At 41.3% G+C, this 141,401-nt stretch overlaps 11 protein-coding genes across 16 annotated transcripts; 5 read left to right on the top strand and 6 right to left on the bottom strand.

Moving 5' to 3' along the window:
• Positions 1-24,004: 24,004 nt before the first annotated feature.
• LOC139222650 (carboxypeptidase Z-like) lies at positions 24,005-30,985 on the bottom strand. The gene is made up of 11 exons (XM_070854480.1): positions 30,744-30,985; positions 30,208-30,237; positions 29,263-29,637; positions 27,002-27,226; positions 26,692-26,918; positions 26,233-26,394; positions 25,942-26,100; positions 25,516-25,651; positions 25,170-25,309; positions 24,843-24,942; positions 24,005-24,596 (listed from the first exon to the last, which is right to left on the bottom strand). Exons 1-11 carry the CDS (start codon positions 30,823-30,825, stop codon positions 24,241-24,243), a joined length of 1,992 nt encoding a protein of 663 aa, XP_070710581.1. The 5' UTR covers positions 30,826-30,985; the 3' UTR covers positions 24,005-24,240.
• Positions 30,986-36,347: 5,362 nt separating this feature from the next.
• Positions 36,348-38,494, bottom strand: LOC139223054 (G-protein coupled receptor 26-like). The gene is made up of 3 exons (XM_070854984.1): positions 37,824-38,494; positions 37,607-37,720; positions 36,348-36,585 (listed from the first exon to the last, which is right to left on the bottom strand). The coding sequence occupies exons 1-3, from the start codon at positions 38,492-38,494 to the stop codon at positions 36,348-36,350; spliced, it is 1,023 nt and encodes a 340-aa protein (XP_070711085.1).
• A 19,763-nt stretch (positions 38,495-58,257) lies between these two features.
• trmt44 (tRNA methyltransferase 44 homolog) lies at positions 58,258-72,382 on the bottom strand. Of its 2 annotated transcripts, none has more exons than XM_070854649.1 (11): positions 71,928-72,382; positions 71,729-71,846; positions 70,168-70,387; positions 69,970-70,038; positions 69,430-69,537; positions 68,573-68,644; positions 66,713-66,819; positions 66,141-66,324; positions 64,524-64,860; positions 59,996-60,112; positions 58,258-58,873 (listed from the first exon to the last, which is right to left on the bottom strand). In XM_070854649.1, exons 1-11 carry the CDS (start codon positions 72,262-72,264, stop codon positions 58,641-58,643), a joined length of 1,902 nt encoding a protein of 633 aa, XP_070710750.1. In that variant the 5' UTR covers positions 72,265-72,382; the 3' UTR covers positions 58,258-58,640. The 2 variants fall into 2 exon arrangements, 1 of the variants encoding a protein (XP_070710750.1); XR_011585939.1 differs by having other exon boundaries at positions 58,845-58,873; positions 59,996-60,108.
• A 2,750-nt stretch (positions 72,383-75,132) lies between these two features.
• On the top strand, positions 75,133-85,693 carry tnk1 (tyrosine kinase, non-receptor, 1). Of its 2 annotated transcripts, XM_070854874.1 has the most exons (14): positions 75,133-75,404; positions 77,771-77,949; positions 78,581-78,645; positions 78,765-78,953; positions 79,846-79,998; positions 80,085-80,362; positions 80,481-80,607; positions 80,785-80,931; positions 81,097-81,191; positions 81,662-81,898; positions 83,126-83,190; positions 83,747-84,252; positions 84,345-84,440; positions 84,778-85,693. In XM_070854874.1, exons 2-14 carry the CDS (start codon positions 77,787-77,789, stop codon positions 84,952-84,954), a joined length of 2,298 nt encoding a protein of 765 aa, XP_070710975.1. In that variant the 5' UTR covers positions 75,133-75,404; positions 77,771-77,786; the 3' UTR covers positions 84,955-85,693. The 2 variants fall into 2 exon arrangements, with proteins under 2 accessions (XP_070710975.1, XP_070710974.1); XM_070854873.1 differs by lacking the exon at positions 75,133-75,404 and having other exon boundaries at positions 77,764-77,949.
• Positions 85,694-86,485: 792 nt separating this feature from the next.
• On the bottom strand, positions 86,486-96,179 carry LOC139222789 (phospholipid scramblase 2-like). Of its 3 annotated transcripts, XM_070854656.1 has the most exons (8): positions 96,037-96,179; positions 95,273-95,365; positions 92,523-92,797; positions 91,870-91,912; positions 91,411-91,631; positions 89,743-89,904; positions 88,670-88,831; positions 86,486-88,532 (listed from the first exon to the last, which is right to left on the bottom strand). In XM_070854656.1, the coding sequence occupies exons 2-8, from the start codon at positions 95,283-95,285 to the stop codon at positions 88,473-88,475; spliced, it is 936 nt and encodes a 311-aa protein (XP_070710757.1). In that variant the 5' UTR covers positions 95,286-95,365; positions 96,037-96,179; the 3' UTR covers positions 86,486-88,472. The 3 variants fall into 3 exon arrangements, with proteins under 3 accessions (XP_070710757.1, XP_070710759.1, XP_070710758.1); XM_070854658.1 differs by lacking the exons at positions 95,273-95,365; positions 96,037-96,179 and adding an exon at positions 93,110-93,168; XM_070854657.1 differs by lacking the exons at positions 95,273-95,365; positions 96,037-96,179 and adding an exon at positions 92,889-92,972.
• A 6,760-nt stretch (positions 96,180-102,939) lies between these two features.
• On the bottom strand, positions 102,940-106,766 carry phf23b (PHD finger protein 23b). Its single transcript, XM_070854706.1, has 5 exons — positions 106,072-106,766; positions 104,768-104,799; positions 104,567-104,659; positions 103,843-104,461; positions 102,940-103,677 (listed from the first exon to the last, which is right to left on the bottom strand). The coding sequence occupies exons 1-5, from the start codon at positions 106,097-106,099 to the stop codon at positions 103,484-103,486; spliced, it is 966 nt and encodes a 321-aa protein (XP_070710807.1). The 5' UTR covers positions 106,100-106,766; the 3' UTR covers positions 102,940-103,483.
• An 87-nt stretch (positions 106,767-106,853) lies between these two features.
• elp5 (elongator acetyltransferase complex subunit 5) lies at positions 106,854-109,245 on the top strand. Its single transcript, XM_070854817.1, has 8 exons — positions 106,854-107,146; positions 107,256-107,316; positions 107,443-107,523; positions 107,802-108,013; positions 108,236-108,411; positions 108,500-108,595; positions 108,752-108,852; positions 108,940-109,245. The coding sequence occupies exons 1-8, from the start codon at positions 107,092-107,094 to the stop codon at positions 109,046-109,048; spliced, it is 891 nt and encodes a 296-aa protein (XP_070710918.1). The 5' UTR covers positions 106,854-107,091; the 3' UTR covers positions 109,049-109,245.
• A 782-nt stretch (positions 109,246-110,027) lies between these two features.
• Positions 110,028-120,635, top strand: ctdnep1a (CTD nuclear envelope phosphatase 1a). Its single transcript, XM_070854399.1, has 8 exons — positions 110,028-110,864; positions 113,575-113,641; positions 116,785-116,903; positions 117,004-117,075; positions 117,358-117,474; positions 117,605-117,716; positions 118,138-118,222; positions 119,316-120,635. The coding sequence occupies exons 1-8, from the start codon at positions 110,760-110,762 to the stop codon at positions 119,374-119,376; spliced, it is 738 nt and encodes a 245-aa protein (XP_070710500.1). The 5' UTR covers positions 110,028-110,759; the 3' UTR covers positions 119,377-120,635.
• Positions 120,636-123,514: 2,879 nt separating this feature from the next.
• LOC139222596 (gamma-aminobutyric acid receptor-associated protein) lies at positions 123,515-126,609 on the top strand. The gene is made up of 4 exons (XM_070854400.1): positions 123,515-123,740; positions 125,144-125,222; positions 125,328-125,446; positions 125,606-126,609. The coding sequence occupies exons 1-4, from the start codon at positions 123,651-123,653 to the stop codon at positions 125,684-125,686; spliced, it is 369 nt and encodes a 122-aa protein (XP_070710501.1). The 5' UTR covers positions 123,515-123,650; the 3' UTR covers positions 125,687-126,609.
• Positions 126,610-127,566: 957 nt separating this feature from the next.
• On the top strand, positions 127,567-132,372 carry gps2 (G protein pathway suppressor 2). 2 transcript variants are annotated; one of them, XM_070854532.1, is made up of 11 exons: positions 127,567-127,706; positions 128,126-128,243; positions 129,025-129,134; positions 129,251-129,363; positions 129,600-129,679; positions 129,778-129,857; positions 130,019-130,190; positions 130,460-130,543; positions 130,688-130,764; positions 131,009-131,104; positions 131,538-132,372. In XM_070854532.1, exons 2-11 carry the CDS (start codon positions 128,150-128,152, stop codon positions 131,628-131,630), a joined length of 999 nt encoding a protein of 332 aa, XP_070710633.1. In that variant the 5' UTR covers positions 127,567-127,706; positions 128,126-128,149; the 3' UTR covers positions 131,631-132,372. The 2 variants fall into 2 exon arrangements, with proteins under 2 accessions (XP_070710633.1, XP_070710632.1); XM_070854531.1 differs by having other exon boundaries at positions 129,251-129,366.
• Positions 132,373-132,384: 12 nt separating this feature from the next.
• Positions 132,385-139,068, bottom strand: LOC139222687 (eukaryotic translation initiation factor 5A-1). The gene is made up of 6 exons (XM_070854530.1): positions 138,727-139,068; positions 136,428-136,600; positions 135,980-136,084; positions 134,637-134,768; positions 134,404-134,476; positions 132,385-133,300 (listed from the first exon to the last, which is right to left on the bottom strand). Exons 2-5 carry the CDS (start codon positions 136,593-136,595, stop codon positions 134,414-134,416), a joined length of 468 nt encoding a protein of 155 aa, XP_070710631.1. The 5' UTR covers positions 136,596-136,600; positions 138,727-139,068; the 3' UTR covers positions 132,385-133,300; positions 134,404-134,413.
• Between the last annotated feature and the right edge of the window lie 2,333 nt (positions 139,069-141,401).

Here is a 141,401-nt window from a genome sequence, read left to right as displayed (position 1 = left end):
CTTTAGCCAATCACAGACCCTTTCAGAAAGACCACGTTCCTATTGGCTGTTGCATGTGTACATAACTTCCATCTAGGGTTCCTTTACGCGCACATGAAAGTCTCATTCAATGGCAGAAAGTCCTGCAGAAAATGTTGCTATTCCAGCATTAGCAACACCCAGTCGACACTGCAAAGCTACCCAAACAAAAAAAGACGGACTTATCAAAGAGAGAGGCTGACAATTAATGCAATAAAACACCACAAAGTTTATCTAAATGTGTGAGTGTTCACATAGTGTGAACATAGTTGCCATGAAAGTAGGCAATGACTGGCTGTGTTAAATGTTGGTAATAGTTTAGCCCTCTGCTAACTGTAGCCAAAGGCTTCGGCTAATTCCAGTTTATGTTAATGTAGGCAATGCAATAGCTCACATTAGAGCTTCCAATGACCATATATCATCTCAAACGGCTTTAGAGGTCCACACACTTACACAGAAAACACAGGAGGATATTCTCAAAGAATTGCCACCATACAGTGTGAAGGCACTGGGACCACGATTTTCCTGCATGTATGAAGTATATGAGGTGCTGCACATGTCCATGCTTGTCTAGTGGTAAGGGCAGAGAACTGCCTCCCCAAGCTTTAACACTGTTTTCAATAAGGTGTTTGATACTTCAGTTTGGGTATGTTTAAAAAAAGGTCATTAAATGTAGTCAGTGTAAATGCTGACTTGTTTTTAATGTGTTGAAATAGCAGTAAAAATGCATCAGCTGAACATCCTCAATCGAACACAAATGCGTCGCACTGTGTGGCAACAATTGTAACGTAATATAACATTTGACCGTTTTCAGATTTAAGTGAATGAATCAACAGTTTTCCCACTCCACTTGCACTCTGAGGCGGGTCTCTGAAGCAGCACTGGCCACATTGGAGCTAAACTGTGACACTGCCTCGGTGCCAGAGCTCTGACCCGTTCACCAGCTCTTTGGCCCTCGCTGGAATCCCAAGAGAAACACAATTTGTGACAGTCCAGCTATTTCTGTTTGAAGCACTCATCTGAAACAAATCCGATGGCTCTGAGTGATATGCAGATACAGATGGTGCAACACAGCTAACTGTTCCGTTAATTACTGCACGATGGACACTCAGCTACCATGCCTTGAGCAGAAAGCAATCTCTAGAAAAATGCCAACAGATCAGGATGTCAGCTGATATTTTAAGCAGAAAATAATAAAGAACTTCTACATCTATCTTATATATCTGCCAATGAAAGCTTGAAGATGCTCTGCCCGGTATATTTCAGCTGACAAATGGATCCAGCATGACAGCAGCCTGGGGTTGAACTCTCATCAACATCATGATCTGACACTCAAAAGACTCACACAACCTGTCATCTGCCATCCGAGCTGCCATTAACACGGCTGTCGACATGACTCATCAGCTCAGATGAATGATGTGCTGCAAAGGTCACAATTCACAGCCACTTCAGACTGTCAACAAATGTCTGCATCAGTTCAGCTGTATGTCAGAAAACACTGAATTTCATGTGCTTTCTTTAAAACATTACGAGGATAAAAGAAAGTATTTGCCAATAACAGAATTACATGCCAAAGTCAAAGAAGCATTAGAGTAGGAATTTAATACTGCCCTAACATGTAGCGTCATTTTTGTTTCATCCAGGCACAAAAAGAACGGATAATAGCATGTCGAAATAAATGAAGCTAGTGTGGCTAAAGGTTTAGTTCACATCCCCAGTAACTACTCAGTTCAGTGACATGTCTAAACAGAGCAGAGCCAAAGCATCACAGATAAACACCCACCCCACTCCGAGTTGAGATAAGCAGCAGAGTCGGAGATATGCTCTAATAAGGGTCAAACTCCGAGAACATTGGATCCTACATTTCCCATAATGCCACCAAATGGCATCTTTTTGTTAGACCTCCTGCATGTATTTCAAACTCTGTACGTCCAATTTGTTACGCAGAAATTCTTTCAAACATTTGTCTCCAAGCCTGAAGGTATGGTCATGTTACATTTACGCTCAACAAAATTTACCCACACTTGGCTCTTAAAAAGGACGTAATAAACATTGATCAGAATGATCGCACACTGTAAACGGCGTATGAGAGCAACACTTCAATTTGTAGTCTGGTAGTGTGATAATGTACTAAACATAGTTATAAGAGACACTAGAATAATAACTTCTCCATTTCCAAACACCATGTGTCAGTGTCTCTATTGGCCTATGACTTTACCAGAGCTATTTTCTTAGTTAAAAGTTCCTCCAAAAGCAAAAAAAGATATAGGATGCTTTTCATTATGCTAACTTATGCTTACTCCCCTTCTCACTTACCATGACCCGGAAATCGTTCTGCCTCTGCCATCATCCTCTGAAAGCACGTCAAGGAGACAAGGAGAGATGGCGCTCGTGGAGGAGCTTAGAGTGAGGAAGCACACGTGTGTCCTTCAGTCCTCACGTTCCCCTCTCACATACAGGCTGGGAGGACATAAGATGCAACACCAGGATCTTAGCAAGGGAAGCGAGGAGACAGCATAATGTTAGCATAATGAAAAGCACCAATACTGTTTTCACAGGCTTAGTAGCACTCATCGTGACAGGTAAACTGATCTTTAAGCATGAAAACAGTGCAGCATCCCTTTAATGGTAAAGGTTTTAGTGCTAGACCTGCCATGTGAGTGCTGCGCGAGATTTCTCTTGTCCATTTAAAGCTAAAGGGTATTTATTGAGCCCTTATTAAATTTGTACAGACTCACTGACATTCACTGTGATCTTATCCATACTGCTGATGATCCACAGCATTACAGCACTTCTGATAAAGTCTATTAAAGTTTTGCTTTCACACATGTATAATAACTTTCTGTGTATTTTTTCTACTATAACATCAGTGGGTCACTAAAAGTCTTGCTATCATCTCCTATTTGAGGTGAACTTTGGAAACTAGAAATCCAAAAAAGGTGATTTCCTGGGTTATCTACAGTGCAAGATGCTTTTAGACACAGGTGAGTGGTGAAGTCACTTGATAGCATCAGTTTGCTCTGAAATCAAATAACGCTTCATAAATATCAGCGCTTACTTGCCGTCAGATTTCCTTCTGTCCAAAAGAGGCAACTCAGAGAGACGGATGCTTTCAGCCATGCATTATTCACCACTGTAATTCCACAACCCTACAGAAGAGAAAACAGAAGAGTTTGTGTTTATTTTATTTATCATTTATATCCACAAATAGATAACTGCAAAATGTTCCTCGTTAAAGATTTATGACCAGGCATCAAAAAGTGAACCTTTGTTAGTGTCGCGCTGAAAGGGTTATGCCAAATATCTGTTTCTTTTCATCAGGAGTCCCAGAAGATTGATACCACTCTGATGTCAGTATGTTAAATAAGGAGGTGGAGCCAGGTTTAGCCTAGCTTAGCATAAAGACTGGAGGCAGAGGGAAACAGCTAGCCTTAATCCTAAAATAAAAAGTAAAAAAAAACATAATTCATGGCCTTATGAGAAGTTACATGCTGACGCTATTTCTGCCTCATCAACTAGGCAGATACCCAGACTGAAAAGCCATTTCACTTTCACAGCCTGACATTTTTAAATCAGGAGAGCGTTACCCAACTGCCCTGCCAACGTCATGTTCATTTGACACTTTAGTAGCGGGTATCTTAGAAATATTCACTTCAGAGAAAAGCTAATTTGATTTGATTTGATTTGATTCTTACAACAGCATATACACCTGTGCTCATCTTATCTGCATTTTTCTGTAGCTGTAGCTCGGTAGAAAGCCAGCTATACGGGGACACCCATTCTTAATCCTACTGCTAAGCTCTGATTGATGGACTGTTTCTGCTACCTGTGGAAACAGTCATCAGTGGGCAAAGCATCTTTTTGCGAAGACTCTGGCTTTGGAGAGACTCAGGCTTTATGCTAAGCCTATTTCCCAAAATGTTGATTATTTCTTTAATTGGTTTCAATAATGATAATATTAATAACTAAACACGACATGCTTTATCATAGGATTGCGTCAAGTTTCAAGCAAAAGTTTTCTCACATCTTTTTTTCCTTTCTCAGGACATTTAACACTGACATGGTGAACAAGCAAATAAATAAATAAAAGCCGTCACAGAGGCACTGGTCAAAGCCGTATTTCAAACTCAATTGTGTTTAAAGTCACTCGTACTGAGAGATTTTTGAACTCATCCTATCCTGCAGACCAAAGCACTCTCCAAAAATGCTTTGAGATTTGGAGGGAAGTGGCTGAACAGATTGTTATGTCACCATTAGGGAGCCGTAATAAAGTCATATTTCTTTTGCATTTTGCATGACTGGAGGGCCTTCCACTCTCGCCTGTCTGCTCCTCTCACATCAGCCTCCCTTAAGTGGAGCAGTTCTGGGCTGCAGGTTTTGCCTCGCTGCTGCCAGAGAGTGTCTGTGCCAGATAGCGTTGCATGATTACACTCAGCAGTGCACAATTTTGTAGACAGCATTATAGCAGGAGAATAAAATATCTTAGGCCTCATTAAACGCCCACACATTTGGAAATTAGAAGCCAGTTATTCATCATTAGGAAGGGAATAGGGATATCAAAATTAAATCTTTTATAACAGGTTATTTTCAAGCTACAAGCAGTTGGGCTGCTTAATGAAAATGCTGTGTGAATAACTACTAAACCTCTGCAAGAAATGTCCCTTAAATCAACAGTGAATGGTCAAATCGAACTTTAAAAAGATATAGAGTCATTATAAAAGGAAGAGTAAGTGTTTGTGTAGAGCTTTCAATAACTGCAAGCTGAAAAACACACACAACACGCCCTATTGGTCTCCTTCTTAATTGCTCCATGGTGCAAAATTCACAAGCATTGCCGGAATGTGTCATAATTTTTGAGCAAAACTAGAAATGAATCTGATACTGATAAACTGTGACAATCAAGTGCATAAAATTCATTGTGTTTCCTCTGAGCTGTAAAACACTAAAGCCGTTCTGACAGATATTTTTTTGCCAGGAGCCGATGCAAACAGAACAAAAATGTCTTCTGCTGCATATGTGAATGTGCTATAAAAGAGCAAGCTGTCATGTTAATGTTGTTCATGTTTTCAAGTGGTATCCTGAATATTTGGCCCAAAGTTGGCTTGGCTTCTCATGAATATTTGAACAGTTGCTAAATTAATAAAAAAAATTAAAAAAAAAACCTTCATTGTCAGACAGTGAATTAAAAAAAAAGGCAGCAACCATGGTAATATGACAAATATCCTCCTTGTCTGTCGCTTGGGGCTTGAAATGATTTTTTCATTGATTTTATCAATTTTAGAGACTGTTAACCATGTTTAATAATGTTCAACTACATCACCGGTGGAACTGAGCCGTGCCAAATTGTCTTCCTTGTAGATGCATAAATCTTTTCTCACTAACACCACAAAATGTCCAGCTGTGGACAGTTGTATGAGCAAAGAAAAGATCTAGAGGATTAAACTGTTTTTTAGAATGAAAAGTTCATTTATTTAGCTAATCAGTAAACCACACATTGAGTGCCTACTATAGTTCACCTGAAGTAATAGATTAAGGAATGGATTTTATATTAGAGGGACACACTGGTAAGTGATGATGTCTATCTCTAAGTCACATTATCATAGATCTCATATCATAATGTACATGCCTGTAACTAGCACAACTAGTGGGGTCTCACAAGATCAGCAGTAAAGGATTTCAAGAGGTGGGTCCATATCTAAAAAATGTTGCATTCAAGAACAACCTTCAGTATAATGGTGCTACTATCAGGAATCAGCTCGACAGGTTTACACAGAGACAAACTACAGGCTTTCATGAAAGTAGTTTTGCCAGAAAAAAAAACGGCAACACAAGGCAACCCAGACTGGAACAGGCCCAGTCCAACTTGGTCTAATCAGTCTTCACACCCAAAATTATATTCATGATCGTCTCAACAGTCATAATGTTGGTCCCCAACCTTTAAAGGTCCTACCAGAGCAGGTTTACATGGTGTAATGTTAAAAAAACACATTATTTTTCTCATAGCAGACTTGACTGCTGCAGCTGTTTTCAGCCTCGACCTGAACGCTCCGTTTCAGAGGAAAAGAACAATCTGCTGCTTTCCTCTCGCTTGATATCTTTGTGTTAATGGGAGCTGGCATTAGTGAGATTTTCAGTGGGTGGGGACAGTCCGCCTGCTGAAGGTCTAGAGGAGGTCACATGATCAACAGATGCCCTTATGACATCATAAGGAGAGCCAAATCTGAACGGAGTGTTTTCACACACATTTAGTCAAAGACGGAGAAGGAGACAAAAACCTGAGGACAGTCTTTTCTCATAGTTTGGCAGTCTCTAGACACACTGTGGACACATATTTATGTTGAAAAGACAAAAATGCATTTCAAGAAGCTTGATATTTCAGACCTGAATAAGAAGACTAAGAAATTGCAGCTTTAAAAAGGGCTTCAAAAAAAAAAAAAAAAAAAAAATCTAAACCATCTTTCAACATGCAAACAAGTACAAATGGACCACTAACACTGCGGTTTGTAGTCCTGAACATCTCTGTTGGATATGGAATCCTTAAGGACTATAGTTAATGACGCAAAATGAAAAGCGTTTGGAGTGTCAGGAATGTGTCTCCAACTCTGAGATCCCAAACAAACTTGTTGAAGGATTAGATTACCAGCCTCTCTCAAGTGGCCATAGCTGCTGTTGGGCTCTTCCTTGTGCCTCTCTGGGTTTGATTTGAGCCAAAAGGGCCACAGGATACAACATCCAAGGCATTAGCATTCTCAGCAGTCACCCAGAAAAATTTCAGATCACGCTAGTTTGAAGTGACAGGGTGGTTAAACTACAGTACATGGGGGTGAGAAACAACCGCCTCATGCTAACTACAAACACATTATGTAAGGAACAATGATAGGCTCATGCTCTTTCATCTGCACAGTCTGTTTCTTACAGTATTTCCCAACACTATAATGTTACATCTCCCGGGTACGAACATGCTAATGCCTTTTAAGCGCTGTGATTTTATGATGTGGTTCTATGCAATTGGGATAATGTGATGAGTTGGCGAGTTTAAAAACTGATTGTTAAGTCATTGTCCGAGTGTTTTGTCTCATGCTAAACCTCCACTTTAACTCAACCTTTCTTTTGTTGTCTATGTATTCTTGGACAAAAAAAAAAAACTTGTACAGGAAATACTCTCCAGGTTCCATTAATATGTGCCTGACATATTGTCAGATTGTGAAAACTGGCCACCAGTTTTATTTTGACAATCTGCAGAGATGACTAGATCAGGCACACACATTAATTAACCAATGTCAGATTTTACAGCAGCACTGCATTTGTGTTAATTAAGGTAATTTTAGTTTCACGCTTCCAACTATGGTTACGCCTGAAGGGGATCGCATGTTTGTGTGTGTGTGTGTGTGTGTGAGAGACTGACTGACTTCCATAGAAATGTTTGGTCTCGTTTTGAACCGTAGATTAACTCCATACCCAATATGTTGTGATCCACTATGGTTCCATATGACAGGACTTGAATAAATCCCCGTTTCTGTTATCTTGGCCACCATCTCGACTGCAAGGGAGCCGGTGTTACCAGCTGTTGTGTCGAAGTCGGTTCCAGTTTCCAGAAAAGCCAAGTAAGATGACCCCAAGTTCAATTTGAGTTGGGTTTGTTTTTCAAAGTACTATTTCCAAAGTTGAAAATGAACCCCCATATTTAGATTCTGTTTTAGATCAGTTCGTGAGCAAGAAAACGCAATGTAACAATGAAGTGCTTTAGATTTCTGTCAAATATGTTATGGTACCTTTTAAAGGTTTTATCAAGTGGAGTTTTGCAGACTTCGAACATCAAAGTTGGTTGAGCGGATTGTGTCTGTGCTATTTTACGCTGTTCACACAGAACTCATTTAAACCTGGTATTAAAAGAAATAAAGACAAAACCAAACCATGATTGTTTTCAGACAAATTTTAAAAAGCTGTTTTAGATTTGTTTTTATGCCACTTAAAGAACTGGATTCTTTTCTTTTTAGCTTTCATCGACAAAAACAGTTTTGAGGCTGCCTTCTTTCATTGAACCAAGCTTTTGAAAAGTTTGTAGGACGGTTACATCTGGAAGTGGGCCCTTTGGTGCCCGTCTGAAGTTTGATTGGACCAATAATGAAGTCTGTGCATCTTCTTATGTCGGCTGATAGTCACACAAAATGGATCTTCGTGAATCTGTTGTTTGGAATCAAAACTGTATGTTTTGTGTGGAGCCATGCCCACTGCTACTCCCACTTTAGTCCAGCTGGAATGACTGGTATCTTAATTCTTACCCCACTCATAACCACCCTTTCCACAAAGTTTCATGTAAATCCGTCGGTGACACTTTGAAACATCCTGTTTACAGGCAGAGTGGGGTGAAAACAGAGCCCCCGACCGACTCCAAATGGTGAGAGTAATTTGGTGTAATTGCTCTGTGGGTGAAACCTTTGAAGACCCAGTTTGTGTTGTGACTGAAACAATGATGATTAGAGCCTGCTCACTTGTCAATTGCAATTAGGAAAGCAGCTACATTTAAAAAGCAGACCTTTCTATCATGAAAAACACAGTATCTCATATGAAATATTGCTTTTTAAAAATACCTACTTACATTACAGCAGTTTTTAACTAATTATACAAACATATTAGGTTTGTTAGCATGTTTCAAATGCTCATAATTTTCTAAATGACTGGCTAAAAGGGTGATCAACTATACAAAATGGGACACAAGAATATATTTACATTTTAGCTGCAGGGGAAAACTGTGTCAGTGACAAACAATATACAGTGTGAGGTAACTTGAGGCTTGAAAGGCTACTGCTCACACCACATGATATAGATTACCTTTGGAGAGATCTGGGCGCCTATTAACACTGCTGTTTGATCTCAGTGGCACAAATTGATCCAAGGTGAAGAAATTGTTGCATAATTATGATTGATGATGACAAGAAGGGGAAATGATTTGTGCCTTTAAATTCTCAGTGAGAAAGTCGTTCTTCGGTTCAGACTCTGCAGTAGGAGCTTTAGGAAGCTGTAATGAAATGCGGAGACTCCGCTGACGAGCGGCTGAGACTATGAGATCAGAAGCTCAACAATGCATTAAACATTTTTTATTATTTAGGTCACAATTATTGTAGAAAGCAGGGGGGGGAAGGTTAACTTCCTGGTTGGTAAAGTGCATTTTACAGAGCATTACTATTACTGCTAAGCTTTGTGCAACAGCTTGTGCACACTACAGTCGGTAGTAATTGGTGGCGGTAGAGAGAAAGAGGATCATTAACTTTAGTAAGCTTCACTCTCAAGGACCATGAAAGTCTTTACAAGCTTTTCATATAAAATCAATCCAATAATTGTTGAGATATATTGTTTTCAACAATGTGTGGCTAAAGATGTTTTGCAAAAAAGACTGACTATGCAATGTTTCTAAACTACATCAAACGTATCTTTGGTATTTTTGTGCTGCAATATCTTGTGACTTCTGTGCAGATACTGATATATCAGTGATAAGCTAACACTGGCCAATGATATCAGAGAGCTTATGGGCCACGGTGCTAATACACATCCCAGAGAGGTCAATTTCAGCTACATAAAGGAACTGGGTACACTGTTTGTGCAGGAAATTGGCAATATGGAGCCCATTACCACCCACACACATCTGAAACACATTAATACAAGGAATACTACGTTTATGGCCATGGCCCAAGGCTAAATATTAGTGTGAACAAGAGCACATTTCATAAAGCATCCTGCCTGTTAACAGATGCATTAAACTTCACTCACTCACACACACACACACACACACACACTACCCTGGGAGCTCTGTGCTCACGCCGTTCAGAAAAAGCGAGAGAATCACACTCAAACCTGCCGATTTATGTTATAGTGTCAAGTTTGTCTTTGTGCTGCTATCTGACTGTCTCTGGAGGAGTTTAATGTCAGCAGCCCAAATCTGTGATATATTTTTAAATGAAAAAGATGTTCAAGACAAATAAAAATCCAAGATTGCTTTTCATACGTCCCCACAGAGACCAAAGCCTTGAACAGTTTCCTGCAACAGCCTCAATTGAGCAGGAAGAATTTTTATGAAGGCAGTGCATCTGTGACTCAGTGTCTAGAATAACTCTCTAAATAAAGAATAAAAGCAATCTGCTCTCGTTTCACTCGATGCACCTTTTCCTTCCCTGTTGCCAGGGGGATGACCAAATGCATTTCATATGCAAGTGTCACGCTTCACTGCCTCCTGAGCACAGAACAGAATCGTGTTCCACTTTAAAGATGTTAATTTTACATTTTTAATGCCTGGCTGATGGCTTAAGTAAGTGAGTACCACTTACAAGAGAAGATGTGATGTTCTGGAAATCCTCCTCCCCACACCTCCACTTGCTGGTCCTGGATAAAATGATCTCTCCTGGCGAGCGAAGTACCAAAATGTGGCTTTATTTGTGGCAAGTGACTCCTGTTTAAAGAAAGAAAAGTGATTCAAAACCCATATTTATATCCAAAAATGCTCAATACTGAATATCAACATTGAGAATAATTCTGCTCTTTGTTTTATGTTATGGTTGTTCACTCTCCACATCATGTGTTAACTTGCTGCAGTGGAATCCAGTCAAGGAGATTCCTCAATTACATGGCTGATTAGCCTGATGCCAGGATTATCTCTTGTTATTTTAAGGCAGATAATACAAGATTATGACTTAATGGGATCTGTGAAATCAGCTGGAAGACACCAGGGGCCTCTCTCAAAGAAAATATCTGCAAAATGCAGTTCATGCTAGTCAAATGATGAATTTGTTGACCAAAACTCTTTATCCAAAGGGAATATTTGACACATAAGCCATCTATGTGCCACACATTGAGAGTTCAGTTTCACAGCTACTGGAAATTATACAGTTTTTGAGCTTGAGGTAATTTAAAATTTTGTACACTTTCATATAAATTCTGCACATCCAACTTCCCAAGGGCAAGCTAGCCTCTGAATGTGGAGAACAGGGGTTTCAGCTCGTCTCAGACATGAGCTAAGCGGTTTATAGCAGAAATTCTACTCTTTTTCTTTTTTAAAAGGTAATTAGCTTGCGCTCAACGCTGTCATATCCATAAGTGCAGCTGCTTTTGAAAAAACAGGGCAAGAAAACAAGAGGCCAGGCCTCCCCAGGGTCAGTGCCCACCGCAGCCTGGATTATGGCACCAAAGGAATCCTGGGAAGCGTGTATTGATTTGGCCTGACACTTGCTGCCACATTTAGCTTAGCCGCTGCTGACTCGCAAAGGCTTCAAGCAGTTATCTGCCATATTCTCTACTATCTTTAAAGAGCACTGAGAAATTACCTCATGCCATAGAAGATTTATCATCACATAATTAGCTTGGTGCACCTAACGGCAGATCTCTTTTGACTACTAATACAAGCTTAAAGTTCATGTGCAGAGGACTATGCTTAATTAACTTGTTAGCATGAGCATGCTGTGATGAAACACTGGCCTTTATAAACTACATTTGTTTTACAAATTGTCTGCATGCTGTGCTGTTTCATATCTGTTGGATGTTACAGTGATCCATCTGTAGAGAAAAAGAAATTAGAGCATAACAATACATAACCATAAATGAGTTCAGAAACGCTTTAGCTGCTTCGAGTGGGCATTTTATTGCTACATTGTGTATTCTGGTGGAAAACAAAGGAAATTGTTGTTGGAGAACATTTGACTGAAACATTCAGTATCAACATTTTGTGACAAACCAGTTTACTAACTTTTATCATCAACATTTCCTACGTTTTGTCAAAGCAAGCACAACTGCACAAGCACTACACTATGACGATGATTCTATTCAACATATTATTAGAACGCAGAATGCATTAGGGAGACACTAATACAGTTGTTCTTTATACCATGCACAAACCTACAGATGCTGTTGATTGTGTCAGCCAGCTTAAATATTAGCATTATGTGCTCGCACAGGCTAGCTTCATGTTATTCCAGTTAACATTTAAGCAAAAGGCACTGTTATACGTCTGTGTATCCAAGACGTGGATTACAGTGTTTCCAAGGCATGTGTTGTTAACAGCAGCATCAGATGCCAAACTGTCGTAAAACAACAGGATTGGCATCTTCAAATATTCAACCATCTGTCTGCTGATCAACTACCCAATCCTAATAGAAAATAATAACTTTCACCACTGCTCATCTTGGAAAGGCCACTGTAACAAAATGTGGTCTCTGCTTAAATTACAAAACCCCCGATCTCAGTACTGTTAGCAACATGGCTAACGCTACCGCTAGCAGCCCGAGTTCTGTCCAAAGGAAATACAAGCCCTGATCTCAGAGTAAAACATCCGGTTGCATTAAAAACGTAAGCAGCTTGTGTTATTTACTGATCAAGTAGAAAAATGGTGTTGTCGCTCTGCGGTGGTTTAACGCATTTCCATAAATCAAGCCGTCATTTTCCCGGGTGATTGTCCCCGTTGGCAGCCAGAATGGCATAGTGAAAGCAAGGCTTATATGGGACCTGTCTAAACACTGGTGGTGTCATTATTCTACAGCCATTACACTCTGCAATCAACATTTACATCATAAGTTAAAGCAAAAGAAATGTCTACTATAATTTGTCAACTCAAGATTATGTGTACAAACGGGCATTTTTTAAGCCCAGCACTCTGGTAATGTTGCATTTATAATGTTCAGTGAAATTTTGTCCAGTGTCATGAGCAAATTTGACTCCTTACATGCCCAGTGTTCACATTTGTACTCAGCTGTAAACATCTCATCCGCTAGTGTTGGTGCTCGGCATGATTCTGGGCAACCCCTATGTCCATAGAGCAACTCTTGGCAAATATTCGACTTGAATCATCCAACACTTTACCCTTTGGAGCACCCATTGGCTTTAAGTGGCCAAATGTCATCTTATTTTACTCATGTTACGGCACTTTTGCACCCTTTAGCCTGGCAGTCTTTAAGCAATAATATAAGTCTCACCCTTTTTCCTACAACTGTCAGCCAGATCTGATTTCTCTCTTTCTTATCGTAACGATTTCCATTTAATTGGTAACAGTTGTAACATCATACAGCATCTTCCTCTCCTGCATCTCTGTCACTTACAAATGCAGTTGTGGGGCCACGCAGGAAATGGAATGGGCAAAGACAGCTTCGCAATCGCCAGGGGTGTTATTCTAAGATCGGGCTGGAATCAGAAGTTTTGTCGGTTTCAGTTAACCAGGGCGCTGCTAAATGGCTTAAGCCAAGCATCAGTGCACCCAGCGAAGGCTCTGAGATATTGCTGCATGACAGCTAAAGTAGCTGGGTGCATCACGGACATGTACCCAGCCTAAGGAGCCCTCGGGCTTTCTCTTCCTCATGACTGACTTTTAAGTGTTTTATCCCTAGGACACAGCGATAATGTGCATTAAGATCAAGAACACTTATTTCAATTGTGCTTTATGTTTTATTCTGCCCTTAAATTCAGCAGTGTCTAGACTGTGCCTTGCTGAGAATAGCTCAGATGGGAGGATCCCCTACTGTGAGAGGAGAGCTGAGTTTAAACATGCCAACATTAGTCTTTGGTATTATTTAGCTGCCAAAAAGGAATTAGTTTTTTTGAACTTCATGAAAAAGGCACAAGCAAAGCAATCATTTTACTTCTACAACCGTATGTTAATAGCATGAGTATATATTTAAGAGGAAATATTCCACAGCCAAAACAACAGTGGTGTCTTGTGCGTCTGTGGATTGAAGACTGATGTTATTCTATATTCCTCTTATTTTCATCATATCCTTTGAGGTAATTTCTCTAAAGAGATGGCACAGAGCTGCATCAAGGTTTGGCTACACAAACACTTGTTAGTAGGATCAATTCATTTCTGGTTTCGGTATTTTCATTTGATAACAAGAAAATTATTGAATATCACCAAACGAATCTTAGAAAACAATGTCTCCTATAGGATGACAAATCAGCCTTTTGGAAAATAACATTTGTGACGGGGGATACTATTTAAGTTATAAGATACTATCTGAATGCAGAAGAAGCACCGTGCCATTGCTAAAATTGTAATATGACCCAGAACTTAAATCATGATCCTGTTTAAACCACTAAAAGGTTGTCATGTAAAATTAGGACGTGTGCACTCCTGGTACTCTTGTCTCTGTAATATTCTAATATAAAACACCCAACATGTACAAAACATACTATAAACAACACTAACCTTAACAACAAATGTCATGCACTGTGTTCTTATAGGCTGTGGCAGCTCAGATTCTTGAAGCTTTCCAGTAAAATGGTGGTTTGCAACATCCCCTAGTCCCTGTCTGTGCCCAAATGTACTCCTTATTTACTATATAGTGCACCAAATATACCATCTCCCATTTTATTTGTGTCCAAATGAATGAATAATTGATGCACTATATTGTGCTCTCAAATTCTCCTGCAGTGGAGCAAAATGTGCAGAGTCTACAGCAACAAGCAGTCTTACACACTCCTACACTCAACACAGGTGACATCAATTAAAGCCCAGAGGGCCAAAAGACAAAGAAAAATGACAATCCATAGCAGCAGCTACTTGCTACTTGAGAAAGTGATCGCCTAACAGATCACTGAGACGATGCAATAATAAGAAAAGCGTAAATAAACACACAAAGAACATTTGAGATCATTTCAAAGTCTTTACATTCACTGAGTTCAAGGCCTCAAGCCCAGAGGAGACACCGGGTATGAAAGCAGTGTAATACAACACCTGATAATGCGCCAAGATATTCCTTCTCTCTGACACAACGAATATAACTCCATGTAGAAAAGTCTGTGTATTTATATTCATACACTAGAAAAAGCTCCAGACACTGTCAGTACCTAAACACACACCCTCAAACCTGAACAAACCTCACAGCCTGGGAGTTTGTTCATGTTTCATGTTTCATGTTTACTCCATTGGAAAAAAAAAAATCTAGATTAGTCTTTTGCTCACTTCTATGCAGCTACACACCAAACCAGCCGGTGACCAAACATCTCAACAAACACTTGACCCCCTCAAACAGCCACACAGGCCCATGTGCCACAAAATCCAAGCTAAACACAACACGACACAGAAATATGACCAACATGTTCAGATTAGAAAGTGAAGTCCACGCAATCTTACCTGTGTTGTTGGAAGACATGTGCACGTGGTCTCAAAGTGAGTACTTTTTTTTTTTTTTTTTTTAATGAAAGAAGCTTGACACCAGGAAATTAACACTTTCCTGAACTTCCTGGAAAGCTGTTACTTCCTGGGCGGAAACAGGAACTCCTACAAAATAAAACGCCAAAATTATGTTTATTTTGTTTACCTTCCTATCAACAAAAAGAAAAACTAATTTAGCTAAAATTACATTTAATTAAAATATGAAAGGAATATGGTTTATCTAAAATATATCACAGTGTTTCACCCCAGGCTCAGGGGGAAGTGAGGATAAACCATTTTTAAGATGCTGTTGAATTGTCCTCAAAATAAACTGTGCAAAAATGGAAATGCATCGTCTCTAAAAAAAAAAAAAAAAAAAAAAAAACACATAAAAATAACATTTTGTTTGGTATTATTCAAAGTGATGGTGTTTCTGTTGCAGTTTTTTCTGCAGTCTTGAAAATTTCATCTGCGTTATTCATGTTTTGTCCACAATAAGCAGCTCTAATGTTTCAGTGGCTGTCAGAGAGTCACTCTAAAGAATTAGAACAGACAGGATGGTGAATTCAGATCTTGTAATAAATCCTTTGTGGACTCAGATTAACCACAACTAATTAATCATCTTGTCTAAGTTTGAATACAAATCTTTTGGCCACAGTTAAGCTAGAAACAGGGAGGATATGTTTTGAACTGTACATACAGTACAATACACAGTGTCTACTGCAACACATGCTCATATGTCGTATTTGTAGAAGACCAGTAAAAGAGACGGGTGCATTTTCAAATATTTTTCAGAGGGCAAGTCGGTTTGAGGTTTCACAAAGGAGGCATGGTCTTCATTACAGCTCCAGTAATAGCTGGTAAAGACGAGCAGATTAGAAAACACTGTAACTGTAGAGGCTGGTGTAACAAAAGTCCAAAACACAGGAACTACTACTCTTATCCAGACAAACTAGACATGCTTCTGCACAACCACAATGGCACAAACTGGAGAGCCCAAAAGTGCTGTGAAACATCTTTCTACGTTGGATTTAGTATGATTATTTATTATTCATATATTTGAATTATGCAGTCATCTGTGTTTAATTAACTCCAAAATATTAATTACTTTTTAGCCAGCATGGCTCTATGGAGGGCCATGTATGTCAGTCCACAACTTTGGTCCAAATCTTCTTGATGGATTTGCATAAAACTCGGCGCAGATATTCGTTGTCCCTGTAGGATAAATCCTACGGATTTGATGATCCTCTGACATTTTGTTTTGCCACCGTTAGTATCACACTTGTGGCTGACAGTGAAATATCTTGCCACCAATTGCACGACATCTTGTCAGCTTTTTTCTAGGAAGTTCAGTTTCTATTTCAATATTGTCTCCTGTTGGTGTTGTTAACTGCTAGCAACTGCTTATATTGCTTAATGGGTAGGGCCAGCTCTGCATGTTCGCAAGCTACCAGGCAAACCAAGAAAGAGAACGTGGTTTGTACTACCTACTAAACATCAGCAGTTCATCATCGTCAGTTAGCATCGTCATTGTGAGCATGTTAGCATTTAGCTCATGTTACTAAGAACAGCCTCATAGAGCTGCTAGTGTGGCTGAAATCTATAGGGTTGTTCATACCTACAGAGACATGTCACACAGAAATAGATAAGAGAAGGTTTCAAACTTAGTAAGCAGTTCTTCACTAACATTTTGTGCAACAAAATGATTTCATAAAATTTGCTGTTAAAACAAGAACTTTGAAAATGACTAAGATTTGCTGCCCCTCATTCATTGGGCAAAGGCCCAGTGAACACGCAGAGGCCATCTCCAAACAGATCTGCTCTTTGATCCCTCAGCACAAGAGAGTATCAGAGCGTTGCAGGAATAAACCAACACGAATGAACACAATCAAACGCAAGAGGAACATGTCAACAAACACGATAGTTCATCTGGGCCTGCAGGTCAAATTAAAGCCTGTGTGGCCTTGTTGCACGCCGACCTCTGACCGTCACGCTGAAGGAGAAATCCCAAATATACCAACAGAGAGAAGCAACAAAGAAACTCTCCAATCCTCAACACCCCTCCAGAGTTCATGAACACCGGTAGTCAATGAACCTGGACACAGCTTCTTATTTTCAAAAGGAAGTGACTTCTCACAAACGAGCAGCTGTATTTTCTATTGTTATGTCCTGTTGTGGTTGGGAATCCCAACACTATTAAAGTCGAATCACCTTAACCCAGTTGGACCTGCTTTTGTCATAGCTGAGGGGTTTTCTACAAGAACGATTGGTGGGGTTTTGTATACACTCACGCTTGACTGGCTGCATTATCTTTGCTTCACATATTTCTACCCCGAGTTTGTTCAGGGTCTGTAACAAAGAAAGTAGCTTATTATCACCCACTGGAGGAGTTGTCTGCACATGTACGATTCGGTAATTGCTGCCGCTTAACAAGCAGACTGAATTGGACTTGACACTGAGCCATTATTAGGAAATGAAATGCTGTTTTTGCAATTATGTGAGTTTGGCAGGGCCTAGTGAATCTCCCGTGGACGGATCGTAAAAAGAGAATATAGTTAGCTTGGTGAGTTTTGAGAGTATACTACAAGGTTTTCACTCCATGGGCAATAAACCTGAGTGAGATGTATGAATGAAAGGAAGGTTTTTCCACAAAAATTAGATTTACTTTTCTTGAAGAGGTGTCATTGTTTCTCAAATCAGACTCCTTCTTGCTACTTTGTTTGACAGGCTGAAGAAGAATGAATTAAGTGACTGGCTGCTGTTCAAACATCAATCAGTGAGCAGCTTTTATACAATCCTGTCTTCATGGCAAGGTGTCCTCGACTTCCTGAAGTACACACCTGTTGCAGGGAATGTGTTCTGGTGGCTATTGTGCAGAAAGAAGGAATGAGATGTGACCTTGACCTTACAGCAAAATAAATCAGTCAGTTCCATTACGTCCTTTGTGGAAAGGATCAGACGGAGCTCAGCAACACGGAAATATCAGCATTTTATTCCTGTATTTAGTTGATTCTGTCATTGAACTTGACGAACTATGTAGAAAGTAAACACCCAAAAGGCTTTTGAGTGAAACTGAAGTTAGAAATCATACAAACAAAGTCAGCCTTGGCCTTGGAAATAGTTATTTACACATAATTCTAAACGCTAAGATGTTTCTGGAGCATTCAGACACATAATGTGGCTTTCATCAGTGGAGGAGTTTTGTTCAGCCCACGTGGAGATGAGAGCATTGTGACCCAAAAGAGCAAAAGAATACGCATATATCCGAATGTTTGCATGCTCATGTGAATATTGATTTACATTTATTTTCCTATGGCTTACAATGACCCTGTTTCCCTCGGCTTCATGAAAGCTCTGTTTTGGAACTCAAGAGTAACAAGAAGTGTAAGAAACTATGATTTTTCACTGATAGAAAAGGCTGTAGCAGTTAACCAGAGATACAGTTTGTTTTTTGAAATCATGCACTTTATCTTTAAAGCTGCTCCTTGCAGAGTCAGCAGTGCATTTGTAAGAGCAAGCTCAAACAGAGAGTGAATGCTGAATAGTAAAATATCCTGATTTTATGCCGCTGTCGGGAGGAAGGAACATAAATTTCTGGTTTACTGTTTGAATGGAGCGTCTGAATCTGTGCCTAAAGTTGATTTTTGGCTGGAAGGAGAATTTCTTCATTTAATGCTTCAGCTAGAAAGTGTTTTCTATGGCACCAAACCTTTTGGAAGATGGCCCCTTCAAATGAAGCAGGAAGACGTCTATAGGACGTGCACTGATGAACCATAGAGTGAATTTCTCCCATAAAACCTCTGTTTGTTTCATCTGATGACCTATTCCAAGAGGTAAAAACTACGCAGTATGCCTGTATCAAAAGAAAAAAGCAAGAGAAAAAATACATCAGATTTTGAGAGGAAGAACATTATTTTTCTTCTCTTCTATCCCATTAATCAGATTAATCTTGCAACCCTATCAATAATTCTCAGCAGTGCTGATGGAGCAGATGTAGGGAGTAAGTAGGGCAGAAGTGACTTTACAACAAAGACTGAAAGATGTCTCTAGTTGATGGCATGTGCCACCAGGAAGAACCAATTTCTTTCTTTCTAAGCCTCTAAATTACCATTTTAGACTATTCTGAATTTATGAAGGAAGAGTTTTAACCCCTGAGCTACTCCTCAAAACAAATAGCATAATGTCCATTTACAGTAAAGTTACTTGTGAATGCTTAATTGTGAAAAGCATCTTAAAGCCCATTGGTTTTCTTTTTTTATGATTTTATAACTTTTTTCACACTGTTCACACAGTATATTCTCTTCCCTGCGTCCTCTATCTCCCACTTTCTCTTTTCTTCCTCACTTAAAGCACTTTGTAGCTCCTGTTAGTGCTGCAGAAATAAAGTTCGCTCGTTTGCTTCATTCAAATCATCAATGCACTTTGATTAAAAACCGGAATTTTAATTTTACAAATAATTGCAAATGATGAATGATGTAAAACCTGACAGCTTCGTACGTGCAGCTTGTCAGTCGTTTACTAAAATCAGCTAATGAGAGCATTAGAAATGAATGAAATAAAAGTAGCCCCCTTCGGGGATACTGGCACCTGGTGGCACTATATTCACATGGTGGACTGAGCGTTCATTAATAGTCATAGTTACAAACTGATCTTGAGTAAGCATATTAAAGCTCCTTTGAGAACAGAGAGCAGCTTCACTGAACTGAAATGAGGCGTTACTTACCTACTTGCCAGCAGCATGATGCTAATACAACATGGCAGCTCAGGGCAGCTCTATGCTACTTTCTCAGCCTCACCAAGTAATTGGTGACCCAGCACCCCACCTGACATGGGCGGCTGTAGGAACTGGGTCCAAACAGGGTCAATCCTACATGGGGATTGTCGTATGTTCACTAAAAAGCACGTGACAAGTAAAACCAGTCATCCCCTCACACAGAGAGAGAGGCCGAGGCCTGTTTGACACAGTGTTTGGTTTGGACTTCAGTTCCATCATTATGTACATTCTGTGGGAGGGATCGCGGTGGGATTAACGTCAAGTTTCAACATTCCTCAGATAGGTTAATTTGTGGAGCAATGGAGCAAAACTCTCAGCTAAGTGACAGATACACTTAGTGTAGCTGCACCTAAAATATTTAAGGTTTCTCTTCAAATCTCAGAATGTCACAAAGAATCCACCGTGCAGAGCGTACATACTGTACAGTGACTGATATAAAATCACAGTTCATTAAGATTATCATACATCTTTAGACATGCACTTGATAGGATCTTATGGATCTCTTGATGCCAGATGGACGCACACAGCATCAGACAGCTCATCATATATTAATTCCTAAGAGCATTTTTTAAAGTGGCAATAGCTTTTAAACCATGTTTCAGCCCTTCCAGCTACTCCTCACCTGCGCAGACTCGTGTTCTGTTGTTCTCTGGGTCTTTGTACCGACACTACTGAGGCAGAAATGCAACAATGGACCTAGAAACAGAAAGGAAAATATTTATCCATGCTAATATACAGTGAGATTCCTGCACACATGGACATTTCCCAATAGGGTCTCCTCAAACTGCACCTCATCACTTCTTACCTGTGAGGCCACTCAGGCACAGTTCAGTTTGAAGGTTGAGCTATGACCCACTTTGTGGTTGTTTCTGGAGCCTTCAGCCACAATTTGTGCCCTTCGTAAGTGGATGGATTTGCTTTGTGGTCATGGAGATGGGCTTACAAGACAGAGGTTACTGTCCACGTTTATACAACCACCTATTATGACAAATTCCATATTTTGGTCACAGGGTAACAAACTAAACAATCTCTGTGACAAATGAATAAATCTGCCAGCTGATGCGGCTGACAGCTTTTGGAAACACCAATTATTTCCTACATCTCAGAGATAAATATTGCATTATATTATATTGTGTTAAATATATTACTCTTTAGTCAACCACATTTGTCTGACAGCTGTAGTTACTTTTCAGATTACTCTTCCTGTCCAGTGAAAACCATATGTCTCCAAATTTGGTGATTTTGAATTCTAATGTTTGTGTTTAAATTGTGGGATGAAGTGTTCCTTTGCATCTCGAGAAAAATCTCCTACTTCTTAGTAACTAAGTAAGTGATTAACAAAAAAAAAACCTTCAGACCAGCTGGAAAATGTTTGTAGTGATGCCGCAAACATATTATGTTTTTATAGGCCGTGATGACTTTAGGTCGAACTACCCAACAGAGTATAAAGTAGTATTAAGTGTATAAAGTAGTTAAATTCACAAAATTTCAAACAACTCGAGCAGTGTAATGTACCATACACATCAGTGCAGCTGTAACATGAATCCACAAACATCATAGAAAGTAGTAAAACACTATCAGGGAGTACTTTTACTTTTGATACATCTTGCTGATAACACATCCTTTTATTAAAGGGAGGTTTTGAGTGCAGGACTTGTACGTGCAGGGGAGTATTTTCACAGTGTGGTTTTAGTATTTTGACTAAAATAAAGGTGCCCTGAAGTGAGATTAAGACTTAACACAATAAGACAATAAGGTGAATGTCGACTGTTCATATTGGGGGAAAAAAACATGTTTCAGCCCCAAGCTGGCCTTCATCAGAGTATTGACACTGCCGACGCCAACTACAACTGATTAAATGTTGGCATCAGCTCACACAGACATCTGAACATCAAGGTAGGACACTTTCTCTCCTACAGAGTGCAGTTGAGCAAACAGCCCAAACTGTACATAATGAGCCCTAATTATCTTAAACTGGGAGTTTTCACTTTAATACTGGGAAATATCAGCGTGACAAGCAGCCTTTCGTAAAGAATTCTGTAGTATAACATTATAATATAATATTACCTTCATTGCAATACACTGAATACTATTAGGGAGATCATCCTCACAGCCATGACAGTACCAATTTCCAGGTGCTGCAATCCCTCCGCAGTGTGTAATGATTTCCAGTGTTAAAAACATACATGCATGCCATGAAAAAGATGTTGTTGATGCCTTGTGACAGTCTACTGAAAGCTCCCTACAGAAAGGTATGTGTTCCCAGGACAATGCAATCTCGTCTGCTGTTTGGCCGAACGAGTTTGGTGCCAAATCATGTGTTTGTGTTTCGTAAATCCCCCGAGAAGCCTGGTATGTTTTTTTCAGACTTGTCATGGGTCAACTAGTTCACTAAGCAGTCTTTCCTCTATGATTCTGTAATAGTATTCCTCAACCTTTGTGTGGGGGTAATTATAAGAAGAAGCTTTTCCCATGCTTCTTCCATGACCTTACATAAAAATTATTGTTTTGTTTATAAGATTTGGGACTTCACTGGACCCTCAGGCTGGCAACGCTCTTGCGAGCTTTGGTCCATTTTGCTTTACTTTTCATTGTGGCGATCTTGTGTCCATTTGGTGCTTCATTGAGGTGAATTTGTCTTGTTGTGGTAAATGTGACAAATTCGCCGCAGCTTAGTGTAATTTCCTTACAGCCTTTGTTCTATCAAGCAGTCCCTCTGGTCTGGCTGGAGAGCAATACATTCAGACCCTGCTTTTCATCTTCTTGGTCAGTTCTCCATTGTTGTTGAACTGCACAGCTCTGTTTCATGCTAATGCCTTTAATAGACCCTATTCTACTTTACAATCCTAAGTTATATCCCAGTGTTTATTTGGCTCCCTCAGCCTTTGTCTCTTATTGTATAGATTTCATGGTTTGAATTTTTAAAAAGTATCATAGGAACTTTCCTAAGTCAAAACATGCTGGATGAGCTTACGACAACAGGAAGTATTTAGGGCACAGATCAGTTACCAAATAAAACAGACAAACAGTTGGAAATGCACACAAACAAATCAGGTTTAGGTTTACAAAGCATCCTTCCTGCTAAGGTGTGTGGGACGTGGATGTGTAATTAAATACAGACAAAGGTTTCAGTGGTCTTTCCAGGATTAATCAGGTCATAAAGGGATTGACGTTGAGTGCAGGTTGTACCTGATTTAAAGAGCGTAAAAAGTCCGTAGTTTCTGTGGTTCCCAGCCTCCATGGGGTCACAAGACGATAAGTAGGAGGCGAAAGAAGACAAAAAATCTATGTTTTTTTCCGACTTGTTTCTATCTTTGCTTTCCTTTTGTGGAACAGCTGAATACTTTTGCCTCTTTAGGCAAATAATAAGTAAAATATTTAGAGACCTTCTCACACCATATTGACATGCGTCACATGTAATACAGATTCTAAATACACAGTTTAAGCTTCATTTTAATGAGTTACAAGGTAAAAAGGTCTAGATGACTGGAGAAGAAGATTTTTTAAGACTTTGTACATGTTTTCTTCAAAAGGTTTTTAGGAAGTATAAAAACGTACTGGGCGCCCTCACTTTTGCACTGTATGTTATTTGTTGTAATACATTGAATTCAGAATAAGACATAACACACATGATATCATTTTTTTACTAAACCACCATCATGTGTATCTGCATTGAATGAACCTGCACTGAAACAACTGAGAGCTAAAAGATAAAAAGAGTAAACCAGGATAGCTTTTGAGTCCCACAACATCCTGGCTCAGCATAATGCTCAAGTCACACCTGCACAGAACATTTCTGCTACTTTCACAGACTGTGTGCTGTGTGGAGGAAGAACCAGACTGGATGGTTTGCAACATCTTGGGCCAGAAGTTGGTTCAGCCTGTCCTCTAGTGGTCATCTGGTTTCATTACCCACTAAAAATAATTAAATCAAGATTGCAACATGGACACAAACATCATCCCAGTACTGATTTCTTGATTGAAAGCTGCTGTGCAGATTGACTGTGTGAATGTTTAGTTGCAGCTGCACGGGCTCACAAAATATACACCAACATTTTATTGACACAAAAGCTCTTTATTTCTGCTTTAAAATTGTTATAAAAGTGTTTAACAAACTTTTATCTTGATTGGAGTCAATGTTATTGACTAGGGACCAACCAGTGTAAAAATGGGAAAGCTAACATGAAGGCCAGCCAGCTAGCTTTTATACTTTTCTGCAATGTAACACCAATAAAAAGCAGCGTATTTATTACATGATAGCGCGGTTTGTGTTTAAACTGCAGAGAGATATTTTATTCTTCAACGTCTCCCATTAAAACCTTTAATGTTTGAGCAGCCATGTTGGTGCAGGACTTCCCGGCAGGACAAAGTAATTCCACCACCAGGGCTTCTCTTCTCTCTCCTCGCGGTTGTGGCTCAAACTGGCCACCTGGGTGTAGCGCTCGTACTGATTATAAGGGTCAAAGCGGTCGTAGTTGCCCATAGACAGGATGGTGTCATCGTCCTCTTGCATGCTAGGCTCTAAATCAGCTTTCTGCAGCACAAAGTCCACCCGGCCTGCTGTATGCATGCGAGGAGGCAGGTGAACCTTTTTCATAGCTCTGGCGTAGCCCGGGGCTGAGGCGGTCACGATGTGGATGCCAGGGGTGAGGAGGCGCCAGTAGTCTCCGTTTTCAGCTGGGCAGGGAGAAGCAGGCTGAGCATTTGGACTTATAATTTACATGCTTATATGGGGACTAAAAGTCAGAATATTTCCGCCTTTGCTGATTTGATTTTGACCATTCTGCTATACTCTTTCACGTCTAACTCTATGGATGTGTGTCTAAATGTGTCACGTTGGCCACAGGATACAAAACTAAAGGTGTAGTTTTGACAATGAGAAACAAAAAGTCGTGCATCATGTAAACAGCTGAAGTTTCCTACCTGTGGTAACGTCATGCCGTATCCCTCTGACTGATATCCGCGCACCTTTGATTCCATTTCCCGCCTCATCCTTTACGATGCCTTTGATACCTCGATGGGCCTGAAAATCAACACAAGACAAAGAATAACTTCAACTGACAATTCACAAACGAAAAAAAACATGTTTCTCATCTGATACAATGAAATAATGATCCCCAGACATCATCACTACATAAATAGTAAATTATGCTTTCAACTTGTAGTAAAGAAGTCGGAAAAATGAACATTGGTAAAGAATCAGTACTCAGGAGTGAAATAGTCAACACAAAACCATAATCATGTTCTTACTGTTTCCATAAATGTGATTAAAGCCTCGTGGTTTTCATGCCAACCAATGAACAGGTCCTCTTCAGGGGGGAATTTATCGCAACCCAGCTCTACGGTCACCTCGAAACAGTTGGTGTGGAGATAGTTGAAGTCTTGCATGCCTGGACAGAGACAGAAGCAGAACTGCGTTACCCAGAAATCCACGAGAAACTGTGGCGACCTTTCCCCTACACTTCTCAGAGGTTCCTCCTCACTGCTTCTGGTCCTACAGCGCCACCTAGTGGCTCCATCTGACATGTCATCTTTATATCAAGGTGTGAAATCACCATCACCTTTACTGAGGAATAATCAATAATAATAAACTCACCGCCTTTAAAGCTGGACCACTGTGCTCCGTTAATGATTCCTTTCTGACTGTCAGTGCTAGACGGCCCACAACGGGCATTTTCATTGGACATCCGTCCATGGGCGTTTGCGAATGTTCTTGCAAGAAACTTGAATACCTACAGAGTGAAAAAACGAGGGTTATTTTTCTTTTCTTTTAGTTCTTTACAGATGGAGCATGATGAGCATTAATTAATATTAATCAAAAGAATAATATCAAATAAAATTGAGATACATCTAGTAATTGAGAACTGTTTTTCATGTTTCTTTTTATATGCATATATGTTTTCTTCTACATCTATCGTTCTGTAATGGAGCCCAGCTGTACTGATGCAACCAGAGTGACAATAAATATCTAGAGTCTTGGATTCAAAGACTGGAGGCGATGTGTTTCAAGGAACCCGTTCACCTGATCATCTGGGGTCGGGGAGAGCATGTTGCGCTCCAGCGGGTGTTTGGACAGATCGTAGGGGTAGGACACCACCAGGTCCCCACCATGGAAGTTAGCAGAGAGCACAAACGGGATGGAGCGGATCCATTTCATGACAGCGTAAGTCTCCGGTGCGACCTGCATTGCACCATTAAAACTTATTTGGACCAAGAAATGTAACAGGTTTATTCAGAGGTAGAGAGGTTCCTCAGCAGTGTTATAAATATCACTCAATGAAATGACATATATGGATGAGGAGTCATACTGTACCTTACCAAACCAGTAATAGTCTGGGATTAGGACGTGGTCCGTGCGGTATCCCTTTTGTCTGCGTCGGTTGTAAACAACAGACGTCAGATCGGGGAAGTTTCGATTCAGGTCGATGTTCTGAGCATTGTTTCGGCCGATGTTCCAAGAATCATAGCTGGGCTGCTGTTGAATTCACAAATGTGTTTTCCAGAAAATTAGACAGTGACAACTATTAATAATTCAAGTATTAATGATTTAAATGAATATCTCGATCTCAGCAGTATGATGTGTACAGAAATTGCAGGAAAATTCCAGGACAAAAAAAAAAAAGAAAAGAAATCTGTATGCCTGTATTATTAATGTAATGTCATGTCATATTAATTCAAATGTATTAATTCATTAGGATGTTTGGTTGGTTTTCCATAACTATCACAAAAAAAATGACTCAAACTGCACAGAAACAAATGTGTAAGAACTGACCTCATCGTCACTGTAGTTATTGTCCTGGACTCCAGAAACAGCCACCTCGTATCCGTCAGGGTTCATGGAGGGCAGAATGTGGATGCGGGTGGTGTTGATGAGGGTCTGGATGCGCTCGTTTCCCAGCAGATACTCTGAGCACAGGTACTGAGCCAAGTAGATCAGCAGCTGCCGGCCCAGGACCTCATTTCCGTGCATGTTGCCGATGTACTTCACCTCGGGCTCGACTACAGAGGGGTCACATTTACAGTGACTGGAGAGAAAAGGATGCAGTATATCTGCACGGACTCTTACTTTGGGTTTTACTTACGCAGTTCATGTTCGCCGGGGTTGTCCGAGAACTCGATCACGAGCAACTCCCTGCCCTCCACACTGCGGCCGATGCTGTAGGTTCTCGCTATGTCAGAGCATCGATCCTCAGTTTTCTTCAAGATACTGGTCATCTGAGCGTTGGAGTGATAGCTGAACTTCATCGTGGTAGCAGTCTCCTCGGGAGGAGGGATTTCCGTGTTGTTCGGGTCCTGTACACCCTGCTCTGTTGTAAAGAAAAACAGAGCATTTCTTATCAGCTTCAATCCACGTGCTTTTAGATCTAACAGATATAACTGGCCACATGCTAGATCTATCAAAAAGAAATGTTGCTTCCATTATTGTAGGGCTGCCAGGCTATAAATAGGATGCTTGAAGAGTCTAGTACATACAACAGAAACCGAAATAAGAGCCGGATGTGCTTTTTCATCTGACACATTAAACTGGTAAACAAGCTGATGTCTGCCCTTACTTTGGTTTTCACACTTCAAACCAACAACAGCTCCAAAACCACATGGAGCACATTAAACCTTTGTGCTGCTAAATTCAAATGACCCAGAAGACTATCAGTCAAAACTGTCACTGCTGGTTCAAAGTCGTGATTTGAACAGTGGAAAACTGCTATTAGAGGTTCAATATTCTTGAACTTTTATCAAGAGCTTGTGGGTGTAACTGACCCTTTCCCATTTAGCAGGATTTACTGCTGGTGGCCTAGTATGTGGAAGCAGCAACCACACCCCTCTGCATCTGTTTTTTAATTCATTTACAGACCTCAAAGCCACATTGGATCTAAGGGATAAGATGTGGAAGCAAGATTTTTGGTCTCTTGGGGGAATGGGAATAAGCTGTTTTTCCCATTTTGTTTTTGATGAGCTGGTGAAATTAAGACCAATATTCCCTCTCTGTTAGCTCTGTTTTGGTCTCCACCAACTCCTGAGGGAAACGTCTTTTTAGCAGCTAAATGCTCCAAAGTTAATGAACATACAACAAACATTACTGGTATGTTACCAGCCGCTGCTGCTGGAAACAAAGTTGATGAGAGCAGCGAGACTGAACCAAAACACGACAGCTGAGGGCCCAAAAAAAAACCAAAATAATGAGCTTAAAGAGACTAAAATGCTTAGTAGAGCTGGTTGACAATTCTCTGCTCACAAAGCCATTTGATGTATTGAATTGTAATGTAAAAATGTTCACTACTGCAGCTTTAAAGTCAGATTACGTATTTATAACATGACCTAAGATGCTTAAACCCAAGTCAGATAAAAACATAAAAAACAACAAAAATCTTTAAAAATTGCTTTTGAACAAACGCAAACAAAAACTAAATAACCACAAAATTTCTCAAGCTGAGGATTCAGGCTAGTTTCATAAATAACCAGTCTGGGGCTACACTGAATGATAATTTTCAATAATGATTAACTCACCAATTAGTTTGGCCTATAAGATAGTGACAAAATGGCCTTCAAAATATCTCTGAAACTCATTGTGACGTGTTCAGAATCCAAAACCTACAGATTTTCTGTATTGTATAGCACCTAAAGCTCTGTAAATGTTTCTGGGATCCAAACAAGAAGATCCAATACTGCGCAGTGTTACTGTGTAAAGAGGTCGAGGTCACATGATTTCAAAATAGGCATAAACACAAATGGTAATAATCAGACAAGCATCTGAACCAAAGTCTACAACGGCAGAAAAGAATTTGCAGGACAATAAAAAGTGAAACACTGATGTGACTTTCACTGGTTGACTTTAAGACTCTTATGTTCATGTACACATGACTAAATCCTCAAATCGGTTCCTGCTGCTCTGCATAGGTTCGTCCTGTTCATGCACCCATATGGCTCACACATGATCTCTGTTAGTGGAAGCAAACTATCTCTTTTTGTCTTTAGGAACCTGTTTTTTAGAGTCAAAATGCCACACAGTGTGGCACAATAAGACCCTGTTTATGAGTATGGGCTCCTGATGAAAACACACAAAAACAGCCACAGAACCGAGTGTAAGTGGGAGTTTATGTGGGGAAACGAGGCACTCCAGTTGTACTTTATTTTTAGGTGAGCCACATGAACTTGTGCGAACCAGATGCTTGCTGAAAACTTGTGTAGGAAAAATGCTCCAGTGAAACTCACTCTTGCAGATGAAAAGAAAAGGTAAAAACCTGAATTTTAAACACTGATAATGATATAATTAGTCAAAGCCTAAACTAAGGTCAGGTCAGGTCACTAAGGTCACAATACAAATGATCTTGTGCTGTACTCTCACCTTGGAGGTCCTCCAGTGGGTCATAACATCCCTCCTGATCACTGACAAAGAAACGATCACAGTCCAGGAAGTAGGGCCAAGCCATCTCTATCCCCTCGAAAGCGTGGCTGCATTTTTGATGCACCGCCTCACACGTGGTGCGACAGGGCTTCAGCACCTTCTCCCTCTCACAGCGCGGAGCCAACACGGAGCAGCCCAGCATGCGGATTTCAGGGTTGCACTCTCCCCCGAGCAGAGACTCAGCCACGCTCATGAGGAGGTACTCGGCGCCGGCCTCTGCGTCCTCACGGGTCTTGTGGCCGAGGATGTTGGGGAACATGGTCTGAGTGTAGGCCATGTCATCGCAGTAGGACAGTAACACATCTGTGCATTTAGCTGAGGTTTTAAAAAAAGAAATTCAAAGGAAATAATTACTCAGATTGATCAGAAGCAACATGATGAAGCGCAGCAGGGATCAGTTCCTCACACCGCAGCCGACAGCAACCTAACTTTATCGTATTTTGAGGGATGGAGACATGTATCTCCATCTGTCACACACTTAATCATGAGCCTCACTGTGCTGTCCTCAATCATCTCGCTCCAAACATTTCTATTATCTCTGGAAATTAGAACGTGAATATTTCATAGTGTCATTGATCATCTAAAAATACACATAATGGTCTTATGGCTTTCGGGCCAGATTCCATTAAGACTACGCCCAGCGTGACTTATGATCTCATCCTTCTTGTTGTTAAAAACACTGACTCAGTTCAGATCCACAGGGATGTAACTGTGCAGACACTTGTCCTGCGAGAGAGGTTCAGAGGCTGCTCTCTCTCTGCCTGGTTTTAGGCTCAGGAACTCACAGAAAAGCCCAGAGAGGCGATCAGCTGCTGCAACAAGAGGCAGGCTTCATGACAAACTCCTGCTGGACAACATTACTCCTCCAAGCACAAGGGTACTTACGTTTTTCTTCCACTGCCGGCTTGCACAATCCTGCAACACACATCAGTATGTCATTAGCTGGCACTGTGGTAGACACTAGATGGCAGAGTGGTTTCTCTAAATGCCTCGATGTGGCCTACAAAATACTGTTTCATCAATCTCTGGTTTTGCTTCAGCAGCTTTCTGAAATGCCCGTCTGTCTGCAGAGTATCATTAAGTGTCTGGAGGTTACACCATTTTTTTTCACAGGGTTATAAATCTGAATCATTTCGGCTGAAAACAATGCTTTCATCTGGAATATTAAAAGCATTTGGCAAGATATAAGTCGACATCTAATCGTATTCACACTCTTTTTTTTAGTGGTTTTTAAGTTTCAGAAAGTGACAAACACGCATTTTTCCACGTTTTGTAAACATGTTTTCCCACATGACTGTCAGCTTCTGTGTCTGGAAAACGCACGAAGAGATGTCCAGCTCACACAGCAGGTTCGGATGCATGTGTTATAATAATAATAATAATAATAATAAGTGTATTGATACACAGCTGATCAACTTTACCTCGAAATGCAGGGTTACACCGCGGAGGAGCGCACGAAACAAGGACCAACAGCTGGAGCAGGATCAGCAGCATGATGCTCATTTCCGCGGTTTTATATTCCGTTTCGATGTGGCACCTCAAACACGCAGCCAGAGGGTGTGTGTCCCTTTCCCCAAGTCTGCAGAAATTCCCACTGAACTTCCCTCAAAGCGACTTTATTAGACGTATTACGGTCAACTATCGAGTTACAGAGGAAATGGCTCTGAGGTGAAGTCGGGACATCTGACTTTGGCGAATATGGTGCGCAGGAGATTTAAGTTAATTTGAGAAGGCAGGATGCGGACACATGGTTTAGTCGTTGCCTCTTTGTTTCGGGAAGTTTTTGACTGGATATTTAAAAAAAAAAAAAAAAAAAAGAAAAGAAAGAAAAATATTTAAGTGTAAAACTTGGCTGTAGTCATGTAATATTCTCACCTTGCTTTAACCCTTAAGTGCATGTTAGAGTTATTACATTAACATTAAAGCTCAATATAAATACAGTGGCATCTTTTTTTTTTTTTTACTATATTATGACTCCATAATGAAATATACATATAAGTGCATCAGTGCTCTAAGCAACCCTGTCTTCTGTGCTTTAAGTCTCTTCTATAGGCCGGCACATGTTAAATGATATCCATCACTTACTTCAAAATACTTCATGTATCATGGAATCAAAATATTATTAAACTAGCCTGATTATTAAACCTGCTAATCTAAGGTAATTTAGGTTTAACTTTAAATAGCCCCAAATATTGTCTTTTTCTTTTGTGCCTTTTCTTTCCTTTATCACATCACTATAATATATTTGTGTTGATACAAAGTGGTCTGTAGAAATTTTGGTACACAGTTTGCATCTTGAGCTAACATTTAATCAGTCTAGACATAAAGCAGACAACTGTGACATCACATAGAAAGGCTATGTAATCTAATCACATTGTAATGTTCAAATATGGTTACTATAACTGTTCTATTGGTTTGTCTGTTTTTGCCCAACAATACATCCAAGTGCAGAGTTTCAGGCTGAAAGTAACTCAAGGGTCAAAACACACACTCAAGAGTATTAGAAGAAGATTAGACCACTGGCTAAGACACATTTTTACCTTCTCCTGTTAGAAGACTGTTAACCACCTTAGTGTTATTGCTATTGCCATTAAAATATTTGTGGGAGATATGAGTGCAAAATTTAAGCAAAAAGGGAGGAAGCGTGACTGCAGGTGAGGGGGTTGGAGCTGCTTCCATCCCTGATGGGTTATGACGCCTGACAATCAAGAAAAAGCTACCTTAAAGCCATAAAAACCTCCTTAATAGAACAATGAATCTCTAAATGACTACCAAGATAGTCAAGAGACAGAACAAAACCTTTGATTGTCTCAAGAGAAGATTTAATTTGCTCCAAGACTCAGTCACCTGAGCTGATTTCTTGTTAACGTTCACACAGAAAGATTTTGTCAGAGCTACCTTCATTCTCTAAGTGAGCTTGTTTTACTCTTTCGGCTAATTATAGGGTCTTCTCTCCTTCAAGCTGAGCTGATCTGAATTTGCATAATGGGGAACATGATTATTCATCACGCAGGCAGGCAGGCGCAGGACCCCTGGGTTCAACACTGGATGGAGTATCTTGAGAGCGAGCTCGGCCCTCGGGCTGTAATGAGTGAAGTGAGATGAGGGTGGCGCAAGCGAGCGTAAAGTAGAAATACAACTGTATCCTTCAGCTAAATCAGGAATATGAATTAGAACTTTAACATGGTCATTTATTATGCAGATTATTGCGGGAGAGATTAGTCTGGGAGAGATGACACCCTATGGGCGATAGCTACAGAGTGGGATTTTGCTCAAATGTGCATGGACTGTGAAGTTTTATGATAAAATAAAATGAATGATAAGATATTGTTAAAGAGAGAGTTTACAGGATCGTAAGCCTGATACATACATTTAAAGAGATTACACTCATCAGACGGACACAAAACCGTAAAACATTGTCATTGGGACAATGCTAATATTGTAGCATTAGCATGTACATGTTAGCCATGTTAGCAAACCATAGCCACTTTCTCTATGTGGACTCTTAGTCTTTCTTTACCTGCAAAAAGATGATGATACAAGTTGTAATATGTGTTTATCATTGACTGGGTCATGATCCTCTGAGGTAAACTATCTTTGAATTCTCGTTGGGCTTAATCATAAGTTTATACTCAAACTACAATCCAGTGCAAGAAGAGTCACACAGAAAATAGAGCTTCAAGAGTGGACTGTCACTCTTTAAACTCCCTGAGTTGTTGTACTTGAGCAGCTGTGACACATTCTGCTATGCATACATTTTCCATTTGAGCAATTTTAATCACCAGTTCCTCCTTTATTAGTTTCTGATGATTGGGATTAATTAGACAATGTGTTAATATAGCCAAGCCCTGGCCTCAGCACAACCTTGAGCTGACTTTAACATGGACTGCTTCAATGCAGAGGTGCTGCTGGTCGAGTTAGCCGCAAAAAGTGGGAGATTCCTTTACTTAATGCAGCAAAGAATTACTGATGATCTGTTTCCATGCATCAAATTAAGCCTGAGTCATTACTTAGTCAGAATAAATCAGAATCATTAATCTGCAAAAATGATCTTTGACCCATCTCTTTAATTACACTTGGCACTGCTGCAACATAGATGGCTCATGTGACAAGACAATCTTTTTTTAAGCTGTATATAATCTACGATATATAATTAGGGCCATGGGGCAGATGGAATCAAAACAATGTGATGTAGAAACTGGTGTGTCCCGGGTGGTGAACGAGGAGCCAAAAGGCTTTGATTTTAGAGGAAAAAAGTATGTTTCCTTACCTGTATCCATCAATTTCAGATATTGAACACTGCAATGCATCATTTTTCCATAATTCCCATCTATCCATTGTAAATAAGTCCTACAATTTGTCATTTAGTGTCCCAGACCTTTAACTGTACTGCTTGAATTTAATTTACAGACTTACAAATTAAATCGAAAGGCATTATCTAGATTCAATGTCATTACTGCGAAAACATTAATATTCTTAATAGCTTTATAACTGACAGCCTTTATTGCACAGATTCCACTAATAGCTAATCACACTGCCAAAGAACAGCAAGTGGCTCACAGGAGGAAAGATACATGTGCATAAAGTACATCCAAAGAAACAGTTTTTTTTAGTAATAAAGCAGCTATTCTGGTTAAACAGCTGAAAAAGTCACATATTCAAATCTGGCACAAATACAGAACAGTGTGTGTAAAGCACTTTGAAAGCGTTCCTATGCTACATCACATTGCTCCCCCTTCATCTAGACAAAAAGTTGTTCCTGTACAGTGCAAAATATATAATAACATCATGTAAATATCCATAGAAACATTTTCTCCAGTCAACTGGCAAAAACAAAGCACAGTTGTACAAATGTATTTCAGTCAAAAGTGGGCTATCTCTAGTACATTCAGTTACAAACACACTTTAAAGGATAAGTCAGGTGATATTCTGTTTTTTTTAATATATATGTTCATCAACAAATCCCGTGAAAGGGCCAAAACCAAAAATGAATCAATCCTACCAACCAGTGTTGTCTGCGTAGCCACTGATCTTAATCTTCAAATAAACTCAATCACATCATCCCTGCCTCCTCAACTTGTGTCTAGGCTGGTTTGATTCTCTAGAGAGTTGGATTTAATTGAATGAAACATGAAACAAAACTAAGATGCTTTGCAGACAAAGTGGCGCAGGAACTTGGAGCATGACCACTACACCTGGCATTCAAATAACATGAATTGCTAACATTGTGTGATTTTTGTTTGTCACTTGTAGACAAATTAAAAACACATCAGTGAGCCATACTGTTTCACTGGGTGACATGTTTCTTCATTACCATGAGCCTGAGCACTGTAGTTTATTTTCAGTCAAACAAACAATTTAACATGCTGCTGCCACAAATCCTCACCAATGCACAGAATATGTATTAATCTGCAACTGAAAATAGTCTGAAAACTGCTTGAGAAATGTTAACTAAAAACTACAGTGCCCAGCTGTTTATGGAAATTATGAACGCTTCTTTTAAAATTAAACTACATGTCAATAATCCATTTTAAAGGTGTGCCTCTCCCCTTATTCAATCTCATTCGTTCTGTGCACAATATCTGACTGACAGCATCTCCTGGCTTTTGTGCCACTGTATTAGCTCAGTAGCCATGCTGAGCCTGTCGCTGAGCAGCAGCTCTAACTAATTTTTTGCACCCACTAACATGCACACAAGGCAGTCCCGTCTACCAAAAGAAATAATGGAGAAATTCGGATTAAAACACACATAGATTGACCGTGGCTTCATTCTCTGCTCAGGTCGCCATTACTCCAGTGCATCTTTACATAACAAATACTCGTTTAATGTGATATTTAAGTTCTCAGAGGGTTTAAAGTTGTTTAGAGAACCTTTAAGAGTTACATCTTTGGTGTGTCTGGTAGTTTAGATACATACCATACAGTATAGCTTATGTCATAGCCCTCTGTTGCTCTGCTCACATTTCCTGTCTGTATTTCTTCTGTAACTTAAGTTACTGCTTTAACTAAATAAAGGCAAACATGCCAGAAAATCTGCAGCAGGAACCAGTGGGCTTATTGCTCAGTGGGGAAGTCAGAAAAGTATTGAGAGACTCACATTAACTCATTGTTGATTTTGGTTTTTCATGGCACTTGTTAACAGTAACAAAAAATAGAATATCACCAGTCTTGTCATTTAATATCATGGTGTAAATGTTATTTGCCTTTGGCTCCTGTCACTATAGTAGCTCTGAGAGAATTAGACAAAGTGCATCAATATTCAGTGACTGACATGACACTGCAAAGTAGTCTAACATGGTCAATACAGAACATGGCAATATGGTGCAATTGAGTCTCCACACCTACAGTAAGAGTACATCCAGTCACTGAAGGAACATTATCCAGAAGCAGGAACAACATAGTCTTTCCTTCTTTTCACATCTTCACTCCACTGCCTATTGACCAACAACTTCTAGCTCTGTCCCTGCGTTTTGTCGCAGACGAAAGGTCACTGCATGTGGATCTGCTAAAATCATTATAAAGTGGTCGGTACAGTACAAAAGGCCACTTTATACATGTCTCTCAAAGAGAAGAAAGGGCCCGTCTCCTGCTGCGTGGACCATCAGCTTGAGATGAGTCTGAACCCATGACTTGTTCGATGGGATTGATTCGTCTGATCGGTGTGTGGATCTGTGTGGGTTTGGGTGTTTTGCCATTGCCAGTGAATCACATATCCCTTGTTGACCAATACTGTCTGAGGCCAACGTCCTCCAGCTCGCTATCTGTGTTCCCCTCCATCCATCCATCCTCTCCCCCTCATTACTGTCTTCTCATTTTTCTCCACCCACTATCTTCCTTATTTTTGCTCTCTCTCTTTGCCCCCCACACCCACAATCTGTCCCCTCTATCAGCTCTCTTTTCCCTACCTGACAATATCCTGTCCACTCTGTCTCTCTCCTCATTCTTTTCCTCCACCCACCTCCTTCCAAGAGGCAACCTTTATTTTTGGCTCGTAGTGTGTATCTGTCATATCCGCGCGTTTGCCATTAGCTGATCCTCTGGAGACAGTAGTCGTTTTCTGTGTCTAAAGAGCTGTTATGGCCAGACGAGGGGTAGAGGTCACGGCGGAGCAGCCTGTTGACGACAGTAACCAGGACTTTCTTGTACTGCTGACGTAGGAGGGAGTAGGCGAAGGGGTCGGACGCAGCCTTGCTGTATGTCAGGCACTTACTGATGATTCCCCAGTGGCGGTTGATGTCCACAAAGGGGAGAAGCTCGGCCAACCTGAAGGGGCAGCAGCAGACACATTTCAGTCAAAGGTGCCATTCAGAGCGCTTTTGTTTTTCAGTTCAGGTCCAAATAGTTAGATGATTAGCTGACACTTTAACACATTAGGGACTGTGTGAAAATGATCAGGGGAGGTCAAAAAGGAGTCAAGGATGTGTTAAGGGATGTGTTTTTTATTTTTTCTAAAGGGAAATTGTGTATATATACATATATATATATATATATATATATATATATACACACATAAGCCGGGCCTGCCTTATGTTGTTATGAAACAAAAAGGTCACTGAAGCATACAGTTACCACAGAGAGTGAAGGATATTGCACTCTTACCGTCAGTAAATGGTGTGTATAAATGCTCATTTGAAAGCAGAACACCTACATGAGTGGGAACCATCATAAATCATAATTAGATGTTTTGGTTTCAGCAGCCACTCGTGGCTATACTTCCAGTGGGTGAGCCTGGTGAGGAGGTTACTCCAGTCTCTCAAACACACTGACCTTGTTAATGCGCACCACAAACGTCAAACTGATGGATCATCAGCACCACATCTGGCCGACAACAGGTTTGTGGGCCCCTGAAGCATTTCCTCTTTTCTCTGGGAGCCACTGTTTGTCGTCTGTACCGTATCTATTGCCCTAAACTGTATTATGTGTATTTCAGTGGAAGCAGCGTGGTAAGCAACCTGTTCACAGGGTGATACAGGTGAATAATAAGCCGTCTCATGGTCCACAGAGATGATGATAATTAAAACTATCAGGTCAAAAAGAGCAGTGTGGTGTTAGTGAGACTGTAAAGTGACAGTACACTTCATGTGTTGAATTGTCTCTGATGTGATAATAGCATAACTGATCTGTATGGGAATATATTCAGACTAGATTTTAACCATACTAGGCTACTCACAGTGTAATTGCTCAGGCAGTATCGCGTTAAGTGGAGCCATTTGTCTTTTAAGTTGTTGTACGGGAGTTTTGCAGTAAACCAAATGATTTATGGGACACTATTTATTCAACTTACCTTGTAATTACATAAGGAGCAAAGCAGATGATGAATGAGCCGATGAAGATGCTGATCTTCTTTGTGGCTCTCTGCTTTCTCCTCTTTTGCTCTGCTAAACATCTTTGTTTCACGCTGAAAATAGCAAAACAACTGTTTCAAAATAGTGACAAGAGTATGAATTATGAAGTGAAAAGGCCATGAGACAACGTGCTTCTATCAGGCACTGAGGAACTACCTTGGGTGAATGTCGACCAGTAGGAAAAGAGTCTGCATGGTGATAATGTCAATCCTCTTGCAGTGAAACCTGGCGACTTTCAGCACCTTCAAGTAGGTGAAACACAAGATGAGCAGGGAGAGCATGAAACTGGTGGCGTGGAAAACGACAGTGAAGACAGTAAACTTAATCCTGTCGCTGCCCTCCTCGCTCGGCTGCAGGGTGCAGGACGCGTAAATGTCGCTGTAGTCGACCCAGGAGAAGAGCAGCGCCGTCAGGGAGAAGGTGAAGGAGTGGAGCCAGGAGTAGCACACCATGATCAGCGCGTCCTTGTAGCGCATTTTGGTGGAGTAACTGAGCGGGAAGACCACCGCTATCCACCGGTCTATGCTGAGAGCTGCCATGCTCAACATGGTGTTTGCGGTGAGAAAAGTCTCCAGAAAGCTCACCGTGTGGCAAACGCAATCCCCAAAAGGCTGCTGGTTCCTGATAATCCCCACCAAAGTGGCCGGCATGTTCAAAACAGTGATGAGTATGTTGCAGAAAGACAAGTTCATGGTGAAAACACCGGGCACCTGTCGGCGTATCTCGGTGCTGTGGACGAAACATAGCAGCACCAACAAGTTTGACAACAGCGAGACGACCGCGACCACGACGATGAACAAAGCGAAAATAATTTCAGCAAAGTCCATGTCTTACTCCGGAAAGTCCACTCTCGGGTTACCTGCGCCTGTTGTGGATGATAAGCACGTAAAGCCAACCATGGTCACCAGTCGTTCATCCCTCCAGCAGCTGCCCAAATTCACTCCAATTAAATCCTCGTGTGTCCGCGCGCCGCCGTCCCTCCTCTCCAACTTCCACGAGCGCTGTCCAGCGTGCTGAAGCGAGCAGCCGCCGCCACCATCCCTCCCCTCAAACCCGCCGATTAGCTCCCATTAACATCCGACAAGTGCGCGAGTGAGGCTCCGCAGTGTGGAGCAGGGCGTGTGTGGCGCGTCTGTCAGCAGATGGGAGCAGCCAAAAGGCGCGCGTGGCGGCCCGCACATCCCAGGGATGGAGATCTGGTGGCGCACTGAGGAAGAGGAAGAGGAAGAGGAGAGGAAGCAGCGTGGGTACTGAAATGAACCATCATGTTTACATATCACGTGAAGAATCACAGTAAACAACTTGTCCCGCAACGCTGAGATTTTCTTTTTTGAGGTGTTTAGTTTCCTTTGCGCAAACTTGTGCGCAAATACAAATCAATCATCCCGCGTAAGTTATTCACACGCGAGTTTCTCGTGTCGTCCGCATCGATCACGCCTTGCTCCAAATCAATTTGGATCTGGAGGCAAATCCAGGGGTGTGTTCCTGGATAATTGCATGCGCCTCTGTCGTGACCATTTATGAGAGAGTGCTGCTGTTGGTGGTCTAAAATCACAGTTTGTTTGATTGTTTATTTGTGTGTGTTTTAAACGTTTGGCCAATATGATCTTGAAATGTAAGTCAGCTACAGTTTGCAGGAACTTAGACGTCCTACCTGTGATGCTGCTGACAAACACCCTTATTTATTTTGTTCAAGTAACTCATCAGTACGTCTCATCCTCTGTCCCAACTATCCACAAACCAAAAAAAAAAAGAGGCATCCCATCATTAGTGAATAATTAAACATACTACAGGATAGCACTTAGAAAAATAAATAAATAAACATAAGATGCTCTTTATAGAGTTAATAAGATGTGACTGATGCATTCACTAATGATTTGATCAATAGCCTGACTAATAATTTACTATTGGCTTATAGATCAGGTATAAACCAGTAAGAAGTTTGGAGTGCAAACGATCACTTTGTTTGGTTTTTATCCTTTCTGCTGTATTTGTTAATGTTGTTCACCCATTAAAACATGCTCATGGATTTCTCACTTTCTAATAAACCATCATGATTAATGATTATATGTTAGCAACAATAATCCACCCAGTCTGCTGTTGTAAACATTAGCAGCCTGCTAATAAATGGATTTTGGTCCAGATGTTAAGCCGTCAGCACCAATTTGTGGCCTCCAACTGTCCGTATAGCATTCATAGACAATTTATCAACCGTTAATACAGCCATTTGTTACAGCTTATACAGTCTTTACAAATGGGGTGGCAACAAAACTGCAGTCAAAGGGATCTTTGCCAACCTGGCAGCCCAAATAGTGATAAACTAGAGTGTAAAGCCAAAGGAAATGATTTATTAGCCACTAATAAAGCCACTTGTAACTACCTACAGCCTACAATAAATCAGTTATAAAGGTTGATCTATCAGAGAGTGAAACACAGAGTTTCTTATCTATTTTCATCCTTTCATATGTTCTCTCTCTAACAAAGAGGAGAACTTAAGGTTTCTTTTGTTTTCATGTGTAACTCTCGATGTATTGTTGTGGAGCAAAAAACAAACAAACAAATAAATAAATAGATAGATAGATAAATGAATAAATAAATCATTACGCCATAGAAACATATTAGCTCTAGGAACTGAAAAACAATCTTTATTTTAATTCATGTCATAAAGCACTAAGCATTAAAATTTTAGCCAATCCAAATGGAAGCAGCACACTGTAGCCGGTAGCTGGAGTGCACTTCAGAAATGTTTGTGTTCGTTACTGAGTCATGCCCAATTCTGGAGAAGCTCGTGTAGACAGTGACTCACTGGGGTTAGACACAGCCTGCAGGGGCTTTGTATATGTTTTTCTGTTTTCATCCGTCTTCATACGCCCACTTGTCATGAGGCTTGTGCCTGAATCCCCATCCCCTCCAATTAGGCACATCGTTTTATTTATTTAAGTGTGATACAGTAACAGGGTTTTCCCTTTACGCATACCTGGCTTGCTCGTGGCGATGATAGCTGAGTATTTAAAATGATTACGTGAGTCATCATGTAAGCATTTGTGAAGTGACTGCCTCTGAAAAGCATCAGCAGCTGATGGAAGTCTTTCTCACATGTTTCAGCAGTGATGAGGCTACTACAGCTCTGAAGGAGGGGAGGAGGGTGTGTGTGTGTGTGCGCCAATGTGCGTTCAGGTGCGTGGTTTCTGATGCGCATGTGTTTGTGCGAACAGGAGTCAGAGAGCCAGAGCGACAAAGCAGCAGTGGATGATGTCAGTCCCCTACAAACAAGTGATCAAATGCCTGAGAGAAAGCTACAGCTGGGCTCCTGGGAGAAAAGTGCAAAGCTATTTATAGGCCTGATGGGGTGTCACCTCCAATATAACTCTCAGCACTGGCGTATTACCTAACCAAGGTATCAGGGTGAAGCACTGAACACAGTTTTGGAGCTGCGAATGAGAGTGCTTTTAGAGGATGCTTTTATGTGTGTTGAGGAATCAGCCACTGCAGTTTTAGGCATCCTCCATAATGCCTCAAGTACCTGCAGCAGTTCAGTAAATTTATTCAAACACTGCAAGATATTTGCTGATTATCAGCCGCTGCTCACAGAGTCACACAGACCGGCCAACTCCTTGTTTTTGCGTCCACATGCAACAATAAACTAAAGCTAGTTTATATGATAACAAAAACAGAAAGGGGATACTGATCGCCAGCTCCGAGTTTGGGCAAAACACACCGAATTGCAATTGATTACGAGTCAAATCGAGCACAGAGGGAAAGTAAGGAGGTAGATAGGGGAATCGTTTAGAGATAAGATGCAATGCAATTAAGGATAAATGCCCTGAATGCAACCATAAGATGTGCCGCCAACTCACATTAGGGCTGCAACTCACAATTTTCACTCATCTGTTCATTGTTTAGTTCATACAATGTCAGAAAAAGGTAAATTAGCATTTTATGTCAGACTAACAGTCCACAACACAAAGAAACTCAATCATGCCCCCCACTGATGAACCATCAACAAATAATTTGATATTCAACTGAACACAGAATCTGCGATGTTGGAGATTTATTTTAGTCCTTTGATCGCCACAGATACCAGATTTTTCTTCTTTTTTGTGGTCAAACTATTTCATTTATTGCTTGCTGTCAGGCTGTTATGAGAATCTCAACCAATATAAGAAAAAGTGCTTCTAAAATAAGTTGCAGACCTTTAACTGCGTAAGTCCTAACCAGAGAGAAATGCCAAACATTCTCTGGTTTCAGCCTCTGAAATGTGAGGATTTTCTGCTTTTCTCTGCTTTACATGAGTTGTGGTCTTTGATAAAGTGATTTATTTTCTATTTTCTGGCATTTTACAGATAAAAAAAAAAGGATTAATAGTGAAAATAATATAATTTGAATCAATCTGATTAATCGATACAGAAAATCAACAATAGTTTCAGTCCCACTTTTCTACCTAAAGATGACAATAACAGGCTTATGTAAGACAACTCGGATTGTTGCACCAAATGAAGTCATGAAGAGTGTGCAGTGCACAAATAGATCAACACAATGACTGTCGTGTGTTTGCAGGAGGAGAGAGGCTGGAAAAGAGCGCGCTGAGAGCAAAACAGATCTTTCTGGGCACCTCACAGCCTCAGCCTCATAACAAAGGCAGCTCTGAAAGCTTTCAATTTTCCATTCCAACCGACGATCTTATGTAAGATCGTGTGACCTTCACACAAACCAACATCCTGATCACCACCCGGCAAAGAGAGAAGTGCCTTCGATGATCAGAAAAAGTGTGATCTCAGCAGAGTAATGAAATCCCCCCGCGGCCCTCCAGGTACCTGGAATGTCACTTGGAGCTTGTACCTGCACTGCGCCTTTTTAAATTCACTGCCTTTACGGCGTCCCGAGAGCACAGAGTACCGCCTGAGGCCAGGAAGGAGGGAGGGGGGGATCTCAGGTCATGCGTTAGGTAACTTGGTGGTTGGTATGTCTTGTCTCTGAGTCACAGCACAAGATACAGTACAGGGTAACATGATGCCTTTGGACAGCTTCGTGGAATAAAGACTCCCAAGCAGAGCACAGATCCTTACTACTCTTTATCATGTGCTATCCAACCACTAAATGATTCATGGATTTGCCTGATTATTCTGCATATTTTAGCCTATTTACTACTAATGTTGTGCTTCTTGTGTTACTGTTAGCCATTTCCCACTAAAGTTAAGTAGATAATACGTCAAGGTGAGCATTTAATCACCTTTATTTAGTTTAAACGTCTTCCTTTAACTATAAGTTATGTTATTATTGGGGGAATATACATTTGTGCAGCTTATATTATTTCCACAAAACAGATGCACTAAGCACATGTGGACTTTGTGAAGAAGAATTAAACTTTATTTGTGATGTGTTTTTAAGATTTTATCCATCCTTGGTTTTGGTTTCTGATTCTGCAATCTGCATCACCTTTTAAATCACGTCTTAGCAACTGTTGTTTTAGGCTGTTGTTTTAAATTGGTGGTTATTTTACATACATCCTTAGATCACTTGCAACTAAAAAACAGGATATTTTGTGGCCGTTTGTAGTTGGGAAAAACACAACGTGATATTATTTGTTCTCTACTTTTGTGCACCCAATTATTTGAGACTGTTTTCATGCTGGCCATACGTCAGCTCATATTGAGGCAGTATAAGGATGGAGATATGAATAGGGGCAGAAACAAGGTCAGAAGTCATTAACCTTTAAAGTGTGCTGCGCTCAGGCTCATGCTCCATGGATCCATCATGTACGGATCAATATTTGATCTTAAGGTTAGTGATACTTTGAAAAAAACAATCCAGCAGTAACCAATCCGTTTCACCCACCTGAGGTAGCGAACCACAGCTCCCACCTCACACATCATAACGTAGGACATCTTGTCCAAAACAGAGATTTCCTGCCTGTGCAATGATTTGCCCCACATTTTGTTTTTATTGCAGCTATATTTTACCGTCACCAGAGCAGCCTGCTGAGAAGTAACCAGTGAGGACAAAAAGACGTCGGCCTGTTGTGAATGACAGCTCAGGATTTTGTTTACAGAGTTTGTAGTGGTGTGACAGATGGGCCTCCTCCACACTTCTCAGTGTATGACAGCATACCTGAAACACCACACGGAAACAAAACTGAGCCCATACTTCTGCCAGGCATTTACAGTGTGTGTGTGTGTGTGTTATATATTGCACAATTAGAAAAGATTGAAAAACAAAAATATGACATATGACTCATGCATGATAATTAGAATTATTTTTAGTAGTAGTAGTACTACTAGTAATAGTATTTTGCATATGTTTTGTAAAATACATTTTCCTCCTTGTGTTCGACATGTACAGGTTATGACTCATTATGAGTTACACTATATAATGCATTACAGCCCATTTACTCCTATTGTGCTTATAATTCAACAACGGTATATTTCAAAAGGCTCCGTCTATGATGACATGTATTTTTTATGAGTTACACTATATAATGCATTGAAGTCCTCGGAGGTCCATTCAATCGCTGATCACCTGTACATAATCTCACATGCAGATATATACAGTTTATGAGTCATACATCAAAATGCATTAAGCCTCCATTAACTTAAATTGTATCTATACATTAAAGTCAATGAGTTCTCAGATGATGCAAATTAACAGTGATGCATGAAGCGGTCACATGCATTTTCTCAGGGAATCGCTTCTGTCTTTTTCTGTGCTGTCTCTCACAATATCAGGGTCTAATGCGACTGATTGATTGACTAATTTTGATCTCGCTCCATTTTGGCTCAAACTCATGTCCTTAAGTCCGTAGAAATGTTCATAAATATCAAGTTCTCCCTATGAAAGAAAAAAAACTAAAAACAACTGGCTACAAAAGCCGTCTTAGCACCTGTGTTACTTTGTGTTTTCCCAGACATCTGATATGATATGTTATTGAAAATTGAGGCTGAGCACTGCAGGTTGGCAAACAAAGGGAGCACGAAATAGCTTTCATGAGTACTGTGCAGCTGCCACAGGTAAAGCAGGAAGACTTGTGATGAGTCATGTTCCCATAGCAACACCCTCAGTCTGGGAAGTTATCGCACCATCTCTGGCAGCACATGCTCTCAAAGTGGATGTAAATATCATTTACATGGGGGTTGTTATTGCCGTCCAAGGAGATTATGAAGCCTCCATTATCTGGTGTTTTTTTTTTTTTTAATTACACATCAAAAGGAGAATATGATAGTTGTATTCTTTTTATGTTATCTGTGCAACTGGAGGAATATTTCAACACCAACCAAAGGCCTGAATGCTGATCATGACATGTGAGCATCACCTGTCCTCAACTCTCCCATAACCGAATGGTCTCTCCCACACTCAGATAGCCCCTGCTTTGTCGAACCTGAGCAAACAGAGTGGTTTGGTCCGCTGCAGGTGTCCAAAGCCCTGTCAAACCATTTGCTTTGTTCGCAATGAGCCCTCTTTTATCTGGCGACCTAAAGGAGTGGATGGAGAGATAGCAGGGGTGAGGAAGAAGCATAAATAGATTGCTTTGACCCAATGAGGACAGACCACATAAAGCCACATTTGAAAGGACTCCTTTAGTGTTTTATTAATGACCCAGTAGGTTATGTCCTGCCTATTTATTGATTTCCTCATCAATCCTTTCATGCGGTCAAAGACCTTCTTTATGAAGCTTTGAAATATATTATACAAGCTTCCTGAGTTCCTTTGCAAAAGACGTGGAGAAGAATAGTGCAGTGCTGTATCAAACTGCTGGCTACTGTATTTGCATTGGAATTAAAGAGCATTTCTTTTATTCAGACCAGAGGGTCACAAAAACATTGTTATTGCAGAGGGTTCATGACCAGAGAGTCCAGCGGGCAAGCGAACCAGGAAAACTGTCTTTCTTGGCAGCGGTTGCTCTTGCGTAGAGAGCAGCACAAGAGCAGACTGTAACCTGAGTCTGAGTGGAACAGATTGACAGTGAGCCACTAAGCACATTGAGCAGACACACTGCATTCATTATCATTAGGCGACAGGAGCGCTTTGAAGCCAGCCGGGGCTCCGGTGGGCAGACAGAGGAGGCCAGCAGGCACGTGATGGAGCATTACAGCTTCTGCAGCAAACTATGAAAAGAGCCTCATAAAACGTGCAGGCACACTGACGAAGAAAGCACTACTTAACAAGCCTTTTACGACGAGGTTGTAATGAGCAGTCCGGCCCTTTAAGAATGCAGAGATCAATGTGCTGCTGCATATGACAGCTTCGACTTGATGTTAACAGAGTTGCAATACATCTTTAAGGTAAAACAAAGTGCTTCTCTTTAAGTTGATGCATCAGTAGGTTGTCTTAAAAGTATTGTCATTACAGATCAATTACAGTTCTTTGGTGCAACAAAATTTTCCCTTGCAAAGGAAAAAAGTCAAGCATTGTTGACCTTGGAAGAAGTTTTTGGCTTAACATTCACTTACTGGCTTTTTCCAACGTTTTCAAAACCTGTTTGTCTTCATTATCGGTCGGGATGCAGATTATTCAGTTATTATTATCTGACATTTTATCACCTGTTACGCAACTTCCATGGGTCACTTGATCAGAACTGAGCTAGTCCATGTGCTGATGAAGCCAATGAGACGTGCTTGAAAGCACCGGTAAAGCTAGTAAGTGGACCTTCAGTTAAATAACTAACACAAAACACTCTCAGTCTCGTGAATGGATTCTTTAATTAGATAGTTCTTGATTTGATGAATAATTCAGCTAATTTTAGAAAATCTAAAATTAAACATTGATGGATTTGAGGGGGGATTTTGTTAATTAAGCTCCAGAAAAACCTAGTAAATGGACCTTGAGTTTAGTTTTTGTAATGCTAATATTTCAATTATGTGTGCATAAATGTGCATAAATTCTATTCTTTGACTCCACAGATGTAACTTGTTCAAATAAAAGCAGCAGTGGCTGTAAAAGAAATTATTATGTCAGATTAAATGTGATCATTTAAGACCTAACAAGCAGTATTTACCACTGAAATCAGTTAAAAGGTTCTAAATAAAGACAAACACATCACCTCCAGTACAAACAGAGTGTTACTGTACGTCGAGTACAGTACAGATTTGTAGATTATCCATCTCTCTGTCCAACAATGAGCCCATCACTGTCATCCATAACAAAAAACCCCAGTTTAATGGCTCTGCAATTACACTGCACCATTATACCATTACAGCATGACAGAGATGGATTTCATGGTGTACATTTTACTAAATGGATAAATGTTCATTGTTATGCATTGCTTCAGTGGGGTGAAAACCACACGTCTCCAAACAGGTACATTTTTGGAGTTGAGAAATTGGCCAAGGTCAGCATGAAATACATGCACTGTAAAAGTAAAGTGTCAAACCATGTAACAATTAAGATTTTCTGCTAAACTATATTTTCACAAAGTGCCATGTGAGAAGAGATTGTAACCTAAATCTTTCAGTTTTTCTACACGTTAAAGCTGCACAAGGCTGTAGTTGGACTAATACTCTGTACATGAGGCTAAATTTAGCTAAATCTGCCAGCCAGCTGCTGTAGCTGACGATATGGCGACGGTTGTGCTGAGAAAATCAATGGTGGCCGACTAGAAATGAGCTGCTCTTGTTAATCACTGTCTGAAATCATTGGCGTATTGTTGTTGAAAATGTGCAAAACATTTCAGTGGTAAATCTGTTTCTTTTACCACACTAAACTGTTTATGTGCAAGAACAGAAAACTTGACCAGCTTAGCCACGGTCACCGTGGAGGGCGAGGCTTAACTAACAGTAAAGTGGGCCCAGGATCTTTGCCAGAATTATTCCCTTGTCCTGTAGCTGTACCTGACAGTCAGCTATCAAATAAACCATGACAATATTCATGCACGAGTGATTTCCCAATTATCCAGGAATTAACTTTGTTGTTTTTAAAGTTTGTGGAACTGATCAGTTACAGCAGCACGACGCCGGGCTGGCATCTTAACATTTTCTCTGTTTCCAGTGAATATATTATGAGATTCTATAATTTCACTAGCTGTCTCCCAGTGCCCCAGCCCTTTACCATATAGATACACACTAAGCATTGACTCACTCCTTTCTTGTGCTGCCTGTATTCTTCTCTCTCCCTACACACACACACACACACACACAGATCCAAAGCTGAATCCCCAGTGGTAGCAGTTTGTCCGGCCTGTGCATCTCCACTCTTACTCATGCTTGTCTAGTCTTCACTGCGACCCATCGACCTCAAGGACAAGACTCCCCAGAACAGGCTGTATGCACAAACATCTGCTTCGACCATCCTTCAAGGCATTTTCCATGCTTGGCTTGGGTGCTCTTAAAGGTGTGGACTGCAGTGTAGTGACTCATGCAAAATAAGGCGCATGAGTCACGCAGGGCAGAGCAGGAAAGTAGTCACTACACACCCTAGTCTGGGTCAGGACAGCCACCTTACTCTTTCTGACACAGCAGAGCCACACAGTCATTGGATATTTATGAGGAGTTAAAGGCAGCATCGTGGCCGCATCAGTACGTTAGACGTTGTAGGGTTGGACAATGGAAACAAGAACACGACGGGAGTCAGTGGCTTGCGTTGCACAAAGAAAATGTGCCCCCCGCTCCAAAAACTAACACTGAGGCACCGGTGAGCGAGCTTTACGGCTCAGTTGCCAGAAGTACAAGACTGTATTTGTACTAGGCTGTTCCCCTGTGTGTGTGTGTGTGTGTGTGTGTGTGTGTGTGTGTGTGTGTGCGCGTGTATGTGTGTGTAATTTTTCCTTGCTCTACTCCCACTGGCTGTGTCCATAAATAAGAAGCAGTGTTTTCTGTGAAATTTAAGGTGCAATGCATTCTGTATGAAGAGCTGGTAATATCATTTCTTGCTCTGGTGCCAGTCGCCCGTTTATATTTACAACGAAACCGTTTTTTTTTAGCATCGAAGGTCGATAAGGAGACGTTTTGAGGTCTTAGTGTTTATTACCTTGTGGTTGTTCCTTCCTGCAAGGTCCCTCATTAACCTCATGATGAGCCAAAGATCCTTACCATGAATAAAGGGTCCATTTTTTTGTTTGTTTTTTTGTTTTTTGGAATATTCATGTGCATGGAATATTTGAGATAAGGAGCTGGCTGTGTTCAGACACTATTAACAGCAAATGTATTTTGCTTTGCATTCTTTGCAAAGTGCTTCTGAGTGCTTCTCCAGATCCAGTTTATTCACCCCAAACAGTTCATGTAAACAGCTCTGTACTACACAGACATTTTTTGTGTGTGGTTATTTGACACCACAGACTCTGGCTGATCTATCACTTTGAACTCTAGTCGCTTCAATCATTTTCATTCTCTCTCATTTTTTCCTTTGTCTTTGTACATTCAAGATAAACATACATTTTTCGTTCTAGTTTAACCTCCACTGACTCAGTTCGTGCTGCTCTGGGAAAACTATTTGGTCGTTTTGGCACAGTCAACAAATTACTAAAACTCATGGTTTCAAAACTCAGATTTCAGATTTCAAACCCAGCCAAAAGAATTTGGTATCTGTGCTATGAAATAAAACTGCTTCAGGCTTACCAAAACAAAAAGACCATACCAAAGATATACCACATAATTTACTTTGTAAACCAGTGAGCTCCTGGGGTCATTCACTGAAGCAGCAGCATGGCATTACATCACTCTGCGTCAGTCACGAAATTCATCTGTCAGTGCTTCGAACAAAGAGATGACAAATTGTGGTCCACCACTTGGATCTTTTCATGGTGGGGGGGTTCATAATTAATTCAGATACAGTTTGCACAAATCAGTATGATTTAAGTGATTTAGCAGCCGTGAGCAGCCAATTAATCAATGTCTAGTCAACACACCGGCCTTAAATATTCCAGCCTGTCATGGCAGGATTGATTCTGCCACAGTGGCGGATGTCATTGCTTTTTTGGCGTGGTCCATGCAGTATTAATAGGTGTTACATAACCCTAATCAGAGAAGTAAAGTGAGGCTTTGAGAAACCTCCACACCAGCAAGCAATTTCTCGTTAATCTTTAATTAAGAATAAGGTACAGCGTTGATTCATCCTTTCTCGATGAGGGCTATTTTCAGCCGCCATCGCCCACTCTATGCTCTCTGGGGAGGCAGAAGGAGTCTTTAAAAGCAAAGAAGAGGCTACCAAACATTCCTGTCAAAGCCTGATTAGATTGAGGAAAACCATTTTAAAGCAGATGCCTGTTTTGATTGTCGACAAGCAGGCTGGTTTGAATAATGAAAGTGTCTGCTATATGTGGCTTTTGGTGTTTGATATCATGTTACAGATTGAGAGAATCTCATTAGTGGCATTTGATCAACTCTATACCCTTTTCTCTCAGGATGGCACATAATCAGAACACTCCAACAAGTCTCCAAGACTGCAGCACTAAATATTTCAAACCCGGTTTCTTTCAGAGCCTAAAGTGCCTTCCACAGTACAAAGGTAAGGTACGCCCACATACTTCATCATGATGCTCTGATTTTATTCTACTGTAGCGCAAACAGGACCTTTAGGTGAATCAAATCTGTATCAAATGTGTGCTCCATTTACCAGCTCTAATTAAACAAACAGCACAGCAGCAGTCATGTCTGCATTTTTACACTGTTTACCCTCCCCTGTGCAGCCACATGTATCTGTTGAACTGTTCAACTTTTCCTTATTGGCTGCCAGTGGTGCCTTCCTCCAAGCAAACAAACACACACACACACACAGCTAATACAACACTGTATTTGGAGAGGCTGTGCTTGATGAAAAGTAAACACTAGTGCTTTTCTGTTTTTCACACACAATTTAAGTGCAGGTTTATGTCCATCCATCACACAACAATACCGTCCGATCAGGGTTTGACCGGGATTCGACAACAGACATCTGGGTAATGCAGTGTCTGTGGCTTTTTCTGGATGATATCAGACAGACTAAGTGTAGCTGTCAAGGCACAGTGGTCCGCTGGCCTCAGCTTCTTTTGTGCCATCTGGGTCACCTCGGCCTGTCGCCCATGGTAACGACACCCTCTCTCAGATCTGCCTCTATGGTAACCCCCATTTTCACTTCACATCAGAGCTGACGGGCTGCTCTTATGTTGGTCAAATGCGTTTTCTTTTTTCATTTAACAAGTTTGCGAAGGCGAGCCTTTTACCTCGTGGGGACTGGATGCTCACAGCACCTTCAGCGTTCCTCACATGATGATCAGCTGTAGGTGTGATGTCATACTAAAAGCAAATGAGCAGGTTTTTTGTCTATTGTTGCATCATGTTTGCCGAAAAAAAAAGAAACTTAAATTGAATGTAATATCATTGCCAACATTACTTTTCTATCATTGTTGCACTGCACTAGTTTTATTGTTATTCTATTATGCACTGGTGTTAGTATTTACTCCTGATACACTTTACATATATTACGTTATTGCTTCTATTCTTATGTTGTTTTTCTGTCGATCTCTGGCACGAGAATTTCCCCCGTAATGATTAAAGTTCTATCTGGTCGTGTCTTATCTCAAATGTTTTCTGTCAGCCTCTCTTCAGCTATTTCTAATCTGTTAAAGGCAAAATAATTGCGCCTATATGTGTGGGATTTATTGACTTGTTTGTGCTACTGTTCATTTATGTCCACCAAAATATTTGGTCCCAAAAACCTGAACCTTTTACATTAACCACCATGTGGGTGTAAAACAAGGTGATTCATTCTGGGTGAAAGCAGCAGCGACTCGAGCCAATAAAGCGTCATCTCTAATGTTGTTGATGCAACAGTGAAGTTGTGGACATCAGTTGGCTGAGAACTGTTGTTTAAGTTTGTTTCAAACAAAGGTGGAAATATTTATCTGCGTTATGAAGCAGAAATCATAGTTTTGTGTTTTTCACTCGTCAGCATTTTACTAATAAGAATAAAAGTTTATCCTGAATAACAAATATGTCATGTAATCATTGTCAACATGTTGTTTCAAAAAAGTGAGTTTGAAGTTTTTTTTAAAGATGATTTGTCAAACATGTCGTCTCATCACTGAACATTTTTTAATGCTCCCCAGACACTGCAGTTGCTAAGATTTAACAGGCGGTAATTTAATGCATGAAAAAAGAAAATCTGTATCTTTATCTGATTAGCAGTGGGGTAAAGAAAAGGACTGGGAGAGTGGGAATTCTCACTCTGTGAGGCATCGTATTTTGTGCAGAACACAGTATTAGATTAACATCTCATCAAATATTAATTCAGTGGATTGGCTCCCATGTGGCAATTTCAACAAGCGAATAAAATATATATTTTGACGCTGTGGATCAATCCGTGAGTAAAAGTTATGGTTTTGTGTTCATCTGGGGATTCAGTTGAAAGAGATATCTCTCAGTTTAGGCTTATTAAATGTGATTAATCAGTGAATATGTGATAGATGGGAAAGCTTTATACTTGCAGAGAGGCATAAGTTGTGTTCTAATTTTAACTCCATGTAAATCTGAGTGAATTGGGTAGCTGCCACGGCACGGTCGATGTGTGTATTGTGTATTTCCAGCTCTTTATCAAGAAGAAGCGCCATCCACGCTTGGCAGCTCTCCGCTGGCGATGGCACGACGCTAACCTTTTTGAATTCCAAATGAAGTACGCGTTGAAACGGTGAAATCTCAAACGGAAACATTTCCAAACAAACTGCACAGCCCCATCTCACTCTTTGGACAGTTCATGCAATGTCACACTGAGGGAGCCACAGCTGAAGAGCCTAACACCCTTATCTCTAAGTGTCACCCAGCTCTAGGCAGCTGATGAGGAAGGTCGAGGCAAGGGGGTGTTAGGGTGGAGAGGGGGAGCAGGTGGAAAGGGGGCCTCCTGCAGGTACAGTATGACACTCTGAGTAGTTAAAGTACACAAAAAAAAGACTACAAGCGTGTTATCTGCTGTGACCATCCACTTGACAGCTTTGAGATATTGATCGAGTGTCTGGATGAGAATATCATCCTGGAAATCTCAAGTGGGAAAGGATTTAAGACGTGTTGTGGACTTTTCTGTGGGTGGAAAAATCCTCCTAGACACTCTTTTTCTTCAACTGAGTTAAAGACACGTTATAAAATGTTCATCTCATTCATTTCATTTCCATTATTTCAATAGTCTCAGATTTTTAAAAATACTCTTATTAGTTCTTTCTACATCATCGAAACAAAAGCAACTGCGAAATATTCTTTCAGTAAGTGAGACGGGCAGATTTTCACTTTCTTACACATCAGATTTACAGAAAAAGAAATAAAGTAAAGAATAAATACATATGCATAAACAGTGCATTGCACTTTCTATACTTCGATTTTACATGTAATTTTTTCCATATGTTCATTTTGACTGTATATTTTTGGAGCCATTTCTTACTAACCGATATCAAAGCATTGCTGATTTCTTTAGGCTCAACAAACACTTCAAGTGATTTGTTCAAGAGTTAATTTGGCCAAATTACAACAACAAAAAAAAGCATATTGTCCACTTTAAGGTGCAATATGTAAGATTTGGTCACCTGCTCCGAACAAATAGGAGGCAGCATTTCACCTCCTCCCTGATTTACATGATTTACAAATTGCAGCAATGACACTGTTGAGATTGTGTACAGTTAGACTGGCTCAATAAACCTTTCAATAACGACTACAATATGATGAACAAATTGCCATTTTGTCAGTCGATCCACTACTTTTACTGGATGGCTATTCGTGTTTTGTCTCCCTACGCTCCATTCTTGTCTCTCCACCCACTATGCTGTCATACAGGCACAAACGCTGACACTACTGACTGCCACACATTTGGTTGTTTGTGTTAGCTTCATATGAATGAATGATTCCTATGTTTTAAATCCTCCCATTACTTGTCATGGTTTTGTGCCACTCAAGACAAATTGGGGGCTTGTCCAACTCTGATTCCCATGTGTTTTTAATGTGCACATTTAATCAGTTGTCTTCTTTATGTTTGACCACATCCAGGTGCTGGTGACCGTAGAGGTTTCCCAGGCAGACTGAGTGGATCGACCAATCAGTGACGGGGTTGGTACATATGTCACCAAGCAGGCGGGCTCTTTGAGGATTCCCTGATTTGTTTGCATATTCTGGTGTGGTTGAGATTGGAGAAAACACCTGGGTGAACTGAGTGTCTTTGTTTGTGTTCAGAGCATGGTCTGAGCTGTGGATTTGTTGGACCAAAGGAGGGTTGGCATGCCGGTATGTAACTGGAGCTAAAACTATTTACTACTATCAGTTCCCACGATACCCCTGAATGATAAAAGGCTCAAGGACACAGTTAAATCGGTTTTGAATGCTAACTTGTACAAGATGAATGTGTTGCCGGGTACAGCAGGAGGAATTATTGAGGGTGATGCTGGTGGGTTTTCGGAGCCAATTTGGGGCAGTGTTTTGTCCTTTGAACAGCAGACAGGGTTTTGCTGTTGGTTAAGTAATTTTAATCCAATCTCCTAAAATGTTTTGAAAAAGGAAAGATTTCTGATCAAAAACTGGAGGTGCAATAACACACGTTTGCTCCCCCAGGTCTAAAAGTGGGGGTGGAGCCGCCTGCTCCATTGCTCAGGCGCCTTTGGTTACACTTTGATTCGTCCTCATTCTGGAGGCCTTTTCTTTTGCAGCATTAAAATTGAAATGTTGGAAAATACAAACAAGTGTAAATCTTCCTCTCTGTGTAGCTGTAGGCAGGATATGTCAGAACAGTCTCCACAATCTTTAGATCTTCTCCGTGAATTACCTACTGATCAGGATGTAGACTTGTTGTGTGGGTGCAGCTTATCCTCCCTCTTTTAGAGCAATATCACGTTTATAGCCATTATGTGTATATCGACTAATTAATTAAAGTTTTCAAAATCTATAGTAGCCAGTTAGAAATTAGATGCAACGATTTTTTTGAAACCTACTAAGGGTTTAAAAATTAGATATGTGGTAAATCTGCCATGCTCTCATTGTATGAACAGAAAGCTAAACAGGCGTAGCAACAAGCTCAGTGAAGTGTCAATTATGGGAAAAATGAATTATTAAGTGTATCCTAATCTGCCAGTTCCGTAGATTCATGCATAAATAAATCCAGATACTGTAATGGCACGAATAAATGTACTGAAAGAGCCCCTCTCTCCAGAAAACTAGCAAATAAAATAAAACTGAGAGGAAAAAGACAATTCTTTAAGTCAACAACAGTCAAACGAGAGAATTCATTGCCATGACAGCTGTCAGCGTCGCAGTCCTACAAGGCTCGCTTTGCTGAGAGAGACTTCTGTACGTCCAAAAAAGTGTCTTGGAGTCGCTACATTTCATCGGGCCCCATGGTGCCACAATGAATAAAGCATGAGGGGAACACAGGAAAAGTTGTTGGCTTAGGCAACGAGATGCAGCCACTTCTCCCTGACCTAGATTTCAAGCATGAGGAGTAATTTAGTCTTTCTCTTAATGTGTCCTTTCCTCTCTAATTCTTTCCTCTGGACTCATATCGTCTGAGAGCCGATGGCCATCATTCCAACACAGTGAGAAAATGTTTTTCTTCTTTAGTTATTGCAAGAAATCACAGATGTGAAGTACCATTTGCAGAATAAATAACTAGTCAGTATCAGACATTGTGTAGGACAGATCCACTTTGTAGCGTTAAAGATGTTCAGTTTGGTACTCAGCCCCCATATTGAACTTCAGTCATTTTTTGCTTAATTTTAGGACACAATTGATTTAGACTCTTTTGAAAAGTACAAACTGAGCAACTTTCTACATAGTTCACATAGTTTTCCACTGTAACGGCAATCTGATTCTAATATCATTAGACGCTAAACCGCAATCATTGCCTGAGTGCTTGTCAATGACAACAAAGTTGAATCTTATCTAATCTAAAAAGTTGAGACTTGAAATGAAGCTTTCTGGGACTTAAATTGTGAAACTTTAGTGTTTTGTTTTTGTTTGTTATTTTGTGGTTATTGTTCTGACAAGTGACATTGCACTGTAGACATGAAATTGTTATTGTGCTCTCCTCTTGTGGTAGCTGGTTAGGACAGACAGCATCTCCTCAGAAAGGTTACACGGTGCTGATGAACGGAGGGTTCAGAGTTTGTACCAGGACAGGATGTCAACTACAGCAAAGTGACGCAAAAGCAGCTTAAAATCTTATTTCATTTTCTAGGTTTTTTCCACCTTCCCAGGGTGAAACTTGATCTTAGAGCCAACTATTCTTCACACACCCATTTTATAGTCCACCTTCAAGTCTCACGATGTATTATATCTGTTACAGTAAGTAAGTACAGTAGCTAGATTTACCAGCTGCTGAGGAGAGAAAGAAATGTTTATATTGGTTGAAATGTGATATTTTATAGGCGTCAATGTTACACGTGATCATTGTTTCACCAGCATTTTGATTACTATAGTTCAAGGTGTAATAGATTCTATTTGCATGTTCAAATAGTCATTACAATAATGGCTGTATATAATCCTAGCAACAATCATAAACTCCCACATATAGAGACATCTTTTGATCTGCAATTTAGTAGAACTTGGTTCACTTCTCTCCTTCATATAACATCTATTTAAAAATACTGTTTGTGTTGGTTGTTGTTTTTGGCAGGATGAGGCTTTCTTCAAACAGGCGAGCAGCGAGGCAGGAGCTCACTCAGTTTTCACTCAGTGTGAGCAGGGTGGGGAGGGATGGAGTGGTGTGGCGGGGGTGCAGGGGGCAGTGGGCGTAATTTTGCTTGCTCTGGATCTCCAGGGCAGCGGTGCGAGGCCGACATAAACAGAGTCATAATGATGGCTTATTGGACGGCGGCCAGAAAGGCCTGGGGTCAAAAGGTCATGACAAGAGAGGATGCGAGTGTGTGTGTGGAGGTCTGGATCGGGCAGGTGAACACCTCCGCTCCCCGGCCGCGTCACACTCCTCTGCAGTTAAATGTAGGGTATCAGGTCGATTGCGTGAGATGATCTCTGCAGACTCGGAGCAGCAGGAGTATTTTCATGAATTGATTTCTTCCTGGAAGCATAACGACAAAAGGGGGGGTTGGTGAGAGAGGGAGAAATGATTTAAACAGGTCATTAAAACCCACACATGGCTGTGCACATAATGACTGAGTAGTGCCTGTCAAAACCCAACCACACTTTCGTTCAGCTCCACTGTAGTTTATGTCCATCACAGCTGAAGCACCATTTATGTGTAAATAGCTTTTCATCAATAGTAAATCATCTTTCAGCACTTGGTGACGTGCTCTCCCTGCGTTGAACCTGTGGTCAGACTGAATAAATACGTGTACATCTTCATCAGTATTCAATGACACAGCCATTGAGCTCTATGGGAATCTGGGGGCATCCAGTCTGCAAATATGTAACTGACCTAAGGATGTGCCTATCAAGCATCAGTATGGATTTTTATCCTCTGAGCGGAAAAACCAATGAATGGATTCCACCCGTCTGGACAGTCTCCTTCATGTTGATAGTCGTTTTTTTTTTAAGGATCAGTTGTAGATTTTGAGACCAAATATGTGAGATAACTATATAAGAGCTCGTCACAAACATGATAGCAAGTCAGTGTTATGAGATACTGAGCCACGATTATGTCATTTCAAGTTAAAACAATGACTTTATCATGAAAAATGATGATAGTAAGGTGTAAATTGGGATAGTCGATCGGAATTATGACACAGTAATGAGATAAGTAAGTCGAAAGTACAAGATACGTACTAACTTGCCAAAAAATATTAGATGCTATGACAGAAGTATAAAAAATAAAGTCAATGCAGTCTTTACAATTCAAATTAGAGATATTACATTAATGATTTAGTAATTATCGACTACAGGTCAAAATGTATGAGTTTAAGATCAAAGTTATGACTCATCTCATACTTTTGACTTAATGAGTAGGGTCATTTTTGTTGTCACCAACACTTTGGCTATTTTTTTTTCTTTTCCTGGCAGAAATGGGCGTCCATAACACACCTATAGAATCAAAAAATGTTTACCGCAATTCGGGTCAGCCAACCCTTTAAGCTTCAATTAGTGGGAACAAATTGCTCAAAGAGAAGAGATATTATTTAATGTGACAAATCTGCACACATTGTTCAGCAGCTGGGTAAAACAAGATGAAAATGATGGTAACAAGAGTATTCCCAGTCCTGTTCTCTTTGTCACATTCTCCATGGGTGTGTGATTGGAGAATTGAGCTCAGTTCTGTCCTTTGGCATGAATGATGTGATTGTTGTCGCTGACATAAACAAACAAAGCCTGAGGAGGCGCTTCTCATCGCCCCGCTGCAGTCCCCGGGTGGCCCTTACTGTCTTTGACATTTGAGCCACAGGGAGATGGCAGACTGTGCTGGAGGGACACAGCAGTGAGCACCCGTCCAGAGGGGACGACATGCAGCTCACCCCTCAACTCCTGCCAACAAATAATTCATGTCGCTAACATTTACTTTGTTCAAACGCTGTCTGTCTTTTTTTTCTTCTTTTTCCACTGCCATGTCTGTGAACCTCAAAGTACCTGTCTGAGGTGAATTAACTGTCTGAGTGAAGCACACAGAGGCTTTTAACGTTTCGCCGCAGTGAGGAGAAAAGTTGAAAAATACCCTGAGTGCTCGACAAACCCTTCACCGGGACAGACTTGATCTTTAAATAAAGACAAAGATGTAGCTTGAAATACACTTTAATACACAGTGAGTATGGCGTGTTTTCAGAGATGTACAAAAGTTCACTTCTTAAATAAAAAGTCAAAGTAATCCCTCGAAATTAAATTTCAGCAGACAACGTAACCCAGAGGTGTCTGCCAGCTCCAGCGGTGATACCGAAGGAAGCATCACACGGATGAAAGAGGACACTGTGAAATTTCAAGACCTCAATTGCCAGAAATGATGTAACGTCACATCAATAAAACTCACACTGCTCGGGCCTCAGCGTCTTCCCGTTTGTGGCTGCAAGGCTGAATGGTCTGGCTTTTCACAGCAGGCTCAACCATAGATGGGCAGGGGGAATACAGAAAAGTAAAAATAATTAGTTCAATTAAAGTGAGCCAATCAAGAGTCATTGTTTTTTATCTTCTTCAGAGGTCGGGTCGAGGGTCGGAGGTCATCGGGTCCGTGTGCGAAGGCGCAGTGTTCGGCCTTCAGGGGGCAGCGCTGAGGGTGGTGGTTGTGAAACCAGCACGGACGAGTTTTCAAGGCGCCGGGGGCCACGGGCTTCCTCTTGGTATCCGTCACGGCAGACTTCCTGTCCCGCCAGTCTCTTATGTGCACCCTCCCTCCTTCCACTGAGAGACGGGGGAACAACAGAGAGATGCAAGAGCTTTTCAGAAATGAAGTGCTCCTTCCAAAACTTCTAAGTAAACCTGTTTCTATAGAGTAGTATTCATTCTGGGGTCCAGAAGAGAGAAATCTTTATTCCTGCATATCACAGGCAACAACACAGAGTTGGCTTAAAAACGCTCCTGGCTGAATCATCAGTACAAAATATAAGAAACTGTTATAGAAAATGTTACAAAGATGTACAGTGGCTTCAGAAATTATTCAGGCCCCTTTACTTTTTGCAAACTTTGTCATTTTAAATAGATAAAACTGCAATTTTCTCCTGTTGATCTACACTTAATAACCCATAATGATACATTTATTCAAAATCAAAAGCTGAAATCTCTCATTTATGTAAGTATTCAGTTTGGCCTGTGGCTGAGTCACTGTGGTGCATTCACCCTCTCCTTAATTCTCACCAGTCTCTTTGTCTCTGCCGCTAAGAAGACGCTCTACAGCCTGATGTTACTACCACCGTGCTTCACCGTAGGGGTGGTATCAACCAGGTGATGAGAGCTGCCTGGTGTTCAGACATGATACTTGGAGCTCTGCTGGGTTCACCGTTGGGTTATTAAGGTTCTTCTTACTCGGTTACTTAGTCTAACCAGACGGCCAACTCCCAGAAGAATCCTTTTGGCTGAAAATGTCTTATATTTCACAATTACTGAGGCCACTGTGCACTCAGTGCTTTAGAAATGGGTTTATACCTTTGTGTGTATGGCTCGCCACACTTTTATCATGGAGCCTCAAATACACAGGTTTGTGCCTTTCTAAACTATATCCAATCAATTCAATTTGTCACAGGAGCACTCCAGTCTAGTTCTGAACGTCTCAAGGATAATTAAAGCAAACAGGATGCACCTGACTACGCACAGCAAAAGGTCTGAATACTAAATGAGAGATTTCAGTTTTTGATTTTTAATACATTTGGAAAAAAATATATAAAACCATGTTTTCATTCTTTGTCATTATGGATTATTGAGTATAAAATGATGGGCAAAAAACTTAAAATTACATCTATAACACAATTAAGTGTGCAAAAAGGGTTCTTTCTGAAGCCACGGTATAAAAGGCTGGAATCCAACTACCTCTAAAGACTTGGTGGTTGTTCTTGAGCAGCGTCTGAAGGCCTCCACACTCCTTCTTGAGGAGCTGCAGGGTTTCCTGCTCCAACAGCCCGGCGACCTCGCTCACCGACAGGCTGCCTGAAGAGGAGCGGAAGAAAGGGATGAAAGACGAGAGCAAAGAGTGACAAAGGAGCAGCAGGAGGTCTATCAATATTACATTCATCAATATATTAGCACGCTGCTTCACAGAAATTATTTTCGTCCAGCTCATCTCAGAGTGGGGAGGAGGACTCCCAGACAGCTGATTGGCTTGAGTCAGTTTCACCAGTTGTTTTTGAGAGAGGCAGCGCCATGACTGCAGTCTGACATCGTTGCTCCAGGAGCAGAGGGGTGATACATGCTATATACAGAACATTTTACAGGGCGAGAGGAGGGGGAAAAAAAACAACACCTCAGTCACTGTCTTTCGGTGTTAGTCAGGGCTGTGAAGTGTGTTCAATTAAAGCTGCTCCGAAAGCTGTCAAAGCGACCAGCATGCATTTCATCATTGTCGTCACCACCCCACTGGGACAATAATTTTAGATACCAAAGAGCAAAAAAGGAGAAAGGGGGATACTGAGATGCACAAAATCCTATGCAGAGAGTTTAGCTAACAGTAAGCCGATGGATGACGCAGTCCGCCCGCCTTTGGGCTCCGTTTCATGGGATCTTCAGTATTTCTGGCTTTGCCCTTTTTCACCCAGAAGAGAATTAAATCAGGGCTGACCTTTGGTTTGTACAAATGACAATCTCCCCTTCTCCTCCTCCTCTCATACTGGGGAAGGACACACCACCGGATTTCTAATCTCTTTCGTGCCTTTTCATAACAATATTTGACCCAAATCGGCCGACATCTTAATGCGAACTCCATCACACTTTTACACCAAATCTCTGGTGGCACTTCAGGGAGTCTCTGTTGGTTTAGAGATAATTAAATTTGAGAGGATGTCACTGTGAAACACGTTGTCTCTGCCTCTGATTCCAGTCCAGCTGGTCAAGGAAATAAATGTACCATTTTAGAACTAATATGAGTTTTATTTATAATTTTAATGGTAACTATTAGAATTTTACATTCAAGTTAAGATGGTTTTCAGTTTTTTCAAACTTCTTTTTCTGCTACTGACGTTCGTGAGAAAACATATTGTTTTTTCTAATATATCCCAAATTTAGCTGATGATTCTGCTGAGGTAATCCCTAAAGCATGCAACACACTCCCACACTCACAGACACTCGCACAGCCAAGCACAGTCCTGTGCTGCAGAGTGTGAAACTGGGCAGGCTGCCGTCCTACTGCCCAGACGCCAGGGAGCTCCAGGCCTTAATATAATATCAATACACTGTTTAGAGCTGCCCTTTACTGCCTACAATGTTAATGGGGATTAATGGGAGAAGGGCAGTATTGACAGAGTGGACTCTGCTTGGACTAAGACCAACACAGGTGACTTTTTTTTTTAGGTTGCACGTCCCCTGTGCAAAACTCTACGACGGCCTGCCATTGATTGCCTGTTGTGGATGATTGTTTTTGCTGCTCAGGCCAATTCAGAATCAGGCTGAGTGGAAAAAATTAGATCTAAAATTGCTGAGTGGTGAAAAAAAACATTCGAAACGGCATTTTCAGCTACCAAGAGTACAGCTGTGGTGGAGGGTTGCTCTTGTTTTTTTTTCTTATATTGGAAAAGAGGGGAAAAAAGATGCAACAGTTATGTGTCTTTCTGACTTTTCTCAAGTATTTCCTCTTTTTCTTGTGAAACACTGGAGTAAAGTCACTGAAGACTGAGGCCAGCAGCAAATATTTAAGTTATGTTTAGTTAAGTATGACAAACAAGTCAAGTGGTAAGGGCCCACACCAGATGCTCTGAGCAGTGAGTTTGATTTCTGGGTAGCTGAACCATTTGCTTCATGTCCTTACCTTACTCCCTTTCCCCATGTTTCCTGTGGCTGTCAAATAATCTTCAAAAAAAAATCTGTTTAACTAATCGATACATCCACTGATATCAAGACAAAGACGTCCTGCCATGCAGAGGTGTGATGATGATGATGATTCTGGGGAGCACGACTTACAGCTAGGTCTTCTGGATGACTTTGGGCCTGTTAATAACATACTGCACTTTCTCCCACACAATCCCCCCTTCACGCAAGGTGGTTCAGCACATTTATGAAACCAGATGGGAGGATTTGAGGTGTTGCAGTGCGTAATGCACGTTAGATGTACAGTTACACACTGACTTTCGTTCTCGGAGTGATTACACAACTGCGTGAGCCCAGTCAGCAGTACAGCATGCATGAATTAGTGCCTTGACTCAGAGCTTCAGTGGCCAGCATCACACCTTGGCACACTTCACACGAAACGCTGGTGCGATGCACAGTATTTTAACTTAACAGGATAGAAATATCGTGCTATGCTACACAACAGCAGTTTCATATTGGTTTCAAATGTGAAACTAATGCCTAGATACATTAGAAGGGTTTCAGGATTTCAAAGGATAAGTAAACAAGCCAAAGAATCTGAGCAGATTTTGATGCAGACTCTCCATATTTTACACACACACACACACACACACACACACACACACATATATATATAAAAAAAATCTAGCTCTCTTAGCCATCAATCATTGCTGCCTCTATGACTGAGTGTGTTTTGTTGAGGCTTCAATCTGTCACTTCCACCGCAGAGAAACACCAAATTGGGCAAACCTACAGAATCATGAAGGTGATAAGCTGTTCTTATTATATATTACAGTTTGTTCTTGTTAGTTCATGAGCTAAATGTGTGTTTTTGAGATCTGTTTGTACTTGCAATGAGATAAAAAAAAAAAGAAGAGACTTGGAGCTAAGGAGCAACTCATAAATATGTTCAACAAAACTTGGTCTTTAAGTCACTAAAGCCAGGAGACTCAATAACTAACTTTTACTCAAATATCACGTTAGATATCAAAAAGGAAAAGATTAAAATAGCAATAATCCTCACACTCTTTGAAGATATATTAAAAATGGAGAGTAAATGAATCTCAAGGCCGTGTCGATGACTCTGAGGCCTTCCTGGATCTCTTCAATATACGCTGGCTCGCCCTGAATTTACCCTTTGTTCTTACACAGCAGATAACTGGTAGGAATACCTCAATACAAATGCATACTCATGCATAAATCATAGACAGTGGTGCATTATTCATCCAGTCATCTCTATACAGAGTTACAGACTCCCTTTATTCGCTCTCCCTCATATTTTCTACCTCTAATTTCAGCACCGACATCCTGAGAGAGAATTTTCTGTTTTAATCATAGTAGTCCTCATCTCCTTATCTCATTGATATTGTGCACGTCGGCGTGACAGTGGGGCGCAGAGGCTTTGACAAAGGTGATGCGTAGGCGGTGTGTTAGTGAAACTGTGTGTGTGTGTGTGTGTGTGTGTGTGTGTGTGTGTGTGTGTGATGCGGTGTGCGCATGTGGTACTCCCTGTACCGTGCAGAACAGGAAGTGGCTGGCGGAGGGTGAGATACAGAGTTCAAAGTGGCGTCACTTTGTGTCACGCAGGCCCTGCCGACTGATGCCGAGGGGGGACAGGGTGTTGACGAGAGAGGCAGAGGGTTAGATAGGATGACGGAGGGGGGATCAGACGAGAGGTTCAGGCTGCAGACGTGCCACAAAGCACCTAGAAATATATTTTTTAAAAAGGTACTGACGAGAAGTGTGAGAGGTGATTCATCCGTGCTGTTTTGAAGGTATTTAGGCTATGTGGAATTACAGAAATAGTTTGACATTTGGGGGAATGCGTGTATTTTTAAGCTTTCTGGAGGAGAGATTGATGAAAAGATCAAAACCACAATCGTATTAGCCCATTAAATACACAGCTGCATCAAGCAGCCAGTTAGCTTAGCTTAGCACTAAGACTAGAAACAGGGATACACTGGTAACTGAGTTATTTCACATAACTAAATCTAGCTAAACTCGTGCTAAAGCTGACGTAAGTAGCTTAGCACGTCTCAGTAGCAGCCATCTCAGATTTGGAATCGAGTGGAATTCATGTTATTATGTTAGATTTTTCATTCTATTAATGTATCATATTAGTTTTCAATGACTTCAATATAATATAAATAAATGAATTATCATTAATTAATAATTACTAAGAGAACAGACACCTAGCAAAACAGAGCTATATTTGATTATAAGCTGTAAATAATCCAAATAATGTTTTCTTAAACAAACTGATTATAATGTACAAGAGGGCTAATTTTAACACATCTTGTCAGTAGGTACTGTAGGAGTGTAGTATCTGTATTCTTTAAGTATCATGGTGGTGCTAATCTCGTCCTTTGTAGGCCTGTAACAGATATTGTAAACTAATGAATTCAGAAAACCCCGCAGTACAGGATCAGTGAGCTTCTCAGATAATGTGTCCTACTCTGGTTTTAATCTGAATCTGTTCATCACTTCGGTAGCAGCTCGTGTCCAGGGAGACCGGTGTGATTTGTTTGTTTATCTCGGGTGTTTTGTGGCTGTTGTGGTTTACCTCCTCGGTTCCAGTCACTGGAGGAACCCCCGCCGATATCCTCAGTCATTCCCAGAAGAACATTAGCGACCCGCAGGACAACACTGTCAACAAAGTCCCGTGGGAGAGCGGCGCAGTTTCGAACCGTTTCAAGCCTGTCTCTGGGCTGGAACCCGGCTCCCCAGCTGCTCCCAGGGGTCCTGTCAGTGTCTTCGTTACCAAGGCAACACTCCCCATCATTTCTGATGTCTGACCTTTGAACTACGAGCCGGCGGCTCTGGACATAATGGGCTCTTCGCTGCTCTGCCGCGGTCTCGTCAGACAGCTGGTAGTTTCTTGACTTTCCCACCAGACACACCTGCAGAGAGAGAAGCTGATTGTCAGGCCGACTCCCGTGGGTGCTGAGGCTCAAAACTGTAAAACCAGACACTCGAACGTAGAAATGACATGACGTGTGTTGCTATGGACAAAACCAACAGAAATTATTTTGGATATATGTACTGACTTCGATCCTTCAAACTGATGACGACTGATTCCTGTACATTAAAACCACTGTATGTGTACTGATGCTATTAATAGCCTCTAGCTGTGGAAGAAATGTCTGTTTGGGGAGAAAAAGACTTGATTTATTTCTTGATTTATGAGACTCAGGTGGACAAAAGGCAGAGATGCACAGATGCACCTGTTTGAAGAACAGGAATACATTTTATGGTCATTTTTATGACTCCTGCGCAAGAAAAAATATGTTGACATCTCTGCTTTATGAAAATATGACGCTAATGAAATATTGGAAAAATCAAACAAAACAGGTACCTGTGCATTAGCTCATCAAGAAAGCAGTATGCTGCCTTAACTTTTTACCACCAACTGATTTTATGGCTATGTAGTCTTTTTATGAACGTGTAGTCTCAACATATTAGACTCATTTTTTTTGTTATTGTGGTCCTTACAGATTGTACAGGTAGAGTGTACAGATGGAACCATAATTATATGGTGTTTTCTACCTTTAAATCAGAAACAGTGTGGTAAAAAGGCAGACGACCCAACTGTGTTAAAGGGACACGCCACCAATTCAACACATGAAGTTGTTTGTATTCATCATGTGAAGTGCTACTCATCCAGTGCTGTGTAATGTCCTCCGTGGCTCCAGAGGGAGCTTACCAGAGTCTGAGGAAATAACCCGAACATCATCATCAAGGTTATAAGGACAAAAAGTCAGAGCTTGAGGGTTAAAAGACGGGTATTATGGGAACTGTAGGATCCAGAGTTTTTGTGACGTGGCCCATACTAGAGACTAAAGGTCAGGATATGTTCAGTTCTGCTGCTTCCATTTTGAATTCTGTCCCTCAACTTTACAGAGGTACAAAAGGATTCATATCTTTATTTCTTCTTCTTTTTCCCAATTTATAACACGTTATTAATGTTATCGTATAATTTCAATGTTATTTAGCAGTAGAGATGGACAGGAAACATGGGGAGAGAGTAAGTGGGATGACCCCCTGTAACTAGTTTTTATGTAGATGTAGGAGTGTAAAAAAGATTTAAAAAGATGTCAATCACACAGTATGACGGATGTTTAAGGATAAGACGAGCCTTGTGTAAAATATAGGAGGTTAAAGACGTTCTATATAAGCCTACCCGTTTGGTGGATGGTATTCTCAGGCAGTCCTCCTCTGTGTCGAAGCCACTGACTCGGCTGACCTCAGCGATGAAGTCGATGTATTCCTTATACTGAGACTTCTTACACTGCCGTCTCTGGTATTTTCCATAGAAGTCGAAGAAACAGCAGGGCAGGACGAAGTAGCGGCAGAAGTAAGAAGACCTGCAGTGAGAGCGAGAGACACAATCTTACCCAAACAACATGAGAACTTCGGTGGTGAATGTACTGTGTTTGAGTGCTACTTTTGTTTTTCTTTAAGTAATCTTCTGAAAGTGTTCAGACAGGAAACAACAATCCATTACTGGAGATTATCATCTGTAGCCACATTAAAGAAAAGTAGAGCCCTCAGCCTGAGGCTCAACATCGCCATCAGGTGGTCTCCTTAGAAAATACACACTTGTGATGTGACACACACAGGAAAACACACACACACGCACACACACACACACACACGCTCACACATCCTCTCTCTGCCCATAATGTTATTCCCAATTGGAGGATCAGCTGGCACTTGAGCTGCTGAGTGAGATTGTGTCTGCTGATGACTTGCCTGGCTGCTATAACTGGGATCCACGGTGTGAGCTCGTCTGAGTGGTTCCCAATCAGCCAATCCGTATCCGGGAATAAGAAGCTCTCGTTGGGAGTAATTGCCTTTTCCTAAAATAGAAAAGACCCAAAAAGCAAAAGAGCTCCTTAGAGCGGAGAAGACGCACACCAGAGTGATTTGATTGTGAATCCGTTTTTGCAAACTGTCAGAAAAGGAAAACTTTTTTATCTCCTCAAACTTTTAATAGATCAAAGAGCACCTGTCTAGGTGAGACGTATGAAAACTCATTTGAAGTGGTTTCTTGATAGAATCAGGAACACATTCTTCTCGACAAAATGATGATCGAAATAACACAATCCCAGCAAATCCATATCTGGGTCATTTCAACAGGCAGGTCCAGCATGAACCAACATCACAAACGATGTGCGTTAAGAGCACTGAGGGCTGTGAGGTTCAGAGAGAGTTTCCAAATGAAGGTTCAGGACTGAGAACGGCGTCCCTGGGGACCCGGAGAGATTGCTCTGCTCACATCCGCTCAGTGAAAATCAGTCAATAATAGATGACCTGAAATGGAAGCAGTCAGCAGCTTGTTGTCAAATGAATGACTGAGACCACGACGCAGACAGGAGAGTGCAGAGTTTTTGGGGCAGGTTTTCCAGTAAATGCGTGAATGTTTACATGAATTTGTCTGAATTCAGTAAGGGTCCCCTGTGCGGTAGTGTTTGCTTTTTGTAGCTGGTGGCAATCATTACAACAAGAGTCTCTTCATGTCAGGCCACTGTAAAAATATCACCGTTTTATTACTGTTACTTTTTTAAAGGCTTCTCTCTCTGAACTTTGCAATATGCTTTTTATTTTATCTTATTTTTTTAAAAGACGTTTTGCCACAGTTTAAGTTTCATTCAATGGCTACAACTGACATCGAGTAATCTGTCGAATACTTTAATGATCAATCAATTAAAGAGTTTGGTTTTTACGTGTCAAAAAATAGTGAAGAAAATGCTTCCCAGAGCCCAAAGTCATGTCTTCAAAATGCTTATTTTATCTGCTGTCAACCTAAAGATGTTCAGTTAGTATCACATAAGACCACCAAAGCAGGAAACTGTCACATTTAAGGAGGTTTAAACAGCTAATGGATTATCAAAATTGTAGCTGGTGGATTTCCTGTTGATTAATCAATCAGTGACCTAATTGTTTCAGTTCTAGTTCAATCTGTATCGTCATCAGGGGCTAAAATAAATAATAAGATGGGGTGTATTTAAGTTTTACTGGTTTGGTGTTGGTTTGGATTGATAATTACTAAAAAGGTAAAACATCTATCTTAATACATAGATTCTCTTTAAATTTGTTTATTTATAAATGTACTTATTATTTTAAAAGCACATCTTATTTTCTAAGTGTTTTAAGCTTCAAAAGAGTTTTGAAGTTCAGTCTTGGCCTTGGAAACTGCAGCTGATAAAACAGTTTCACCTCCAGGTCCTTTAGTTTAGTTTTCATCTTATCACACGATCTTCATCAGCAGTTACCAAGGAATTCCAATGTACTGCTTCGAAAGCTCCAAAATAGCAATTGAATGGACCTTGGCGTATGATAAGTTCTGTCAGCTACCTGATACACATTTTGCACTTCACCAGAAAAGATTTTCTCATTTTCTGAAATGTGCATCCGTCTCATATGAACAGAAGAATCGACAGTTCAACCTTCTCTCCGCTAATCAAAGCACAAAGCAGCAGCACAAGTGAGGGGGCGACACCTACAGCGTGTGATATGGATTCCACTTTTACTGTAAAAAGATAATGACCGTAATTAAAAACCTAAATATGGCTACCACGAATCCACCTTCTTCGTGCTCAGCCCGCTCACCTCTAGCAGAGTGTGGGGGCCGTACATGTCCCAGATCTTCCTCTTCCGAACATCGATGCCCTTTCCAGGATGCTGCAACACAAGATGGCATGACGGTCAGCGGCTAATCGCTCTCAGGCACATTCACACTCATGGCCATCGCCTGCTGTGTGTAAATTCAATTACATCTGTCCTAGTTTGTGATTGGCCGTTAAGACGACATGGTGCTGTAGATTTAACATATTCAGAGACATGAATTCCCTCACCTGGGCTACGAGCAGCTCCGTGTCATTGATTAAGCTGCTGGAGAAGGTTTGGCTGATTGAAAGGTGTTGAACTAGAGGCAATTTTTGAGGATTTATTCCATATGATACAATCTGTTTGATATTCAGACACATGACCAAACCTTACAGGACCTATATAATAAGAGGGAGTAGAGGTTGAAACTACGAATTATTTTGCTTATTCAAATAATTTTGTTCAGCTTAGTTCAAAGATTTGCAAATTAAATTCTTCACAGTGTCGGCCATATACATTTTTTGCTTGTTTTTTTTAGCTATGCGACTGCATCCGCTTTCAAATACATGTTATTAAAAAACTGTTTGGTATCACTGTGGCAGTAAGGCACTGCGTCTGACTGTCTTTATTTCTATTCCAGACCTATTTAACTGCTGTTTGTAAGGTTATGAGGTCAGAAACCACCTGTTTACCACTTATCACATCACGGTTGTTTTCTGTTGCTGTTTTGAGGGGCTTTGGACCAGGAGGTAACATGCTGTCGCTCCCCGATGAGATTAAAATCACATTTCTATCATCGGTGTTACTGATTCATACATTGAGAAGCTAATCATCTCCAGAGGAGGGAGGGTCTAACTTACCCCTTCATTGGTCAGTATGTGAACCAGCAGGCCGTTACCACAGCCCAAGTCCACGAAGGACTGCCTGGCAGTCAGACCTCTCTCTGCTCGCTCCTCAGCCCACAGCACCTGTAGCACAGCGACGGACACTCAGCACTACTGTATGCTCACGAGAGCTTTCAATCATTTCAGTAAAACCCAATTTACATCTGCGGTGTGACACCTGCTGCTGTTGACACCCCTTCACCTGCCTCTGGCTTTGAATTGATGTGCTAGGTCAAAGCTGTTGTTCACACTCAAATTGATCGACCCAGCTTCGGTTGCATGACCTGATAACAGGCAGCAGATAAAAATGAGTTTCACCTGCACGTGCGTATATAAGGTAAATATATAAAGTAGCTGCAAAAAGACATGTGAGGCACGAGGGTCACTGAAAAACTATTCTTCAATACACACATATATCTTCAAGACCCAGTTCAAGTATAGAACAATTTCATTTGACCCACAAAATCACTGCTTTTGGTGTAAAACAACATTAATAATAACCAGGTTTGAACTCACAAGGAGATACGTAGCGATGGCAACATCCTCATAGACGAACTTCTCAGGATCTGTAACCTCAGGCCAAACCTAGAGAGCAAGAGATAAAAATACCAGTGCTCCATAACAAAGATCAATACCTACCCTATATATCAACAGCATTAAAGCACCAGAGCAGTTTCAATATAAACCGACAGCCTCACACCGAGCTGACTTTACCTTGACCATGACCTTGTACTTCTCCTTCAGCTGCTGGTACGTGAGGCTGTACTTCTCCACTGGCAGCAGAGACAAGGTGCTCCTGAACTCGCTGCTCTTGGACTCGGTGGCCCAGCGCACCAGTTTAGGCAGCAGATCAGCCGACAGCCAGGGCAGCTTCGGGTACGCCACGCCATCAGAGAACCACGCATCTGAAGTCAACACGTGCAGCTCCAAGACCCTGCAGATAAAGTCGTCTGGATTGTTTTTTTTCCGCCTTGTTTTTTAACTTGTCTAATTATAAAAACATGAAGTATTGTAAAGCAGCTAAGCTCCAGGAGCCCAGAAAGCTGCAGGCTTACTGTGTATCATCTGGTTTGTGCTGATGTGCTACTAAAGCACAGCACTGTCAAGATAAGGGTCTTAATGCGGGTCCTGCTTCGGTACTGTCCCTGCATCAAAATCAATCATCTTATCAATCATTCTTTAATCAAGATGTGCAGTAGTTTAGTTTTGAAGTTTATTTTTGCATATTTCTAAATGAATGTGCTTAATCAAATTATCCCACAGGTAATATGGGCCCTGTAGTGCTCTAGCACAGATGAACTGCACACTTTGCACAGACAGTGGGAGGAATGGGGAATTAATACAGGCCCAGCAGCTAATTTCCTGCCCCCTGGTAGGTATTTCAGGCCATGATATACCCACAGATTGCTGAACAATCCCATTCTCCAATCAAGTTCTGTTGATCTACCCAACATTATTTCCTAGTGGTTCACATCATTAATATTCTGCCACACTGTCCTGCTTTTAATCCATCAGACATAGAGAGCAGGACACCCCCCCCAAAAAAAAACCTGGCTGCAGCAGAGGAAGAGAGACAAGCGTTGGTGGAGGAGAAGAGACATCAGTGACACTTAAATCAAAATCCGCCAGATCATGTTCTGTACACTTTGGATCTTTTCAAATTAAAATACAATATTTCACTGTTATATATTAATAAAGTCCGCTTGGTCTCCAAAAAACACTTTCAAAGTGCCACCAACGACTCACATCTCAACATATATATCACAAATACATTAATCCATACTGTATCTCACTGCCACTATTACTACTGCATACTCAAGCACAGCACCTTTATCGCATTTTAGAGTTGTGCACAAGACTGTGTGCAGTTTAAACGTTTATCAGTCTTGTTCTACAATGATTTTTTCTGCATGTGTCTTCTCTCATCTATGTTAAAATGTACGTGCTCTCTAGGAAATCAAATAATGATAAGTGCATCACTCAGTGTGCAGTTCTAAATATTGTTATTTAGTTCATTCAGGCATAAAGTACTTTCACAACAACACAAACGCCTACAGAAGAGTAGACTTTCTTCTTTGTTAATGCTAATCAAACAAGAAAGTCCATTAAAGTTCATGTATTCAGCAGCGCCTGCCGATACATGGATACAATATCATGTGTAATATACAGTGTGCCATGAGACTAGAGATCAGCTTAGATTTTGGTTACTGAACTATTTCATAGTATAGTAGATTCCTTTTAATTTTCTTACTTAGATGCTCGTTCAGCCACTCACCATTCCTCACAGTCCTGATGGAGGAGCTGGATCTGATGAATGTTGCCCCTCTTTAGAGACACCTGCCCTCCTGAATCCTCTTCAAATGGAAGAAAGGTCACTTGCTGTCTGTCAAAGTCTTGAACACACACAGACATTTTTAAAATCTACCATAAGTGAACGGAGTTTGGTAGAGAATTTCATTCAAATCCACTCTTACCTTTGAGTATGACCTCTTTATGCTGTTTTGTCCCATAGCAGTTTACTTTGGGGATAAATGTCCTGACACTAGAAGACCAGGGTTGTTCCTTTTCGTGTGTCTGTGCGGGGGAAACCCCGCTTGTCATGAAGGAAAACACATTATGACAGAGTTCAGGATCATCCAGCAGGAACCCCAGAGCCTCTTTTCCCACATTTTCACTCTCCGTCTCCTTAACTCCGCAAAGACGCTTGTTCACAACGTGAGGTTTCTTTATCCACACGTCTACGGCTGACCAGAAGCCTTCGGGAAGAGTCTTACAGTCTCCTGGAAACTTTATGTCAAAGAGTTTTGGCATAATTGAGTCTTAGACAAGACTAAAAGCCATGTGTTTACAAACGGTGAACGGACTTCCGGGGACATTTATTTTTTTAGAAAAGCCCCAGAAAACTAGTAAGTTAAGATGAGACTTACGTGTAAAAACTAGCCGGCGTTATTTCCTAAATAATGCCAAGGCATAGAAAAAAAACAAACATTGAGCTTTATTTTCAACATTAGCCTGTGACAGAGAAGACTAACGTTGTCGCTGGATGATGACGTATCCACAAGCTCCGTCATCACAGTCCGACAGTAGAGGGCGCTGTAGCTCCTCCTGTGGGTTTAATCAGCAGCCAATAACAATGATAACACTGATCCTTCAGGAGAGAGAGATTGGTTTTCTTATCAGCACTCTTTGCTGTTTTGCCTTTTACAAATAAATAAATAATCGGAAAAATTACCAGCAACATTTCCCGGCTATCAGTACGTCTTTATTACTTTATCAGGATGCAGCATCACTGTTGCCTCGGTGACGGCTACTCTCTGAAGTCAACATTGATAATAATAACATTAATAATGTCAATTAACAATGATAAAGTCACAAATGAATTCATGGTTGAAAAAGATCTCCTTGACATCGTTCACATTATTTCACATTGTGTATATTATATCCCCAATAGCTAAATATTCCACTGAAATACAAATGTATATGAAAGCATGTATTTATCTGCCATGTAATTTTGATCTGGAATATTAGGAATTACATTCATCACGTACATCTAAGGGTAATGTGCTGTATAGCTTTCTAACTTTGCTAATTTGGTTATATCTAAATATTTTTTCTATTAATCTGTATCCTTTTTCTATACACATCTTCTAAATTTCTCCTTAGAAGATCAATAAAGTTTCACCTTATCTAATCTTATGTTATTTTAATTACTGTGCCTGCCCATGACATTAACATTTTCATACAGTATCTCTATCAGCGTGTTTACACAGAGTAAAATATTCTTTAAAATCTTTGCTTGTTTTTAATGGTATAGTGTTTAGTGGCATAAAAATAAACATTTTCTAGATGCACAGATTTCCCTCTAAATTCAGTCGGACATGTTTGGTGTCTTTTGAAACTTCAGGATCTTACTGGAACATAAGATGAAGTTCTGTGTGTCTGAACAATGCACAGCATGAGACTTTAATAACTAACTCAGCAGCAGATTCTTTCATCCACAACAGTCTTAGTATGAACTTTTATGTTAAAATTAAAGCCACGAGGTTTAATCACTTTCCCTCCTTTCAAATCCTGTGACATCTGACTTGTGACCTTTTAGGCAAACAATGCAAACGGATGAATCAAGTTGTTTAAGAATTGTTCACTCTTTGTTCCTCAGTAATACGCCATGTATCGTGTATCATGACCACAGTTTGGATTACGGACTGTTAGGGCCGTTCTCCTGAACCCAGACTGTAGAGAAATACTATTAATGCTATCACATTTCTCTCTGCTCTTTATCAGAATAGCTTCGGCTCAGTTAAATCAATTAATTCTGCATTTTCCCAGCAGTGATTCACGGGCCAAGTCCCCTCACCTCCAGCCCGAGAGAAAGCTTCCCACACTGTAAACTGACACCCAGAAACTTCAGCCTGGCAGATTTCAGACAGCAGAAGGAGTGTAAACATCCAGCCCACACACTCCTCATTAGCCCTGCAGACTCAACTGCTCATCAGGTCCTGCAAACGATGTCTGTCGTGTTGTCTAAATACCTGTCAGGTGGGTTAAAGATGACTGCCGCTGTAAATCCTCACCTAGTCATCTATTCTGTCTGTCAGTGTTTCTAAAAAACACAAAGAAAAGAAATTGAATGATAGGAATTTCTATGAGCTATACTGTTTAAAACCCCACATTTATTCCTGCTGATGAATCCTCAAACAAACTGTCATCTGTCCATAAATCTGCTTTAGCTGGAAGTGCATGGAAGCAGTGTAAAGAGATCTCCAGAGCTGCTCCTGCATGCAGAGCCCTTTGAATGGCTGCCCCACTGAAAATCCATTGTGTGTGTTAAGTAACTCAGGCAGGGAGGAGCGACTAGGTGAGATACTGTACCAGGAAGTGCAAAGTGCAGGCAGGTGGCTTGCTGGTTTGCATTCACAGTGACAGCCATGTGAGAGGATGAAAAAAAAATAAAAAAATCCAGTCAAACCAGCCTGGCAACAGCAGGTTATGGAGGAGAGACGGAGACAGAAAACCATTTGAGTTTCCGTACTTGACTCATGGCTCATGGCAAGTTTCGTTTGAGTACACACCTAAGAATTCAACACGGCCAGCGGAGAGAATTGATAGTGTTATTCATAGTCATTATTTCTGCATCCACAGCCATGACTCAATTTTACCAGATTATAACATTAGTCAGTTAAATATGTTGATGCCCTCTGAACACATCATAACAAATGAGCCTGCACAGTCATAAGAGAATTAACTAGTGTTCACTGCTTCAATATTTACAGCTAAAATTAGATACATTAAATTAAATAAAACAACCTTTGTAAAGGTTTATATTAATTTTTTATTGAATCTGAATTAATTCAACTGTATGACTATTTTAGCAGCTGATGTGTGTGATACTCTTTTTCTCATTGATATAAATACTGTTAAACAATCATCTACTGTACTTCATCATCCAGTTACACCACGTTGTTCACACATTGTTATTAACTGGTGGCCCGTGTAGCTGTTTCGTGCTGATGGTTTATGTCGTTAGAGTAACGTTAATACCTGTGCAGATGATTTCTGTCACTTCAGGTGAGATCAGCCAGCAAGGGGTGTGGTCAGCTGGGAGACCAGGAAGAGGCGGAGAGCAGGGCACAAACACACACACACACACACACACACACACACACAGGTAGACCACAAACCTGCCTGTTGTGGCTGATCAAAGCATGTGATATAAAAAAAAATATATAGGCTACATCTCCGCCAGTAATCCGCCTGGATGTTTCATTTTGGAGGAGTATTTAGAGGTATTTTAGGATCCAGAGGAGAGTTGTGATTTGTGGAGGGAAAACGCGCTCCGTCGACGTCGCTGGAGGTTTGAACGCCAACATGGATCACTGGTCTCGGGGCGTGTGTGGTTAGAAAAAAAAATAGCTGTCAACCACCGGAGAAGTGACTTGTTTTGATCAGCGGTGAGTGTCACGGCTTTTCTACATTTATATGGGTGTCTGTGTGGTTACAGTCTGGGAAATACCTGATGTCTGAGAGCTTGATCAGGTTTCAGTGAGTTGGTAGTGAGACAGTGTCCTAAGAACATTCACAAAAAGGGGCTTTGGGCACTAATGTTGTATTCGAAGACCTTGTAGAGAGCAATTGGGCGGAAATGTTAAAGGCAAACATCCCAAATGATCATGATTTGTCTCTTTACAAGTGTGTTTTACTCCAGCACTGTACTTGATCACAGTTTTAAGGTGCTTGCACTTGAGGTTAAATCTCAGGATTTTTTTTATTCTACTTCACCAGATCTCAGAGGGCAGCATTAAACCTTTTATTACCAACATGTATTTGGCAGCAGTAGTTTTGTGTTTATGTACAAAACATGTGATCAGTCAATAGAAATTGTGCATTTTGTGCATTAAACAATACATAAAGTGGACTTTAGCAATCATCAATGATATTAATGTATGTATTAATGCATAAAAAGCACTTTTACATACATTTTGTTGATATCAGGGAGTATTTTACACAAGATCTGAGTGCTTCTTCCATTGCTGCTCTGCTCAGTGATCATGTTTTCTGTGCTTGGAAAAAAAATTCACAGCGTCTTGGGCAACTTTTTTTTGAGAGGCGCACCCTTCACTTCTTTGATAACAGATGAGAATGTTAGTGTGATCTGATATCAGTGACTGGCGTTATGCACCTCTCTCCGCTCACCGTGGGTTGATCTTGATTTGTTCTCGGGCTCAGCCGCCGGAAGCAGACATCACCAGTGTAAACAAATGCTCTGCAGAATGTAGCAGCACTGGATCAACAGATCTGTTGGCCATTTGAAGGTGCAGGTGATGATAAAAGTCTTCCCCATTCAACCAGCGACTGTTTTAAGCTGTTAACCAAATAGCTGGACATTTGGTCACACATGCCATTAGCCTGAGAGGATCTTTTCAGTAGCTGTGCAGGTTAAAGATTCATCACTCTGTACATAGAGAGAACGATCACAGAGCTCTCTCTGTTTACCAACCTGCGTCTATGTGTGAGTGTTTTCTTTATGAATTTGAACGTGACCTGCCGAGAACTTGTCTCACGCTCACTTAAGTTAGGTGCAAATTAATTGGGAGTTGTCCCTGGAAATGTTTGCAAGTCCAGACTAGCACCCTCGTGTTCTTGCCTGGTTTTTTTCAGCATCAGTTTTTTTGTAGGAATAAACAGAATAGAGTGCAGCTCTGCTAGTGGTTAAGTGTGGATGTTAATTTTTCTCAGGGTGGCTAACAGGGGAATGTTGAAGGCCTTCCCTGACTCATACCGGCTGGGCTCGTTGTGCTGATAAGCGGCTGATTTATGGCTGTATAACCCTCTCGTAACACCAAGAACTTTTTTGGTTTTTAAGCAATAAGGAAGCTTAGTCATCCTCGATATTGCACTAATGGCACAGGACACTGAAACTGCTAAAGTGTCCACATTTGAGATATTAAAGAAATGCAAATTAGTCAGCAGATAGTTTATTGAATAGCGAAAATGAGGAGCTGCTGAAGAGCTTATTCATCATGCTGCTGTCAGCACACAGCTTGACTTCAGTAGTTACATAAATACTGTGTGAACAGGATCCCGTCTGACTGGTGCCCCTAAAACACCGACAAGCTCCTCCCTGCAGTCTTTCTCGTTGCCTTGGGACTCCCTGCAGGATCGTTGCCTCTGAGGTTCAAAAGGAGTGAGTTCAGTGAGCGGCACTCATCCTGGGCCTACTTGTGGATTCATCTGAGGAAAAGAAAACTTGTTTTTATTTCCTGTCATGTCACCCACCTGTTCCTCTTCATATGTCTTCACCTCTGTGCTTCATCTGTCACCATTCTACGCTCCTAAGAGGAGTTAAATGTGACTTGGTGGTTCTCTTGGCTACAAAAAGGTGAAAATGTACTCTTCTGCCACTTTATTCTTCTAAACTTAATGAATCAGTTGCCAGTATGAGATCACGAGACACCGACAAACAACTTGTTAGAAGCTGACACACAGCCAAAGGGTGAACAATCCCCCTCCGGCATTTACACCAAGGGCTTTTTGTTAGGTCTCCGTGGTAACCTAACAAGGCCTGAGTGGGAGCGAAGTTACCGTTAAACAGGCTCTTTAATGAGATGAGGAAGACTCAGGTAGAGCACTGGTTCAGAATTGCGTCTGTCTTTGGGTTTTGTCCCCACACTGGAAAACATGGTTGAGTGCTCAGTTTGTGATCTTGTGAAGACTTAATGACCAAAATGAAATATTTGAGGAGATTTAATTTGAGGACTTATATAAAAACGTAATACACAAGAGAAGGTCTTATAACCTTTGGCCTTTGACCCTAAAGGCAGGTCGGCCAGGTCATGCTGATGGACCAGGAAACTCAGTGGCTGTACCACCTCCTGGCCGAGGTCCAGTTGGAGAAGTTCTACCTGCGCGTCAGAGATGGCCTCAACATCACCCGCATCGAGCACTTCGCCTACGTAAAGGAGTCCGATCTGGAGCAGATAGGAATCAGCAAACCTGGTGAGCCTCTCTGTGATGTTTGCTTCATCACAAGAAAAAAAAAAACACTTGTTTGAAGCTTTCAGCCACATGCCATGGCCTTCATCAGCAGATAGATCTTCCCCTTTGTTAAGTGTGTGTCATCAATGTGGTGTCATCTTGAGGATTTACAATGTGGATTCAAAGCTCTCATGAAAATAAAATGAAAATGTATTACATGTAATTTTCATAAACCACCTTCAAATCTGATCAATGAATCGTTGCAGCTCTATTTTTTCATTCAAAGAAACCCGATCACTTCTTCTTCTCTTCTGGCGACTCGGCGTCACCGTATAAAACTTTTGCCTTTAAGTAAACTGGCATTAGCAGCAGTAAGAAGTACACACCATGTTTGTGAATGTGTCAATGGCAGCTCTGCCCACTGTGAGGGATCTAATAAAGGGATAAAAACACGGACCTCTCTTATTCGTCTTCCTCCATTTCAGATTATTATAACAGGAGGTGTGTGTGATCCCCAACAGATAACATAACTCTTGAGATTTCACTTCCTACTTTTCAACTCGAATAAGAAGCAGAACAGCAACCAAATATCATATTAATAGTTTAGTCTATAAAATGTCATGTTGCGTATAATTAAATTTTTTTCTTCCAGCTCAAAGAAGATTATGGGACGCTCTGAAACGCTGCAAGACAAATTCACGATCACGGGTGGCCAAGGTCTGAAACCTGAATTCACATCCACTTTTTCTCAGAATTCATATCTAGTGTGTGTGAATACATGTAGTCAGGCATGGCTGTCAGTAATAACTTTCTTATTCATTTATTGATGCACATAGGTGTTAAGTCGCAGTGTGGATGTGGGGGAGCAGTGGAGCGGAGGCAGCCCGCCTCAGGGTCAGGAGGGTGGAGGCCGGGCTCTTCCTTGTCTCATCCAGGACAGCGAGCTGATTCTGGGAGAGAAGCTGGGCTCCGGGTCCTTTGGGGTGGTGAGGAAGGCAGAGTGGCACACGCCCACTGGGAGAGTGGTAAGGGGCAGTTTTACAGGATCTGATCAGTAAGAAACATGTTTTGGGCATTTCTTTGGCTGGATATCATGTACTGTTTAACAGATACAATTAAATAGAATAAAATCCCCAAAACAATCAGCATGTATTATAAAATGCGGTGTGCATACATATGTATGTACAAATCAAATACATTCATCTAGGGACAAAGTTATGGCTGCTGTTATTTGTGTTTGTGAGAGGAGCCACTTGTCCGTAGTGCCCAACCCATAGATAATTATCACCCTGCTTCGTATGTCCCTGCAGCTTCATGGAGCGTTTTAGCCTCTTTCAGCTCTTGTTTTGGCTTAATTGCCCACAACTTTAACGTTTTGGTTCACTCTTGCTGCCTCTATCAGCTTACTTACCTGCTGCAGCAGGTAGCTGCTAAAAAAAAAAAAGCCATGATAAAGCCATTATACACTATCCACTCAGCACCAAACAGCGGACAAAAAAAAGTTAGAGACAAGCCAGTGAATACGGTGGAGCATTTAGCAGCTAAAGTGCCAGGTAGTTTCCTCAGGAGTTGGTGGAGACCAAAAACGGAGCCAAAAGAGAGTGAATATTTGACTTGCATTCATAAGGTTAGCAGTAGCACGGCTCTATAAGAATGCTAATGATCCTTAGCTTCAGATAAATATGTAAATTCGTCACTGTCAAGGTTCTGTTTACAGCTTGTTTCTGCTGCCACCAAGTGCCCTAAAATTCAGGGTTGCAGGTTCATAGTTATATTCAAGTTTATATTATAAGTTTCCACCATCCACCGCTCATACTTTTGAAGAGTGATAGTTTTATTGTACCTTTATACTCCATACTATCTGTTTTGGACTGATCCTCTGAACAAACTGTCTCTGTCTCTTTTTGTCCCTCCTAGTTGCCTGTAGCAGTAAAGTCACTAAGGAGCAGCATGTCCAGGCAGACGGACACACTGTCGGACTTCCTCCAAGAGGTGACCACAATGCAGTCATTGGACCACCCCAACATCATCCGACTTTATGGTGTGGTGCTCACACAGCCCCTCAAGATGGTAAGAGTGGGGATTAATGAATATATATTTGTGTATATAGCTGAATACAGCTGAAATACACAATTAGCTATTTTTCCTTCCTTTAGGTAACAGAGCTGGCCCCCTTGGGCTCACTATACGACACCCTGCGCTCACGGCAGTACGAGTACCCTCTGGTCCGCCTCTGGCTCTTCGCCAACCAGATCGTGGCGGGTATGGAGTACCTCGAGAGCAGGAGGTTCATCCACAGGGACCTGGCTGCGAGAAACGTACTGCTGGCATCCAGAGAGATGGTGAAGATCGGGGACTTTGGCCTAATGAGAGGCCTGAGCCAAGAGACGGACCACTACGTCATGACAGCACACAGAAGGATCCCGTTTGCATGGTGAGGGCTGATGGGAAAATATGAAGATGGAGGAGAAAATAACAATAATAATAACATTTAAAATGATATGCATTGTGCTAGTTACTCCTTGTGGTCCGTCTCCCTGTTCTCCCTGCAGGTGTGCTCCAGAGAGTCTTCGCGTTGGCTCTTTCTCCCACTCCTCAGACGTGTGGATGTTTGGTGTCACCCTGTGGGAGATGTTCACCTACTGCGAGGAGCCCTGGTTCGGCCTGTCAGGCAGACAGGTACACTCTTGTCAGCTACATCTGAACATTCACGCTATACTTTCCACGCTTGCATTCATGCTAGCCAGCATATTTGTCCTCATGTGTGGAATGCGTGTCCCCACCCTGATGCTGTTTGCCTTTGTGTTATGCTTATGAGTTTTAATATCACATCAACATTCACTCTCTTAAATCCAGATTTTGTGGCGTGTGGAACGTGAGGGGGAGCGTCTGGAGAAACCTCCAGATTGTCCCCAAGAACTGTACGCTGTCATGCGGAAGTGCTGGGCCTGCAGTCCTGCTGACAGACCCAGCTTCACCCAGCTTACCACAATGGTGGCAGAGGTAGGCAGCAACATAATGTGAAGCTTTTTAAGTCCCTGCTGATCAAGTCAGAGGAGGGACTATTGATCAATCCTTTACAGAACAACCTCTTATTTTAAATGATGCAGAAATGTATGATTTTTCAGCAAACCTGCCTCGTTTTTCCTCTCCTGTCTGACTTTGCAGGCTAAACCAATGGAGGTGCAAGCAGCTAGGGACTTTGCTGAACCCAGAAAACTTGCACTTGTGGCCAACGACCTTGTGACCGTCATAGACCATGGGTGGGTGAGAGAAAGGAGGGTGGGGCTAAAGGAGTAAAGGGGAAAATATCTTTGACCAACACAATGGGCCTTTGTTAGGATGAAACAGAGGTTTAAATGGGCATGCTCTCCAAAGCGCATTCCAGTGGTGACTGCATTTCGCTTTGTTTGTTTGAGCAAGTCTAGCAGCTATCACACTGCCGTCAATGTTTTCTTAATTTAATAGATCCATGGCCAAGTTATTATTTGCTTTGTCACTATTTGCAGTTTGCAGAAAACATAATATTTGCATAATGCAACAAAAAAAATGGCACCTGATCCCATAAAAATCAACATAAAATAGATACTTACTGAAATCAAAGTGTTAATCCAATTCTCTGTCTCGCCCCTACTGTTATACTGACCACATTGGCCGCTATGTTGCTGTTCAGCAGGTGAAGTCTCACTTTAATCAATGCAGAGTCTGAGCAGCTCTTCCTCTCTCTGTGCAGTCTGGAGCTGTGTGAGTGGAGAGGCCAGAACCACAGGACGCTGACAGTCGGCTGGTTTCCTGCGAGCCTCGCTGTGCCGTTACTGCCTCCTGCTGCCCTCAGTGCCGCCAACGCAGGGCCAAACCCTGCTTCCAGCTCCGCTTACATCTCAGCCCCGCTGAAGGGCAGCCTGCAACACACGGGACACGGAGACATCAAACCTGAGCGCTGCTGGGGAACACCTGAGAGTGTGGACGAGTCAGTGATACTACTTATTCATTCCTCTCCATATATATATTATAATATTCATCGTTTTTTCAGAGCAGGAAGTTGTCTGCCGTCAAATCAATTGAAGCCAACCTAAAAGTGTCCTGACACAATGCAGCATATTGTAGATTTGGTCAGTATATCTTTTATACCTCTGTGCCGGTGACGTAAACGAGTTGTTCGTTCGTCCGTCCCATTCTTGTGACGGCGATATCTCAGGAACACCTTGAGGGAATTTCTTCAAATTTCGCACAACCATCCACTTGGAGATGAACTGACTAGATTTTGGTGGTGAAAGGTCAAGGTGACGGTGACTTCACTAAACAAAGTCAGCAATATTTCATACAAATGGTGACATTTTATATCCAAAGGGACGAAGGTCAGCTTCAGTATCATAATGTTGGGGGGAAAAAAACGCTCTTCTGGCCATTATTCAGTGCCAAAACTCATGAACAGAAGGGAAGACCGTGACCAGCTTCTTTGCAGCAGCATCCATATTTGAAGCGTTGTCATGGTTTAATCAGGAGCAGCTTTATTGGCTGAGCACGTGAACACATACAAGGAATTTGACTTTGATTTGTTTCTCTAAATTGAACACTCTAACAGACATAGAGAAGAACAAGATCAACGAAGCCTGACAAAGTTAAGTCAAATGGATTTTATTTATACATCGTTATATCACGAATCAAAGAAGTTCCTCAAGCGGCTTCACTATCTGTACTGCATGTTTATCGCTCACAATCATCACTATATATATGTATTATGCGAGACTGGAGAGACACGGATATGAGCTGTAATTTGACTGGTTGGCGGAAGGATACAGCTGCGAGGCGGTAATTCTAGTTTATGTGAACAGACAGGGACTTGAATCACAGAGCTAAAAATAAACGACACAGACCCAGAGATACAAAGTTCAGCTCTAGTAGCTGTTTTAACAATATTACAGTGCCTGTGGGTGTCTCTTTTACTGTCTTGTAGCCTTTGCTGCTTTTTTCCCCAAGTCCAGAAAAATCTCCAAATGACAAGTTTCCCATTTTTGAGTTCTCGGCCTTTATATCATGCAGAAAACGGTCTAAACTTTAGCCCCAAGTAATGGACTTTTATTGCAGAATGCTAACGGCAGCACAGCCCTGAACTTTCACCTGCTGTCAGTCAGTATACAGTGATTTGTGAGTCGAGGCTGTCGCACTAAATGTGTGAACCATTCTGACTATGCAGCGGTGGCAGCTGGAGGCCGGGCCCTGCCAGGGAGAAGGAGGGCTCCAACCTGCAGAAAATGGCAGGTAGGAACTCCAATAAAACCAGCTGCAGAATGTAGAGAGTAAACATCGTGACGTGGCTTGATATCATCTGTTATTGGAATTAATCAAATATTATAATAATTGACTAAGTTCTTTACTTATATCACCATTAGCTTCTATAAAATGGCTGTTAGTCTTCCCAAGGTCCACTAAAGATTTAATTCTTCACATAGATATCATCTATCATTACCACACATTCTGCTTTTAAGCATCAGACACACATTTCTTCACACATTCTATTGTTTCTTATACTATTATTAGACTTGAAGCATCTTTTCCATCCAGGATGTAAATCAGCTCATTCTTTCATTCATTCAGTCTCACTAATTTGCCTGTTGACTCACGGTTGACCAGTCTGCCCTCTAGTGGCTTTATTGTTTCATCCTCGCTGTGCCCACATATACTCTGATATAGGATCACTAGCACTATTCATTACTGATAAATTGTGCAGGTTATGATTACTTCTTTGCTCATTTCATTTGATAGATTAAAGTAAGTGTACATTGTGAATTAAAAAGTCCTCCTCCTGTGTCTTCAGGTATGTCTCGGAGCCTGGAGTCAGTTTTGGGCGGACAGCGGCCTCGGGCTGACACTGTAGGAGCGGTCAGAGTGGATCAGCAGGGCAGGTTGGTGCCCTCTGTGATGGTAGCTCGCAGTGTGGTGATGCAGCAGGACCCACGGCGGTTCAGCGAGGCCAGTATCATCCCGCCTCCGCGGCCGCCACCCCCCAACCTGAAACGCTTGAACATGAAGCCCCAGAGGAGGCCCACGGTCCACCCAACGGCCCCCGGCACGCCATGGCCTCCGCAGGTGGTCCTGTCCCCTCCGACGCAGACACAGCCTCAACCTCAACCTCTACCCCAACACCAACCTCTGCAGGGCGCAGGAGGCTCCAACCTGGTTAAAATGGCCAACATGGCACGCTCAACCCCGCAGCTGGATGAGCAAGCAGACAACAGAGAGAGAGAGAGAGAGAGGGAACGAATCAGAGAGCGAGATAAGTCACCTCAGGTGCAGAACACGAGAGACAGTCTCATCGCACAGGTGAGAGTCTGATCTTATTAAATTGTTGCTTTTTTTTCTGTGCGAAGACTTTCTCAGTGGGTTACAATACGAGCTTCGCTGCTGTGCTGCAGGTTATGGAGGCAGTGCATGGGGTGACCACCGATGAGGTTCATACTGCACTTCAGCGTAACGACTGGAACCCAGTGAGAGCGGAACAACAACTCAAGGTAAGACCATGAAACTACTGTTAACATAAAGGAGTCAAATATTTTAGTTTGTAATAGTTTCTGATTCTGCAATTAAGTGAAATAAACACTGAAGCATGTTGCTTACAATGGGCTTACAATGAATTCACAACTGGTGTTTTGCATTTGAATGCTGAGAGTAACACCTACTTTGAGGTGTGGACAGATGTGTAAAGTTTCTACCCTCTGAGGCAAATAACCTGCAATCAAGTTTTTATCTGTCTTTCGTTTCGTCAGTCTTGTTCTCTATGAATGATCAAGATGTTTGCATTTTCATTGCTGTTCCTGATCCCCGCCTTCTTGTTTCGTGTCTTTTCAGCTGGAGCAGCTGTACTCGCTGAGCCTGTGCTCCAGAGAGGACTGTCTCAGGATCCTCTCCAGGCACCAGTGGAACCTGCAGCTCGCCAGTCGCTACCTGATCCGATGGTCACGGGAGGACAGGACCGGCCCCGGCGAGAGGGAGCGACCGCAAGTTAGCACAGAGAGACGAGTCTGACGCAATTTTCGGACTAATCTTACCTTTATTAAATCATGGATCATGGGTGACTTTTTCAGCAACGTCTTGACTCACACTGACGCTGGAAGCTGCACAATACCTCCTGACATGGGAACTGACGGGAGGCTCAGTGCATACACATGTAGAAAAATGAAGATGGTTGAAATGTAAAAAGGACAAATATGTTGAAACATCAGAATTTAGCAAAACAACAACGTTCCTGACTCCTGTTTTTATACTTTTAAAGAGACACTATCCTGCACATGATATTGTTGTCATTTTGCAAATAGTTTTTGTATCTTAATTAATTTGTATATATTGTGTTAGAAATTATTATTTTATTGAATAAAATTGATCTGGTCTTATTGCTGAGCTGCCATGTTTATTGCAGAAGTGCACCATGATTACTGTCTTAGACTTGCTAGACTTGCTTTTCTTTCTCTTTTCTTGATTTTTTTTTTTTTTAAAAATCAGTGTAGCAGACATGTTGTGTCATATAAGGCATATGTGGGAAAAAAACGTATGAACTTTTTGAGTCCGCTTCAGTTGGGGTTGAGGACTACAAGTGTGAAAATGATATTTGGGGGTTCTGAGTTAGAAAAAAAACTGGGTTTACTACACCTGTGTGGCCTTCATCTCTTCATCTCTTCGTCTCTGCTTGAGGCGGGACTGTTGAGTTGCACTGTGGGTAATGTAGGCTCTATGTCTTGGTCAGAAAGCAATAAAAAAAAGATCTGTGGTTCTGCTGCTGCATCTATTTTGTGAAGTGTTATAAGAGTGCTCTTCCATAAACCTTAGTGTTCACAGTACCCACAGTATGAGCTTGTTTGTGAACCATAATACTCGTTAATTTAATACAAACTTCTTATTGTGTTGGTGCATCAGAAAAAGATTTAGTATCTTAAAATGCACAAAATTGCCTTGTTGCAAAATTACAAAATATATCAATTAAATTGCCCTGAATGCAGGAAAGCTTTGTGTCCTCTACGTTTAATTTCCATCTTAAGAGAGAGCTCATTCATATAATTCTTATACTCAGCATACAGAATTATCACATATTACTGGGAGACGATTACATTTTGATTTATTTCCCCGGAGCACTGAGGGATGGATAGACATGTACAGACATGCTCCCCTAACCAGTACGCTTGTATTTTCCCCACATTTCCAGAAGGTGGAGAGGTTTGATATGGAGTATGTGACCAGGAAAGAGAGGTTTTCTTGCTGCACCTCCAGTAGGGCATGGATATGATCCTTCTATCAGCTGAATGCAGATAGATAAAGGAAGCTGATGCCGACACCAATAACGTGCATATTGCACAGAGTGAGTTACCCAACAGTTTTAGTGGACCTAGACTTTGGCTAGTTTTGTGCCAGAGACTGAGAGAATGGATTTCCCTCTGAAGCAAAGACATTTTTTTCCAAGTGAAACCACATGTTTCACATTTAGACTTTAGGTTTCCGAGTGCTTTCCAGAGAGTTTCCTGGACAATCATGGAGCAGAAGAAAACAAGACGGCAAACACTGTAACAAGGGCTTAATATGGCATGTGTTTTATTTCTGAGCTACAGGGTATTTTTGATTCTGTAAAAAAATGGAGTTCACAATCACAAGAAAGTGACAGAAGTACAAACAGATAGCACAAAATAGATTTGATATGAACACTTGAAACTACTAATTCGGCAAGCTGCAGATATGACTGCTATAAAAGCAAGTGCTGTAGGTTGACATCAAACTCATGCAGTGCTGAGATAACTGCATTAGGTATGTACTGTACATGCTTTGGTTACTTTCTTTTTCCTTCGCAGAGGTCAGAGTACACAGAAGCTGATGCATACACACAGGCAATGAGACAGTTAGTTAGTTAGTCACAGTGTAATAGAGAGCTGCGTCTGGATTCAAGAGCACTAGTGGCAACCAAGCCCCACAGGAGGCCCACCCATGTTATCTCACGAGAACGACGAAAAACAAGAATTATTATTAAATACAGAGCTGAGAGTTACATTCAACAGCAATAGGCAACATTAACCTGCCTTTTTTTTTTGATAAATTCTGAAGCACAGCGATCAAATGAGCTGAACATTCACATTCAGGTCTCTTTCTGCTACACAAACTACAGTTCGTGTGTTTCCTTAATAGCGACGGAGGTTTCCAGCCACTCAGAGGTCAGATTAACGTTCACTAACTCCAACTTCTGCTTTTTGTTTTGTTTCTATTCCTTGTTTGCTCAAATCTTTCCTCCTATTTAACATTGACCTACGTTCTCTGTCTGCTGTATCATTACACTGGCACATGTTCAAGGTAGTGGTGTCTGGAGATGCTGGAGGGCGAGGCTCGACTGGAGTGTCCGTCTCCATGTCAACCACTAAACCTCGGGGGGGGGCGGGCAAGAGAGCGTTTACACTGTAGCCTGTGCTACAGATTATGTACACTCGGCTTTAAGACACAGAGGGCTTGGAGTAAGAGAAAGGCAGCTGAGAGGTAGAGAGGGAGAGAGAGCACTTTGGTAAATACTGTCAGTGTGTCAACTCTTGTGTTCACAAGTTTGACTTCAGGACGTTACACATCCACCACTTCCCTCATTACATCTGAATGCTTGCTGTGGCGATTTTTCAGGTTGCACATGAAGGTTGTGTTAATTAATAGGATTAAAAGTTTACTGCCTTGCTTGCAGCTCTGTGAATCTCTACTTGGGAACAGTGGTGCTTTGGTGGGAATATCAATTAGTTTGATGGGTATTTACACCAAAATATTGGACAACTAAAACTTTTGTCCTTGATAAAAGGTTTAAGGAGTCGTTACGAATCATCCTTCAGACTCCATGGATATCTGTAACGTATTTCAGAGCAAAACATCCAATAGTTCATATTAATATTTCAGTCTAGATCAAAGTGGTGGACCGACAGACTGACAGTGCCATCCGCTAGCCGCTAGCATAGCTAAAAGACAAAAGCAGTATATACAGCCTCAAGAACATCATCAACACATCATCAAGAACGGTATTGCACTTAGGCTAGATATATTGCTATCTATTTATAAAGCACAAATAAGTGTGATTATCATAGATAAACATGCAGCATAAATATGAAATGTTAATGTAAGTATAGCATTAAGCACTTTCAAATCTGTGTGTGGATATCCTCTCTTATTTCTATGTGTAGACACAGAAAAAGACATAAAAGGTTAAGATGAGTGTCTTTGGCAGGGATTCAATCTCAACTGGAGGTAAATTCACTCACTTAAAACATTTTAAACATCTACAGACTGTATGGAGTGTAGGAGACATTGGCAAAATGACAGCCAGTATCACTCACTGAGTTTGGATACATTTCAAAAACATTCCTTGGCAGATTGGCCGGATATTGTTCTGTGTTTATAAAAAGATGGCACCATAGTGGCTGGAATATGGCAGAGGAAGGATCGCAAAAACAGATGAACAGGACATGAACAGAGAATGCATAAGTGGAGAGAGTCTTTGCCATCACGCTGGTGTTTTCCCCTCCTTCCCTCCCCTCCCGTTATGAAAACACTGAGCTGCGCTGGTTGGCTTCCCCAACCTTCTCGAAGAACATGAAGTCCTGCAAAGTGAAAACAAAGAAGGAAATTAATTCACCCCCTGATTAATCTGAGGCAGCGAGTACACAACAAATAAAATTAGTGTTAAATGAAAAAAGTAAGGGGAAAAAAACAACAAAATCGAGGAATCTGGTCTTACAATGAGGAAGCAGGCCCCCATGAGCACAGCTTTCATCTTGACGTCCAAGTCCAGCGGGAACTGGATGCCAAAGTTGTCCGTGTCTGTGAAGACTTCCTTCAGAAGGCCGCTCCACTGCTTGCTAATACGACCAATGGGCTTGTCGCCATCTTTGCCCTTCAGCTGCAGAGAAAGAAGAATAACTATGTCTACAGCGAGTTTTACCAGGTGTACAACACTGTGATCGCGTTAGAGGGGAGAAAACCATGAGCTCTAGTTCCCTCTGGAAACAGTCTGTACAGATGTTGAGGGATTTCCAAAAAAATGCCAAACTTGAACTGGAACTGTTCATTTAAAGTTACAGTGTGAGATTTTGGGAAAGACGCTTCTTTGCTTTCTTGCTGAGAGCTAGATAAGACTGAAACCACTCTGTCTTTAGGATACATTTGAAGCTACAGCCAGCTGCTGGTTAGCTTAGCTTAGCATCAAGACTGGAAACAGGAGGAAACAGCTAATCTGACTCTGTCCGGAGGTAACAAAATCTGTCTAAGAGCACCTCTAAAGGTCACTGTTATATCTTGTTTATCTAATTAACTCGGTACAGTGACTTCCTGGAATCCAACCCTTACCGACAGGTTGCCAGGCAACCACAGGAGAATCCAGGTGCTTCAGAAATCATCATGCACATAACCCCTCATAAAACCACAGGTTACCATACTTACAATTCCATTTTTGTACAGATTGAATAAATGAGATATGATGTATCAGACATCTCATTATATATTCTCATTTTATATCATAATTATGCATTATGATGCATACTTGTATTCTATTGCTTTTGGAGAGAACCAGGCCAACTGTTAACACCTGTTTGCAGGTTATCAAGTGGAACTGACCTTCTCTCCTAACACACAGCAGCAAAGCAAATACGTGCATTTCCCAAAATGTTGAACTATTCCATTAAGCTAATCAATATGTTATAGACCACTGATATCTAGTTTAGATGAACTGAATGCATTTGTAACAGGGAGTTCTGGGCTTGCTGTTCCAAAGGAGTTGAGTTTCAAGCCCAAACATCAGTCCTCTGACCTCACCTCAAAGTTGACGTCCCCACAGCAGTTGCAGGCGAAGCAAGGCCCCTCCAGTTTCATCACGGTCTCCTGGTTGGCTCCTTGGATGGAAAACTTCGGCAGGAAAGGGTGCCAGTCCTGTTTGACGTAGCCTACGGTGGTGCCCGGCGGTGCCTGGACCTCCATCTGTGTGCCACATCAACACAGTGACACGAAATTAGAAAGCTGTTCCAGAGAGCTTAAAATCAATCCTCATCCCTTGAGACGGACAGCTATAAATAAAACATCACGAGGTTTGCAGTCTGCACAGGACAGCAGGAATGATAAGTGAAACTGACTGGTCCATTGTGACACCACATACAAAGGTAATACATCTCACATGGCTCTTGTCTGGCCAGTAAACAGGCCTGCAGTATGTGAGAGTGTAGCAACTTGGGTGTGGGCCAGTGGGAATGCGCTGTAACCGGATTTCCAACGATGAGATTAATGAGGGAGAGAGGGAGAGAGAGAGAGAGAGAGAGAGAAGGGTCTCAGAGGTGAAGGGATGGCAGAGGACCGGGGGAGTCTAGGAGATAGTTTGGACAGACAAAAGGGCCATTCATAGGCTTTACAAACCCCGTCTGAGCAGCCTGGTGCACAAAGACATCCAAGCGCCACTCAGCAACTCAACAGTAACACAAAGCAAAGGGAGGGATGACAGAGGCCTCTAAATATGAGCAACTGAGAGCTGAGAGGCTGCAGATTTTTTGCGCTAATGGGACCAAATATGTTTCTTCCTTCTAAATGGAGGTGGGTTAATCAATGACTTTAGCTTGTATCTAGACAAACAAATAGTTTTAGGTTTAATGGCTCAGATTTAACCAGATATCCATCCAAAAAACAGCATCTCTTTGCAGGAATGACGACCCCGTTACTGTCGATAAGCCAGAGCACAGTTTTCATAGGGACTACTTGTTGAGCAGTAAATAAGAAAATAAATAAAACCAAGAGCTGCCTGTTTAAGGGATAAGGGGTTATTCTAAAATCTTGCTGCAGCTGGCCACTGTAGTTTTTAGGAAACGTTACTCAAACAGTAGTGTATTTGTTGGGGACTATTTTCAGCTGTGGATGAATACACATTTGACACACTTCTATTTAAAAGGCAGCGTATGTGGAATTACCCAAACTTAACTACATGCCAATGTTATCATTTAACCTGTTAATATTCATTTTGATGTCCACTGTTTTTTTTTTTGTTGTTTTTTTTTTATTCACAAGATTTTTATTTAACTTTAACTATTTCATTAAGTCAACTTCCATTTTGTGCTTTGGTTGCTTTTATTTTGTCTAATTTTTTCAAAGCTCTGTTAACTATATTTCCCAACGTACGCCCCAAGAATGACGATTGCTATTTTTGTGTCTTAACCAGTAAAGCGTAATAATTAACCAAGCAATAGTTCACTCTTCACCTTTAGAAACTCTTCAGGCAATAGATATGGTTAAATATTCACAACATTAATTATGATTATAGCACAGATATCAGATTGTTTATCCCTAACTACAGTGAGTGTGAGGCTAGGGTTTGGTGCTGAATGAACTATTTAATATGTACAATATTGATCTTAGCCTAGAAAATCGATATCACGTGAGGCCATTAAAAACTGCTTTTGACACTTGTTGGCTCATTTATACACACAGACACCACACACACACCTCTTGCAGGCAGCAGGGACACCAGCAGGAAACGCAACGGAAAGGCCGTATGAGACGGATGACCTCCCTGTCCATGTTGTCCTTGATCTTCATGTCAAAGCTGCGCAGCGAGCCACAGCAGTTCCTGGTGCAGCAGTCATTCTTCTCTTTAGCCTTGTAGATCTTTTGGCCCAGACTGTTCTTTATCTCGTACTGGTTGTTGGTCTCAAACCCGATGAATGCTGGGCGGGGTTGGTAGGAGAGTGCAGGAAAGGAAAAACGCGTGGAAATGGTGAATAACAAAGTGTAGATAAGAAAAGTATTCCAAGGGCAGGCAGCATTTCATCATTATGATTTACAGCGTACTGAGAGGTTTACAGCTTGAAGGTACACACAAAAAAAACTGACAAACTGCTGCTGATTATCTATGCTTGACAAAGTGGCAAAGGTAAATATGAGTGGATGAATAACATGCTTCACCTTCTAAGAGTTCAACTTTTTGATGGATCAGGATCTGGTCAATCTAAAAATAAAGAGAGAGCAACCTTTAACAGTTTATTACACAAAATAAATTCATCCTCAGCTGTGAAAGTCTTATTCCTCTTAAAACAAGCTGCTAACATGAAGGGTAACAAAAGGGGTTTTTGATGTGTCGCAATGCAAAGCAACACATGCAAAGCAATGAATTTTCATAAAACCAATGAAAACCTGAGTTATTTACTGGAGAGGCATAAAAGCAAGTTAGTTTTTTAAACTCTAAACTCTGTCTCACTGAATAAAAGCTGTTCCTTTTAAATGTAAACATATAAAAATCTTTTAGCAGAACAATGTTGCACGTGGTCTTTACAAGTTCAAAGGCTGTAATGACTGGCTGTAAAGTCACACATTGCAGCAACTCATTCGTGCCATTGTTCCCTCTAGACCAATACACACCAATTTACAGTACATGTTCAAGGTGCAACACACCCACAACTGATCTCAAATGTAGTTTCTTATCGTTAATCTCTGAGTCATGATGAATGATGCATTCAAGATAAACAGATTTTTAAGCTCTCAAAACAGGTGGGACAGCATTTCAAATCTGACTGTAGGGGCTGTTTTTTTCAAATTTTTCTTTGATTTCTCCGTCCTACCTGTGCGAGGTACTCGAGCCCTGGTGGAACCCCAACAGCAACCGCAGCTGGATTCCCAACAGGGGCTGGGGAGATCGCCCCTGGGTGGCCACCATATTCCGGCCCTGCAACTGGCTGATACATGACAGGAGGTTGGCCTGGATTGTAGCCCATGTTGAAGCCTGGTGGAGGGGCCTGACTGGGGTCTCCGTACCCTCCCGGACCAACAGGATAAGGGGCTATGGAGTGGCCGCCGGGCTGAGGCATGGGGTAGGGTGCCTGGTCAGAAGGATAGCCTGGAAGAAAAGACAATATCATTAGTTCAAACATCACCTTCTACATATTTAGTCTTTTATTTGTATGAGACAACGTCGCAGCCAGACACACCGAGTTCCTTCACAGTACAAAACCACTTGACAAACTGGACTCAAACTGGAAACAACAGAGGTTCATTTCACCTTTGAAACATTAAAAGCCCACAATAAAAGCATAAAAAATGCTTCCTGGTAACATCGTATCTCATGAATCACATGTCTCTGGTCTCAAGTTCTCACCTTCCAATAGGATCAAAGATAAGTAACGCAATATAATTCAGGTCATAATTGTACCACAGTGACGTTGACGGAGGATGTCCTGATCTGTCCGTGTCTGGCTGACAGCAGCTGCTTTTTGCTCGTAAGTGTGTGAGAGAACGTGTGTGTTTATTGTGGATCATCCTGCTTTTCTCTGCTGGGCCAGCAGAGCCAATAAGCTACTTATTAGGCGAGCCACAGGGCAGAATGAAAGCCCTAACAGGGGAGTGAATCAACAGCCAATACGGGACTGTGCTACACAGTAATAGCTCTTGTGGTTTCCACTTTGTCACATTTTCATGACAAATACTTGCTGAAAAACTATGTTTTGCAGAAAAGAAGTCAGCACCTATAAACAGCACCTGATAATGCTCTTTATTTGGGCAGGAATCCAACTCGACTCTTATCTGAGAAGAGCAAACTACACTTATCAAGTGAGGTTTAGAGCGGTAGTAATACGTAAAATTACTTCGTCCCTCTGCAATGGCTTAAAAACTAAACATGGAGAGCTCAAAACTTTTCTCTGCTGTCCTGAAGTCTAAGCAATCCCTTCAATATCTGCTAGCAGCAGCAGCAGCATCCTCTAAATATGTTTTTAAAAAGCTAATAGAAGAAATGAGAGAATACGAGTTACTACGAGCCATAATTAATATGGAGAAAAGAGATTAAATGGCAATTTACAAGAAGAGGGTGTGACAGGAAGGATGTCTGTGTTTAATCAAGTGGAAACGCTCACGGTCATGTGTCCACTCACTAACAGATATTTGTCACCACTGAATTTTTCTGAGAAGCTTGACACTTGAGCACAAGTCGCACACAAACGACCACACCTCTATTCTCAACTCTGCCCACGCCACAAGCATCAAATGCATTAGTGTTATTAACCGTTCAACCCACAGCGGCTTTGGCGTGCTTCCTATCTAGTGTATTCTTGTGCTTCTCTTGCATTGACTTCTAGTTGGCAGCCCTGCCTCAAAAAATTAACTACAAATCCCCAAAACTGATTCAGGAAGAGGCGAGATTCAAGCAATGAGAAAAAAGGAAAAGTGTCACCTAATGTCTTGTGATTTTGCTGACAAAACTGGTGACGTTTCCATCAGTTCATCATGTGGAGAGTGTGTTTCTTTACTTTGGTCCTTTTGTCATGACCACAGGTCTGTCACCACTGACACTGAAACTTTTCTATGTCCTCAGGTGATAGATTAATGTGCATATGTATGTGTTTACATATGCCTGTGGGGAAGATGTGGGTTTGTTTTCTGAAGGTGGGTGTTTGCACTTAAAATGTGAGGCCCATTGAGTTTATTTGTTAATGAAATGTGCTGCACAAATAAAATTTCCTGGACTTCCTAATAATAGAAACATGCTGCCAATCAACACCACATTGTTAGTGCTGAGTTGAGGAGGATCTGTGTGCCACGTTCTGTCGACAGCTGAACAAACTGGTTTTTGATGGGCATGGCAGGACAGTCCAACAACAGCATTACAGTTTTAGAGGTCATAGAGAGATTCTTCGCCAGCTGCAGTCATGAGCGCGCTGGCAAATGCTGATTTAATGTTATTAAATCTAGAAACAAAAGTGGATTAAAGTCAGAGAGCACCTGATGCCACTTCTGCCTCTCTAACAAAAGTCAAAAGAGGACGTGTGTAACGTGTGAACTTTAAGGCTTGTTGCTGCTCCACCTCTTTTCACATTCCTGTCTCCCTCTTCCTTTTTCAGGAAACAAAACACAAAAAAATTAAACCAGCATGAGCACAGGAAGGCTTCCCTCATGTACACAGACAGACATGCCTGCACAACGGTGGCTTTCACCCCCCCTAAACTGCTCTTTTCCTTGCAGTGGGAGGAGTATGCTGCACCAACAGCAAAAACGTGTGTTTTCTGTCAAATTTCACCACCTTGTGATGAATAAAGTTTCTCAAGGGCACGGGAGGAATTTGGGGGAGTACAGGGTTTCAATTTACTGCAGTCTGATGGAAACTTTGAGAAGCCAGAGCCTAATCATTTCCCCTCGCCAACAAAATATGGCATATGGCAATGAGGAAGCACGTGTTGAAGCCATTATTTGTCATGGCCATAAAATATGTAGTAGAAAGACACTAATCACAGCTCTAAATTCTTCCTTTTCTGTCAAAAGTCAAACAATGTGTCCCCTGACTAAAGGCTGAAGAAAACACTTTGTTGTTGCTGCCACTTACCAGGAGCGGACATGGCGAGGAGCTGGCTGAAACTTTTTTGGTAGCAAAAGGAGGTCACACTTCCCAGTCCACTCCCAGAGTCTCTATGGGAAACTGGAGGAATGAAAGGGAGAGGAAAAATGAGGAGGAGGAGGAGGGGGAGTTGATAAAAACAAGACCAGTGTCCAAAACCAACAACATTTAGCCTTACTCAGTCACACAATTATGTTGAGGGATTTCTATTGTCTCACAATCACATGCCTAGTTTGTCATCACAACGGTTTACTGATTAAATGTTTACAACCACCATGAAACAGGCCAGAGGTACAGAGCGCCATTTATTGAGAAAAAAAAAAGTGTGCAAATAACTCTCAAACATGCAGCATGAAGAAAAAAGAACTAAGATGCATGAAAAGCAAAGTGGGTGTGGCGTGTTAAGGGAGAAGCAGGAGGGATGGTAATTTATTTTTCCACTGGATCCCACCCCAGTCATGTCCTCTGCTGCTTTTCACGCTTTTATTTTGCTACCATCACCAGTAGAAATAACAAGATGAAGCTTCTCCAGTTTAGAAAGTACTGCTGAAACACAGACAGATCTCTTATAAGGTCATCAGGAGTTTATTTCTCTAAAGCCTCCTTTTTTAAAAAACAACTTTTCACAGAACAGCCCCCCTCTGTGGATATATCTCTGTGCCTCAGACACACACAGTGTCTGGTGTAACCCTGATAAATCCTCTAATCTTTGCTATATTCAAATAAACATATAATTAAAGCAGAAATCTCACCTTTCTGGCAGTTGATGTCTTCTCGGTTAGATTGAAAGTGATAGTGAAAATAAGTCAAGTGGAGATGAGGGGAGATCGACCCGATCCACGGAGCCCCAAGGCCTTCTTCCTCCAAACCTGATCGTCGTTGCTTAGCTCTTGCTGTTACTCCTCCCTCCTCAAAGCATGTTTTTCATACTCTCCTCCCCTTTCAGGCTCATACGACACTTATTAAGGCTCCCGGGTACTGCAACGAAACACACAGCCACATTTAAACATGCAGACCATTGTGTGGATGGCCGACACTGTGATTAATCAATCTATATACGTCTCTCTACTTGTTGTGGCACCGCGTTAGCTGTCACAGACGAACATGATGGTGATCTTCATCATAGAAATGCGAAACACGTTTTTAATCAGTGGTCTGTTAAACATGGCGTCAACAACAACCAGCAGTGGGCGCCAACGCCCCAGAAATGACAGAGACACATTGTCAGCACTGAAAAACACACATTAAATACAAAAACAGTTCATGTAATAAAAGGTGTAAAAAAAAATACATGTACCTCTAAAATATAGTAGAAGTATAAAGTATAAAATGGAAAAGCAAGTTGGTGTAAGTGCAGTTAGACCTACCTGGAAACTGTACTGAAGTATAGCAGTAATTGATAGTAGTTAAATTGACTTAAATGTGACTAAATTAAACTGAACATAATCTAAAAATGAACTAGAAATAAAATAAACCTGTCTAAATCAAACAAATGAGCCATAGTCCACCAAACGGAATCTAACTAGCCCAAACGGCTAAATTAGCTAACTGACATCCTGCCAGGTTTCTTCTATATATTTAAAAGTAAATCTGAATATACTAACCTGTACTGTAAAGTATTTAAAGTGCATGGAGTTAATTTAATACAACTACAATAAACTTGGAATTAAATTTAAGATGTATTGATCGATATTTTCATGTAATATAGACGAGGTAGCTAGTAGGCTAACTGCTATATTAGCCTACTGGTGAACCAACTGAGAATTAGCACCTGACTTGGGAGGTTTTTTAGCATCTTTAGCATCTTTCTTCCACATTTAAAGTGCATTAAAACTGTAATTTATATGAACATTGAGTCAAATGTGAAATTAAACTTTTGAAATCTAACATTTCTGACAAAGTTAGTGACTAGTTAGTGTGAGGAAAGTCAAATAACTAGCAGCTAGCTAACGCTAGCTTAAAGACTAGCTTAAGAATATTGTACTTACATTAATCGTAAGATCAGAAAAATAACTCCTAATAATAAATGCTAATGTTGCTAGGCAACACCACAGCCTGTAAATACATTAGTCTTCAACATGAATGTGTCTGTCTGGAGTTACTCTGCATCCTGGTGGCCAAAATGTATAATGCTGCTTTAAATAAAAGAAAAATTTATAAAATGATTCTTAATCATAATTCAGGAATCAAAATATTAGTGTTTGTTAGACCTTCTTTTACAGAGAACACACTGTGTTGGTGGATTAGGTCAATATGTTACAATATCTTTTACTAAAACTAGCTGTACATGTGTGTAAAATACTGAATCACAAGGAATAAATGCTTAAAATTGACTTTATCTCTTCCTTATTTCAGGAGGTGTTGGGTGTTTTTGAACACAGCAACAGGGTGGGTGTGACATGAGTCTGATACAGTCGGATGCAGAGGGTGGGAGGTGTTGTCCATGATGGCGGACAGTTTGGCCAAAAGTAGCTGCAGATGAAAACATCAGCTCTGTGTGGAGACTGTAACGTTCCTCAGATACACAAAACAAACATTAAAGTCATACCAGTATTTATATATACCATGTTTTGTACATTGTTTTTCCACCGTTTTAAGGTTTGATTGCCGCTCTTTTAATAACATCATGATTTAATTATGCCCTCATATACTACCTGCAGTAGTACAGTAGCACCTGCTCTTTGTCTCAATTAATCAACTCCTAGTGTTTGCATAGCAGTAGTGGACGGAAATGAACGTTAATTTGCATTTTCTTTGGAACATTTTCTGAAAATTCTGCATTGTTTCAACAGACAAACTCAAGCACAATGTTTTGAACTGTGGAGAAAACGGTCTCTGGTGCGTCTATATTTGGCACCTGCTGCAATTCCTGGTACTTATAGGGCACTGGACTGGGGCGGGGTGTGAGAGAAGCCATTTAGCGCACACAAATAAACACACACACACACACACACACACACACGGACACAGATAAACACAGGACACACACAAAGATACACACAGGACACACATTAAGCCATGAATCAATGAGTCATGTCTCCTTGTAGACTGAGATGGATCAATGGAGTGACAGATTATGTCACACTGACACACACTTTTCACATTATTATCATTAGGGCCTTCATTGATTATATTCATTCATATTCAACTAGTAACCCTAAACAAACATCCTACAATACATGACCTGAAAAAACTTGTACTTCACTGTATCTATTAATATACTTTCATGCTTACGTATGATTAATGTGTTAAAAGTGTCAATAAATAAAGTATATATCATAAACATACTAATATTACTCTTTATGTATTTTTATGAGTACAGTGCAGAGTAGAATATGCTATTCTGAAATACTATTATCTTGTATTTAACAACTCAGGTCAGGCTAGCTGTTGCCCCCCGTTTCCAGTCTTTCTGCTAAGCTAAGCTAACCTGCTGCTGGCTGGAGGTTTGTGTTTATCATACAGACATTTTAGTGATATCGATCTTCTCATCTTATTCTCATCAAGACAGCAACCAAGGATTTTTTTCTAAATTGTCAAACTTTTCTTTAAAGTATATTCAAGTACACACCAATATAAGGTTTACCTTTCCTAAACCTGATCTCAGTCCTGCAACTAAACTGAAACCCAAACCTAAACCAACCCATTACTGAGAACCCGCTGAAAAGATTTCTCAACAAATTTACATTTGGTGCTGAATTACAATAAAAGAAGAACACACACACACACACACACACACACACACACACACAGCCAGAGGCTCCTAATGAAGCCTGTCCCTGATAATGGCGGTAATCAGTGCAGCCTATCTGGCCTCTGCCCCTGCTGACATGCTGCCAGCCTCGCCTTGGTTTATTTATACACGCCTGATCTATCAGCACTAGCTCTATGCTTGGTGGGCCTCAGCGTCTCAAAATAGAACTAATTAGGACAGGGCGGGAAAAGAGGAAAAGTGAAAACGTGTCTGAATGTGCATACTCTCTGAGCGGACCCCTCCCGCCTCATTCTGTGCCAATCTCTCCATCCATCCCTGCTACACTGTCTCCTCTCTGTTTTGTTTTTCGTAGACGGAGGCAGCAGGCGGGCAGGCGGGTGGAGGAGGGGTGGACACTGTTGTGTGTGGTCTTGGATTGGGTGGCAGTCTGCTGGTGAAGTCGGGCGAAGCAGAGTGATCAGATTTTCCAGATTACCACACACACTGGGGTCATGATATGCTATCTCCGATCTCTCTGTCTCTGTGCTTCTCTTCGGCTCAGTCAAACCAGATATGAGATATGAATGTGGGATTAATTGATTTGATTAGTTTAAATTCTGACTGTCACTTAACTTTATATTGTTTATTATTTATGTATATATGACAAATATTTGCTCTCCTCAGTTGAATATTTTTATGGATGTTATTGTTATAGATTAATTAGTTTAGTTAGTTAGTTAGTTAGAGTGACCATTTAAAACAAAATATGACAAACTTACTGACAAATCTGGTTGAGCAATGATTAATTATCATTGTAGAAAGATTTCAATGGAATTGTATTGTCTCATTTATTATTCATCCTTTAGCATCTTTTGTTCTTCAAACGATTACTTTATTTCAGCCTATTTCCAATGAAAACCTAATTTTTTCATCTTGAATGGCAACAGAACAAAAGCCCTAAGTGGCAAATTAACTGTATTTGTTTCAGGTTCATTTTGGAGTCATTGCAGGATGTGTTAAATAATAATGATAAGATTAATAATAACGATAAAAAGTTTAAATGCAAATGAGCACAAAGCAACTGAAAGCACCCTGAGCGTAATGTATCACCCCAAGTCTGTAAACAGAAAGCCACACCATCCTCAACAATGACCTTATCTCGCTCAGATCTTTCCTCATATCAGCTGAAAGGGAAACGGAGGAGGGGGTGTATGTGTATGCAGGCCTATGTACGTACGTGTGTTGTGGCATGTTGTCAGCACTTAAAATCTCTTAAGATTGGCTGTAGAGGTTCAACACTAATGATGACAATGGCAGGCGGCAAGGCGGCAGATGTAATTGGCAAGTCTGAAGCCACATAGTCTCTCTCTCTCTCTCTCTCTCACACACACACACACACACGCACTTGCTTAGCCTAAACAGCCCTTGATGCCAGTCCCATAATATAAACCCACCCTAGATACATGGCTACAAATACGCTCGGCAGTGGTCGACAGCTCAGAAGACGCAGAGGTGCCACCATCATCAGCTTTGAGGACAGAAGCCCAGAGATCCATTTTAATCCATTTTAAGGTAAGCATGTGGGTTTTTTTTAAAAACTGAACTGCTTGTGTGTCTCTGTCGCTGACTCTGGCCGTCTCACTCCGTTCAGATGCTGTGCTCCAGGTGTGTGATACCTTTCCTGGCTCTTTACCTGTTGCTGGAGGAGATGTCTGCTGCCGTTTTGCCGAGCACACTCAGAAACAAAAGGGTGGGCCTTGACACGCATCACCTGCTGGACAAATAAACTAGATCCAAATCTTATGCGCTCTATGAGTATTTTTACAATCCGATTATTGTCCTCAGGAGCTCGACTGGATGGACCAAGAGCTCTTCCCCCGCCTGCCTGACCGCTCAGACCAGGGAGACCTCTCTGTGGGTGACGCTGGGGAGATGGGCAGGGATGTGGACAGCCGTCCCTCTCATTCAGAGACTGTCCTCGCCCCAACAGAGCACCTTCCTCTCCAGCGTCAGAGCCAGAACCAGTACAAAGCCAATGAAAAGAGGTGAGGATAAAAACAGAGAAACCTTGTACCATGCAGTTAGTCATAAGACATAACACAGACTTTAAGACTCTGAGATGTTTTAGCTGTTGTTACTTTTTTTGGATTTTTATTCCTTAAAAAAATAACTGTAGTGTTTCTAGTTGTTTTTGGAACGTGTGGAACAGAGTGAACGACTGAAAAGTATGAAAAGTGTTTGGGGCTGAGCTGCTCTTTTATTCTGCTGCCGTCTACAGGAGGAAGGTTGCTCCTCTGGACTCCATTGGTGGCTTTCAGTTGTCCAGTCTGCGAAACCGAAAGGTGAGAAAACTGTTGATAAAGCTACTAGAGAATAACACTTTGTCGTCACTGGTTTCATTGCATTGCACAGTGGCATTAAAGCGCTCCATACAAGCTGTATAGTACAATTGTAATGAGCATGATCACTCTGTCAGTGTTGAAATGTGGGCAGACTTTAATGTCCAGTGTTTAACTTTCATGAATCACAGGTTTTCCTTAACATTAGTTTAGGAGTCACTAATAACTGTAAAACTATGGTTCAACACTGATGAAAATGCTGCTCCTGTCAGATGGAAAACTGAATGATTGTATATGTTTATATTACAGGGTGAACTGACATCTACTGGGAAGAAAACAGGGAGTAAATAGCACCTCCAGCTGAGCTCCTCATATTTGCCAGGTGCCAATCCATGCGTGAACTTTGTATGATGTTGCATGATATTTATTCAGTGACTCCTATTTAATTCACTGCCATATTAACAAGTGAGACGCCTGTCAACTTGCTCCCTCTAGTGGTAGAAGACAAACATGACAAACACTGCTGTGTGCCAACATGGAAATAAATGTGAGGAAACAGTTTGAAATGTCTTTTTTTTTTTTTAACTATGCTTTCAGTACAAAAGATGATATAAAATACCACCTTTATGTTCCCAAAGACTTTTATTTTTCAAGCTACAATTAAAGAAAACAATATCAGACTGCAGAAAATATAGATTTTGCTTGGGTATTTTCTCTCTTCACTTTCACATATGTACAGTTGTCGAAGAACAGGATATGTACACAGAATTGAAGTTGTAGAGAGAGTGCAACTGCTACTGGAGACTTACCAAGACACTCCCACCAACAAAAGAAAAAAAAAAAAAAAAAAAGCACATGGTAAAACCAAACAACATAAACAAACGCCACATCCTACGCGGCATCGACTTATTTTCTGTACACTACAACTTTGTTCTCGATGTGAGACAATCTTATGTCCATTCTCTGATGCGGGCGCATCTCTAATCCCGCTTCTCAGAAAGCTAAGAAATAAACAATTACATGAAACGGAAAAACTAATATTTTACAACCATTCAGAAACAAGCCTCAGAGCCACTTTGATAGTATAAAGCGCCGCCCAACTGTTCGTCTTACAGCGACATTTCCCTCCTCGTATCAGACGCGTTTTTTAAAACGTGAAAAACAAAAACCCACGCATGAAACAAAAACATCAGAATTTAAACAGCTTTCAATGTAAATGTTGTTCATGGTAAATGGCTATCAACGATTGATTAACAAGCCAGACAGGGAGAAACATTAAGCGCTCAATCATGAATGTACACAGCTACAAGTACAGTTTTAATCAGCTGTAGCTCATTATATCCCAAATACCGCCCGTATATGCAGTGGGAGCGGTATTTGGGTTTATATTTAAAAAGTGCACTGCTGAAACAATTGTCAATTGTGTGCAATTTGAAGTGTAGCAATTTGGATGCAATTGCAGATGCAAAATAAATGTTGATGACTTCTTCTAGAGGAGTGAGATCTCTATATTTCAAAGCTCAGTGATCATCACTGACAACCAAAACTAAAATGCAAACTCGCCAAAATATGATCCAAAAAAAAAAAAGAGCTGCCCACCTAGCATTATGACTTCTAAACAAAAACAGGAGTGACATTTTCCATCCCTTAACCTAGAAATTTTTGTCAATGTGTAAAACTTGCACTGATTTAAAGTTGAGAGGAAATGGCTATCAAACTGAAAATGGTACTCCTCGAGACGCTAAAAGAAAAGTTTCGCTGATTTGTCGATATCCTCAAGAAATAATTTACAAGTCATAAATGCACCTTCAGTAAATATGAATAAGCGTGAAAATTTACGTGCACATCACCAGCACAGGCTGCAGCAACAGAGCCAATTAATGAAGGAGTTAATTGGTAACAAATAAGTGATTCTCCACTGTCACTGTTGCCTTCTGTCCAGTTCTTCACAGTAGCCAAAGACAAAAAAAAAACAAAAACAAAAAAAAACAGTGAGGGATAAATAAGAATGGTTGTGATTGTCAAAAGAAATCCTAAAAAGTGACAATACAGTTGCCATCCAGGTGATTATTTAGGCTGTTTTGGCTGTAGGCATCAAAGAAAACGAGTGTCAGAGGACAGCGAAAACAAGGTGGGTGCTCCTCGTCCCTCCCATCTTCTTCATCTCTAAGGGTCTTTTTTGTGTCCTGACCGCCGCAAGTCCCTGCACTTGTGGCAGTAAAAGATGTCGGGAACGTTGGACTTCTTAATCTTTGCACACGACAAGTGCACCCATATGCCGCACTGGTTGCACTCGATCATTGGCCGTCCTGCGAATGGCTTCCCACAGTAACAGGTGATCAAGTCCCACGAGTCATCCCCTGTGTTGACAGAGAGAACGGAGTTTAGAGATATAGCTGGTAATAGGTGCATATGAAGAATTGGACAAAAAAACAGTACCAATTAAGACAGAGTTTGGTCTCAACATTTGCTTATTAGATGCAGACAGAGAAGGTATTTCGGAGGACAAGAGCATAATGCCATACCTGACTCCACCATGATGTCTTCATCAGCGATCCAGGTCTCGCCCTCACTGGAGCTCATCTCTGCTTCCCTGATGGACTCGTCAGGACTCTGCATCTTCCCCAGGCCCTGGATGCTTGGTGTGGAGCCCCCGTGCCCCGTCAGCTCCTCTCTGACGGGTCGTACCTCTGAATGTGTGTGCCGTGCCTCAGAGTCTGTCTCGCTTTGAGCAGCGGAACTTTTCAGCTTCTTCGCTTTTGGCTGTTTTGAGTTTTTGCTGCGCTTAATGCGCGCTCTTTTCTCGCCCTCACTGCTGCCACTATCTGCCGCCGTCATGGCAGAACCCAGCGACAGCTTTTTCAGTTTTTTGTCCTTTTTGCGCTCTGACTTAGCGCTGGCCTGGCTCTCGTACAGGGAGTCTTTAAGGCGCATTTTGTCCAGCAGAGTGCTTTCAGAGTGCATGCGCCGAATGTTTTTGCCCTTATTCGCTCGAGCCTTACGGACAAATGTATGGATGGTGTGGATGTCGGAGCTTCCGTCAGCCCAAGTGTTGCCCGTGGAGCTGCTGCCTCCACCACCTCCATCTGCTGACAACCCTGAACTGTGTGCAGAGCTGGAGGATGTCGGGGACCATGAACTTTCCTACAGGACAACAAAAAAAACATTTTGGTATTTCAACTCAACATGAGCCAGTCAGGCAATATCCTGTCATTTCTAATATCCACAGTGAGATCAGTAGCAGCCTACCTCTTTTGGACTGGGGATGTAGCCAGCATATGCCAGGACAAAGCTGCAGAACTTGTTGAAATCTTCAACCGTCCTCTTTTTCCTCTCTGGGGGCTACAGAAAGCACACACATTTTTGTTTAGGAGAGTGAAGCTAATGTAAAGATGCTCCAACAAGACAGAGCTACTGAATGAACCACTAGTAACACAGCCTGGTACTCACCAAAGGTTCCGTTTTGCACGTCAACAGTGAATCTGGTGAAGAAAAGGAAACAACTGTGTAAATATCAAATGAACCAGTCTTGATCTATTATTAATTTCACGTAAACGGCTCAAACACAGAATTAGCGAGCTCACAGATGGCTAGGTGTGTGTGAGGAGACATGTGGACTAACGCTAGCATTAGCTTGCTAACACGGCTCAATAACTTAATCGGGATTATTAGTGATGAGCATGTTGAGTTTATTTAAGAGCTGTGCTTGTTTAAAACATGTCAAATTGACCGACAGGGTTTGGTGATAACCGTTTGAGCGAAAAATAAGCAACTCAGTCATCGGATGTTAACGGGGGTTGACTGCGTTTACAAACAACCGCAACCGGTGTCACTTGGACATTATCTGGACTGAATACAGTCTGGGTGTTTCGGCATCGGCCACGAAAAGATGTTCAACGATTTAAAACAAGCTGTTGATTTTTTTAAAAGACTGTAGCCGACAAATCTCCAATCGCAGGCTTTCCAGCTTTAAACTTGTCAGTTTGTATTGTCTGGATGCTACCTGCTAACGTTAGCTGACGTTCAGAGAAGCTAACGCAACAACACCATATACCGCTAGCAGCGATAACTTTAAATACCGTTTCCAGTAGTGTTGGTCAATTATTGTCCGATATATTTAACGAGCTGCATTTAAAGTCGACATAGCAAGCGGCAACTTAGATTCTTGTGAGAGTTAACTTGTGCTAACAATCAGCCGCTCAGCCAGGTAGCTAATCAGGCTAGCTTTCTTGAAATGGGAGTGGGAGGCTCATTAGCCAAATGAGCTTGGCGTTAGCAAGGTGTCCGTTAACAATCACTCGGCCGTGTTGTCAGCACTGAAGTTGGAGCCAATGTTAAAAAGTGTTTTTGCGTGCCTGACACGCGGGGTAATTTAACTTTAAAGCTGACAAGTTAGAGAGTGTTTTCAGTGAGGTGGTGGGGCTGCGTTAGCTATCCAGCTATTAGCTTTTCACGTTAAGCTACATGGATCGGCGCGTTAACTAACTAGCAAGCTAACTTAATGTTAACATTGGGTTAATCGTAACAAAACATAAGGGATATTCGCTTTAACCCAACTTTTATGGCATTTGGACGACAAAACACAAGTTGGCGCGGAGCAAGTTGTGTTTTAAATAAAGCATGCGCAGCCAATCGTAACATCAACGTTAGGCATAACTTACATTAGCTATCTTTATGTCCGTAAAACACGGCAGAGACGCTTTTAATTAATATCGTTCGATTAATGGCTCATCGCTGATACTGGTGAAACATACCTTGATGCTCAGACATTATGTCAAGCATTGTCGCCTCACCGACAAGGCCTCGATCCAAGAAACAGAAGCAGCAGGCGAGCTAGCCGGAGAGTAGCGGCCGTCGCGCTGTGCTTTCCCCCCGGCGTGGCTGCACCTTACCGCCGGGCAACTTTAGCAGCAGCGGCTGAAACCCAAGGGCGCGGAAGACCGACGAGCCTCTTCCTAAAAAAAACACTCCACAGCGGGTCGAAACTGGACGATCCCCTCGCTGAGGATCCGTTACTACAGCTAACAGCGTAGCAGAAGCAAACCGCCTCTGAAGTGTCGCCACACTAACGTTATTAGCCCGACAAAATACTAATTCCTCTGTTGCTTAACGTGCAGCAGTTAAAGCTCCTTTTTTCTTCGTCACTGCATTTATATAACCATCGGTATTAAAATATGGCAGAGCTGTAAAAACTCCTTAGATTCACGCGAGTATGAGCCAATTTAGATCCATAATGGGAACTTCTCCGATGAAGTTTTTTTCGTTTCTTCGCTGTATGCACACAAAACGACTGGAGTTTTGACTTTATTCCGCACGGTCTTCTCCGTGTGCGCGGCAGAAACCTCTTGAGGCTGCCAGCGCAGTGTATCCCGCGGGGTATGCTGGGTAACGTAGTCTATAATGCAAGCCATTCGCCCGAACTGCATAGCTGATTATGTGGGTTGCTGAACTACATTTCCCATATATGAGTAACCTTAAAGTTACAGGGACTCTGGGATGTGAAGTTTTTTTAATTTGTACACTAAAAGCTGCTACCTAGCGAAACATGCTCCACTTACATTGGACAGAAGAAGCTATATATTCAGTGAAATATAATTTGCTGTGACTCTAGGTCGCTGCCAGTCTGTATATTGAGACACCTTGTTCTTCTGTCGTTAAATTACCGAGCTATCCGATTTTTTATTAAGCCATTCACGTTGAGATAAGTGGTGAATTAGAAGCATGCTATCTAGCTGAAGCTAACAGGACCTTCGACAATTTACTTCTATAGTACCATGTTGCCTGAATTATTGCAAGGCACTGATGCTGGAGGGTTTCTAATAATACAAGGTAAATGCTTTACATGTTGTAGAATTTAAGTTAATAACTGTTATCTGCATGAATCGGAGCAGTAGCTGAAGTCACTGTAAAGTCATGTAATGAAAACTTGCATTAATAGATTCTGCAAATTGTTCTGGTCGACACCTCCTGAAGAGCTTCATCAGTGCTGCATTGAACAGGTATTTAAAGAAATGCGTTTGACTGTTCTGTTGTGTATGTACCATCACTCAATAGTGTTTCTAAATTCTGTATTAATTATGAACACATTTCATAAACTGCTTTCACTTGTGTTGTCTTAAATGTAGGGAGGAAGCTGTCCATGTTCTTGGCTTTGAAGTCAGTGAAGAGGAGCTGAAAGATGGATTTGTAGGAGCACACATTCAGAGGTAACTAAGATTAGTTCTTAAATGATTAGTCAATCAACAGAAAATAAATGGCCACCTAACTTTGACATTAGCTAATTGTGGAAGTCATTTATCAAGTAAACTACGAGATTCACTGGTTCCAGGTTGTCCAGTGACAGTCCAGACATTTCGAAGACTAAATTAAACTAAAATAAAATCCATAGATAATGTGATAATGGAAATGCTGCAGCCCTTTTATTGATCACTTTATTTAACCCATAACCCCACTGATCATTAATCATCTGTTTTTGTCACTTCAGGCTACAGTATCACAATGCTTACAGAGACCCACTTGGATGGGCCGATAATCCAGATTTCACCGCTCACCAGTTCTGTTTGGAGGAACTTACACATTTGGTCAAGCAAACATCACACTCAAAACCAGCTACCTTAGTGATCGACTCCCTGTCATGGATTTTGAGACATATCAGTGCTCCTGCTGTCTGCAAGACTCTTCAGCATCTCAGAAAAGGTGATCAGTTATTATTATAATTATTATTAGTGTTGTTGAATGGAGGAAGGTGTGACAACCAGGCTGTAAGAATCATTGTAAAACTTTAATTGTCTTAAGATTAATCAAGTACAGACAGTTATTTATTAAAAGGTTTTCTAGGTGCACAATATTGTCAAATTTACTATCGTGGTTGGTTGGTTATTTTACAGCAAAGTGGAACATTTTCTGTGTTTTCATTAGGGGGAGCTGTGAGAGCTATTATTGGCCTGCTCCATGCAGATATGCATCAGAGGGGCACTGTGGGAAGTGTATGCCACTTGGCTACTTCAGTCGTGACTGTAGCACCTGGGATGAAAGGAGACGAAGCAGTTGCAAAGATAACAAGGCGCTCAAAATCAGGGAAAGTTATGCAAGATGTAAGCAGCGTTTCCTTTGGATGATTATTTTGTATTTCTACACTGCTGTCAATGTAAAAAGTAGTGCTAACTTTGTTTTTGTCTGTAGGAGGAGATTTTCAGCATCAAAGAGGATCTCACAGTGATAGTACACAGCAAGCCCAGCCAACTTGGATCCAAACAGTCTGACCCCGAGGAGCAGGGGGTGCAGTATAAAACATGCTTTATACTTTCACACTATGGAATTTCCCCTTGGGGATTAATAAAGTATATTGATATTGAAAAATATACGTGGATCGACAGAATAAAGATGAGGCTAATATATGGCAGGACTGAAAGTGTCCTTTTTGTGTTTCTATAGACGGACCCAACAGCCAACTTGACCTTCAATCTTCGACTATCTGATACAGAGCGCGAAGCCAAGGAGAAACTTGCACTGCCTTTTGTCTTCAGCCAAGAGAAGTGAGAAATTTATTATTTAAAGTTGATCACATTCTATATGGTTTCTTTTCACAAACTTAAAAACACTTCCCTCATTTTCTCTTGCAGGAAAACCGCTTTGCTCCACTCAGGCCCAGGTTCAGGACGAATTCTGTATGAGCCAGATGCCAACGACGACTATGACCAGGAGGACCCGGATGATGATCTCGATGTGTAGAGTCGGGGCATAAAACCCCCTGAAAGCACAGACGATCCATGTTTCATGTCCTCCTTGGAGTCATTTTCAGTCGTGCACACTCAAAGCCTTCCCGCCATCTCATGGTGCTTCGAAGATACAAATTATTGTTTTTCTCAAAACAAATCTGTATTATGTTTATTAAATGGCTTTATTCAAGACTTTTTCCTAATATTATTGATCGCCTCAATATTTTTTCAAATGTGTTTTTTGTTATTGAATAAAAATTTGCTTTTATCATGCACATTTTCATTTTTCCCAAAGTTGCATGTAATGTTTTAGCCACTGCACTGACATGAGTTGCTTTTAACACATTCACCCAAATGACTCTTCACACAAGTTATAGACAAACATACATTCTATAAAACAAAATGATTTTTATTATTTCTAACTTTTGCTTAAATTATTTATTTTTGTAAAACACTTTTCCTTTTCTAGTCTTATAATGCAAATTAAACCATTTTAGGAGGACAAAATACGGCTCATAACTATGTAGACTTTTCTATACCATGTTTGGAAGTGATATTAAGGAGATCCATTTATGGTTTTTGCATAATATGTCATTATTATTCTGTAAACTATGTTGGAAAATGGGCGACTTCAACGGAATTAATGCCCTGGGTCTGTTTGCACCAAATGATAATTAGTTTCTAGAGAAACAATTTCCCTCTACAAATAGCATCACTAAATTATTCGTGCCAGATTAGTTTTCTAATAGTCTGAAGTAATTAATTCGGTGGAGTAAACTTTATTTTTGCATTAATTGTCAGTTGCCACCCCCATGCGTCCCCTGTCAGCTGTGAAGTCTGTCACATTTAAAATGTTTTATTGTTTTACAACTGTTGAATCTCAGCGGCGTCAATGAGCCACCGCGAAAAAGAGAGCGAAACTCATCGTCTGCACACAGATAATCACATCCGTGTTTAACGGCAGAATAATCACAGACAGTCGCCCTGATATTACAGCTGGATGATTTTTACAGACTTTATCAGGCGCTCGCTCGTCCACGTCTGTTTATTTTCTTTCCACGTGGACGTGCTGCGCGCAACCACAGGATTCCTCGCGGAAGTGACGGCAAGGCGGCGATGGCGGCTCGCAGTTTCATTCCGGATTTCCACTGGACTACAAACTGATTTTGACCGGACCGGTTAGACTTTGGGGAACTTTTGTGAAGCTGTCTCTCTTCGGACGCCGCACGGAGTGAAGTCACGCTGAACCGGTGCTTGACAACGAGCGTCCCCACAGCTTTTTTGGGTATTTTTGTCCCGGGTTCAAGGTGGTCACCCTGTCGAGCTAGCGGTAGCTTGGCGGCTACTAGCTAACGTTAGTTGGTACACAGCTAGCTTCTGAGCTAGCTTGTCAACGAGCTGCGTGCTAAGGTCCATACAGACAGCAGCCGTCGTGCTGCAGCTTTTCGTTTGACCACGTCCACGTTTGTCTTTCACAGTTACAATGCAAATGCACTCTATTTAAAGCGAATTGTGCCACAAGTGTGCAGAGCGAGGTACTCACACGTTTGCTTGGCCTCTTGTTCATTTGAATTGGTGGTTTGGCGGCTGTGGCTAAAGACGGATTTGGACTATCACTAGCAAGCAAGTTCCTGCAGTAATTGTCCCAGCAACTTCGGGCAAAAGCGTGCTATCCACTGAGAACTGAAGTTGAGTGGCTGTGGGGTCTTTGCGTGCTCGTCAACATGCTGAAGACCCGGCAGTGTTTACTTGGCATCCGCACTTTTCTCGGCGTAACGTCGAGAATATGGGGCTTCATCATGTACATCCTCAGGAAGCACCTACGAACGGTGAGAAGGGGCTCAAAGGACATTTAACAGTTGACCCTGTTGTGTTTCTGTGACAAATGAACCAAAGTCTTTACGTTGCCATGGTTCCCATGTGCCTTAACACTGTTTTTCAGATCACGTCCACCTGAAGGGATGCTCAGCTGATTACCTGTTTCTCACCTGTGCTTCACTTACCTGTCTCGTCATTAGCATCCACCATGATGCCTTTACCATACGATCTGTAAATTATGACATTTTGTGAGCAAATCCCGCAGCCTCCACACTTATAGGTTATCTTTACAGTTCTGTTGTAAAGCCAGTTAGTGTGGGAAATGTCAGAAAATACTTGAATGATAATCAAATCACCTTTTTTTCCCACAGCCAAAGGTGAGGTCTTAAAGTAGTTAATTTTGTCTGACTAACTGTCCAAAACCAAAATATACTCAAAAATATATTCAGTTAATGATATGAAACAGAGAAAACCGGCACATCTTCATGTGTGAAGCTAAAGTCATAGATTGATTAATCTTAAAACAATTAATAATCAGAATTGTTGCAGATAAACTTTTGGCTGATCAACTAACTCACTAACTGTTTCTGCTTTTAAGTAATATTTTTAGATATCGGTCTTTGCGTGAATGAATGGATCATCTATTCAGTGCAAAGTGGAAGCCTCCCACATGCAAGAGCTAAATTTTTCGGAGCAGCCAGTACAAGCCCGCAGGTCACCTTCAATTGCTTACAAATGCCTCCACAATAAACACGGCATTTAATGTGACTGAAGCCACCTGCTTGTAATGTAGACACGCACACAGGTGTTGTCAAGTCTTTAATAGACATGCATATGTGGTGTAACATGAGTGGACTTTGACTCCAGCTCTGTATCAAGCCTACAATGCTTGGAGGAATGCCCTGCGTGCTGTAATCATCTCGCTGTTCGAGGTTTGTCTGCACTTTATTGTGTGGCAGTAACACTTGCGGGTTGTCAACAGGCCCTGAGAGTGAGTAGTCCAGTCCATGTTATGGCTGAAGTGAGAGGGATTATGTCAGCACAGAGAGCGTACTGTTCTCTCTCCCTCCCTCTGTTTCTCTCATTCTCACTCACAGTTTAGCGCTGTTGTTTACTTTATGTGATGCACTGGAACAATGTCATGATCCAGCAGCCGCTTATGTAGCAAACAGTGTAATGTAGGTGATCCTATAGATGGCAGTCAGGTTACCCCTGACAGGTGATTCGATGAAAAATATTTGAAGGGAGGGTGTTGAGACCTAAACCACTCAATACGTTGAAAACAAGGGTAGTAATCTAAATTTTGACTGCCCTAGTTTGTTGTAACTGATAACCCCTTTTATAAATCTAACAATCCCCTTTGTAACTCCCTCTGTCGCATGTGACTAAGGTAGGGCTCAAAGTGTTTCAGTCAAGAAAGCCACAGCGCACAAAGTGACCTGATTCAAAAATGTGCATCAATAAAAGCTCTATTGGATTATGAATATTAGAAGCAGGACATAATCCCATGCATGCTACTCTGTGTCAACAGAGGAAGAGATGATTGTTTGTTAATCTTAGCAACACAATGTTGTGTATTGATTCTGCCTTTTATCTCCTGCAGGAGATCTTAATAGTGTGTAGCCAAGTGTGTAGCTGGTGCTGAAACAAATGGGAAATCAACACAAAATATCCAAAATTTTAATAGTTGATAGTGGAACAGGAATGATTAGGTAATCAACAGAAAATTAATGATGATAATCAATTTATTATTATTGTAATTTTCAAGCAAAAATGCTGAAATTCTGAAGTGTCAATTTAAAATGTGAAGATCTCTGGCTGCATTGAAATGATAGCTGTAGCTGTGATCTGGATGCAAAGGACTTAGTTTGAATGTCTCGGGATCCAGATGGACGCTCTTGGAGGTGCAGAGAGCTGAGTCGAGGGTGAGGTCCCCCTGCGGTGCCCAGCAGCTGCTGGCACCAGTAGGCTTCCCCCGAGCTTACTCTGGCAGGCAGCAGTGGGCGGGGACAGAGAGGGAGGCCCTGTCCAAGGCTTAGGTACCAAGCAGCCCAGGCTCAGTCAAAGTCACCCTGCAAGTCTGCCTTCCTTCGTGTGCCCCCATGCTCCGCTGACACCCACCGACAGCTGGGGGGATAAAAATAGCCTTGTGAAGAAAAGTGCAGAGCCCCTGGGCAAGAGCGGCACTGGAAAGGATCCTCTCTGTAGTCGCTGTGACCAGAGCAGAGCAAGTTAGAGCAAGTTAGAGGTTAGAGAGGAGCAGTCATGGGGTGGACACAGCTGAGTTCATTTCAGTATGCTCTGTTGTCTTGCTTAATCTCTGACGTGAAGCAAAAGAAGAGAGCTGATTTCCCAATAATGTATGGTCCAAAGGCTCAAATGTAAGTTTTTGGATTGCAAGACGAGGTGACAGAAAGCCCCTTTTCTTTATGCCTTAAATGATTCCCAAAACATCAATCCTGGCGACACTCACTGTAATCAAACAGTGTTGTTTCCTCAGTGATGAAGACAGACACTTGTAGAGTGCGGTAGGAAATTAAAAGATTGCCTTCAGTCTACTTGGTATCAAAGATATACTCCCCTCTTTTCAGCCCTAATCAAATTAATAACCTGTCCATGTTGCAGTTGACTCATTGTGGCTCAGTATATTGTGTGTGGTTTGTTTGAACAATGTCCTGATCTGTTAAGGGTTGTCTGACTGTTTCATTCGCTCATTTGCAGATAATCCAGTATCAGACGGTGCGATACGACACTTTGCCTCTGTCACCTATCTCCAGAAACAGGCTGAGTGAGTACATGATTTCTTTTTTTCATTATGCAACTGCTGGGCTACACGTCCAATGCCCTTGTAATGTGGAAATTTAAGCCGAATTAAACCAGTCTGTCAAGGAAGAGGTGTTTGCTCAGAAAAGACGAGTAATCGGCAACACTCGTGCTCAGACACACAGCGTGAACCGTTTCTCAGGACTTCCCTCACTTCAGAATACATGAACATCATCAGTATTTGTGGACAGACAAACTTAACATGACTCCTGTATTATGCCTGTTCTGTCTGAGGAAACTCAGACGAGCTGTCAGCTGTCATTTGTGTGTCATGACTTTGGGTCTTAGCTGTATATATTAAGGTGGATCAGATGGCTAGATGCAACCCACAGTAAGCCTGAGGTCGTTTGACTAAACCCTGTTGTGCTATATTGTTCAGCTGCTGTCGCCTTTTGTGACTTTTTAATAGCAAACCAACAAAGAATGGTTTTGTATGTAAGGTGTCTGACTGACATTTAGCTCCACAACAGTACAGTGAATAGAATAGAATAGCCTTTATTGCCATTGCGGTACAATGAAATTAGGGGAGGTGGTATTCCTACACCATAACAGTCGAGAGCTAAACAAGTAGTAAGAATTAGAGCTGGTTTTCCTCACAGGATACCTGGATTTCCTCAGACAACATCAGCACTTTAAAGGAAATGTCAGTCTGTCACACAGCAATAAATGAACACTGTGAAATTACAACAGCTGCCTATAAAGCCAAGTCAGACACCTACAATACCACCGCTGATCACATTTATGCTTTATATTTAATAAGCTAGAGAATATAGTTCCAACACAGCATACTCTAAATATCTGACATTATAAATCACACTTATCATAGCAGGAAAATGTCAGAATTCACCCAACACATTGACACAGTGGCAAACTTTAGTTTCCTGCCCCGTCTCTAACAGTTACACGACGTCTCTGTGGTGTGGAGGTGGAGAGGAAATGCAAACGTTACAGGCGGCACTCTCACCAGCATGGACTGGTGCATGCCCTCTGAATGAGCTTCCCTTCTGCCGGTAGAGAGCTCATTCAAAAGTAGACTCCTGACTCAGAAGAAGGATTACATTTCAGTTCCACTTTACTCGCCTCTCACTCACTACAGTGACCTCAGCAGGAGATCCAGGTCCAGTCTCCAGTGAATGAGTGATTGCTTTACATTCATTTAGCTCCAAGTGGCTGGTACTTCTGTCCATATGAATAACATGGTGGATAGAATTAAAGTAAAAGCATCAACAGCGATCTTGAAATTTGTGTCACATTGGTCTCTCATAGCTGACAGAAAAGGAAAAGGCTTTTAAGAAGTGGGATTCACATCTTCTCTAAGTCCCTGCAGCCGGAAAATATTTTTCTGTGCCTCGTGTGGAATCAACTAGACAGGTCTACAAGGAAATTAACTAGAAACTGAAATCTGGATGGCAATACTACTAGTTTTCATGGTTTGTTATAATATCCTGTTGTTAGGTTATGTACCCAGGACTCTGTAGATAGCAGCATTGATACCTGGTGTTTTATATTTTATAGATAAAGTGAAATGATTTGAATTAATTGTGGTACGCCCTAACAGCTGACAATGTATTAGAGCTAGGTACAGTATGGATTTTTCTTTCTTGCTGCTGTGAAAAAGCAATGTATCCCTGCAGTGCGGTATTGTAAGCAATTTTATTGATTTGCCTTTAAGCAAAAACTCTGAGTGAATTTGAGATCTGTCTATCAACAGCCATCTAGGACTTTAATTGTGAAAAGTAAGAGTAGAAGGTTTAGATCTAAAACCTGCGCTGCCTTTGTTAAGGTTGAGTGGAGTGAAGAAGTTTACCTCCTTGGTTCAACCTTTGGAGTCTCCATGTTGTTTTATAATTCCCGGTATAGTCTAGGCACAACACATTACCAACAACAGGATGGAACACAATCAGCGATGATAATTAAACAATGATTATTGTGTTTGTATTTCATAGCACACCATATGCACCCCTGTAACCTTGTGATGACAGTAATGAGCTCAACCCTGCAGTAGGCATCACATGACAATCATTACAGCCCTTCAGTGTATTAAAGGAATCCATAAAGTCCCCAAAAGTAAGGCACACTTGCAGATGGAGCACAGCATCATGAAGTCATAGAGAGGTGAACCAGCTGAAAAATCAAATGAGAGTCAGAACCTTAATTACCCATCAAATTTTAATGTGCTAGTGTAACCTAAGCCAGTAATGGTCTGTTTGCATAAAACTTTCACCTGATCATAAACCAACAGCTTTATTTGTAGTGTAGAAAAATCCCTCTCAGCAAGCCCACATTAATATTCTTTTTCAGATTATATTTGTGTGAGGCTGTTCCATTCCCATTTCATACACGTTGCTGTTTGTTAACTTCTGTTTCATGTGAAGTTCAGTATATCCCTACCAGCTGTACTGGCACTTTGGTGTTTCCAAGCTGGCACAGAGTTTTCTAATGGGTCTCAAAGAGAGTGTTTATGTGCCCTTAAGTAACTGGATTACAGTCACCCTCTTGCAATCACCTGATTTCTTCAAGTCATAAACAAGAAACTAGGTTTCTGTGATCAGGGTTAGAGGTTAGAAATGCCCAAACTCCACAGCTAAATTTCTCTCGAGGGGGGGAAAAAAGACAGCTTTTGTCTGTTTCCAGTGAGCATCGTAACGTGTGCACTTTTGCATGTAAAAGATTTGAGCTGGAGAAAGAATCATATAAAGGAAAGATCATTACACACAGTGATGCATCCTTATATTTAAAGTACTTGTAGAGACGAACTAAGTTAGGTGCATTAATAGTCGTTTCAACAACTAAACAGTTAGTTTACACTATTTGTAAAATTCAGACATACAAGAACTATGTGCCATCTGATCCACCTCAAAAAAGTGTCTTCTTTTGTCACCAATATGCATAAAATAAGCAAGAATAGTTGGGGAGAAGTTGTGATGTGTGATGACTGGTCTGCTACAATTATCTGCAGATTTTACAGTAACCATGCTAGCACAGTGCATGTTCACACATATGATTTCCTGTGTGACCTAATTTCTTAATTAACCTGGTTTCTTGTGTGCATGTAAATGTACCACGAATAAAGTGTCACTTGTGTTTGCATTGTATGATTAACTCCAGATGCAGTAAAGAGGAAGATTCTGGTTCTGGACCTGGACGAGACACTGATTCACTCTCACCATGACGGGGTCCTGAGACCCACAGTGAGACCTGGCACGCCGCCAGACTTCATCCTCAAAGTACGAGCATTCAGGCGCACGTGAACACGTTTGAACACATACAAGCCAAAACACGGTTTATGTAAATAACCTGGGTTCTCCCGTTGCTTTCTCTTCGCAGGTCGTCATAGACAAGCACCCAGTCAGATTCTTCGTACATAAAAGGCCACATGTTGACTTCTTTTTAGAAGTGGTGAGTGTCCGCCTGTGATCAGTGTCACTGTTTGTGTGTTTGAATCATAGATTAACAATAAAAAGCACAGCAAAGCTCACTGTGGCACATGAGAAACATCACTGCTCAGGTGATTCATTATCTTGTCCACCATCTTTGCCATCACTCTCCACTGTACTGCACTCTCACACTACGCGATGTCGTAAAACTGTATTTGTTTTGGACAACAATCCTTCAGGTCGTACTAAGCACTCGCCATAAGTTGTTTACATATAGTATTGTGTGCTCTGTGCATGTAACCAGGTGAGCCAATGGTACGAGCTGGTGGTTTTTACAGCCAGTATGGAGATCTACGGCTCAGCAGTGGCAGACAAGCTGGACAACAACAGGAACATCCTGAAACGCAGATACTACAGACAGGTAATGTCCTAAACTGTGTTTGAACAGCATGTGTGCTGCTGCGGCTCTTTGGTCCCATTAGGCCTTTAAATGATTCTTTCTTCTTTTTCATGGTGTCGGTGACTTTTTATGTTCTTGTTTCTCCTCCCAGCATTGTACATTGGATCTAGGTAGTTATATTAAAGATCTGTCTGTAGTACACGATGACCTGTCCAGTATTGTCATCCTGGACAACTCGCCTGGTGCTTATCGTAGCCATCCAGGTAAGACTTGAAGCCTTTGTGTATTGTATTGTACCATACAAATAACTGCACAAATGTCAGTGATTATAACTTGTGTGTCAGTGGGTGGATGAAGAGGTTGAGTTATAGCTTAAACTTATTTATATTGGTAACAGCTTGAGGGGTGCATTCATCTGTTTATCTGTGTACATTCATCTTTAACATAATATAAAATACAACAAGGCTTCATCCTGTTTGCATCAATCTTGTGATGAGGCAGGAAGAGGACAAATAACTTGAGTGGCTTACTCTCAATACAAGGCTTGTATTGTAGACGCTGTAACAGTACATTAAATGTGCAGCTCCTTTAACCCTCGGTGGCCTCTTTAACAGAGCAGCATAAAATCACAACCATTTCTATTTCTCTGACACGACTGACTGCCTTTTTTTTTCTGCCCTCCAGATAATGCAATACCCATCAAGTCCTGGTTCAGCGACCCTAGTGACACAGCACTTCTTAACTTGCTGCCTATGCTGGATGCACTAAGGTAAAAGGCATAATAAAGCTGGCATGAAAACAAATAGACAATGCAAACACTTAAACTCTTGTGTGCACTGTCTGTATTCAAATGGTCTGGTATTTTAAGAGATGCAAGCTAATGGCTGCAACAGCTGTACACAATTTTAGTCGTTAATGCCTTTCAAAGTCTAATTTGGCTACTGATAGCATTAACTGTAGCTTATAACTTATGGATATTATTCTAAATTAGACTGTCGACAAAAGATTTTGTTTATAACGTATGACATTCATATTCCCATTTATATGGTATGGTTTACAAGCCTGATCAGTGACTAAACCCTTAGCTAAAATGTTACCTGTCTGTCAGGTCAAAAAACACACTTCTGGCTCCAAAATTACAATGGCGACGGCCTTAAAACGAAGATTTTGAAAAGGCTAAACACGAAACTTAAAAACGGCAGACCTCAAACCAATGGATGACTTGCATACATGCTAAGGTCAGAAGAAAAAAATAAAAATACACTCTACACATGAGCTGCAGGAAACGCAGCATATTCATGGAGCAGCAGCAGCTTCAGTTATCTGTGTGTGTGTGTGTGTGTACACAGGATGCATTCAGACCTGTAGATCACCCATGTTTCTGCTGCGCTTAGTTAGGCTCATAAAACAGAAGAAGACAGACTTGAAAAGTAAGAATATCTTTCCGTGGAGACGTGTCATAACAAATACTAACACATTGTATCTAATATATTCAATCCATACGTGAACACAAATGTAAATTCGAAGTGCAGGTTTATATGGAATCGGGTGTTTCTTTGTGAACAGCGGCGTAATGACTGCATTCATCAAAAAGGCTTGTGACAGTGAGGTTGCCAGGTTTGGGTTCATTGTAACCTCAGTAATCACGGTTGTACATTTATAATATTCCAGTCATGTATAGACTCAGCAATTATTTTAGTTTTGTATATTACAAAGAGGTATTAGAAGAGATATTTATTTCACTTTTGAAGGAGCCAGGTCAAGCAAATATGCACACTTCATGTTGCACTATTCCTTTAATGACTAACAAAGTGAAACACACTATGTCAAGTAGTTTACTCTCCCCTCTGTCTTTCTCTCAGGTTCACTGCTGATGTCCGCTCCGTCCTCAGTCGAAACCTCCACCAGCACCGGCTCTGGTGATTGGCTGAATTGAGAGGGGTGGGGCTTGTTGACCAGCCTCTTCCTCTCTGCCGGCTTCCATCCTGCCCTCCGTTCCCACGCAGACGACCCGCCAGCCCTCTCTGAGCCTCTCAGACAAGTCCTGAGGAGTTGAGGGTTGGGGTGACCGCCTAACACGGGACGAACAGTACGGGATCACCAGAGCCCAGAAACTACTGAGGAGGGAGGGGGAGCCTGCTTGTTTTTTGTTTTTGTTTTTTTTTTCTTGATTCTTTATTTGTATTTTTTTCCAAAACAAAACGGAGCCTCTCTGCCTTATCGCTCCTGATACTGACTGTGTGCGTATGAAGGTGAGCTTGTGTACGCGAGTCGATACGGAGTATGCTTGCCGAATTCGTTAGTCCTTTTTAAACTTTTTTGACAATTGTGAGGGGGGGGGGGGAGGACGATCAGCAAAGCAACAAGACAATTCTACATTATTATTTCTTCTTCTTCTTCTTCTTCTTCTTCTCCATCATCACCGGACATTGCACTTCAGCAGACAACTCATCCATTTACTGTCTTAACCTCTTGGAGCAACTGAGTAGGAGAAAATAGAAAACCGCCCCTTTTTAGATCAGCCTCATACCCCAGCAGTGATTCATTGATTCCTGAGGTACGTTTTTTTCCCCCTGAACAAGAATGGATCAACTTAAATGATGTAATTGATGGACTTTTGCTTGCAACACACCATCCACAGGCATTTTTCTGGACAAATAGCCGCGCAGCCTGATATATATATATATATTTTTTTTTTCAGCCATAACCATCACTCTTTCTCCAAAAGCTCCTCATGGAACTCGGTGACAAAGACGACTGAAAAGTTGTGAGAAAAAAAAAAGAATGGCTTGTAACGATATGTGGACTGCCGTGCCGCCTTTCCATATCTGATTGTTTCTCTATTATAATATACGACACTAGGACGTCTGCATACCATGACATTTCGCTCTCCCCCTACGCCATTTGATGCCATCCTGATTTCATCGAATAGGAATTGCACTTAATTTTTTTTTTTTTTCCCCCTTCTGTTTTTGTTGCAGTTGGTTTTGTATTTGATTCAAATTTGCAGCCTTGCCCTTTCAGTTTTTACCAACTCCGCTTACTGTATGGGTTCAACTATTAGACCCTCCGTCTTTAAATGCCTTCTGAACAATGTCAGTCTTGTCAAGGCTCACAGCGGCTTCTTATTGGCTCTGTCTCCAGGTCTGTGTTACTAATAAAACACTTGTCAGTATCGACCAGTTACTATCCAGCTTGTTTTCTTTTTAACGCCATCCACACCTGAGACATAACATCTCGCAGCTTGTAAACTGAAGACCTCTGTCGGGCGAGGGAGAGCTCAGATGGATTCGCTGTTTCTGCACGAGGCCATTCTTCTTCTAACAATCTGCTGTCATCTTGTGGTGTGACAGGAAACTGCATCGGTCCGTTTGGTATTCCTTTCCTGCTTGAGGAACAAAGAAATCTATTTTTGTGCAGGTTTTTCCAAAAGTACTATTCAGCATCAAACTATAAATTGTCTCCCAAACTGAAGTTCTCTATGTGGACGCCACCTTTGCCTACAAATGTTTGCACTTGTTTAAGAGCTGTATTGTCTCCCATTCACACTCAGCTGCTAGTTTACTGGGTACATCAAGCTAAAACTAAAGCAGTCTACAACTAGTCCTATTATAAACCCCACCTTACTATAGTAAGGAGACAGGCTTTGATTCAACTGTGTGATCACTTCGGAGGTGACGTCTGTGGTGCTGTTTAACGGTGTTGTATTCTACTAACAGGTGTTTCTCATATTGTCTGGTTTTTGGCTAAATAACAGAAGCACCTCTGTGTAAAGCAATACAGTTAATTGATCACACAGCTGAATCAACACCTCTGAAACAAAATCTGAACATTATAACGGTCATGAAGGACGGAGTTATTACAGCACTATTGTATTAGGCTACATTAGTGTTAAATGTAGGTAAATTGCACATTATTAAAGATTCTTGTGCAAATTTAATAATTCTATTCCAGGCAAATATGGGGCTTTTTGCTTTTCTAGCAGTGCTAACGTCTGTCATTTCACTCATTTCTTTTTTGTTTGTTAAACAAACATGTCGTAGCATACAGACAAGTCTCTGAACTTAGATATCGATGATTGCACATCTAATAACCACTGCTGTGCTATTTTTCTAACTTCCACATTTAAATGTCAGACATGCGCTTCTTAATTTTAATCATTCATTATGGTGTGCCCGTAGTATACTGGTATACGTAAGCTGTTGTTTGACGACACCTCTACCTCCGCCTGACGATGGTTTGACAGTAAAACCTAAAGCTCGAAACAGCAAACGTGCATCTCTCATTGTTCAGAGTAACTTTAATCACGTAAGAGATGTTAAATTTCTTCACCTTGCAGCCCATGGCCATGACTCTGGGAGCTAACATTGTGAGGAGCGTAATCTCTTCTAATCAAACATGTTGCCTGATGTGAATCCCACCAAACGTTTTTTAACAAATGCTTTTTTATGCCATTTAAAATTTAGATCTGTCACACCTGAAGTTCCTCAATAAGCCTCACAGCAAGACTCAAAGTTTTACTGTACAGTTTGCATGCTGTTCTGAAGCTGCTCTCAGTTGCTATTAATATTTTTAAATATTTCTTTTGAACTCTAGGAACTGGAAGGAAAAGTCATTACATTCTGAGCTACAACAGAGTAAAAGTTACGATATGGAGGAGATAAGATCAGTCTTGTATGTATGTTGAAAACTTTACTCTCAAAACTTCACCAGATTACCAGTCAACATTCTGGTTTAAAGAGGAATGGTTGTTTCATTCAGGGATTTTTTTTTGTATGCCTTACTTTACCACAGAGTAAAGTACTGGAAATACTGAGTACAGAGGGGAGTTTAGATGTCACATGAGCAGGAGTGAGTCACGGAGCAGTGGATCACTTGCGCAACAGACAGGTTAGTAACTTTCCTCATGAGTGTTTCAGGAAATGGTCATGTGAAAGGTCAACTATGACAACATACAGTACAGTACAGTGTTTTTTTTTTTCAAAACTCTGAATAGATGAGGGCTTTTGAGTTAAAAATTAAATAACAGGTTGCTCAGTGGGTGGTGGGTCCTCGTAAAATTCCCAAAACTAGCACAGCAGTTGTCTTGAAACCGCTATTCACCATCATTTCACACCATTAAAGCAACATAAAAAAGAAAGAGGACTTCCAGAGAATTAACCCCATTAGTTAAATGTTCTTATAAGCAATTCAGGGATCTTAAATAATGAATATAATAAACATTTTAGAACTAAGAGTGTTAGTTACGCAAATGTAAAATGTTATAATATGATTTGCATCGCCCCCGACAAATAAACTAATAAGTAAATAGATAAACCGGATTCAAGGCTGGATTGCTGACTGGGAATAATGACCAACACACCCCAGAGCCTCAGGGGCCCCTCAGAGCTCCAGTGTGTGTTAATGGGGCTCCATCAGCTCATTTTCCACAAGACCCCCAAGCTGATCTGGCCATACCAAGAGGGCAGACAACTATTAAACAACTATTAACCAACAACTGTTTCTTTTGGATGTCATTTTCACAGGTTCACAGATCCAATAATGAGCTCACTAATCACTTCTTATCATTGATCTGAGAGGTTATTGCGAAACTTCAAGCCAATTAAGTCATTATTAAGCTTTAATGTGAATGCTGGTGAATACACAGCAGTCCAACATGAGCCCTGTTTTGCTGATGATGTATTTGGGCCCATGTTTGAGGCCCCACGCAGCCAAAATGTCAGTCTGATATCGCGTGTTTTTGAGTTTCCTCTGTGGCTGCTAACTGCTGGGCCTCGGTCATATGACAAGGACAGCTGCCTCTTCACCGCCCTGCCCCGCGTCTTTGCGCGCAGCGGTTGATCAAAATAAAATAGTTCCGCAGAAAATTGCATCATATATTTCAAACCACATCCAAAATTATTAATTTACAATGAGATAATTCTACTTGATTGGACTCTAATGATCACGTTACAATTTTCGCTAATGTGTTGTGGGGAAGCAGGAAGTCTACCCTGCGAACTAGACTCTCCGCTACGTCATATTGTTATTGTATCCCTCCGCCGCAGTCGCACTAGGAAAACAGCTGTGGCAAGCTAACAGCTAGTTAGCATCGTTTGTTTTTGTCGTGTGTGTCAGCGATTTGAGCCGTTCCTTGAGCAAACCCATATCGTTCAAACCCGGAGTGACCGACTTGCTGTCTGTCATCTCTCTTAACGATGAAGTTTCAGTACAAAGAAGAGCACCCTTTTGAGAAAAGGCGGTCCGAAGGCGAGAAAATAAGGAAGAAGTATCCAGATAGGGTACCTGTAAGTAGCTAATGTTAGCTTACTAGCTCGCTGTGTGTTGTTAGCTATCTGACGGGTAGCTAGCTAGATTTCTGACGCCGTTTAGCTAATTGTTTTTGACACTCAGTGGACGCACTTAAAATATCATAATTGTGTGGTACAGTTGTGCCCGCGTACAATTAACCTTCTTTGTCTCCATAGTTGACTGCCACGTTAGTAAACAGCACACGAGTTGGCTAACAACGCTAGAGGTTAACCGTAAAGGATTTCGGCCGCACTGAACAGGCCAGCTAGTGATTGCTTCGTGTAATCCTTCCGGATGTGTGTTTATTTCAAGAAAATATAACTTAATGATGACGGCAGATCCTTTGTAACAAAGTGAAATAAGGCTTTCAGGACTGTGGCGGTCATTGCAGTGACAGACATTGAGTCCGCAGTGTGTACAGCCTGGTTGTGGTCTGACCGGGGAGGTGGGTGTAGTTTCAGGCTGTATGTTGAAACGCTCATAGCAGCGCACCTTAAAATAGTTCGTGTCCACACACGGGACACTTGTTTACGTCGCCCTGGCTCTTGATTGAAATATTGTTCAGTCCAGTGTTTTGCAATTCAAGCGGAGCTAACAGGAGTGACAGGATCAAACCTGTCAGATTAACGTGCTCTCTGCTGTCTGTATGGTGACCTGCGTTTGTCTCTGCAGTAGTTATCTAGCTTCACTGCCTTTCGGTTTACAGCTGTTATCAGACTGCTGCAACCAGCGTTTTATTTCTTAATTATCGAGTAATCTAAGTTGTTTCCTCAATTAATCGGATACCTGATTGGGCTTTAAAAATGGCAGCATATAGTAAGACAAAAATAGCACATCACAAGTTATCTGAACCAAAGATGACATTTTGTAAATGTGTTGTTTTGTCTGATCAATGGTCCAGAATCCAAATGTATTCATTTCACTGCCTAGAAGACCGGGGAAACCAGAAGGTCTAAACTTCTGAGTAACTTTAACTACTAGATCTGACTAATTTACCTTTGAAAAATACAATAAATCGTTCACAATTTGTTTCTGATTAATTTTCTCTCCGGTGACAAATCATTTAAGCTCTATAATGACCTGCTACCATGTGGAAGTACTTTACAAGTACTAGTTTTAGATAGAAGAGAAGACATGTAATTTCCCTTTTTCAACAGACTAGCTAACAGACCAAATCAAAAGGTAGTTTTTCAAAAGATAAATAAAACCCCACGTCTGGACCGACTAGATTTCAGTCCTCCCTTTACTAACAATGCATGCTTTCTCAGATCCCTTTTCTTAGGAAGGTGGAACACTATTAAAGTACTTCTCACTCAATACACGCAGCCTTTGTTCAGTGGAAAATGTACCTGATTGATTTTCTGTGGACATGTCCATTTTTTCCCCTTTCCCCCCCCAGGTAATTGTGGAGAAAGCCCCCAAAGCCAGAATAGGAGATCTGGACAAGAAGAAATACCTTGTCCCCTCCGACCTGACAGGTGAACATTGTATAATGTGCTAAATTCGTGGACAATAATAAAAGGCTCTTCCATGTTATAGTAACATCTAAAATGTTGTCAATGTTGCGTACTCTCTTTTACCAGTGGGCCAGTTTTACTTCCTCATCCGGAAAAGAATCCACTTGCGAGCTGAGGATGCTCTCTTCTTCTTTGTAAACAACGTCATTCCACCCACCTCAGCTACCATGGGACTGTTGTACCAGGCAAGAGTCTTACTCATTTTCTATGTCACTGACCTGCTCTCAGACTACGACTTTACGAGCGTACTGAATTGCTTCTTCCCTGCTCGTACCAAAGTGAGCCTCCCTCCCTCCCTTTTGTCATTAATAAAATCTTTTTTTTTTTCTGACCGTCTTTCTCAGGAGCATCATGAAGAGGACTTTTTCCTCTACATTGCCTACAGTGACGAGAGTGTGTATGGGAGCAGCCAAAGGGAAATCTGATCCCACTACCATCCCCCTCCAACCACTACCCATCTTTCTGAGACCTTCACCATTCATTCATTTAAATATTAAATCCAGCTCAGCAGCCTAGAGTTCCCAGAGTAAATATGTCAAATGCACTTTCACCATCCATACATTACCCCTCTCCCATCCATTTATGTCTTTATTATTCTGCAGTCTGAATTGTATTTGCCTCTACTTTTCTTTTCAGTAGCGACTTGGGTTAAGTGGTCTCGTGGCCAGTTCTTTTTTTTAGTGTTATAATTGATCATACTTTACTGAAAACACTGCGAAAGAATAACAAAATAATGTTAGAGCTAGGCCATAATTATAGTTACCCCGGGGTTGAGGGAAGAAAGGCATAGTATGTGAGTTCAAATCAGCTCTTCTGGACTATGAAGATAGTTGTTGGTTGTGTATTTTTGTTGGCTTGCAGGAGGATAAAGTGTGTTTTGAGTTCAGGGTAGGGAATGAATAGCATCTACCCATTGAAGGCAGGTTATTTTGTCTTTGGCAGAGTAAAGGATAACTGTTTTGCAGCAGTTCTTTTCCTAGAAAAAACTAAAGTGGCAAGGTAATTTAACGTAGTCACCAGGCACCGAGGTCTGCGAATAAGAATTTAGTGTGCTGCCCCGCATCTGACCTTAGCAAGGAGTATAATAGAATTCAGACTAAACAATCATCCTCTGCTTTCAGTGGTAAGACTCTTATGTTGACTGCTACTATGATTATTGTTGTTATTATTGTTAATTTTAGATGGCTTAATTTCTAAAGGTATTGTGAAGCTGAGTGCAATTTTCTCTTTTTTTTAAGTTTGTCTCCTTTTTTAAAAAAAAAATAAGATTTGAACTCTGTATACAGCTGCATTACTGGCTCTTTCTCTCCACTCATGACCATACATGATAAAATGCGATGAAAAGCTATCTGTGGTTCTTGTCTTTATTGTGTCGTATTCATTACAGGATGGCAAATAAACAAATGCATTATCACCTTCTATTTTTAAAGCATCGTTTTCCCTTGTGAGAGGCTCGCCCTCAGTGCTAAGCTGATAGACACCAAACTGACCAGATAGAAGTCCGTTTTATTTATAGTGGCCAAAATCACACATTTGCCTTGAAAGGAGTTAGTCTGTACAACGTACAGCACCCTCAATTGGTGACGCAGTCCAGCTTTTGTTCCCGTGTTTACACGTGTTGCCTTATCATATCGGCTATTTGTGGCTGCTCAAATAACATGAGCCTTTCCAAGTTGTACAAAGCCACTCTTATTTTTTGTTTCTTTTGCAAGATGTTTGACTTAACATGGGATCTACTTTTTTTTCTTTATTTAAAGCTTTACAAGAAGAAATTTACTGAACGGGAACAATTGAAGTAGAGAAATAAGGCGTAAGATATAGACACACTGTAAAGTAAATAGGTTTACCCAGAGCAATGAAAACATTACATATTGATGTAAAAGAGACACTTAAAAGAGTTTGACATATCACTGTACATTTCTTATCAATCTTTTATATCACTTTCAGGCTTTAAAAGCAAATTATAGAGGGGCATCTGTTAGACAACATGTACATATGAATATTTATGTATACAATTAATTAACTTGAAGATCCAGCATGTGGGTATCCAGGTTATTTTTAAAATGAAGATATGTAAATAGGGAGCATTTTCAACACTAATCTACCTTCATGTGGTGTGTCTGTAACACAATATTACAACGTATCCGTGTGCAATATGATTGTATTAACACTGTGATTGTAAAAATGAATTTGGAAGCTCATGTGTTGTGACTGGGGAATCCGAGATCGCTGCCAAAATACAAGAGACTACAATCCCCATAATGCAGCTCGGAGGAAACCGGAAGCGCTACATTATCACCCGGGCTGAAAACCTCCGTCTGTTTATATTTTGGGAAGAAGTTTTGAATTTACCGTGTTTAACTGGTCCAGACACAGTCAAGTCGACTCAAATTGGAAACCGCAAGACGGTCAGGTTCTTATTAAACGACCCACAAAGCAACAAAAGTAAGATTTTTTTGTACTTAATGACACTGCCACATTAAAGTAACGTTAATTGGAAAAGATGCTATAAAATGCGCTATGCTAAGCAGCTAGCTAGATAACTCCATTTAACGTTTGTTCTTGGGAGTTTTTAAAGATGAAATTGATGCTACCGGTTTGCATTGTTAAGCTCTATACATCCTTAGCTTAAACTATTCTACGTCCGTATATGTATCATACTAAAACATGCCGTCAGTTAACAGTAGCTAAAGCTAACAATGCTAACTTAGCTGCTAGCTGGATACCAGCTCAATTAGGCCGTGTCCCCTGTGGAATATCCACTGGTGACACTTAAAGTGAAAGGTAGAGAAATGTAGCCATTAAATGTACGTCAAGCATTTCTTGTAACCTTAACCGACTGTCAAACATTATATCCACACCAGCTGGCCCCTCCACTGCCTGTCACCATGCCCGCCCTGCTGGAGAGACCCAAGCTGTCCAACGCGATGGCCAGAGCCCTCCACAAGCACATCATGAGGGAGAGGGAGCGGAAGAGACAAGGTGAGCAGTCACCCTGCGTGTGTTTCAATACATAAGCAACAGCAGCCTTTTCCTTCAGCATTAAGGACTCTAAATTCTGCCCCCCAACATCAGAATGCAGCTCAGCATCTATTCAGTCATCTCCTAGATATGCAGCTTTCTCTTCCACACACAGAAACACTACGACTGTCATACATTGTGTGATATGTTACACTGATGTTTGTCTGTGTGCAATGCTGCAGACGACTCCACAACCTCAAATAATCACTTTTGAAAGTTATGAACCCTGAAGGGCAAGCAGCAGACAGCATTTTACATCTAAATCGGTTTATGATGAAATTTGGAATTGGTAGATCAAACATGACGAGGCCCATCTTAATATAGTGCAATACAGTAGTTCAGACACATTATTTATATTTCTATAATTGTTTTGCAAATGTAGACTAATGTCTTTTAAAGCCCCTCAGAATAGTGAAATATAAATGTAACAAATGCAAAGAGTACAAGACTCCTAAACTTAGGCTTTATATTGGATTGAATTAGAGTTAGATTTGTGTCTCATAACTGCACTCTGTATTATTAATATTACATACATACAATATACATATTACAGTATAACCTCTGAATGAGAAAGCCCTGCAGAACAGAACAGAGTATATTCATATTTACCTAAATCTTATTTCTAATATTTGAATTATTTCGATTTGATTATTAAGTGTTTCGACATTGTGTTGTTGCTTTGTTTTTCAAGGAATTTTGAATGTTTTTTCCACCACTGAGCAACGTGAATATGATTTTTCAGAGGAGGAAGAGGTGGACAAAATGATGGAGCAGAAGATGAAGGAGGAGGAAGAGAGGAAGAGGACAAAAGAAATAGAGGAGAGGATGTCTCTGGAGGAAACCAAAGAGCAGGTTGGAAAAGTTAAAAAAAAAAAAACAAACTGCTTAAATGTTGTACATTTCTACTGAAACCCAAATGGCAATATGTTTTCTCATACTGTGACTCCCGACCCCAATGTAAACCTCAGGTAATGAAGATGGGGGAAAAACTTCAGGGTCTCCAAGAAGAGAAACACCAGCTGTTCTTACAGCTCAAGAAAGTACTTCATGAAGAGGAGAAGAGACGCAGAAAGGAGCAGAGGTTGTAAGAATGTTTCTGCTTTTCTAATGCAAGATTTAAGATGGTAATTGCTGGTCGTACCTTTACACTTCTATGAAATGTTTTGGCTGGGAGCTCAGTTACAGAAAGATAGATATAAAAGAAAAAATATATATAATAAAAATAAAATCAAGATGGAACAAAAAACAAAAGCAGAATACGAGGCATTAAGGGTGTAAATGTTGGTGATCATGTGCATTTCTGTGACTCTTCTCTAGTGATATCACAACATTGACATCAGCCAGCTACCAGTCCAGCCTGCCCATGCACGCAGGGCAGCACCTCCTCAGCATCCAAGGTAAGACCGCTTTCAGGTATTATGTGTCGCCTCAAACTTTGTCATCGTCCTTCTGATATTTAAATCAGTCGACTGATCCTTGTCTTTGCCTCTCTCAGGCAGTCCAGTCAGCCACAGCCGGCCTGGTGCGCTGCTTGGAGAACGTAGTAAACAGCTGTTCCCAGCTGCTGTTATTCCAGTGAGTAAAGGGAGGTTTCACTCAAACAACTGACGACTCCCCGGCCTTTCCCTTTTTAATCCACATACATAAGGAGAAACAGACATGCACTATATGAAGCAAGTCTAGACTCCAGTATCGCGCATCAAACTGTTTATCCCTCTGCACCTCTCCTCCTCTAGGCACGCCACTATCAGACGCAGGGGTTCAGCTCGGGCTCAGCAGAGCACGGACAGTTCAGCGGGGGCCAGGGGGTCCATGAGCCCTATGGAGTGGCTCAGGCCCAGCATCCCTCCACCTACGCGCCTGGCCCATCTGTACCTGTCAGTTTCGCAAGCAGCTCTCAGATCAGAGGTAAAGGACACGTCTGTTACAGTGGCAGGGATCACACATCATGTGTTATATGAGAAAACATTGAAATAAACGTATTTCAGTTATACAGTACATACTGTCCTGATTTCTGTTCAGCTTTTGTAACCTGGATATGAGTTCAGTAGTTCAATAGTCTTTATCAGGCTTATATTGACCTTTGTGCTCGTTGTGTCATACTCATATCAATAATTTGAACCACATGAATGATCTAATGGTTATAATGAAACTAAATTGCTGTCATTCTCCCACAGGTGCGTCTGCGTTTCAGGCCATGCAGTACCTCCCCCACCAGCAGCCGGGCTACCCCGTCCACAGTCACTTCACTTCCCAGCCTGGTCAGTTCCTCTCCTGTCATCCCCCTCTTGTGTGTTTCCCGCTGTTGTTTCACTGCCACGGACTCCTTATGACTATTGATAACAGTCAACACAACCTCTAAGTTATTGTTTGATCATAAATGGTCATGTGTGTTTCTCATGCAGGATACATTCCTGGGGCAGGAATACCCCTCCAGAAGCAGCTGGAACATGCCAACCAGCAGTCGGGCTTTACTGATGCAGTAAGAACACAACTAATGTAGACGTTTTAGACGGCTGCAGACACTGAAACGTATCAACTTTCTGTAGCACTAACAAATTAAATATCAGCAGTTTACTGATATATGAGCTGCATTTGAAAGTTTAAATGTCTAAATGGAGGAAGCAGCCAGTATAACCATCTTTCCTTTCATCCCGCACCTCAAGTCATCATTTTCTCATCCAATTTCAATTTTTCTTTGTTTGATTGTCACAATGTTCTCACAGGGTGCTCTAAGGCCTATGCATCCACCATCCATGCATCCCTCTGCTCCAGGACTGCTGCCCACACCGTCGATGGCCGTTCAGATTCCCACTGCAAAGGTGAATGCCCAAAACACACACACACACACACACACTCACCTTGCATTCTTGCCATTAGCCCCTTTCATTGATCTTTATAATTTCCTGTCTAATTCTGGGCCATTGAACGTCACTAAATTGGCACATAAGTGGAAGAAAGTGTTCTGTTCCTTTACTGAGCCTGTGACAAGACATATCCTCTCTATTGGAGCCCCCCGAAGCTTTGCATGAAGCAGAATTAATTTTTGCCCATCCTACAGTTTTGGCTGTAGTCTTCCTGTGAGTGTGTGTGTGTGTGTGTGAACGAACCTGCCGTCACTGTCATCAGTTGTTTCTTTTCTCTCCATTTACTGGAAATGAATTTGCAAAAATGCTGCTTAAATCTTTACTCTGAGAGAATCGTCTTATTATCAAACACTGACTGTCATCCCATCATGTCATTTCCATTCGCCAGTCCCCGTTCCAGAGCTCTCCCCAGGGTGCCCCTCGCCACGGCTTCCTCCCCCACAGCCAGAGCGGGCAGAGGTTCTACCACCACGGCAAGTAACTCACAGCCACCTTCACCTTCACTGACGCTGAGATGCCGCAGCTTCTCTTGAGATTCGGGAGAGAACGACGAATGGATCCACTTCATCAAAGGAAGTCCTTGGGCTGGATTATGCCATATGATTTGTGTTTTATTTCCTGTATAGTGTCTTGTTTTAAGCTTTGTTTTGACTTCGTTAATGAGGGATTATTTATCCTTATGCTAATGTGCTTTTGATTCTGACATAACCTCAAATGATGTTAATTTGTAAAATAGATTATTTTACCTACACTGTAAAGCCATTCTGGAGGTGCTTTTGTGCACTAAAATGTTAATATCCTGTATAAAGCGAGCCAGCACGAGCCAGAGCGTATTCTTTGTATAGTAACATTCATAGTTACTACATCAGTGGAGGGTTTAGTGTCTCCACAGCAACTTTGCTCAATTTAAAAGGTTACAAAAACCAGACTAGAGGTAAATATTCAGCAACACTTAGAGGACCTGGATTAAAACGTTCCCATCAAGGTCACACTGAACGCTACTATAGCTGAAACACATTGACTTAACTGAAGACCGTTTCACTGTGTTGCCGATTTCTGGTTGATCACATTTGACCCATTAGGACCACAAATTAAGTTAATTATCGCTTTTCTGACAAAAGTATGGAGGATTTCCAGTGTTTCACCATGTTCTCTTATACAGGATTAATGAAGTTTAGGTCTCTGCTATTTTAAAGCTTTTGTGTGGCTAAATAAAACGATAAGCAGACACCATGTCCAACAGTTTGTGTCTTTATTTGTTTTGGCCATGGAGACATTCTGCACAGTTTGGAGTTGCTGTATGAACAAAGGATACCAAACTGTCACAACTTCGATGCCTCCTGAATTGTTGTTAAAGTACTCGGCGAGTACGCCAAGTAATACTTCACACTCATGTCTCCAAACAGCTGTGTGAAGGCCGACACTGACGGCCTCTGCAAAGGGGGATTTTAAGGAGAGGGTGAAGTTAAGTCGGTTTGGTTTAAGGACAGATGAGAGCTCGTGTGTTCTCGAAGCAGGGTTTTGTTTCCTTTTGAACATCTTGAGACAAAGAGAAACTGAACCTTGAAAGTGTGCCATGTTGGTAACCTTTGTTTAATAGACAAGTTTCAGATGATAAAATAAACAGCAGAAGGAGGGGCTTGTCCAGATGAATCGCCAAAAGAAACGTGCCAGACAGAACAGACGAAACATGATCATGTATTTAATCCTGTATGGCACGCACACTGAACAAGCCTCAACAGAACAATGCAGAGTTGAAGCCCTTCATAAAACGGGGTGGGGGTGTGGGGGGGGACATATAAAAAAACAAAACAATTGTGACATCACCACCTTTCTTTCCCCTGACGGTAGGTAGCCACTGAATATTCGTAGACCTACTCAACCCTTAGTGAGAGACGTCCGTCTCCACCTGTACGTCCCGACTCAGTGTGGTTTTATTATGTGTGCATGTACATAGAGAATGTTTTTACATTTCCAATTATTTATTAAAGTTCTTTTCTAATTGAACCCAAAAGGAGGGTCAGAAAACTGAGTGAGGGAGAGAGTATGAAAGACAAAGATGAAGAGAAAGGAAAAAAAAAAAGAGGGAGAATAGCATTGACGAGGCAATATCCCCTCCTTTTCCCCAGGTCCAGTGCATCTCGTTTGCCCCTGAAACAGAATTACAACGGGGAGGAATGAGAAGAAAGAGCAAAGAAAAGGCCAGAGAAGGAAGATAATTGAGAAGAAAAAAAAATAACAAGAAAAATCTATTTTAATGAGACCGTCTTAACTAGCCTCAGCAGAGGAAACGCTGCGCAATCATCAGTTTTCAACTTATTTTTTGGGGACACTTTATTCTACAGCCCATAGTCTGCAGGTGAGGAAGTGCAAGAACGAAAGTGCATTAAAACAGTTTGACCCGACAGTTACAACAATGCTACAGGCTGTTTCTTAGTGAAGTAAGAGATACACGAAGCAACTGGCAAGATCAGGCTGTAAAATTAAGTGCAACCCACAGAAAAAAAAACAAAAAACAAACATAAACATTGCTCAGAATTACAATATGAACCATTAGCTTTCATTTATATTTGATAGTGCTACGTAAAAATGATACACATGCTTATAATAGTGTTAACATGAGACAAAAATTGTCTTAAGGGGAAGGCAAATCCGCAGTGGCACACTGCTCGGCGACATCACTTCATACAGACGCCAGATTTTGAACACACTCACTGAACCGGTTACATTTCATCAACTGGAAATCTTTAAAATTTCAGCCCATCGCTTATATGTCTAGTTTAAAACAAATATATACACAAAAAAAGTCATTATGCAATGCAGTAATATGGGAAAAAACATGGATATTTCCAGTATAGAGGATAAGCATAGTTGTAAATAACATTTTAAAATGATACTTTTTTTTATAATACCAGAGGTAAAGTCTACACATTAAAGCGTGGCCACAGCCTGGGATCTGGTGACTGGAGCTGCCTTCCCCTTGGTCCACTGATAAACAATTAACTGTACACCACATCTCTCTCTCACTCACACACACACACACACACACACACACACACATCTGCTCTGGCATGACACATGCTGGTGGCTTGTGGTGTAACACCCAAACACACACACGCATACACCATTTTCCATAACACACGCGCACACACTCCTCTTCAGGCAGGCTTGGGTCAGACGGTAGTTGAGGAGGGGCGGGGTTGGGGGGGTGAGAAGACAACCACATCTGGATACAGCTGTAGCTCGGTATTTACCTGCAGTGGCTTATTTACCCAAGGCTTTGATGCCAATTGCAGCTTCTTCATCCATTGCATTTAAAACGGTGATCTGAAAGAGCACAGAGGAGTTTGGCTGAGGTCGGTTTAGCAGAGCTGCGGCTACGTGTGGCGTGAGCGCGGCCACCCTGACAGCTCACAGGAAGTCATGGCGTGCCCTCCGCGCCGCCAAGAAAAATACAATAGAGACAAGATGAGGTGGGAGCACTCACCAGGATCTCCTCTCCGGCTTCGTGCTTGCTCTCTATCTCTTTGCCCAGGTCTCCCTCGGGGATCTTCAGGTCCTCTCTCACCTCCCCGCTGTCCTGGAGCAGGGACAGGTAGCCATCTTGGATCCCAATCAGCTGGGAAACAACAGAAAAGTGGAAGTTATTTAAATACACACAGGCGTCATTCCCCCTCATAGTTTTTTTATATACAATACAAAAGTCATGCAAAAACATTGTGGTTTAAATATTTTCATCTCATATATAATTATTTACATTTTTTGCAGCAGATGTTTTGACGTGTCGTAGCAGGAGAGGAACGGGTGTTCCTGATAACATTAACCAGGGCTCTGCCAACACTCACAATGACGGGACCCTGATTCCAAAGCAAGCTTTAGTTACACCTTTTCCTTTTCCACCAAGTCAAAATGTCTTGAAATTAACGATCACTGACAGATTTGAATCAGCCCACATGCTCATGTTGGGGAGTGTCTCTCAGCTGGTGGCTGCATTGTTTACGCTCAAAGATATTTTCATGAGAAAAGATATTGATGTTTCAACTAAAGACGTTTTTGGGTTCCTTGTCTCAGACGGTCTTTGACAGACGCGCGTTAGCTCGTGAAAAATGCAGTCGATCAGCCGATTCTCAATTTGTCAGAGCTCAAAGTGCAAGAAGCTTCCACGCTGTGAACTGCGTGACTACCAGAGGATAAATCTGACAACAATAGTGCCATCTATGACGTTCCCTTCATGTGCTCCGGTGCACCAGATCGACTGTGTGCCTTCCACAGTCGTTTGGATTAACACGGAGCAATTTCATATCTGCAGAGATGTTCTCACTAAAGAGATTCTAAGCTGACTAATAATCATGCAGCTTGCAGAAATAATCTTCCAGCTGCTAATTCCCCCCCCCCCAGCAGCCATGTAGCACATTATCTCTTAAAATCTTGCTTATTAAAGAGCAAATCATATTTGTGAATATTACTGTGGTGAATATTCACTCAAGTCCTTCCCCACAGGGAAACCATGACATACATATATATTAATATTTACATATTTCACACATTCATCTACTCAATTTCTTACCGACTAGTTTTCTGCCATATGGACTAAAACATTTGATGTAATTTGTTGGTAATTTGTGTATTTGTTGTTGGAAGCTTGTTCCCTCATTGGCCTTGGATGTCACATAATCCAGTAGATGTTTTACTGAGAAAGAGCCTGGCCAAATGATCTCAGTGCTGCCACTGAACAGACTCTGGTAACGCTGCATCTCAACACATCACAAGTTACTGTAAACAGCGGTCGAGAGCTCAAAAAAGATCTCCTTAGTCCTGCTGCTGTCTCACCTGGTAATCCATTCTCTTGATGTTGGGGACGTCCATGTTGTGGGTGGAAGGACAGATGTCTTCATACTTCTTACCAGTGAAGATGTCGATGCCGACCAGGTGGACCTGCACGAGCACAAAACGCAGCGTTCCAGGTTAAATTGTGTGTGTAAAACAAAATATCCACTTAACAGAAAAAAAAAAGTATTGTGTTATTGTACTGATAAATACTGAATGTTTTTTTAGAAATGGAAATTGCAACCGAAGAGGGGCCCATTAATGTTCTTGCACGGCCTGAAAGTGTCCATTAATGTGCATTAATATTAATGACTGTGACCTTATGTTTCTTCCGGATATAACTGGATAGTACGATGATAATTTACTGATACTCACCCTCTGTTATCAGGTCTATCTAACATATCAGCTATTTGTCGTGTAACAAATAAAATGCCCTTCAGGATTCACCGACCTTAGCGTGGCCGTGCTTGCCGGTCTTGGAGGTGGACATCTCAACGATCTTGCAGGGTCGGCCTTTCAGCACAACAAAGCCATTTTTACGCAGGGCCGAGCACTGCATGGGGTAGGTGGCGGACGCCCCGGCATCACCTGTCTGGAAGTCCAGCTCTGCATCTGCCATGCCTGCTGCAGGGGGCAACACACGGTTTGCAGCCATTAATGTACATTCATTATCAATGCAGGAAAAAGATGGCAGGCCTAGTTAGAGCTGGGAGGTGTACAGATTTGATACTGTGACTTAAGACCAGGTGTTGTTTGAAATGACAACACGGTAATAAAACTTTTAAGAATATTCCCAGTGAAATCAAAACTTAACGCTGGGTAACAGTCAAAACTGGTGGATGTTAGTGTGGATGATACCAAAACAACACTTTCTCGTACCTTATTTTGAGAAATGTGAACAGATTTCTCAATTAAACTCTTTTTTTCGGACAAATTAAGATCTCAAACCTTAAATATTGTCAAAAAACAAAACAGCCACACAAGAATTTTGCCTGAGGGAAATACAGTAATGCCATTAAAGGAGAAGTTACCTACAAATCTGATCTTTCCTTCAATACCAACTTTAGGTACTTTACCATTTTTCGTACAGTATTCAATAAAAAAAAAAGCACAATTCAATATCAGGCAGTAACCTTCACTTGTTTGGCTCTATATCTCCACTATTATGACATTTTCACTGACACTTTATCACAAACCACCAATTTAAGTTAAATATTGACTTAACAGCCACTCAGAAGATATTGTAAGACATATGGCAATATCTGATTTTAACTTCCTCTATTGTTTGCTGCGGCTGATAGAACTATTAATTTTCAGGTCAGACAGCTTTAATGTGGTTCACACACCCTGGATGTGTTCTGTTCATTCATGTTTCATGCAGATTAAGTTATATTTAAGCAAGTCAGTCCATGGTGACAGATGAGTGTCCACTGCTGCCTGGTGAATATCTTAGAGCGTCTCTGCAGAACAAGATGGAAATGTGAGAGCTGTCTGGTGAAGCCTGCGGAGGAAATCACACTTTCATTCAGTGGTGCTGAGCTCAGACCGGCAGGGCTAAATACAGCCTCAGAAACACGGCACCTGTCAGCCAAACCTACGGTAACAAAAACAATCATGAAATTGTCACACATTAAAAGTTATTATTGGCCTTTAATATTCGGCTGCAGGTCATTCATGACTAGTCGGTGATGCCCGAGTCAAACCGTGCGTCATGAAACTTTCCAAGTAGCCGTGATGTCCCTGTGGTGTCTGCCACGAGGACAAGAAGTTCAGCCACTGATCTTCAAAGGATCTGACTAAATGTATTGAAGAGGAACACCTGGAGGAGCTAAGTTGTGGGTTTTAGCGCTCAGTCAGGGTTAAACCAGGGCCGCTAATCCGCGCTCATGACCCATAAATCAAACATCAAGCGGGCGTGACTTGTCAAAAGAGCCTCCGGTGCTGTTAGCTGCAGACAAACCGTCAGACAACCAGGAGAAGCGTCGGTAAATCACACGTGGGAGCGTGTTTCACTAAGTCCGCAGTGTTGAGCGGACGTGGCTGACTGCGGCCTAGTGCGTACAGGACGTGCCCGGCCCGACCCGGCCTGACCCGGCTCGGCTCGGCTCGGCTCGGCCCGCCGCCGTCCGTCCGTCACGTCGGTGTCCCCGCATCCATGCGCACTGAGGGCCGAGGCCCTGACGCATGAAGACACCGGGGCGAATAGACAACATGTAAAGGGAGTGAGAGCAGCCGGAGCATCAACACAGAGCTCCATATAAACCCTCCTGCTTGTTTACATCCCGCGTTTGGACGTTTTCACACCGACAGACACGGAAATGGACTGAAGTCTGGGCCGCTGTGTTCAGTAATGACTAAGCTAATACTCGTGATGGCTTCGGTTTGCACCAGCGCGCTGTCACACACTTTAATCACGCTGTGTGTGGACATACAGCCGGTGTGTGTGTGTGTGTGTGTGTGTAAGCAATAAAAGTCCTTTTAAATGCCAAATTGCAAAAAAAAAAAAAAAAAAAAGAAAGTCAAACTCGAAATGAAACGAAATGAGAATAATCCCATGTCAGCTCAGAGGTGAGAGGGAAGCTCCCGGTGCTGCGGGATAAGTTAGATAAATGAGGGGTGATGTTACTGAACGGGGGCGTTTAAATGCAACATTATGGTAATACAGCTGCAGACAGACATGTGCAGCGGATAACTCGTCTGCTCAGGCGCAAACACGCCCCGTCCATTGGATGTTTTGTTGGGGAACTTACTCTAGAGATGTCGGCTCTCCTCTCTTCTGTTATTTATCAGCCTGTCTCCTCCTCTGTGCCCCCTTGTGTCCGTGCTAACGTGTCGTCTAGCCGGGGTCTGTCTCCTCCTCGTTGCCTGGTTTAGCGACGTTGCTCCCTTTTTTTTCTTTAGCTATCAAGCCAACCCTTTTTTTTTATTTTATTTTATTATTCCTCTGTCATTCCCGTCCTCTCCGCTCTCCTCTCTTCCTCCTCTGCTGCAGGTGTTTCAGGAGGGAGTTTAAAGCTCAGCCGTGCGGACGAGAAGACAGAGAGCCCCGGACCCCGGTCAGTCTGTGCCGTCTGTAGCCTTCACTCCTCCTCCTCTGTCGCTCCCTCATCGAGCTGCTCGCCTCTGTCACCAAAACAAACGCACCCAAACACGCCGCTTCCTGTCCGGCCTGTCACAATAAAATACCCTCACTGTTAAAACATGCTTTTACACCGGGACAAATCAGTGTTATCAGAACTAAACAGGTCTTAATTTAGTTTTTTACCAGTATGGGACCCACAGTAATGTGAGAATATAAATGGACACTGGGCACCCCCCCCCATCCTCATGTTTTATTTTTTATCTTGCAGTTGTAATGTGATTTATACTCGTGCACAAAAGCACTACTCATATTTTAGTAGGTTTATTATAATCTGTGGGGTTTTTAGTTTCATTTCAGTTCAACTACATGTTTTTTTCATGGCTAGTTTTAGTTTGGATATTTTTGTAAAATTTTTTTAATGTATGCACAAAAGAAAAGTCCATCCTCTTTGTTTTTCTCCTGTTGCATTTTTTTCTGTGAATGTGTGTGAAAAAGTGCCATTTAGATTTGGCTCCCTTTATGATGTCATAAGGGGATCCGTTGATCATGTGACCTCCTCCAAGCCCCTCAGCAGGCCGACTCGTCCCCGCTCACCGGAAACCTCCTTTATCCATCTCGATGCCCGCCGCTGTTTTTTCCTCTACTATCGTTAACACGAAGATGTCGAAGGCGAGAGTAAGGTGCACAAACTGTGATGTACAGCGAGCAAGTCATTACGCCGATACGCTGACAGTCAAAAGTCTGATGATAATAAATGTGGATGTTTATGCACTACAACTAATGTCTCTGACAGTTTCTTTAAACTTTAAATACTGTTTCTGCATGTTTATGCAAGCAGTTCAGGAGCTACAGCCATTTTAGTTTGGACACGCACTTTAATATTTGTGCTCAGTAGCAGAGGTGGAAGCTGTGAGAGAGAAAAACCAGTATGAAATGAATTGGTTAATGTAGAATATGGCTGACTCCTCATTATTTTTTAACCTATAAACTTATTTTTAATGTATCATTCAGCCAATAACTGAAATGTGAAAAACGCTTAAGACTATTTCTCCTCTCCCATCACTGACATAACCAAACATTTTGAAGGTAAAGTTGCATCTATTCCGGTTTGCTCTCGGCTAACTTCAGGTAATTGATGCTCTGTGAAACAAACCTCGGCAGTTTGGCATATTCTGCGCATGCGCAGCTTTCATTCTAGTGCAGCATGGACCACTCTGCTCTGCTGGATTTATTTACTACCCATGAAGCTCTGTGCTGCTCTCAAACACCAAAATAATGTAAGTGTTGGTCTACCCACGCATTGTACAGATATTTTTACAACCATAACCACTGTTGTAAACATTTACATTTAAAGTTACACAAATAATTGTTAAACAAGATTTAAATTTATTTAGACCTGTATTTGTTTGTATTTAAAAATATAGTTTATAGCTATAGTGTTCTGTATGTCTTCTGTGATCAGGCATTCACAAAGTTTTCCATTCATAGAATATAAACTGAATAACCTGGATTCAAGTATCCTATAATTTGTGGTGAATCTTGGAAAACTGTCTCCATCCTCAGTGTCAATGCTGCCACCTTGTCAAAATTCTCCTCCACCGGCTGGATCTCCCTCTGCTTCTAATGATTACACTTCTAATTAGAGTCTTTTTCCTGTCCAGAGAGACCCGTGGCTTCTTTGCACAGCCAATGGTTTCGGTGAACTTGGCAGTTCTTAGAGCTGCTGGGTTAAATTTAGTGCTGTGAAACTGGAGTCCTCTGACCTATGTGCTGAGGACTGTAGTTAAAGGCATAGTTACCATAACCCCAAAATGAACATTCAGTTAGTTGGCTGCTTTCCTCACACTGTGTCAGATGGAGCTAATGTGGGACCAGCCAGACGCACAGCAAGCAAAAAACAGCTCCCAAAAGTTAAAGGGCCTGTTTATTTACAGGTCAGACTGATCATAAAATGTCCATCGTTATCCAATATGGATGTTTCATTTTAGGATGAACCATTTCTTTAGTGCAGAGCTGCAGAAAACCATATTAATTAGTTCCTAATCACTGTTATTTGCAACTGCTCAGCAATGTAACACTATATTGTAACAATAAACTGACTTATTTGAGAATAACAGGAACGTTTTTTTCTCAGTAATGATAATTATCTAATGCTAAAATGAAAATTGTCCCCATCCCCTGACTGATTTTCTCCTAAATCAATGCCACCATCAGCAGCCGCATCACCACCACGCTGAATGCATGAAGCTGGCCCTAGTCTTTCCTTCCCCCTGCTGGACAGAAACAGGACTTCTCTGTTGAATCCATCCAACAGGTTTGGAGTGAGTTAGCCGTCCATCACTG

This window comes from Pempheris klunzingeri, chromosome 23 (genome assembly GCF_042242105.1).
Source record: "Pempheris klunzingeri isolate RE-2024b chromosome 23, fPemKlu1.hap1, whole genome shotgun sequence".
Classification (NCBI taxonomy): Eukaryota; Metazoa; Chordata; class Actinopteri; order Acropomatiformes; family Pempheridae; genus Pempheris; species Pempheris klunzingeri.
The sequence above is the reverse complement of the archived record's forward strand: the minus strand, read 5'-3'. Positions and strand labels throughout refer to the sequence as shown.

Coding starts and splice junctions, on each gene's coding strand:
- LOC139222687 (XM_070854530.1), bottom strand. CDS start 136,595: ATGGCAGATGCAGAGCTGGACTTCCAGACAGGTGATGCCGGGGCGTCC. Junction 136,085..136,427: donor GCAAGCACGGCCACGCTAAG/GTCGGTGAATCC, acceptor GTGCTCGTGCAG/GTCCACCTGGTCGGCATCGA. Junction 134,769..135,979: donor TCAAGAGAATGGATTACCAG/GTGAGACAGCAG, acceptor GTTGTTTCCCAG/CTGATTGGGATCCAAGATGG.
- LOC139222596 (XM_070854400.1), top strand. CDS start 123,651: ATGAAGTTTCAGTACAAAGAAGAGCACCCTTTTGAGAAAAGGCGGTCC. Junction 123,741..125,143: donor AGTATCCAGATAGGGTACCT/GTAAGTAGCTAA, acceptor TTCCCCCCCCAG/GTAATTGTGGAGAAAGCCCC. Junction 125,447..125,605: donor CCATGGGACTGTTGTACCAG/GCAAGAGTCTTA, acceptor CGTCTTTCTCAG/GAGCATCATGAAGAGGACTT.
- LOC139222789 (XM_070854656.1), bottom strand. Junction 88,832..89,742: donor GTGGGGACGTCAACTTTGAG/GTGAGGTCAGAG, acceptor CTTTCTCTGCAG/CTGAAGGGCAAAGATGGCGA. Junction 88,533..88,669: donor TGGGGGCCTGCTTCCTCATT/GTAAGACCAGAT, acceptor TTCACTTTGCAG/GACTTCATGTTCTTCGAGAA.
- phf23b (XM_070854706.1), bottom strand. CDS start 106,099: ATGCTTGACATAATGTCTGAGCATCAAG. Junction 104,800..106,071: donor CATAATGTCTGAGCATCAAG/GTATGTTTCACC, acceptor TTTCTTCACCAG/ATTCACTGTTGACGTGCAAA. Junction 104,462..104,566: donor ACATCCCCAGTCCAAAAGAG/GTAGGCTGCTAC, acceptor GTTGTCCTGTAG/GAAAGTTCATGGTCCCCGAC.
- ctdnep1a (XM_070854399.1), top strand. CDS start 110,760: ATGCTGAAGACCCGGCAGTGTTTACTTGGCATCCGCACTTTTCTCGGC. Junction 110,865..113,574: donor TCAGGAAGCACCTACGAACG/GTGAGAAGGGGC, acceptor GCTCATTTGCAG/ATAATCCAGTATCAGACGGT. Junction 116,904..117,003: donor CGCCAGACTTCATCCTCAAA/GTACGAGCATTC, acceptor TTCTCTTCGCAG/GTCGTCATAGACAAGCACCC.
- tnk1 (XM_070854874.1), top strand. CDS start 77,787: ATGCTGATGGACCAGGAAACTCAGTGGCTGTACCACCTCCTGGCCGAG. Junction 78,954..79,845: donor ACACGCCCACTGGGAGAGTG/GTAAGGGGCAGT, acceptor TGTCCCTCCTAG/TTGCCTGTAGCAGTAAAGTC. Junction 81,192..81,661: donor GTGACCGTCATAGACCATGG/GTGGGTGAGAGA, acceptor CTCTCTGTGCAG/TCTGGAGCTGTGTGAGTGGA.
- trmt44 (XM_070854649.1), bottom strand. CDS start 72,264: ATGCCAAAACTCTTTGACATAAAGTTTCCAGGAGACTGTAAGACTCTT. Junction 71,847..71,927: donor TAAAGAGGTCATACTCAAAG/GTAAGAGTGGAT, acceptor TGTGTGTTCAAG/ACTTTGACAGACAGCAAGTG. Junction 68,645..69,429: donor ACATACTGACCAATGAAGGG/GTAAGTTAGACC, acceptor CTTGTGTTGCAG/CATCCTGGAAAGGGCATCGA.
- LOC139222650 (XM_070854480.1), bottom strand. CDS start 30,825: ATGAGCATCATGCTGCTGATCCTGCTCCAGCTGTTGGTCCTTGTTTCG. Junction 30,238..30,743: donor GTGTAACCCTGCATTTCGAG/GTAAAGTTGATC, acceptor TGTGTGTTGCAG/GATTGTGCAAGCCGGCAGTG. Junction 27,227..29,262: donor CCCACTGGAGGACCTCCAAG/GTGAGAGTACAG, acceptor TCTTTACAACAG/AGCAGGGTGTACAGGACCCG.
- LOC139223054 (XM_070854984.1), bottom strand. CDS start 38,494: ATGGACTTTGCTGAAATTATTTTCGCTTTGTTCATCGTCGTGGTCGCG. Junction 37,721..37,823: donor CTGGTCGACATTCACCCAAG/GTAGTTCCTCAG, acceptor TGCTATTTTCAG/CGTGAAACAAAGATGTTTAG. Junction 36,586..37,606: donor GCTCCTTATGTAATTACAAG/GTAAGTTGAATA, acceptor CTGCCCCTTCAG/GTTGGCCGAGCTTCTCCCCT.
- elp5 (XM_070854817.1), top strand. CDS start 107,092: ATGTTGCCTGAATTATTGCAAGGCACTGATGCTGGAGGGTTTCTAATA. Junction 107,524..107,801: donor GTAGGAGCACACATTCAGAG/GTAACTAAGATT, acceptor TTGTCACTTCAG/GCTACAGTATCACAATGCTT. Junction 108,412..108,499: donor CAGGGAAAGTTATGCAAGAT/GTAAGCAGCGTT, acceptor TTTTGTCTGTAG/GAGGAGATTTTCAGCATCAA.
- gps2 (XM_070854531.1), top strand. CDS start 128,150: ATGCCCGCCCTGCTGGAGAGACCCAAGCTGTCCAACGCGATGGCCAGA. Junction 130,191..130,459: donor AAGCAGCTCTCAGATCAGAG/GTAAAGGACACG, acceptor ATTCTCCCACAG/GTGCGTCTGCGTTTCAGGCC. Junction 130,765..131,008: donor AGTCGGGCTTTACTGATGCA/GTAAGAACACAA, acceptor ATGTTCTCACAG/GGTGCTCTAAGGCCTATGCA.